At 33.4% G+C, this 144,179-nt stretch overlaps 5 protein-coding genes and 1 long non-coding RNA gene across 7 annotated transcripts; 1 reads left to right on the top strand and 5 right to left on the bottom strand.

Moving 5' to 3' along the window:
• Positions 1 to 18,160: 18,160 nt before the first annotated feature.
• LOC114755709 (uncharacterized) lies at positions 18,161 to 21,087 on the bottom strand. Its single transcript, XR_003741346.1, has 2 exons — positions 20,014 to 21,087; positions 18,161 to 19,170 (listed from the first exon to the last, which is right to left on the bottom strand). It is a non-coding gene; the product is annotated as an uncharacterized LOC114755709 (long non-coding RNA).
• A 3,875-nt stretch (positions 21,088 to 24,962) lies between these two features.
• Positions 24,963 to 27,155, bottom strand: LOC114755718 (transmembrane protein 205-like). Its single transcript, XM_028944584.1, has 6 exons — positions 27,102 to 27,155; positions 26,962 to 27,053; positions 26,720 to 26,805; positions 26,106 to 26,656; positions 25,178 to 25,271; positions 24,963 to 25,114 (listed from the first exon to the last, which is right to left on the bottom strand). The coding sequence occupies exons 1-6, from the start codon at positions 27,153 to 27,155 to the stop codon at positions 24,963 to 24,965; spliced, it is 1,029 nt and encodes a 342-aa protein (XP_028800417.1).
• Positions 27,156 to 85,993: 58,838 nt separating this feature from the next.
• LOC114755713 (uncharacterized) lies at positions 85,994 to 87,070 on the bottom strand. The gene has a single exon (XM_028944580.1). It carries the CDS (start codon positions 87,068 to 87,070, stop codon positions 85,994 to 85,996), a length of 1,077 nt encoding a protein of 358 aa, XP_028800413.1.
• Positions 87,071 to 93,199: 6,129 nt separating this feature from the next.
• Positions 93,200 to 101,132, bottom strand: LOC114755734 (SWR1 complex subunit 2). 2 transcript variants are annotated; one of them, XM_028944595.1, is made up of 11 exons: positions 100,792 to 101,131; positions 100,223 to 100,294; positions 100,010 to 100,053; positions 99,671 to 99,920; positions 98,609 to 98,684; positions 98,398 to 98,517; positions 98,222 to 98,290; positions 96,961 to 97,003; positions 96,274 to 96,339; positions 94,574 to 94,768; positions 93,200 to 93,710 (listed from the first exon to the last, which is right to left on the bottom strand). In XM_028944595.1, the coding sequence occupies exons 1-10, from the start codon at positions 100,930 to 100,932 to the stop codon at positions 94,582 to 94,584; spliced, it is 1,068 nt and encodes a 355-aa protein (XP_028800428.1). In that variant the 5' UTR covers positions 100,933 to 101,131; the 3' UTR covers positions 93,200 to 93,710; positions 94,574 to 94,581. The 2 variants fall into 2 exon arrangements, with proteins under 2 accessions (XP_028800428.1, XP_028800429.1); XM_028944596.1 differs by lacking the exon at positions 98,222 to 98,290 and having other exon boundaries at positions 100,792 to 101,132.
• Positions 101,133 to 115,490: 14,358 nt separating this feature from the next.
• Positions 115,491 to 122,260, top strand: LOC114755712 (auxin-binding protein ABP19b). The gene is made up of 3 exons (XM_028944579.1): positions 115,491 to 115,771; positions 120,853 to 121,334; positions 121,971 to 122,260. The coding sequence occupies exons 1-3, from the start codon at positions 115,491 to 115,493 to the stop codon at positions 122,141 to 122,143; spliced, it is 936 nt and encodes a 311-aa protein (XP_028800412.1). The 3' UTR covers positions 122,144 to 122,260.
• Positions 122,261 to 124,006: 1,746 nt separating this feature from the next.
• Positions 124,007 to 142,540, bottom strand: LOC114755724 (phospholipase SGR2-like). The gene is given in 22 exon segments (XM_028944588.1): positions 124,007 to 124,625; positions 125,650 to 125,696; positions 125,898 to 125,989; positions 127,702 to 127,750; positions 128,563 to 128,625; positions 128,705 to 128,798; positions 129,326 to 129,428; positions 130,084 to 130,156; positions 130,327 to 130,415; positions 130,539 to 130,617; positions 130,723 to 131,247; positions 131,340 to 131,405; positions 133,712 to 133,861; positions 135,086 to 135,256; positions 136,452 to 136,502; positions 138,120 to 138,272; positions 138,378 to 138,449; positions 139,371 to 139,526; positions 140,317 to 140,511; positions 140,633 to 140,733; positions 141,973 to 142,038; positions 142,041 to 142,540. Coding segments are annotated over 22 exon segments (2,760 nt in total). The 5' UTR covers positions 142,174 to 142,540; the 3' UTR covers positions 124,007 to 124,393.
• Positions 142,541 to 144,179: the final 1,639 nt, after the last annotated feature.

Here is a 144,179-nt window from a genome sequence, read left to right as displayed (position 1 = left end):
GGCCAAACATTCAACGTATTATTTACAACAAAAATTTGTCAAAAATTTGAATTTAATATTTGAAAATTATGAAAAAATGGCAAATTTGAAAAATAATAACAACAAAAGTTTCCACAAGAACCTAATGCCGTTTGTAGAACGTAATTCACATTTTCATACTCAACATGCCATATACATTAATCCAAAATGAAACTCAACAATCCAAACAACAACAATAATCAAAACAAGCAATAAGGATGTCCCAAAACTAAAATCAAGCAGCCCATTTGATATACAAATACTTTCAACCAAATAAGTTAGAGCATACTAACATGGTAGAAGAGAGTGAAAAACTTGAAAAAAGCCCCCTTTCGATGACGAGATCAATGACGGACAATGAAACCAGACAATACAATGGTGAAAGATGGTGGAAATAAAGGGGATTGGCCTAAAATAGTGGGGTTAGAAAGTTTCAATAGTGGTGGGTTAGAGAGAGAGCCCATGACATTCTATGAAAATGTAAGTGTTATCGTGCCAGAGGGGATAGGTTAAAATTTTGAATAGCGGTGGTTATTTAGTAAACCTCTGTTAAAAGTATTTTGCACAGTGGTTATTTAATTAACCACTGTGAAAAAGTACTTACCACAGCATTTTACCAAACACCATTGTAACTTCAAATGTCAGCACTGGTCTTTTACCCGAGGGTTGGAATTTTCACTGTTGCTATTTAAGGAACTGCTATGAAAAGTCAAAAGTTACCACAACCTAATTACAAAAATGTCACTATCTTTTTTTAATAGTGTTTTTACTTTTAACCATTGTAAATTAGCGTCGTGAAAACTATTTTTTCAAATAGTGGGTGGAGGGCAAAGAAGGTCTCTTTCCGGGGGGTCCAAGCCATCAGTGGGATACTACTATCCCACTCTAGTGACATTCACCTCTAATTCCACCAGAAGAAGGGTAGCATTAGCCATGGTGCTAGAAGCCTCATCTCCTATTGGGCGTTCCGATGACATGGTTGCTCTGGTATTGAATAGCAGAAACAAAAACAATGAAATATAATATTAATATATATATATATATATATAAATGATGCTTAGGGTTGGGGCTTATATAGCCTTTTGAATCAACTTAACAGCTTCTGAAATTAAATTTGAAATCAAAACATAGTAGAACCTTAAGAGGTGAGAGCATGAATCATTTAAAATGAGATATTGGACAGTTATACATCGAGAGCTATCTTGTATTGGTTTACTTTTTATTTTATTAAAATATACCAGCAATACGTGATCGTTAGTTGTGTTAATTGTCACATTTTTGTTACAACTAAATGATAGTTTCTTTTGCAACTGTCACTTATTGGTTCGTGCAATCTTTGCCCTCATCACATGTGAAGGTGCTGTGCTCTAACCGTTTGAAAATCTATAGTTGTGGTCAAGTCCATACTATATAAATTTAATTTAGAATTATTTTAAAAGTTTAAATGACAAGGCGATCGATTATTCAATGCTTCCAACCTACAAAACAAACTTCTTTTCTGAAAATAACAAGTTAACATGTATTGATAAGGATCTACTATTATACACAATCATGTCAGGACAGCATATACAATAACCAGTGCAGAACTTTAATTGAAATTTTATAAATAAATGTTTTAAACAAAAGTATATGTCTAATTTTAACAAATTTTACAAAGCAAACACATGTATAACTTACTATCTTCTACTCTAATTTTATTAGCTGTGGAAAGTATTCTAACCAAATGTTGCCTATCATTTTCATCTCTTGCTAAGAATACGACTCTATACTTATAATATGCTACAAATTTTAGGAAAAAAAATGAGTGATTAATAAGGGAAAAAGACAATAAAGTACCATAGAAATTACTAAATGACAAATTAATGTGGATGAATTTCAAAATTCCAATTCAAATCCCTTGTACTATTTTGGAATTTTCAAATCTTGCCAAATTACACAAATGCCCTTCACTATTTTTTTTTTAAATATTGCCACCTTAGCACCCATAGCCGATTTCTAGCCACCAGAGCTCTGGCACCCGTGACCCTACTAATGGCCAGTCATCAGAGCTTCGATGAGATGTCTTAGGAACTTCGGTGACTGTTCTTTCATATGTATTGACCACTTTTTTTAAGCTATTGATTACGTTTGTTTTTAGAACTCTAATGACTATTCTTATTTAGTTATTGACTATCCCAGTATTGCAATTGACTACTTTTATTTTTAAGAATTTGGTGGCCACTCTTATTTAGCTATTGACTACTCTAATTTTACTATTAACTACTTTCTTTCAAAAATTCAAAAAATACATTAAGTGTTGTTGGAGATCTAGTGACTATTTTTTGTTTAGTTATTTTGCCACTTTTGTATGGCTAATAATTATATAAAAGTAGTTGCTAGAACTTTGAAAAACAAAAGTAATCAATAATTAAACTAGAATAGCCAATAACTATATGAAAGTAGAGTAATAACAATGTTGTTATTTTACAATATTTTAAAATTTCAAAATAGTACAAGGAGTCTAATTTGGGATTTTGAAATTTACCCATCCTAATTTGCCTTTTAACATTTTTGAGGGTATTTTAGTTTCTTTCTCCCAATTAATATTTCAATGAAAACTGAACCTCCGATCCAAACCAAAAGCATGAGTTGTAATATGATTATCTTATGAAATAAACAAATGATACCTCTAATGATGATGTCATGCGTATAATCATCACATAATAACAGCATTATATTCCCCATTTTCTAATTGTTTATGACAAAATATATGAATATGCATAAAATAAACAAGAGTAAATTCGAAAAACCAATAATATAATTATTCTTATTTGAATTTAAATTTGAAATGCTTACATCTAAATGGACTGAGTTGATATACCGGTTTGATTATTCTTTCCCACCAACTTAAAATACATCTTCAAAAATCTGCTATCAATACTAATAAAACAGCAATATATGCTAATAATATCGAAAAGTAAGAAAGAATTCTATAAAATGAAGCTTGAAATTATTAAAGTCCAAATCAAGTTTGGTAATATTATTTTAATAGGTTTCGACAATACTAGACTTGTAAATAATAACACATTATTTCAGAAATTTTTTATTTGAAATTTAGTAATTTTAAACATCTGTTTGGGAGATTTTTCTAAAAGTAAAGCCATAAAAAAAACTTTTATCTGAGACATGAAGTAGTGATGGTTTAAATCATTATGGCTCCGTGCATGCGTGCAAACAATAAAACATATAATAAAATCACAATGTACAACCTCTCGTCAACATAATCATTACCACACTAAGCACGTGGTCAAGACAAAATAAATGGCCATTACTTACAAAGGCACGTTTGAGATAATATAGTGTAAACTCTATTAATTATTGGCCCAAAAAACACTCTATGAATTGGTTGGCAAAAAAGAAAGCTATTAATTAATACCTATCAAAACACGTGCAAGGGAATATGATTATTATGGGTAAATTATTTCAACTTGTGATACTCAAACCAAGTTTTAAAATCGGCCAAAATTTAAGTGGAGTTATAACAACAAATCAGATACTCAAATCATATTATGTATTTTTTTTTTTTACAAAAATTATGTATTTTTATGGGTAATTAATTATTTCTCTAAAAAATTAAGTAGTTATTTCTAAATTACATTGTATCAATTTGAATCAAGCTGAAAATTATATCAATTTAATTATTTATCGTTTAGTTACCAGTATATAAGATTATTCACCCGGCATATTTATCGTTTATTACTACATATGTTAGTCTCAAAGAATAATCAGAAGTATGGTAAACAAAGAATAAAAACTAATTATCCCATAAATATCAAGTTCCCTAATTATAATTACATGGAAAACAATTTTCTGCACATGATCTATGCATGGTAAGAAAAATAATTTTCCTGACTTTTATAATAACTAAATTACAAAAAACTTTCCTAAAATTAGAACCGTATATAAATAACCTTCTTAGTTCTTCAGCTTTGAAAACTTAACATTAAATTGGCTAACTTATAACCCTATGCAACGTAAACTAATCAATTTTATGCCCTTTAAGCTGTATTTTTTTTTTAGTTTATCTGATAAGTCTCTTAAATTTTAAATCGTTTAGAGATAAATAATCAGTAAAACTAATAGAATGAAAGTTTTTTTTCTTTTTTCTTTTTGTATAAACTTAAAACTTCAAAGAAGCGTGTTGCCAAGTTTCAAAAGTTAGGGAAATTATTAAAATATGACAAAATTCGGGAGTTTTGTATGAACTGGCCGTTTACAATTAATATTTCTTGCAAATAGAATTCCACAGGGGAATATATAAAAGATTTCTCAAATCCTCCTCATGCAAGGCGAATAAATATTACTTGAAAAGTAAGTTTTATATATATCCGTCTGTGTATACATCAAGAAAACACTAATTAACCCAAGTCACAATATTATTCTTGCAAGTTCATCACTATCTCATTCTTCTCAAAATTGGATTTATTTCTCATGGAAAGTTGTGGAAGTTCACATTCAGAAGAGCTCTATGGCGGTCCGTGGATCAAAAAGGTTTTGAGGGACAGTGATACTTCATATTCCAGCAGGCTTCTATTATATGCAAATCAAGTGGAAGAGATGGTGCTTCCCGTGTTAAGCGAAGATGCTGCAAGTGATGCTCAAACTGAAAATGGAACCCTACTTGAAATTTGGGACGTTGATACTAAATCTGTACACCAAATAGTTTTGAAGAGGACGAAGGGTTATATTATCACAGGACATTGGAATAGAGATTTTACCAAAAGGAGGAATTTGAATGCTGGTGATGAAATTGGGCTGCAATGGGATCCCTACAATAATCGCTTCAATTTTAGTGTTCTTAAGCGTGCTTAATTATATCCAATAGACAGTTCAAAAGTATCGATTTAGACAACTGCAAATATAAGAGATTATTTATGACAATAATTTAGATAAGTAACATGCTTTGTTAATTGACCTTTCATTTTTAATTAATTATTATGTTGTTGTTAGTCTAATTTGGATTTATATATGTTATGTTATTATCTTGCATTTTTAGCAAGTCATGTCACTATCACAGTGTTTTATCATCTACTACCTCTAATCCTAAATGTAACAATTAGTTAGAAATTCAATTTGATTCTAAATATAAAATCCTAATTCACTTTGTCTCTTATATTTATTCATTTTCCCCCCAAAAAAAGAGCTTTTATTTTAATGTATATGATTAATAAGAGTATTTTAGGAAAGAAAATACTTATTTATTATAAATAACTAATTTAACTTTTTTCTTTAATATTTGTAAACCAACTATATAGCTCTTATATTGAGAATCGGATGTAGTATATTTGACGTAGATTAACTAATTATTTTATTATTGTTTTATTTTGTTTAATTATTTTTGTATTTCAGAGAGTGGGTAGTTACTCCACTCACCCCACTCACCCCACTCCCCTCATTTTATTTCTTTTATTTATTTTATTTCTTTCTTTTATTTACTTTAATTAAACTATTATAAATAGTCTAGGGTTTCAATTGTAATTAGACTTGGCTTTTGAACGTATCAGATAGTTTTCTTCCACTCCCATTCTCATCTCTACTCTCCTTTTCTCTCTAATATTCTTCTCTGATCTCCTTCTCTTTCCCTTTCTCCCTTCTGTTTTACAACAATTTTGGCATCAGAGCCTGGTTGTGATCCCTGTGTGAGTAATTTCTCCCATTCCTAACATCCAAACGCACCCTTAGTCCACAAAAATCCACAACCGTCGCTTACCACTGTCGTACACCTCTATTCAGCCACATCTTGCTATTCCATCACCATCATCTCTTACTTCGGTAACAACCCATCCAAACCCACGTGATTCGCTGTCAAGAACTGTCAAAAATCATCCCGCACGACGCAAACTCCTCCCCTACGCAGAGTCATCGTCAGAGTCACTTCAGAGGCCCAGATCTTGCTTTTCCAACGTCCGATCAACACGAGACCACCTCCAATGGGTTCGCAAGGGGCAACGCAATTCAAACCCAGAGTTTCACTGCCAGAAAGTCCTCCACGCGCCTCCACGCACCGTCATAGTCTCTGCGCGTGAGACCTACCCGCCTCCGTGGCTTCTGCAGTTCCAGATTCGGTTTTTAGCGAAATTTACGCATTCTGACCCATATTTTCCAGAAAATTTCGACTTTGCCCCAGATTTTGAAATTTTGGGGTCTGACCCAATTCATTCGAGGAGATTACACTTCCAAACCCAGATTTTGTCAAAATTTTCACTTCAGCCACAGAATCATTTAGACACTATTGGGGTAATTTTTAGTTTTCTAGTCTCTTTAAGTGCGTTAGTAAGGCGCAGTTGACCCTCTCTTTAATTTACTGTGACTAGTTTGACATACTAGAGGTTACTATTTTGCTTTTGCCAATCTATTGATTATTGTTTACGGTAGATATTATATTTTATTAGCATTTCCATTTGTTTAATTTGGTTTTATATTATTGTTATTAAAAAAAAGTGAAAGAGAGAGGGGAAAAAAAGAAAAAAAAGAGAAAAAAAGAAGGCAAAAAAAGGCAAAGAGAGAGAGAGAATTTATTTTCATTTTATTAGTAGCTCTTTACTTGCTTCATTATTTGTTGTTAGCTTTCATCTATCTATTGCATGACTATTCGTGATATTGAAAATAGACAAGACACCTTAGACTAAGCACTTCAATCTTTAGAACCTCATGTTAGCTCCCTTCAATCCCAAATGGACCAGAAACTTCAGACCTTTGAACTAAAACAGAATGAACTTACCAAATGCCTTAAGAAATCTTTGGCTGAAATTAAGCAAGAATATAACTCCTAGTGTCAGGAGCTTAGAGTCACTACTCAGGAGCTTAAGATAGCTAATCAAGAGCTTAGGACCTCCCAGCAGGAGATTAGGGATTCTCTCTTAAGGATTAATAGGCAGGTCTTTAGTAAGGGTGTAGAAGGGATTCTTAGAAATGTCCCTGAGACCAATCAAGCACACCTTAAGCTCGACACCATTGGACTATCTCACACTAGAGGCTCCCAACTATCTATAGGGCCGCGTAACCCGCAGGCTAAACCGCTACACGTTGAGACCCTTCCCCCACAGTTCGAGGAAGAGGACAACCCATGGGATGAGCAAGGGACAAAGGCTCACTACGAATCCCATGTTGCGAACCAACGAGCCTATGGAGGATACGCCACGCACCCTAGATATGGACGAGACCCGTCATTACCCAGACGATACCGAGATACACCTCGGCAAGACTACAATGATGATGCGACGAAGAGGGTTAAAGTTGAGGCACCTGACTTTGATGGTCGTTTAGACGTGAATGCCTTCCTCGATTGGTTAGCCACCATGGACGACTACTTCGAGTGGTACAATATGAGTGACATACAACGCATTCGTTTTACCAAGATGAAGCTCGTAGGATCTGCAAGGAAGTATTGGCAGTATGTCCAAGCGAACCTTGAACGCTTAGGGCAACCTCTTGTCACTACTTAGGAGGAGATGAAGTTGAAGCTTAAGGAAAAGTACGCACCGGTCAGTCACTTAAGCATGCTTTTCAACTAATTGAACAGCCTTAAGCAAGGAACCTTATCGGCAGCTGACTACGTCGCTCGATATGATAACCTTCTGATCCGTAATGACTTAAACGAGCCGAGTTTTGTGGTTATTAAGAGGTTCATCAGCGGCCTTAGGGATGACATACAGAGGGGGCTCAGAGTAAACCGTCCTTACACTTTAGAGGAAGCATATCATAAAGCTATCGACATTGACTCCGTGCCTGAGTATCCCTCCTTCAGGCGTCCCAGCTTCTCTGGATTAGAGTCTCATCCAACACGCAGCTCCGCTACTTCAGCCAATCAACGGGTAAGTTAACAACTTTTAGGGCCAAGCGCTTCTAGACCAAGAGAGTCATCAGCCTCAAACGCTCGCACAAGTAGCTCATCGATAGAGTGCTTCAAGTGTCACTCTGGGGGACACATCGCTTCAAAGTGCCCATAGCGTGCATTGCTTATCGAATCTCAAGATGATGCACTACTCGAGAGCATGCCAGATGTAGTCATTGACCCTGTCAATATTCCTTCTGATGTGGACGAAGAGATTAATTGTGACGACATGCCATCAGGTCATATCGGAGTGATGCGATGACTCCTGACTGTCCCAACACCAGATGACTCATGGAAACGGAACAGCATCTTCCATACCTTTGTGAAGTGCGGTGATAAGTCATGCAAGTTAGTTATTGACAATGGAAGTGAAAGGAATGTGATCTCTAGTCGAGGTGTTGATCGTCTTGGTCTTAAGACTTAGCAAATTGCTAAGCCTTTCTGAGTTGCATGGGTTGACAATACTTCGTTGCTTATCACTCAGCAGTGTCGTGTCCCACTCTATTTGGGTGACTACAAGGAAGATGTTTTGTGTGTCGTGATCCCTATGGATGTATCTCACATTCTTTTAGGATGCCCGTGGCTATATGACCATGATGTCACTATCCAGGGCCGAGCGAACAACCATATCTTTAAACATAAGGGCAAGACCATCTTACTCCGTCCTGTGAAGCTTGAGCCGAAAGCAAAAGGTCCAGGCCCCACGAAGGGATCCACCTCTAAGCCTATCAACCTTCACCTCCTTACAGAGAAGCAGTTCATCGAAGAAAGTAGAGAGGTTGATATCGTCCTTGCCGTTGTTTCCAAAGTCATTTCTCCTCCTGTACCAACACCTGACAACCTTCCAAAAGAAGTGACCCAACTCTTGGATGAGTTTAAGGATGTTGACCTAGGGAGTTACCTCCTGACTTGCCACCCATGAGGAACATCCAACATGCAATCGTTTTGGTTCCAGGATCACAGCTCCCCAGCCTTCCACACTACAGGATGAACCCTAAAGATCGGGAAGAGCTCAATCGATAGGTTAACGGCTTGCTTGAGAAGGGCTACATCCAGCACAGCCTTAATCCTTGTGCTGTCCCTGCCCTTCTGACTTCGAAGAAAGATGGCTCGTGGAAAATGTGTGTTAATAGTCAAGCCATCAACAAGATAACTGTCAAGTATAGGTTCCCGATCCCTAGGTTAGAGGACATGCTTGATTTAGTGTCTAGATCTAAGTGGTTCTCCAAGCTCGATCTTCATAGTGGTTACCATCAGATTCGAATCAGACTAGGAGATGAGTGGAAGACTGCATTCAAGACACAAGATGGACTGTACGAGTGGCTCATTATGCCATTTGGCTTAACGAACGCCCCGAGAACATTCATGCGAGTGATGACGCATATGTTGTAGCTCTATCTAGGAAAGTTCGTGGTTGTCTACTTTGATGACATTCTGGTTTTTATTAAGTCCAGAGATGACTACTTGCACCACCTTAGACAGGTGCTTCTGACCCTTAGGAAGGAGAAGTTTTATCTCAACCTACCAAAGTGCTCCTTCCTACAGAATCAAGTTATGTTTCTCGGATTCATCATCTCAGAACAAGGCTTGTCCGCAGACCCTGCAAAAGTTCGAGCTATCCAAGATTGGCTAGAACCGCAAACACTACATGAAGCCCGCAACTTCCATGGGCTTACATTCTTCTATTAGCATTTCATCAGAGATTTCAGCACCCTTATGTCGCCAATTACTGATTGCCTGAAGAAGGATAAGTTCAATTGGACTCCCACGGCCTCCACAACTTTCAACACTATTAAGGAGAAACTCTTGAGTGCTCCCGTCCTGGCTTTGCCTGATCTCAACAAGTGCTTTGAAGTTGCTTGCGACGCATCCAGGGTTGGGATAGGAGGCATTCTAAGCCAAGAAGGCCACCCTGTTGCCTACTTCAGTGAGAAGCTTAATGAGGCCAAGCAAAAGTACTCCACGTACGACAAGGAGTTCTACGCCATTGTTCGCTCTTTGGAACATTGGAAGTACTATCTCCTTCCCCAACAGTTTGTCATCTACTCAGACCACCAGTCTCTCAAGTTCCTTAGCTCCTAATGGCACTTGAATGCCAAACATGCCAAGTAGAGCGAGTTCATTCAAGAATTTACCTTCGTGGTCAAGCACCGTCTAGGGGTAGAGAACAAAGTAGCTGACGCCCTTAGCCAGAGAATCCACATTCTCAACACCGTGACGGTTAATTTCGTGGGCTTTGACAGGCTCAAGGATGAGTACACTTCGTGTCCTGACTTTGGCATCATTTATGATGAGCTTAAAGATGGCAACAGCCACGATCATGTGGATTTCATGATCGATAATGGCTACTTGTTCCATGGTCTAGATTGTGTATTCCCCGTATGTCACTGCACGATTTTCTCATTTGGGAATTGCATGCGGGAGGGTTAGCCGGACACTTCGGCGTTCAGAAGACTACAGTCCTGGTTGAAGATAGGTTCTACTAGCCTTTCCTTAAGCGTGATGTTGCTCGAATCCTTTCCCAGTGTCGTACATGCCATACGGCCAAAGCAAAGAAGAGGAATACTGGATTGTACACGCCTCTTCTTGTTTCTGAGGCACCTTGGAAGGATATTAGCATGGATTTCATGCTTGGGTTGCCTAAGACAGTGAGAGGGCACGACTCTGTCTTAGTTGTGGTTGATAGATTCTTGAAGATGGCACATTTCATTCCGTGCAGTAGGACTACCGATGCCTCACATCTAGCAAAGCTTTTCTTTCGAGAGGTTGTGCGTCTTCACGGTTTGCCTACCACTATCATCTTTGATAGGGATGTCAAGTTTGTCAGCTATTTCTGGAAGACCTTTTGGAAGCTATTCGATATAGAACTGAAGTTCTCGTCTGCTTTCCACCCTCAGACTACCGAATAGACTGAAGTGACTAACCGTAGCTTAGGTGGCCTGCTCCGTAGTTTAGTTGGCGATAAGCCTGGTAACTGGGATTTAGTCTTGCCTATAGCTGAATTTGCTTACAATAACTCAGTCAATAGATCCACTGGCAAAAGCCCATTCCAAATTGTTCAGGGTTACAACCCAAAGCAGCCTGTTGACCTTGTTCCCCTTCCCTTGTCTGCTCGCCTTTCTGAGTCCGCTGAGACTTTTGCACATTGCCTTCACGATATTCATGCTGAGGTTAGGTGTAAGTTAACTTTAAATAATGACAGGTATAAGGTAGCTACTGATGTCCATCGACGTCACCAGGAGTTCGATATTGGCAATCTTGTCATGGCTCGTATACGGCTTGAGCGTTTCCCAAAGAGGCCTTAGAAGAAGCTGCATGCCCGTGCCTTTGGCTCATTTTGCATTTCCAAGAAGTTAGGGCCCAATGCATACTTATTAGAGTTACCTCCAGATATGGCTATCAGTCTAGTATTTAATGTTGAGGATCTTGTTCCTTATCGGGACACTTTCGAGCCGCCCCCTTTGTGTTCTGATGATTCTGTAGGTACCTCGACCCACCAAGCCCCAACTCCACCGTTGCCCAAGGTTGCGCCGCCTGCCCCAGCCATTGACGCCGTGATGGATGAGCAGACGATATCTACTCCAACAGGTTCCATCAGTCGTTACCTTGTTCGTTGGAAAGGCTGCACTGATGCAGACGCCACGTGGCTTACCGAGGACGAATTTCGTCGTATAGACCCCGCCTTCCTTGATGACTTCCAGCTGTCCAACTCTCCAGTGGCGAGTTCTTCCAACCCGGGGAGAAATGACACAAATTAACTAATTATTTTATTATTGTTTTATTTTGTTTAATTATTTTTGTATTTTAGAGAGTGGGCAGTTACTCCATTCACCCCACTCCCCTCATTTTATTTTTTATTTATTTTATTTCTTTCTTTTATTTATTTTAATTAAACTATTATAAATAGTCTAGGGTTTCAGTTGTAATCAGACTTGGCTTTTGAACGTATCAGATAGTTTGTTTCCACTCCCGTTCTCATCTCTGCTCTCCTTTTCTCTCTAATATTCTTCTCTAATCTCCTTCTCTTTCTCTTTCTCCCTTCTGTTTTACATCAATATTTATTTTAGTTTATGAGAAGAATATGGATTTTTGCTCAGTTCTATCATTTTATTTGTTAAATTGATGAAATTTATTGTCTTGACTTGAGAGGCAATTAGTTATGTTGTAACAAAGTTTCTTATCTCAGCGTTAGCGGTGAATTTTTAGAATATATTATTTTTGCCGCTACTAATGATACTACCCCTGGTCCTTAATATAAGAAATGATTGAGAATTGGATTTTAAATATAACACCTCAATCCATTTTGTCTTTCATCTTTTCTCAAAATATTCCTATTAATTGCAAGGAATTTTCATCAAGAGATAATTCTAATCATTAGATGCATATGATTGAAGAGAATAATTTACAAAGATCAACACCACAAATAACTAACTTAGCTAATTTTCTTAATATATCTGAATTAATTATCTAGCTTTTATATTAAGGATCGGAGGAAGTATATATATATATATATATAAATAGTTGATTTTATAAAACGATAAAATAATAATAATAATTTCCTAAATTAGTCCGCATAATTTTTACATCGTTCTCACTGGAATTTACTGCATGAATTTGGCACGTGCTAGGGAAAATATTCTGTTAAACAAAATTTTGTAGATCTGTTTAAATTTTTCATCTTTAGATCCTTCAAAAATTAAAAAAATGTTCATGATATTAAAACTCATCAATTCAAAGGCCTCTTATGCTTTTTCATACCTGAAAGTTGTGCAACAAAGCATTATATAACTTCCAGTGCTAATAGTTTTCTATCTAAATAATGCACCTTATCCATCATTCAAGAAATGAAGAAACCTTCCAGAATAAAAAAGAACTTCAGATTGTCTGCAAATATACAGCACTTAGCACATATTCATAACACGAAGAGGAAATAAAGAGAGAAAACCATGGGAACTTGTTCTTTAATTTGATCCACCATTCAACAATGAAAACAAAATTAAGGAAGAAGGAAAAAGGGGAGAGAACAAAAACGAAGGGGAGAATGGGGGAAGATTATAAACCTTTTTAATATTTTGGGGAGGCCACTGGCTTGAATATGATTGTGTGGCCATTTTTATGTTCCTAATGAAGAGGTGATTCATTTTTCCTTCGAATAATAGAAAGTCAGGAAAAATGAAGAACTCATAATGAAAAGTAGAAAACTATATTTGAATACAAAAATAAAAATGAAAGAACCAAAAACCAAAGTAGAAAGGAATAAAAGTGCGTGCAAAGGGATATTAGCTCGCCTCGTCATCTTGCCGTTGCTTCTCTCGTTGCCTTCATGGTCACCATATCTCCACACATTCTTGGTGGTGCCAATTTCGATCACCCTCTAATATTTGGAGAGAAACATTTGGAATTTTGAATTTGAATTCTAAAGGTAAGCTCTGACAATGGAGACAAGGGAAAAGGCATCAGAAGAGAAAGAAGAAAACGATCATCAAAGGACTGGCTTTTTCTTTTTTTTAATCAAGTCATATTTTCCTTATGAACAATAATTTAAGTTGAGTTGCGGAGAAGTCAGTTTTAGGAGGTGACTATTTATATCAATATATCTTTGGGAGAATTATAATGAGATACCAAATAAATAAAATAATTACCAATAAATTTCAATAACAAGTAAGTAATTGCTATTTACTCCTCTAAAAGTTGTCACTGCTCCATGTATCTTTTGCAATTGTATTTCTTCCTTAGTACTGAATGACAATTCTCCTTAAATCTTTTGGCCAGAAAAACAAAAAAGGACCTGTTATTTCATAGTTGTCATAGCCTCATGGGAGCTAACTACTTCAATTTGAGCTTGGTTTAATTTTAAGAAACATATGCTTTCATTTTGAGATGCAAAATTGAACTTGTCTAATAGAACTTACTGAAAAAACTGTAAATATTTAACAGTAGTACCTGATATTTTTACATCAGCTGTATCTGTTGGCTGCAGCTCCTAAATTTTCCAAAATCCAGCAGATCTTCCGGCTCCTCTGTGATGTTCTACAAATCCTGTTGATGGTAACACCTGCAGATAAATGATAAATCTGAGTTGTGTCTTATAGACACTGTCCGTAAGAGCTATTCTGCAACTACCGGCAAAGCAAGAAGCGGCACTCTCCAGGATAAAACGGATGCTTCTTGTAAGAATAGGGTGAGCATAACAGCAAAAGATAAAAGAACTCAGTAAGGCAAAACATCAGAGGAGGAAAGAGAGTTGCCTGAAAACTCAGAGCATGGCAGTACTCTCTGAACTTCAGTCTTATACCCTTTTTAAAGGCTACGGATCACAATACCATTGGACATATTTAAACGCACTTAATGAGAATTAATTCATAATTAAATGAGCAGTTTCATGTCATAATTGACTTGTTTAATGACCATTTAAGATGAATAAAATCTTCTGTTACAAACATTGAAGAGACATAATTATAATTAAAATTTAGATAGATATTTCCAATAAAGTGGTCAGTACTGCATTTGACTCGTGCACAAGGGGTGAAGGGAAATTACCGGATTTATCTCTGGTGGCCTATTGTGCATGCGGGCTCGCTTCTCCTCTTGGCCCATTTAGTAATCCAAGATAACTTATTACCTGGACCTCCACAACCCCAAGCAATTTGGGACTCTTCCTTTGACACACCCATACACAATATTTACAATAGTATCTACATCAATTTCAAAACTGCTACACAACTTTTTTTTAGCCACCTTAAAGTAAAACACACTTTGCATCAACTAGTGCTCATCATGCTGAAGAAGGAAATGACCGCAATGTCTATGTTTTCGTCATTGGCTCTCGTCATTGCAGGGTGTGTTTAGATTGATTTTTATTTCATTTAATTTTTATAAATATGAGTTGGAGTAAAAGTCAATTAAGGAGTGTTTGGATAGAATCAAAACTATAGTTTTAAAAATAATTTTACGGTATACGAAGTAAATATATTGAGGAGTTTATCTTGATTTGTGGAAAAGTGCTTCTGAAAAGCACTTTTTATGGTGTCTAAACACCCCTTTAGTATAATGTAATTTATGTTTAGATTGGCATTTATAAAAAGTCAGTTTGAAAAATTGAAACTTGTTTAGATAGATAGTGAATATAAAAAGACTAAAAAGGGTATAAGTTTTTATATGAGACTTAGTTAACTAATTTGAAAAAGTTAGTGATACATGTAAGTATTTTAGAGAGATCATGTAACATATAATTAAGTAATTTGTTTAGCTTTTTTAATTTGTTCAAATTAGTCTTTTGGGCTTTTATATTAAGGAGTAAAGTTAATATATTACACATATACAATTTGATAAATTTTAGAAAAATAATAAATTAAATTTTATTAGTTAATTTTTTCTTCTTAGAAAAAAATTCAAATTATTGGGTAAATTTATTAAAATTATACCTAAATAAATGTAAAATTTATGCAATAATATAAAAACATATTAAAAAAGTTATTCTACATTTTTCTAATGAATAAAAATATATATATGTAAATAGATAATGCATAAAAAAATATTAAAAATAAAAAAATATTATAAAAACATATTAAAATGTAATTTTAACTTTTTACAATGTATGATTACTACCTCCATAGCTTCTCCTAGAACGACTCGAAAATATATCATGCAACTAAAAGTGTCCAAAAGTTAACTTGACGATTAGATCAACTAGCTGGAGCTATTCTAACTTAACGACGGGTCTCATGTTCGAAACTTGTGAATGTAGCATTTTAGGGGTCAGGGACGCCAACCTTAATGGTTCCTGTCATCCCTCGATTCGGATTAATCTGAGCTTGTTGTTATGCCTGAAAGATGGCCTGACTCAAGATACCAAGTGTTCATAGCAAAAAAACGAAGCATCCAAAAGTTGCACTGGAAAAAGAGTCAGTTTTGTGTAAAAGCTCATTCATACTGAACACTAATCCAAACACATCTTTCTCTTCAAATAAGCCAGCCTGTACCGTACATTGCATAATTTTCTAAGTGCTTTTTTTATCCTAAAGGTAGATCCAAGCATGACCGTAGCTTCTATCGCCTTCTCCATTACGGTTTTATCTATTTTCTCACCACCCCCAAAACAAAGAGTTGACGGGAATATTTGACCTTTTGTTCTCTCTAAACAAAACTTCTTTCATGCCATTGTCAATAATACCACTTGCTTCTATGAGTTTGAAATGTGCCTGGTTTTATTTTGGTTGTGGGGTTAAACTTTATGTGAGGTTTGTTAGTGATTGTTAAGTGAGAAATTAAGTAGATGTTGGTTGAAGTTGTATAAGAGGTTCTTTTTTTTTTTTTGTTGGTTAGGCAAGCAGCATATAAAGTGCAAAAATGTTGCACTACTTAACGAAGACGAAATCTATCAATTAATATTTAATATGACTCCTTTTATATTTTTTTTGTTTAGGAAAAACTAATTCAGCAATTCTTATATCTCTATCAAATTTTGAATCAAATCCTTATAATTTTTTTTATTGAATCTTTATTATTTATTCTATTAACTACGCTCATCCTTCTGTTAGTGAAGTTATTAGATACGTTGACAGTGAATGATGTGATATCCGGGCACACCGTCTCTCTCATTTAGCACAGAACTAGTTTTAGTGCTTATCACAATAATGATCATCATGATGCTCATCGTTACGATGAAATCTAAATTATTCAAAATTAGTTTTAATGGTTCAGATTCAAAATCTTTTACTAGTGATTTTTAAAAAAAAATTATTTTTAAAAAAAATTTACAGTTAAGATATTACATTTATTTTAGATTAACAAAATAAATAATAAAGATTTAATGGAAAAAAAAAAGTTATAAGGACCCGATTCAACATTTAATAAAATTATAAGGATTACAGGATTAGTTTTCTCTTTTGGTTATTAAGACGCCTTTAATTTATTTTCGCTAGGATTCCAACTTCAATAACTATTAGTTCTGACACAGTACAAATCCTATGGAAAAAAAGTATACGAATTAATTATTCAAATACAATTGAATTCTATCGGTATATAAACATCATACACAAACACAATAGGATGCAATTCTATCCTAACAAGAACTATACTTTTAATAGTTAACCTCATACAGGGCTTCGTTTCGGTCCTTCATCTTCAAAAAATATATATTTACTTCCATAACACTAAAACTGTAAACATTTTAAATATTAATGAAACATTTTCAAATACAAACATATTAAATTTTATTTTCTAAAATTAACTCATTTAAGACCAATAATTTTAGAGTTAAAAAATTAAAAATATACTTTCTAAAGTTAAAAAACGAAACTAAATTAAAAAACCAAATAATTCTTTTGCCTTCCATCTCTAATATATTGATATTTCATAAATAGATTCTTCTTCAAGGAAATGTAAAGTCAAAAGCAATGAACATTATGCGCATATATTTTTATAATTATCCTATATATTATTAAGGAAAAATTTTCAAAAATGACTATTGAATTTCAAAATTTCAAATTAGTATTAGTTACTACATTCGTAAAATAAAAAAAAGGACTAAACAAATAACAAAATATTTTTATAGTAACTCCTGAATTAAAATTTTGAAATTCAATAGTTATTTTTTAGGTTTTCCCCCATTATTAACTGTCAGGAAATAATTAACACTAATGTCACAATATTCTTATGTTCAGCTGTTCACCCTCATTGAGAACACTAGCAATCCATGGAAGATAAAAAAGGATGCATACACTGATAACTGCAAATCAAGTTGATACTGAATCTCTAAACCAACTGGTTTTGAATGGAAAGAATAGTTATATTATCAAAGCAAACTGAAATCAAATTTTAGTGATCTTAACCAGGCTTAATTAATGGAAAATAAGTTGCAAAACTTTGTAAACAGATGAGCAAGTTTCCAATATAACCTTGAAGCTCTGAACATTCATCATCACAGAAAAAAGGGAAAATTGCAAAAAAAGACCTTGGAATTGCAAAAACGCAGGTAGGGACCCTTGACAATTTCACTTTGGGTTTTGACAACTTCAGGGCATATTATTCTTGTCAAAACTCAAAGTGAAGTTGTCAAGGGTCCCTATTTGCGTTTTTACAATTCCAAGGTCTTTTTTTGCAATTTTCCCCAGAAAAAAGCGTTAAATCATCACCGATATTTCTCTTTAAAAATTTCAGTTCTAAGCTACCATTAGCTCATTGGCCTTTACGTTTTACACAGCCTTGTGAAAATGAACACCCTGGTAATGTTCTCCAAATGGGGAAAAGCATACGGATAGAACAAAATAAGTGCAAGTATCTCTAATTCTGCTTCTATTCAATAGAGCCATAAAGGGTCGCCTGACTAGTACAGTAAGCACCATTGTCACAGGCTACAGAATTACAATCAGCAAAGCCAAGTACTGGCGCAGAATACTGATATTAGCATAGCATAAAACGGGAAAATACCAGAAAGAAGGGAAAATATCAGAGAGGAAAGAAACGTACACAAAGAAGAGAACCAACAAGACAAAAGCTAACTCTCCCGACTGCCAAAACCCCTCTTAAATACCCTTGACCTCTTTACATTTGCGTGGAGGATTCCTGGCGCTGGTGCTACACCTCAGTGGTGGTGCATTAAAGTCATTCCCTTTCGCTGCATCAATTTTCCTAGGTGCTACCAGTCCTTCATGATTCCCAGCATCGTCTCTTTTGTCCCCTTCTTCTAACCAACTCCCCACCTCATAAATAGGGCATTCAGTGCTTTTTTTGGGATATAAAAGAGGACAGAGCCCTAATCAATCACAAACGAGGGGACAAAGATCCCAAAACATCTTTCTACACTAGGGTGCTCAGTGACTCTGGAACCATATAAATAAAAGTGAACCGATGCAGGTTACTTGGGCCATCTTTAGCAAGTTTGTCTGCTACCTTGTTAGCCTCTGTAGGGGCCAATTGAAACTGTAAAATCCAGTTCCTTTGCCTCATGCTGATAATCAGATGCCAAACAGAAGAAAAACCATGACAGTTAGCTGGACTCCTGTCAATCCCATCAATAATCTCCTTGGAATCAGATTCAAATGACTTTGCGAAATCCAAGGTCCCAAACAGTACGCATTCCTATCAACAGCATCCATTTTTCTGCTTCTATAGGAGAACACACGCCCGGAAACTTAGAGACCCAGCCACCCAATCACCATTACTATTTCTTCTTTTGGACCATGTCCCCCAAACGGGCTTCCTCATCTTGGATCATAACACCTCTATTTAAAAAAAAAAAAAAGGTTTGCCTCCAATCGGAGGATGCCTCTGCTTACCTAAAAAAGGGTTCAAAAATTCAGCTTACAAGAAGGCAAAGGACTCAACATGTGAAATATGATGATTCAAAAACAGTAAATGATATTTTATAAGAGGTTATGCATTAAATATGCGCATAACTGAGATACAAATAGAAGTAACAGCCTTAGGTAAATTAATGTGGTTCTTGAAGTAGAGAAAAATCAGATAACAGGGCATGTGTCCCAGTACACTCTGCTTCTTCAAACATGTCATAAACTATCTAAAAATTTCATTGATTTCAGAACCAACAATAATAACGAGAAGAAAAAGAAGACAAAAAAGCTGATGTTATGATAGGGCCAAATGTCAAGGTTCAGAAATAAAATCAAGAATTTAAATCTGCTTTAACCAGATTTCAGATCAACTGATCCCATGGAGAAATTACCAAAGATCTTAGCCATTACATGACAACAGGAAAGTTATAGAGCATGAAGTATTTCTTGGAGAACAAATCAACTACACGAGTAAGGAAAATAAAATAGTGGGTGCCAACGTTTAACTAAGCTCGTTCCTCTACCCATTTGTTCTACAAAAAAAAATGATTCAGCACACTATACCAAAATGGTAAACATAATCAAGGAGATAATGTAAATAACATGTTTCAATGAAGCTTTGAGTTCCATATAACGTACATCACTGGTCAGTGAGCAATAATTGAACACCCTCCAAGAGAATACAGGCAATTAATTAAGTACTATAAAGGAAAAAAGGAACAAAGTTGAGCAAAGACTCAAAAATACAATTGCTAATATCACAAAGAAGTATAACATGTGGGAACAAATACCGGGCAAATTTCAACATTAGTATGAACACTTGAATACCTCTGGTGATCATTTCATGAAGAAGCTTCCTGCCTTGTAATCCACTTTCTCATAGCGTGAATAAGCGTTCCACATATTACTAAGAGAGCTGCTTTACGTTTGGTAGTTGGAAGTTAGCATTCTCTCCACCGTGAATGGCTTATTCAATTTGAGATGTTGAAGTAAAAAATGATAGATCCATATCTACCATTTCATTGCAACATAGAGAAACCTCAAAACCACAATTGCAGTAACACCTTCGTGAAGGATCCATGCATTGGCAATTTAATGATGGTTTCTCTTCTGTTGTATTACATAAGTCATTGATTAAGGTGTCATAACTCATCCAACCAAATGGCAACCCTTTTGAATCAAGTTGTCATGAAAGTTTTAACTGTAATCCTTTTAAATTAAAGGCAATCCTCCACACTTCCTATTTGAAAAACATATTAAATGTTACCCCGTGAAGATTTACCACGTATATAATTCCAGAAAGTCATAACACATATCTGGAAAAAAACCATTAATTATGCTGTGATAATCTATTCCCTTTGGAATGTCATAAAAGCCCAGTGCTTCTCAACGTTGTCTTATTATTGATACTGAGTCCTTTAATCACTGTAACTGCGGATATAATATCCACTTAATCACCGTTCCAGTAAATCTTCCCCAATAGAGAAAGACAAAAGACATCTGACCCCCATAACAAAAATAGTTGATCTTGAAGGTCAGAGTCACTAAAGACACAGTAGGACCTTCGAATCCTATTTGCACAAAATGTAAGATACCAATCCCATAGCGTTTGATCTCTTCAATTGATTTCGAAATCTTTCTAATTTCAAGAACAGAGTAGGGGCCGCATAGAGCTGATATGATTGAATGAAGGAACAACATCGATGATGCTTTTCGGAACAGAGAACTTAAAACTAAGCAGATAAGGAAAAGAGGGAAGGAACGAAGACGGACTGCACACCGAAGAAAGAGAGGGAAATTGGAGAAGGCATACCTTGTAGAAGGAGGCACCAGACGTCTTTCGCCTCATTGTTTAGATAGATCATGGGCTTCGAAAGGGGTATTAGGGTTTATCATCAATGAATACAGGAAATGCGAGGATATGCTAACCGTATGGCTGCACATGATGAGGCCCAATGCAAAGCCCAAAAAAAAGGGGACAGCATTTTGCAGCCTACCATCCATCTACGCACGTAAAGAGCCCGAGTCATTTTTGGCTGGGCAAAGGCAGGCTGAGCAGAATAGGTTTCTTTGTCCAAGTAGAAATGTTTATTCATCGTATCATATAGGGAAAAACCTTCAATCAATAACTGGTAAATAACATTTTAAACATCAAATGTAATTCAAAATTACAGAAATTATAATATTCAAAGAAATAAATATAAATATTAGTAGTTCATCATAATTTCACATTACTTACACATTCAAACACATCATAATGAGTTTCAACACACCATCCTTAATTAAATGAGAAATAATTAACATCCAATTATCTATAGTTTATTGAAAACAAGGTAACTAAAAAACTATAATAACACAGTAATATGCTTGCATATTATTTTTTAAATAAAATTATTTATATTTTCAGAGCAGGGCTAAATGGACAAGGAAAGACATGGTGCCTGACAAGCGACTATGCTCAAAAATGCCCAATATTTCTCTGGTCCATTTTTTTCAGACAGGACTGGCATTTTTCTACCGGGCTTAGGAGGGCATAGTGGGCTAATAGGTCATATGAGTACCCCTGATGCTAAAGACACTAGAAGCGACCAATTCCGTGGAAGTCTTTATACAAAATTTATCTCATTTTGCAACTAAAATTGTCATTTGAATTTTCGAAAATCCCAAAAAGTGATCTGAAGTTGTAAAATTCTAATTCAGTCAATATAACTAAATTGAAATTTTAAAATGTTATGAATTTACAATGTTACCTTCAAAACGCTAGAAGTGACCAATTCCATGGAAGTCTTTATACAAATTTTATCTCATTTTATTACTAAAAATGTCATTTGAATTTTGGAAAACCCCAAAAAGTGATATGACGTTGCAAAATTCTAATTCACTCAATATAACTAAATTGAAATTTTAAAACGTTAGGAATTTACGATGTTACCTTTATTTATTAAATTAGGCAACTAATTTTTTTTTTTGAATTTTTTCAACTTTCACAATATGATTAACAATTTTTTTAACAAGTGTTATAACTCCATTAATTTTATTTATCACATGTTTTTCAGGTTTTTAAAAATGACATTTTTAACAGTTGTAATATGATTGCCAACTCTTATAACCATATTCACAACTTTATTAATGTCATTAACCATATTATATGACAGTTTTTAAAATTCATATTATTGACTCACTAAAAGGGTTGTTAATCATATTACGAATACTCAAAAAATTTCATAAGGTTAGACACTTACTAATATCTCCAAGTTTAAAAACATGCCATATAGCATGGTTAATGACTTTAATAGAATTAGGAATATTGTTATAAGAGTTTGCAACCATATTGCAAATGTTAAAAGAAAAAATCTCAGTTTAAAAATCTAGAAAATACATAATAAATAACGTTAAATTGTGAGACTTGTTTAAAAAAATTGTCAATTTGAAAAAATCCCACAAGATTAGGCACTTACTAATTTCACCAAGTTTAGAAACATGCCATATAATATGGTTAATGGAGTTAATAGAGTTATAAATATTATTATTATAAGCAGTGCACAAAAAATCGATTCAGACTGGCCAGTTGAACCGGTGAACCAGTTAGTGGACCAGTTCAGTTTGAATATTAAATCGGGAGGCAGTTGAACCGGTAGAGAATCGGTCAAACCGGTGTGAATCGATAATCGATTTAAATGATTAGGTTATTATTAGTCCTATTTTTCTCATACATCTCCTATTATATCAGTCCCTGTAGATTTAAATGAATTTTAATAATAATTTTGGTATAATGATTATTAATTTTAATTAATGATGAACCATAAAGATCAAAATTCTCAATGTTGTTATACTTTGTGATTGTTATAATCAAATTATTGTCATATTTTCTTACATTTTGTTATTAGTAATTGTTAATGTTGTTATATTTTATTACTTTTAATTAAATTGTATTATTTTAATATGATCGGTTAGACCCTGGGTTGATCCCAGTCCGACCAACTAACCCTTAAACTATTACTTCAATCGGTTTAGTATCCGATCTGATTTTTTGTTCTTTGGGTATAAGAGCTAGCAACCATGTCACAAGTAGTATTAAAAAATGTGAGTTTAAAAACTAAAAAAAAAAAGTGCTAAATAGTATTAATCATTTTCAGATTCGTCAACCACATTATAATATTATAAATATTGAATAAAATTTTCAAAATGATATTGTCCGTTGCTAGAGCCCTAAGGGGTGTTTGACAACTCCGAAAAGCACTTTTCAGAAGCACTTTTCTGTAAACTTCTCTATATATTTACTTTGTAAACCATAAAAACACTTCTTAAATTATAGTTTGGTTTCCATCTAAACACCCCAAGGACTTTGTGACAACAATAGCGCCTTGAAGAGAGGAAAAAGTCTCTACGGAAAACCCACCCTCCGAGTAAAAATCTCATTTGTGATTTGACATGCTTACATCTCCAAATCATCACTCTCGATTTATAATTAAAGGCTAAAATACATAAAAACTTCCTACATTTGGGTCTGATCACCGCTTTCCTAGTCTTGTTTAAATTAAGGATTCTAATGTATCATGTTTTTATTAATAGAAAATTGGAAATAAATTTCTCACTGAAAAATTAACTAGCAAATGGTCCTTAAGATGATAAATTACACGGATTAAGATAAGTTGCACGTAAGAGAAGTTAAGTTGAACATAAAAGAAATAATTTGCACAGAACATTATTTAGATATAAGAAACAAATTTACAAATAAAAAATATAACTTGCACATAAGAGAAGTCAGAAGATAGATCACATACAAAGAAAATTCAATTGCACAAAAAAAAAAGATATAACACAAGAAAAGATGATTATACATAAGAAAAGTAAGTTATACCCAGAAAAAGTTAAGCTACATAAAGTCCTTAAATATCATTTACTAATTAATTTCTCTCCCCAGTTTTTCTTTTTATTAACAGTTTTTGTCGTATCAAAACTTCCATATTTTTATTATGCCATTTTATTTGAAAAGAATAACACATGCTATTTCACACGTAATTTTAAAAATTTTTGAAATGGAAAAAGTATAAAACTACTTAAAATTACATATAAAATTTTCGACACGGCAAAAACATTAATTTAACAGTTACTTTAAATTAAAGGCAGAGAATTGATAATCAAAATATGAAATATTTAAAAAAAATATCAAGATCCTTAATTTAAACAAGTTTAAATACTAGAAGAATTATGCACAACTGACTCAAATTTCAAAAATCAGGAAGATATTTTTATGTATTTTAGCCTTTATAAAACTAAAAGCTGAACTAGACATGCAAAATTGCAAATACACCAACCCCACTTTTAATTTTATTGATAGACAGATTTAACGTCCACGGTAAGTCCAAGACCCTGAAATCTTGGAAACAAATGCTGGAATGAAAACGCAGAATTATGTGTGTACTAGCAGCCAAATGGTCTCGAGTTCAAATACTGGTACCACAAAGATGTGCGTGTTAGAGAGAAGGGGGGGGGGGGATTTCACAATAAGCTGTAAGTCTGCAACTTCTAATTAACACTGAAGCACTTTTTTTGTACAGATCAGAAAAGTAGCACAATCCTATTCCTATATCTCTAAAGAAAGCATCAATTCCATAGCCAGCTTAAGGTTTAAGGTATCTTTCTCGTCAGGACATTACAACATGATGCTCGGTAACTGAAACCCATAAACCAAAGTAAAAACCCTGAAAGATAAAAACTAAACATGTATTAACAAACAAACACAAATACAGGAAAAATAGCTTCTTCTATTTGGCTTAACAATTGTGGTGAAGGCATTGAGCCAAATAAACCAGATGCCATGTAAGAGACATCAAATTCAGAATATTTAGCAGTGATGAATGTGAATTAAGCCTCTTCAGCTTGTCGTTCAGCCTAATAATCCGGGATCGGACCACATCGTGTTCTCCTTCCTTCGCCGGCGTATTAGCGATGGCAGTGGCGGTTTCAGTGGCCGCGGTGGAATTTGCGCCGGTAGTGTGCTGATTCCCTTTGCCAAGTTCAGAGGTAAGATCTCCCCTTCCCCTTCCTTCTTCTTTCTCTATTTTCATCCTCTCGAACATAACCTATCCATTAAGAAAGTAGGAATGAAGACCAAAAGAATCTTTGCAACGAAACAAGGCATTTATTGAAGGATTATAAATAATGCCATGTTCATTAACAGATAAACAGAGTAAAGAAGTGGATGAGTTTTTCATGCCTTTTTTTCAGTCCATTTAGCTTCCGAAGAGAATAACGAAGCCATTGCTCATTAATCTTTGGAGAAATTATAATCGGATTTCACAGAAGAGAAATAATTATCAAAAAGTCCTTTATAATGACAAATTCTATAAGGAGAATGATAACAGACTTGTTTTTTAATTATTTTCCTTACCTGAATTCTCATTATAATTCCCTCTTAACCCTTCTATCAAGCGACTTATTAGAACTCAATAGGTAAGACCAAATTATTAGGCTACTTCTTTTTGAGAAGCACAGAGCAAATCAAACGAAGTGCAGAAGTAGAGAACAAGCCGTATTTTATATGGCTACAATTTAAAAAGTTAAACCATAGAATAGTACTCGTTGATTTGTGAGCTTGATGTATTAAAATTTGTGCCTATATGCTGCAAGATCAACAAACAATTAAATAAATGCTTGGCTGAGAAATAAGAATCATTAACTAGGATGCTGCAGAAAGTAAGCTCTCAGGACATAAGAAATATATATAATTGCTCCTTTTTTTCATTTTGATACCAAATCAAACTAAATATGAAGATCTAGACAGTACTCATAGCATATTGATCACCAACTACCATAAAAGGTTCTCACTTAAATTCAAACAGAGGAACTTGGAATATTTTTCGCAAGAAGATCCATCAAGAAAATGGAAATAACACAAAAGTTAATGAGATTCATACCTTAGTGGCACGCGGCTCCAAGTACATGGAATTGACAAAGAGAGTTAAAAGCGAGGCCAACAGATTAAAGACTTGAAACATTTCAGCCTTGCTGAAGAACACAGTCTTTCGATGTCTCAAAACATGCCCCAACAAAGCCAATCCAACACTATAAGCCATAGTCCTAAAATAAACTGGGTAAATCTTACTCTGAACCACCCCAAATTGTTGCCTTGGCATAGCCCTAGAAAGCACGTGGCTTGAAACAAACGTAACCCAAACACATAACCCATAAGCAGTAGCAAAACCCATCAAATTTGCAGCACTCATCACATTATCTAGCGTCTCCTTTGACCCTATATAGCTTCCAACATTCTTCACTGCTTCTGAAACATTGCTCGAAACATCTTTCCTGAGAGTATTTCCAGTGTCCTTTGCTTCTTTTAAGGTATCTTTGGCTTTTTCTTGGACATAATGTGTCCTATGTGAAACTGTTTCTTTGGCCTTTCCAACTGAATCTGCCACTGTTTCACTAACTTCCTTGGCTCCTTTTAAAGTATCTTTCGCTTTTGCTTGGACGTTATTTGCTGTATCTCTTGCTTCCTCCTTGGTTGTTTCCATGGCTTCTCTGGCACTATCCTTTGCTCTTCCCATGGCGTCGGCAATCTTGTGCTTGCATTTTCCATAAGCGTCGCAAATGAGCTCCTTAGGAGCGTGAAGAAAGGAGCCATATTGGTCATGGGGAAGATCTTGAGATGAGAGGCCTTGACCAATGTTTGGGAGAACTGAAGCAGCTTCTTTGATCCTCTCCTTGGTTTCGCCGAACACGCCGGAGCGATCAGTGGCGCCGCCTTCGATGATGAATCTCTCGCTGTGTGGTTGATCTGGGGTGATAGAGATTTTGGTGTTATGGTGGCCGTCTTGGTCGTATTCCACCACGACCACTCTGTGACCTTCCTTCACGATGGTCTGCTCGGAGTCGCCGTTCCGACGGATTTGTGGCGCGGGAGAGAAGACACCTGCTCCGGCGAGTGAAGCCATTACAAGACTAAGAGCCACGAGGTTGATCATTTTTGGCGAGTTTAGTTTGGTCGTGTGTGATTTCTTTGGACAATAATTGGTCTTGATGTTACTGTTAGTGATATAGCGTTCGAGAAATCTGAGATGGGTTCGGTTGGACTTGAAGCGGAATAGAAATGGATCGGTCGGCGAAAGAGCGACGACACGTGGCAGCGACGAAGAGTCACGTGGCAGATGGGGCTTGTTCTGTTGCACACGTAGCATAATACGCCACGTGTCGATATTGAATGAGATTGTGTAACTGTGTTGCAATTTGGACTGTCCGGGCCGAAATAATTTTCTTTTCCAAAAAGAGTTCATTAAAAAAAAAAAAACTTTTATTTTAGAACAATGCTTGAATTGGAAAGTTGGATGCAACAAAACACTACTCCCTCCCTCCCTCTTCATAAGCAATTTTCGGGTCCATTAAGTAGATCAAAAAATTAGTTAAAGATAATAACTTGATAGAAATTGAAAGTTTTTCTTTAAAATACCCTTATTTAGGGAGCAAAGAGTATAAGAAAGAAAATAAGAAAATTATTATAATAAAGAGAATTATGAAAAAAAGAAAATGCATGATAGAGAGAGATGATAATTTGGAAAAGGAGATAATAAATATATTGAGTATTAAAATAAATAATTAATAGGGGTAAAATAGGAAATTTGTTACAAAAATTTAAAACAACTTGCAAATGTTGCCTATATTTAGGAACAAGAGGAGGATAGAAGTTGTTGCTTATAAAAAGGAAAGGAGGGAGTACTTGAACTGCACTATGCAAGTTCCGCTTTCTAAGGGTGAGCAAAATCAAACCGAAACTAAAAACCAAACCGAACCGAACCAAACTTAATTCAGTTTTTCAGTTCAACTATTTCAATTATTCAGTTTTTTTTGTTTATTTGTTCGGTTATTTCGATGTTTGGTTTTCTATTTGGTGTCCATAAAAAAATTTCGATTATAACCGAAAAACTAAAATAATAATAACAAAATAAAAAAAAATAGTGCCTCTACCAATTTCTCATATAATATATATATATATATGATATAATCAATATTTTTTTAATTTTCCAACCCACTAGCCCAGGCCCAATGAAATAAATAATACCAACAATCTGAAAAGTCCAAGTCCAACACATCATGCTCACTTGAATCATTGATTAATGCTTAAAATAAATAAAAAATCATTGTATTTTAAGTAACAAATTCAAAATTTGTTCATGTTCGACCCTCATTTTGTCATGTATTATGCCCTAGCCCTCTCCTTGTGCCAACTCACTCCATCACTCAAATCCTCACCGTCCTTAGTTTCTTAGACTCTCACCCACACACCTTTATAGTTCCGTTCAGTCTTTGCAGTCTTTTTGAGCCTCCATCGTTCTATTCAAAATCTAGCATCATCTTCAACTCATCTAAGTCCAACATCATCTTCAACCATCTCCACTGTCTAGTTACTTCATTGTTTTGGCAAATAATTTTACCATTTAAAAATTTTTAACTAAATTTTCTTCTCATTAAAATATTGTGTAAACTTTCTTCTAATAAATATTTGATGACATATTGTCAAAGTAAAACCATGGCTGACCAAACAATTGGAATTGGAGGAGGTGGCATGGGTGGCACTACTAGAAAAAGTCAAACTCCAACTATTGAGAATAATAAGCCTTAAACAATTAGGGTTGGGGGGAAAAAAGCCATGAACCTAAGATCCAAAGTTTGGGAACACTTCACTAGATTTGTAGATGATGAAGGCAATATTAGAGGTAAGTGTAATTACTATGGAAGTGTTATTAAATGTGATCCAAAAGCAAATGGAACCACTGCACTTAACAACCACATGAACACTTGTAAATTGAGGTCTCCTCCTAAACAACTTGCATAATCTCACTTAAATTTTAATGTAGAAGATGATAAAATGGGTTTGGTTAGTTGAAAATTTGATCAAGAAGCTGTTAGGAAAGTCTTAACATGTATGCTAATCACTGATGAATTACCCTTCAAGTTTGTTGAAGGGGTTGGTTTTAAGCAATTTATGCATTGTGCTCAACCTAAATTTAGAATTCCATCTAGATGGATAGTAACTCTGTAAATTGAGGCTCCCTCTTGAACAACTTGCACAATCTCACTTAAATTTTAATGTAGAAGATGATAAAATGCATTTGATTAGTTGGAAATTTGATCAATAAGCTGTTAGGAAAGCCTTAGTGATTGAACCCAATTCTTCTATGTCTTTTCATGTCATTTTTAGGGTTTTTATCATAGTTAGTGGCACTTTTAATGTTTATTGTGCTTAATTTAGATTAAGAGTTCTTGCTTTGAGTTAGTGTTTTTTTGAGGATAAAATTGTCATAATTAGTTATTAGTTGTATTTGATTAATTTCTAAGACAATTAATGCTTCAAATTGTTGCTTTTCATTATAGGACACTTGAGAATTAGAACCAAGATTGAAGACCAAAGTGTTACCCAACATGAGAACTCAGAGTATTGAATCTGGAACAGTTGGCCACGGCCAAGAAAATGCTACGTCGTGGCATAAGTCTGAAAATGTACATAAGTGACTATTCTGAAATAGTTCGCCATGGCAAACATTTTCCTTCGCTACGGCCAACTCTCAAAATTTTACTGAAGCTCCTTTCTAGAATAGTTCACTGGGCAAACATTTTCCTTCACCACGACGAAACCCCTCGTATCAGTAGCATTAGATTTGGATCCAGAATGCAAAATTAGAGCATATACTCATATGATCTGACCCAAATTGACCCCTTAAACCCCTAAAAACCCTATTTCTGAAACAAGACTCCATTGTCTCATCGCTGACACCTCTTTTCACTCATCTTCTTGCCTCTCAATCTCCATCTTCTTCCCCATCCATTTCATTCACCTTTCCTTCATTCCATCTCATTTTTTTCAACTCCCAACTACTATAGCTGACGAATTCACTCCAGTTGGAGCTGTTCTTGAAGCTATGGAGGGCTAAGTTGTTTTCAACTCTTGAAGATGATGAAGTGGCATGAGTTTCCAAGCTTTAAAGGGGAGTTTAGTTTCAATCTTTAGTTTTTAGCTATATATTTATTGGATTGTTGCTGTAATCATTGTTTCATGATTTATAATTGTAGTTTGGATTGATTAATATTGAATTTTGAGCTTTAATATGTGTGGTCACATATACGTCTCTTTGTAATTCCCTTGATTCTCTCTTATCTTGCATCGTTATGTTTTGATATTGAGCTGATTTTGGGTTGCATTGAACCAATTATATTGATCATTCTCAAATTACACATTAGGAGAGCTTAACTGTAACACCTCCTTTATTGTCTCATTATACGTTAATTGGAACAATTATAATGCATTTCTCAGTGTTTCTAAGTGAAAAATTTCAGTTTCAAAATTTCACATTTAATTCTGTCTGTACACTGTTCATCTGAATTTGGGCCAACTTTGAAAATTCATAACTAATTCTAAAAAAAACAAAATGAGACGGTTCTAATTTTCACATGAAGCTTGCTAAGAGTTATATAGAGGAAAAATATTCATTAGACTCAATTCCATCAAGAATAGCACCAGAAAATTTGACAAGATGCACTATTCATATGGTCAATTTTCGAATTTTCAGGATTTTAGCACAACTTTGGAAGGGCATAACTCTTAGCAAAAAACTCCAAATTTCATGGATTACCACTTGATTTAAAGCTAAAAATGAGATCTATTGGCCTGAAAAATCTCAAGTCTAAATTATATCATTTGCTTATTATTTTATGTGTCACCATTTTGTCTCTAATTTAGGTAATTTTATCCCCCAATCACTTCTTTCTTGAATTTTATATTCCTTTTTCCTTTTCTATACCCTTTAAGAATTCTACCACTCAATATTTCAACACTTGGACATGTCATATCAATATAATTTACAACATATTACCATTCATAATCTATTACAAACTTGGCATAAAGTTTAGCAACACATCACATGACATTCCAAAATAACATAATGATCATCAATCTTCTTTATCCCAATACCAACTCCTTACCTTGATCCATGGATGACCCACTTCCTAAATGATAAATAAATTGCTATAGGGGGAATGAGATTTCATAGAAATCTCAATAGCATTTGAATTACAATTATCATGCAAATCAAGCAAGTTACAATGTGACATGTTATAGAACTTCAAGACATCCTCAAGTCACATTAAATCATATCCAACAATATGCCAGAAAAGGAACATTAACACTTCCACACTGACACAATTCAATGCATTTGGCCAAAGCATAAATCAAGGGTATCCAACCAACCAAGATCACAACACAAGTTCCTCAATCCAAGTAAATAACACATCACATTAAACAAGCAAGATAAACAATCAAATTATAATTCAAAGCTACCTTTTTGAAACTTGTCCACTAGGTTACTTCAAGGAACAAAGCTTCTCCTTGGTTCCTCCTTACAATGCCTATTAAACTAAATATAAACATAAGCCACATTAATCGCTAAATAACTTAATGACAATTCTTGAACTTTAACTTAATAATTTCTCTCATTTTTCTTTGATTTTTAACAAAATGATTCCTCTTTTAGAATCAATTACCTAATGACCCATTCATACACAATTTTTCATGCGGAATCTAAATATGGAATCATATTTTCAAAAATCAAACTCCTTCCCCATGAACAGTAACTGGCCGAATAGGGGGTATTTATTTTCAAAAATTTTATTTTTGATTCCAATGATTTTAAACACTTCCCAACCATATATTCCTACACAAAAACATGTTTTAAAGCCATTGGAACCATCCAATTAAGCCAAAACAATCAGCTCCTGCATGAATAGTGATGGCCGAATAGGAACCTTAAAATCTCAACTTTGACTTTCTTCCAAAAATCAATCCATACACCATTTAATCTTGCTTAGTTCACTTGATTGTTAAGATTTCTATCCTTCCCTAAGTATCACATGGGTGGACCGAATTTGACAGCATTTTCCCATGATTTTCCAAGCCAAAATCCTAATCCAATTAATGTAAAACTTAGCGATAATAATGCTTAAGCATATCTTAATGTTTTCTTGGTATAAGTTGGATGATTCCTTACCTAAAACACTTGAAATTTTTGAACAAATAGGTCTGGAGCTATAGTGATAGAGTCTCCCCTTGTTTTTCTAATTTTCCAACATTTATTTGTATTTTCCAAGGGGGTATTTATAGAAAAATTGGTCTGCCATTTTTCCTCTGATTTGCATGCCCAAAATGACAGATAAGAGGGTGTATTGGCAGCCATCAAGTGCAAGGAAAGTTCAGATTTAAACAAGTGTCCAATCTCTAGATTTTTTCACACAATTATCACTTAATTTTGCATTTTATTTAATAAAAATAGAGGGACTTAGAAGCTGCACGAAATTGGGCCCTTATTGGGCTTAATGTGGGCCCCACAAATAATTTGGGCTGGTCCAAAAGATAATTCACAATCCAAATCAAAATTCCAAACCAATTTAAAACTTTATCGGTTACTATTTACTAGTAACCTTCGATAATTTTTACAGACATCCAAAAATTTATTTATCTCTATGATCATTCACCTTTTAATATGAGAACATAATCTGGAAATTTTCAGAATTTTTTGCCACCTTTAAATATTCATTTTGAATTTTCTCCGATTAGGCCTCTATCGGTAAATCTAGGAGAAAATAAATTTTTTGAAATTAATTTCTGAGCTTTCAAGGTATAAAAATAATTTTATAAATTCAAATAAATATTTATATGATTTATCCATAATTTTTTCACAATTATTGATGCCTTTAAATAATTAAAATAATTATTTTTATCTGATTTTGTGATATTTTTCTTAAAAACCTCTGTTTATGAGAAATTCCATAACAAGTTATTTTCATGATAATTCTAACTTTTGGGCCTCAACAATTTTTCAAAATTTCTAATTTATACTTTTCTCATTTTTCAGGAATTTTCTAGAATTTTTCTCCAAATTTTTCATTTTGCTTTTCCTAGACCTATAATTACAAAAATGTCATCATGAACCTTATTGGAGTTTCACATCAAAAGTTAGTTCATGTAACATCCTTATTTTTATCTATTATTTAATTAAATTTATAAATAAATATATTTTAGTATTAAGTTAATTAAAAAAAAGTTAGATATAGGCAAATTATTATTATTATTATTTTAATAATGTTTTTGTGTGTGATTGTGTGTGTGTGTTGATGATATTCTAGAAAATTAAACCATGGTATAGAAGTTTCACATCGACTAATCTTTAGAGTGAAGGAGTTTGAGGAGTCTATATATAGGAGATAATGAGTGGATCTTGAAGTGAGTAAATAATTTTCGCACATATCTGATGTAGTCTCAGAAAAGTGCTAGTTTTGAGTTTATTAACCGTTGGATCGGATTGAAATTTGGTCAGCCCATTTGGGACATCCAAATCGTTAATTTCAACCGTTGGATCATGATTTTGATCTCCAAGTTACAAGTTATTAGGTACGTTTTTAACTTATATCTTTTGGATTTAGCAGATAGAGTCCTGAATAGTAAATTAGCATTTTAAATTTCATTCACCGTTAGATTGAGCTATAATTTAGAGGATAGTATCATGATAGATAGAAAATTAAATTCAACGGTTAGATTAAGGGTTTAACTTCTGTAATGAGAATAACTTGGTTCGTACTAAGTCTATTTGTCTAAGTCCTTCGAAGATGGAATATAAGTTATAAATTTACAGTTTGTCTATTTACATTATGAATTTGAGGATTCTAATAATATAATCTAATAATTAAAGGATATTTAAGTAAGAAAAATTTAGGGATCGAGTCTAAATCATATATATATGTTCTCATTCCAAACCTTAGAAAAATGTCTTTTAGGCTAGAATTCTGAGTAAAATTAAAGCTTTTAGAGGAGGAGTTAGAGGCTAAAATTTTGTAAGTAGCAAACTCTAATACTATAGAGATAATGTTTTAATTTTTTTTGTAGATATAAACTCTATTGTGGCATTTTCGAGGTTGGACTCTGGTTGTAGTTGACTGTTAGTTAGGAGACTAGGTAACTAAATTTCTATCTGTTGCATGCTCTAGTATGAAGTTGGTGAGTGGTTTTATAACTAATTCTATAAAAGTATATTACGTTTTGTATGAACTGTCTTGTGGAATGCTATTTTAAAGAGGATTGACATAGTTTGTATTGCAAGAAATTAGTGATCATGATTATGATGTGTTGTTATGAAATTCTGTTGATTACGCATATAAATGTGTCATTTTGAACCCTGTGCATCTATTTTGGGTGGGGAAAGGAGATAATTGGAGTTATTGAGATTCATATACTTGCCACGTGGTATTAGCCTCCATACGGAGCTCTATGGTTGACTGTTATTATTGTCCCACTCGTTCTTCGAGGGACTACGACACCCCACTAGTTCTTCGAGGGGGACCCATGGTCCATTGAGTGCTCTGTGGTCTTTGGCCGGTCCACATCATTCGTGTGGTGAGCTTGTCAGAGTTGCCAGTCAAATGGAAAGAACTTAGCCCATGGGTCCAGTCGGCAGAAATAAGGAGGATATAAGGATGGATTTGGGTTCAGGAATTGCATATGACATGGGATATTCATTGATATTTATATCTTTTAAATAAATGATGAGTATGTTATCTCTTTTGAAATGTATCAATTGCATGAGATTGGTGGAAATATTTGTCTTGTATGATTATTGTGAGTTTAAATATTAAATAAATGTTTATAAACTATTATTAACTCTGTGTATCCCACCTGACACCTCGCTAACCCATGCTAGGGTGTGTGATAAGTAGGGATTTAGTTACTGAGACGTTGTCTCACTCCTGTTGCTTTACCATTTTCAGGAAACAATACGTTAGCGGGACCTTCGGGGAAGACTCTTGAGACTCAATAGCTGTAGCTGACAGTGTAGAGTTTCTGGACCTCATTTTATGCAATCTTTTCGTATATTGCCGCGTATCAGGATTGCATTCATTTGGGACTTATTTTACCTTCTCATATTTTTATGTCATTTGACTTAGTGAACGCGTTATACCTTCTATCTTTGGTTTATTTTGTCTGAACATTAGACTAGAGTGCTGATAGTAGGCTCGAGACCCTTAGATTACATGTGATTGAATTATTGTGCATCCACGATGTGACAATGGCAATTTTTGCAAGTTTAGTTGTTGCTAGTATTGACTAAGATAGTCAAGTCTAAACTGCTATTATAATTTATCATTCAAAGGCGTATTGTTTTATAAACATGTTTGCCATGATTACACATATATGTTATTCTTTTTCTAACCATGATAGCCTTAATTAAGGTCGAATACTTTTCTATCATGGTTAGCTCCTTAATAATGTGATTGCTCTTAAATAACCATGATAGAGTATGTTTACTAGTTTTAGTCCTTTCTATCATGGTTAGTTCTGGTTAGTAAGTGGTGAAGGTTACAGTTCATCTCCCTGTCTAGTTTCTATATTGGCCCTCATCCCAATTTTTGATTTCCTATCCAAGTGAAATTTCTCAGGATATGACATTAATAATCTTTTCATTAATGAAATTCATTGATTTAAACATTAGACTCAATAGGTCATTGATGTTGTTATTCAAGAAAACCTAATGATTATATAAAAATTTTAATATCTTAAGTAAACTATGATTGCCATCAAAACCATTTTCAAGAGGTTTCCTATCATCCATTTTTATTCCATCAACACTTTATCCAAAAATACAAAAAATATAGTAGCTTAGGTTTAATTTCATACATTCATTTAGTTATAGTTCAAGCTGATTTTCTAAACCAAAAACCTATGTACCCTTTTCAATTACATATTTTCATTGCATTTAGCTATCCTAGGTTATCAATAAAGGCTCCCAAAAGTGAACATAACTCGAGTTGCATCATTGTGCTATAATCCTTGTAATTTGGTAAATTCTTTGACAAACTCCAAGGTGATATAGGACAGGGTCTTTGTCACTTAGCATGTATGCTAATCATTGACTAATTATCCTTCAAGTTTGTTGAAGGGGTTAATTTTAAGCAATTTATGCATTGTGCACAACCCAAATTTAAAATTTCATCTAGATGGATAGTAGCTTGTGGTTGTTTTGGAATTGACATTGATGAAAAGGTTAAATTTAAAGACTATTTGGTAAACAAAGAGTTGGCCTTACTACTGACACTTGGACTTCTATTCAAAGAATAAATTACATGTATATTACTGCACACTTTATTGATGATACAGGGACTTTGACAAAAAAGAATCTTGAATTTCATTCCTATTTCTAGCCATAAAGGAAATGATATTGGCATGGAAATTGAAAAGTGTCTACTTGAATGGGGCATTGAAAGAGTATTGACAATCATAGTGGATAATTTTGGTTCTAATGATGTGGCAAGTAAATATTTGGAAGATAAAATTATAAATGGGGGCTATTCAATTATGAAATTTTAGTTTTTGCATGTGAGATATGTTGCACATGTACTCAATTTAATTGTTACTGAAGGATTGAAAGAAATGGGATGTTCAGTGAAAAAAGTTAGAGAGGTTGTTTGTTTTATTGGGCAATCACTTCTTAGCATGAGAAAGTTTAAAAAGAGTTGTGAAGATGAAAAGATTCAAAGTAAGAAAATGTTATGGTTAAATACTTCTACTAGGTGGAACTCTACTTATTTGATACTGAAGACCATCCAAAAATTTGAAGCTACCTTTAAAAAGTATGAATGTAAAGATCCTTATTTTTGGTTTGATCTTGATATTGGAGAGGGGTGCCTCAAATTGAAGATTGGCATAATGTTAGGAGGTCATTTTTATGATCTTACTTTGCGTATTTTTGGCTCTCTTTTTGTGACATCTAATTGTTTTTCTACGAAATTTACAAGTTATATCATATCTTGGATGAATAGAGAACAAGTGATGTCATGGAGTTAGCAAACATAGCGAGTAAAATGAAAGAAAAATATGATAAGTATTGGGGAGATACTATAAAGATGAACAAACTTCTGTATGTTGCTTTTGTTCTTGATCCTTGATATAAATTAGATTGGGTGCAATTTGCTCTATCCAAAATGTATACAAATACAGTTGGTGAAAAATTGGGGATTCATATTAAAGAAGTCTTAATTTCTTTGTATAATGAATAAAATCAAGGTGTTTCTCCCTCAACACAATCTGAAAAGGGAACCATTGCATGACACATAAGTAGACTTTCATGATGACGACGACCATGCTTTAAAAGTTAGAAAATTGCTTGATATGGAGGACCAATTATTCATGGACGGACGTCTTGGAGGGAAAACTAGTAGAACAAAGGTTGATAGATATCTGAATTGAGAAATTGAGCTCAGAAAAGATGATTTTGATGTTTTAGGTTGTGGAAGCTAAATAGTCCTAGATTTCCTATTCTTTCTCTAATAACAAGAGATGTCTTGGCTATGCCAATTTCTATGGTTGCCTCAGAGTCCACATTCAATACTAGACGATGAGTTTTAGATTCATTTAGAAGCTCTTTGACTCCTAAAGTTGTGCAATCTCTTATTTGTGCTCAAGATTGGCTTAGGCAATCAATACAATATCTTGTAAAAGAAGGAGATGATGACATACAAAAGATAGAGCTCAGTAATATCTTACCTATATTTTATAAATCATAACTTTGTAAGAATAATACTACATTTATTGTGACATATGAAATTAAGTCAAATCTTGTTACTTTAATTGCTAGATTTGTAAAAAATTATATTGGAGGCAACTATTGATATCTTATAGATGCAATATGAAACAAATTGTAAGATTTGCAAGTAATTTTTCTTTATCATTTTTTGTATTATTATTGATTATGTTATTGTTTTTTGTTCTTCAATGATTTTTTTTCCTTTAATCGTAGGTGGCATTCAGGGAGTAAAGCATATTATTTTGTTTTTTGAACTTAATTATGTTTTTTTATCAAGTAATGTTAAATACAATTATTTAGTTTGTATTATGATCAATGGGCTTATTACAGTTACTTTTGCTCATTGTCATATCAATATGTATCCCAATCTCTTTCGTCATTTTCCTTTGTGGCCTTATCTTCTCTCTTTATATATACAACTTCTGCCTCTATATATATATATATATATATATATATCTGTGTATGTATGAATCCTTTTATTTCATCTTGAGGCGTCTGTCTCTATGAAATGTAGAAACAAATTTTAAAAGAGAAGAAGTAAGCACCAAGTGGGAAGCCCCGTGAGTTCTGTCCTCTTTTAACAATTAAGGTATGTAGATATATTGGTTAAAATATATGTATTTTTTATTTTATTGCATGTTTTGATGTGGTTGACATGGTTTCTAAATTTGCTTCTCAAAAAGTATTTTAGTGGGAGGTTATTGAAAGAAGAGCTTCTTTAGTTTATAAGTGGTTCAACGAATGCCAGATAATTCATGAGGTCATATATAGCCTTGATAAAGGTTACTTTCCTATTGCTATAAAAAATATTGTGGGAAAAATATATCCATATATCTATTGACTTTGCATATTTTATGTGGTTTTTTGGATGTTGCTTGGTTGTTTTGTTTTAGGATTCAATTTATGATATCTATTGTCTTTATGTGACTTTACCAAGCTTAGATCTTGTTTAAGTTTTTTTTTTTTTAAATTTGTGGACTATGTTTTTCTTTTTTTTTTTTGTATGCAAACTTATGTTTGTCTTAGTGATTCTCTTTTTTTTCCCTAATTAAAACTTCTTTTATGCTTACAATTTTTTTTAGGTTTGAATTTTTGTATTGGACATGTTTACAGCAAATAGGCCCAATAAGAGAGGCTATTAACTGAATTAAACTGATTAACCGAACCAAATTAATTCAATTATTTTGGTTCGGTTATTCAATGTAGTTTGGTTTCAATTTGGTTTTAAAAATATATGATTTTTGGTTATTTGGTTTTTTCGGTTATCACCACAAACCACACTAAAAACCTTATACTTACCCCTACTACTTTCTATTACCTTCTTTTTTTTTTTCCTGTTTGTCGTTTTAATTTTTTTTATAAAAAAAATTATTGTATAGTTTCACATGAACAATAGCAATAATTTTGAAGCTCCCAAAAACCTGACTATGAATTACTTGACCATGGCATTTAGGTAATTCCATCTTGATTTGTAGCTAAGTACCACGTCTTAATCTGTAAATATATAGTGCTTATGTTTACGTGTGTGTGGGGTGAAATGAACACTTAAATAAATAAAATTGCTGTCAGAAAACATATCTTAAATATGAATTATAAAATGTTGGGAAAAAGATTAAAATATCCCCTTTTTTCTCTTTCTTTCACCTTATCCTCTTTTCTTTCCTTCTTCTCTTCCTCTCCCTCTTTTCGTCATTCTCTTTCTTTCTCCTCTTTTTCCTCCTCCTTCTCCTTCTCCTTCTCCCCCAACCCCACTTCTTGATCCCCACCCCCTTCCTTGATATCACACCCCATCTCCCCCTACTTCTCTCATTCTCTCTTCTCCCTTTGTTAAAAGATTGTTGATACAGGATGAAACTCTTTGCGGATATTGCCCCAAAATTATTAAGAATTTCATGTTTGTTTTTTTTGTCCAAGTTGTGATTGCTTTGTCTTATTCTCTAGCTTGTTTTTTTGGGAATTTGATGGAAAATTAAAGTTTGAAACTATTCAAATGACCAAACTTTGACCCATGATTGATCATTATAGAGTATAATAGATTTTGTTGTTTTATCATACATAATTAGTAGAACTAAACTCTATTATGATGCCATACATTAGTAAGCTGTCAATATTATTAATTTTACTCCACATTATTGATAATACCCTTATCCTAACTAGGTGTAAAACATAGATGCAACGCTACCAAGAAATCTTGCATCATCATCTTTTCTATGGGTTCTTCGGACAATTTGGTAATCATGGCAAACAAATCCATTCTCATATGAAAGAGAAATGTCAAATGAACTTAATTGATCTTGAGTTGAGTTTTGCTAACTCAGGAAGATAAAAGGGTGTTTAGTTATTGATACTTGCAAAATATTGGCAGCACCTATGTAACAAAAGATACTTCAAAATGTCAGTCTCTCTCATTAAGTTTATGTAAATGTCTCCCTTACTATTTACTTGTAAATGACAAGATTATTGTGGGGATTTAACATGTTCAGTAAGGAAAATATCAACTTTGTTAAGTAATTGAAAATAACAATGAGTATGAGAATTTGACTTGTTTATAATAGGAAATAACAACAATATAATTGGAAATAACATTTGTTAAGTAGTTGAGAATAATAAGTTGAGTAAGATGAATTGACAAGTTTTAGATAAGAAATAACAAGTTCATAATTGAAAATAACAAGTTTGATAAGTTGTTGAGAATAACAAGTTAAGTAAGATAAATTGACAAATTTTGTATAGGAAATAACAAGCTCATAATTAGAAATAATAAGTTTGGTAAGTTGTTGGGAATAACATGTTGAGTATGATGAATTGATAAGTTTTGTATAGGAAATAACAATTTTATAATTAGAAATAACAAATTTGTTAAGTAGTTAGAAATAAAAAGTTAAGTATGATGAATTGACAAGTTTTGTGTAGGGAACAACAAATTCATAATTGAAAATAACAGGAAAATCTTCGAAAATAACAAGTTAATGTTGGTGAGATAACAAGGCTTTTGTTTGAAATACTAAGTATTAACAGAGTTGTTGTTAGTTAGTTACTAGACACGGTAGTCAATGATTGTATGGAGAGTGATAAGTTATGAAAAGCATTTCATATTAACTCAAGTTTGACCTACAAATGACATTATTTTCATATTTTATTAGCTAATGAAAAGTATAGTATGCCAAATAACAAGTCATGAATGCCAAATAACAACTTTGGAATACAAAAATACAACAACTTTTTATAATACAAACAAAATATTCTTTATCACTAGTATACCGGTAACAACATTTATGTTGAAAATAACAACATTCTCATAGCCAATAACAAAAAAACCATTATGCCCATGGCAGTTTACGATACAAACAAAATATTCTTTATAATAATACTCTTTACCATTATCTACAAAACAAAATTTCTTGCCATTGTCATCATAATAACACTCTTCATCCTCTTTCTTATTAGTTTTCCCACTTTGTTGTAGAAGTGAACATAACATACTATGTTTATATAAATTAGCTCACTATCTTGTAGCAATCTTCTTCAAACCTCTCCGAAAATCCAACCCAGTGATCAACATTTTGGATTACTAGAGAAATCAGTCCTTGAGAATATTGTAATTCCAACATTTTTTTTTGGCATTGAACAAATAAGCTTTCTTCGAGCAAAGGCTTCAACTATGGCATGCTTAAGAATGTTCCATCTTGTTGCTGAACAGCAATGTATAATTCATTGCTCTTTGAAACTTTTGAACACCTTGGCAGCCATATACATTTTCCAATAACTCAAGGCACCATCACAATTTCTAAAAATTACCAAAAACAAGAGGCATGAAAATCCAAAAGTTACCAACAATTAGAGCCTGGAAAACAAGCCTAGCATGTCAGGCCAGCCTATTTAGGCATGAAAATTGTAAAGGCCAGTGAGGGCCGGGCTTAGAATTTTCTCCTTTAAATGTGAAATGGGCTTAAAAGGCTAACCTTATAGGGCCAAGGGTCTAAATGGGCCTTCCTTGTAGGGCCGAGGACCGGTCCGTTTAAGCCCTTTTATAACTTTTTTGCTTTTTTAATATTTTTTGTGGAATTCTAATATTATTAATTTTTTTACATTGTTAATGATATTTTAAATATTTAGTAATTATTATCATTTTGAAATTAAATTTCACAAAATGGTTTGTTTTATTTAGTTTTAGACAAGGAACAAAAAATCAGACCGGACACTAAATCAATTGAGATAGTGGTTCAAGAGTTCGTTGATTGGACCGTGATCAACTCGAGATCCAAGCAATTATATTAAAATAATATAATTTAATTAAAAATAACAAAATATAACAACATTAACAATCACTAATAACAAAATATAAAAAAATATGACAATAATTTAATTGTAACAATCATAAAGTATAACAACATTGAGAATTTTGATCTTTATGGTTTATCATTAATTAAAATTAATAACTATTGATACCAAAATTATTATTAAAATTCATTTTAATCTATAGCTGATATATTAGGAGCTGCATGAGAAAAAATAGTACTAATAACAATCTAATCATTTAAACCAGTTTATTATCGGTTCACATGATTATTTACCAGTTCATATCGGTTTGATTGGTTCTCTACCGGTTCAACTCCCTCCCAGTTTAGTATCCAAATTGAATTGGTCTACTGACCGGTTCACCAGTTTATCAGTTGAATTGGCCTATCTGAACCGGTTTTTTGTTCACTGGTTTTAGACAATAATTTGTCCAATTAAATTTTAAAAAAAGGTTAATTTGGATTTTAATAATGGTTTGATTTATATTATATGTGTTGATATTTTTAAACTATATATATTTGATAAGAGAGTATTTTTATACTTATATAACTTGTAATTTTATAATTTGAATTAGAAATTTATGAGTTTCAACAACAATGCTTCTCAAATTAAAGTAAAATAATAGCTAGACTGCAAAATTTAAAAGTAAATTTTCATAAAGAAGAAAAATTTGGTATTTTTGCTGCAAAAGAAAAGAATACTCATGAAGAAGAGCTATTGATTATAGTGATGATGAAGTTTCAAAAAATTAATAATAGTGTTTGTCTATTGCACATTTGCACTATTGATGAAACTTTTGAATGTTATTGTCTTGTTATGAATGTTTTAGATATTTTTAGATGTTGATGGATATTTAGTTATAATGATATTTTGTATTTGTGACTTAATTTTATTCATATTTATGTATTTTATTAATAATTTCATTGGTTTGTTTTCATTTTTTGATTAAAAAATGTGAGAAATATGAAAAATAGTATTTTTGCCTTCAATAAGTCAAAAGCCTGTGGGTTGGCCCTAAGCCCATAAACTTAAAGGCTAGGCTTGGCAAATTAGGGCATTTTTGAAATTTTGGTTCTGTGGAGTCGACCCTTTTAAGCCTGTCAGCCTTGTAGGATCGGCCCGTATTCCCACCTCTACCAACAATGTTTCTATATGGATGAAGACAACCCCACACCAACAAATTTAGTATCAATATAGAAATTCTCCCATGAATGACTTGCCCATTCAGAGTCACCTGTATTAGGGGTGTGCAGAACTGAACCGTAACCGAAAATTGAACCAAACCAAATTTAATGTTGGTTTTTTGGTTTGGTTATTTCAGTTTTCAGTTATATATTTGGTTTTTATTTTTTAACAATTTGGTTTCAATGTTCGGTTCGGTTAGTAGAAAAAAAATTTAGTTATAACTGAAAAACTGAAATAAATATATTATATATTTATATTTAATAAATATTATTATAATAAATATATATGTGGGTATATGTGAACTCTTTAAATATATTTATATTCAATAAATATGCTTATAATAAATATTACTATAATAAATCACATTGAATGATGAAATTTTTATTAATTAATGCTTGTAATTGTGTTTTATTATTATTTTTAATTTAAAATCACTTTTCATAGTTATATAATTCGGTTAATCAGTTAATTGAACCGAAATATTTTAGTTAATTTGGTTTCAGTTAGTTTGGTTAATCGGTTTTGGTTTGGTATTTAAAATTCACTCTATTCGGTTTATTTGGTTATCATTGAAAACCCGAATGCTCATCCTTAACCTGCATAACTCTGTATCATCTGAGACTAGCAGCAAGAGTGTGACGAGTGACCTTGCATAGTAAACAAGACATCCTTTAGTGGAGACAAGATCTTGCAGCAGAGACAAGATCGCACTGGCGATTATAAGAAAATTGGACATGAAGAACAAGACTTGGCAAGATTGCAGTGGTGAGCTTGTTTCTTTCCTTGCATCTGAATTGAACAAAAAATGACAAACAGCAAATTTGTTGTTATCTTTAGAGAACTTTGATGACTCTCTTTGACTAGGCTTAGCTCAGCGACATGTTCTTTAAATGAGGAAAAGAAGAGGAAGCGACGGTAGACATAACAAAGATGATGAGGTTTGGCTAAGCTGAAGATGAGGTTTGGCTAGGTTGAAGATGGGTTTGGGGTCTGCAAATAAGAAGAGGATATAAGATGCAAAAGGACATTTTGGTCTTTTAACTAATATTTGCTAATTTATGTTTAAGACCCAGTCCTTGACAACAATTATGAGGATTGAAGAATGAAAATTATAATTTTATATATTCTAGGGTCTTTATTTGCAATTTTTTCTATAAATTTTCTAGTAATTAATGTTGTATTGCCTCTTTTTTTTTTTTTTTTAATTCCTCATCATTTCAAACCATTTCTGAAAATAGCTATGTATTGTAATACCTTATCTTTTAACTCTTTTTCACATCAAATAGAAGTAACTAGAACCATTTATTAAGTTCTTAAGTTGGAGAAATTAAAATTTTAAAATAACTGTTTTCAGATTACTATTCATTATAATCCCGAAATTGGCTCAATTTTGAAAAATTATAACTAAATCTATAAAAATCAAAATGAGGTGGTTTTAAGTTTTATTTTAAGGAAAAAAATTCTCTGATTATTAATCCATTACATTGTGCCCAATTTTTATGCAAACATGTACTGTTTATGCAATCAATTTTCTATTTTTAAAATTTATGCCTAAGTTTGAATAGGCATAACCTTTTGTGCAAAATTCTAATTTTAATGAGTTACCACTCATTTTAAAGCTAAAATTAAGATATATTAAAATGCTAAGTTTCATGATCAAACTCTTTCATTTGCTCAGAATTAAATGATCTCCAAAATAGGCTCAATTTAGGTCATTTCCATCCCTTTTAAGTATCATTCTTGTGTGATTATACCATATCAACTCATGGGAAGCCTTTATCATACAGAATACCATATTATTATACTTTATTTATGTTACACATCATAAAGTGGTCATTGAGTCACCAGAAATGTAGTCATTATACATTTTCATAATATTGACCATAAGTTCAAACATAGCACATATCAAATACTCCTCAAGCTAATGCCACTTCCTTGCCTTTTCTTTTTGCATTTGCAGCCCCTAAATAGTGTTGATTTAAGCATAATGGGAGTGAGATTTTATAGAAATCTTGGTAGAAAAAAAAACCACAATTAAAATGTTAAACAAGTGAAGCATGTCAAACTATATGTCATATGTTGCCTTCATTTTATCAATCAATATTCATGCCATGGAAAGGGAGCAATATATCAAACCAATAAGCAACTCAACAATGCGCATAAACAAGGCATAAAATGCAAGGAGTTAAGCACATCATCACCTATTTAGCTCAAACACATCATGACATATAAACAAAGAATAACATAGCAACAAACCATGCAAGTTAATATCAAAATTGTAAGTTCTATGGTACCCTTCCTCAAGCATGGATTTCAGCCGCTTCTCCTTCCTCTAGATTTTCTTTATATCCTAATGTAATGCCTATCAATCAAGTATAATGATACTTTACATTACCCCTTAAATCAACATAACATATTAATTCATACCCTTTAACCCTTTTCTTTGATTTTTATAGAGCCATTACTTCCTTTTTGTTTTTGCAAACTCTCTTAGGTCATTTCTACACAACTTTGTATGTAGAATTCATACATCCATTTAGTTTTAACAAAATCTGTCTTCTCCCTATCCAACTATGCTTGGCCGAAAGTTATAGGGTTTAGGGGTTCAAAATTTTATTTTCTATTTTAATGCTTCCAAACTTTTTTTCTTAGTGTTTTTCTACACAAAATCACATTCTATACACAATAAAAGTATCAACTCAACTCAAATCAAATCCTAACCCCAATTTTCAGCCTTGGTCGAAACATGCTCTAATGTTATGGAGTTGGATTTTCTTCAAGAGTCAAGCATAGAGCATTAGAGCATGTTGTTTATTTTATATTCCCCATTTCCAGAGTTAAAATGACAGTACGATCTTGACCGAATATTTTAAAAATGACAGTACGATCCTTGATTAGTTTCAATTCAAAAGTTGTTCCATTTATTTGTCTACTACATTGCCTGACCCTTGGTTTATTTTATATTCCCCATTTTTAGAGTTAAAATTAACAGGATGTAACATTTACAACACTAGGTGGTCCACTTTTTCTATCTTGTCAAATATTTTTCTATCATGAAAAAACTTATAATGATGGGTACAGGTAAAAGTTTATGAATTTTTTTTACACCTTTGCTCATTTTTGTAATTAAAATTTTATAAATATTGTTAAATATATGAAAATTAGATAAATCTTTATTTTTAGTCTAAGTCATAATTTATGTGTGTGTATGTATAGATCTTCAATATTAAGAATAATATATATATATATATAAATAGTTGAGTTGGGAGAATATAAGGAGACATAAAGAGCTTTTTTTTTTTTTTTTAATATACTCCTTCAGTCCTTCATATAGGACTTATTTAATTAATTTGATTAGATTAAAGAATTTGGGTAAGTTAGTTAATTATAAGAAATATGACATGTTTTTCCTAAAACACCACAATCATCTTTCTTAATATCCTCCTTCCTTCTCCTACTTGATTATAGTTCAGGGCAATGTTTTAAAAGCCGGATCAGACATTGAACTGGAAAAATCAGCGGGTCATGGTCCAAATGGTCGGATCGGTCGGACCGGTGGTCAGACCGGCAACCTAATAATTAAATAAAAATAATATTATATATAAATAATACATGTATAAAAAATAAAATGCTACATAAATTTCTAAAAAGAAACCCAAACAAAATAAAATAAACATAGGATATTGGCAAGCATAATTAATTGAAAAAAAAAGGTTTTCCTTTTAGCATTCTTTTATCTTTTTTGTGTTGTCATCCACGTAAAATAACGAAAAAGTTGATAACTTTAAATATGATATTTTATACTTCAATTCAAAATTTATAATAAAAGATAATAATTAAATATATATTTGTAATAACATATTTACGTTGAATGTTGAAAAGATTTGGAAGTTCTCACACGTTTTACTAAAAGTCAATACTCCGCTTCTCCCTCCACGAGCCATCAGAAACCTACCATGAGCCTTGAGTCCTATCTCCCCCTCCCTTGCAACTCTGTTTTTCCTCTCTATTGGAGCGCTTGACTTGGCAAGACTGCAACTTTTTTCTTTAACAGGGTCGTAACATTTAGAACACAATGGAAGAAGGGAAAAGAAGTGATCAATAGGTTTTATTCTTTTATTTGTTTTTGTTCTTCATTTTCCTCCGACCATTTCTTCTTTCTTCTTCTGCATCGTTATTTTTGTTGCTGTGATTCGAGTACGGGCTCATGAAGGAGGATGGATTTGATGTCAATGCTAAGAGTTGCATATGGAATAAAAGATGGAATAATGGCGGGCATGAATCAAAATGGGAGTGTGTTAGCAGGGGATGAAATTTCTTTGAGGGTTCATCAGACATTTAGGCCGTTCGGTTTTCATAAAACTGCTCTGGGTTCCGGCTTAACTACCGACTCAAGGCGGTTCAAAACGGTCCATATGTTCAGACAGTCCAAATACTCAAAACGAGCTGCTAATATCTCCGGTCAACGGTCAGACTGGGCCAATCGTCCGGTCCGGTTTGGCTCTTTAAACACTGGTTCAGGGAGTATCAATGAGGGTAATTTAAAAAAATTGATAACTATGAGAAATATGTTTTACATTTAGGACCAAAATTAACTCAATAATTATATCATAGATCAAGGACCGAATGAGTATTAAAAATAGTTGTACGTATATTATTATTAGATTTTCATAATGAAAATTATATAAATATTGATCTTTAATCTAAGTAATAATTTATGTGCGTATATATATCGATCTAAAATGTTAAGAATAATATATATATATATATATATATATATATATATATATAGTCGAGTTGGGAGAATATAAGGAGTCAAAGAGCTGTTTTTTTTTTTTTTTTAAATATCACTTAGTCGAGAGAAGTAGAGAACAAAGTGAAGATGAGAGGGTATGCACGTAAATATAATATAAATTTACATGTGTGTATATGTATGTTTAAACTTTCACATGTACAGATTATTGTGGAGATGGCTCGTAGCCACTGTTGCATCCTATTTTAACACCTATAATTAATATATGTTCATGGTTTACAACTATGGGAGTGGGAAAAAATAGTGTCAGATGCTGTCTGCTTTCAGAATTAAATCAAATGATATTATATTATATGAAAATATATATACACATGTAAAGATGAGGTCTCCCCTGCCATGTGTGATGTCTGATAATCTCTGCATCATTGCTCGCACTCTCACCCCTAGTTGAAATACAGACTTTTACTTAAAAAAGAAGCCTCCCACAAGTTTCCTTTTTTTTTTTTTTTTTTTAATGGTTGCATAATGATAATGATTAATTAAAGACCGAGATTTTAAATGACGCCTCAACGCTTATCTTTATTGGTAAAATAATACTACCTCTGGTTCTTAAAATAAAAGTTTATTTGACTTTTATATTAATAATAAATATAAAATCACAATCTACTGTATTTCTCATATTTATTTATTTTTTAAGATAGTCTTTATAATTATGATAATTCTAGCCAATACATTTGATTAGTAAAGATATTTTAAGAAAGATAACACCTATTTATTACAAATAACTAACTTAATTAATTTTTTTAATCTACTCAAATTAGTCAAATAAGTCTTAGATTAAGAATAGAAGGCAGTAATTCAAAAAAAGTGACCAAAACGTAAGATTGGCCTGTCTTCAACTGTTCGCTCCACGCTTCAATCTTGCGTTTTGTTTTCCTTTCCTTCAAGCACTATGCGGCATCTCTAATTAAGCCATTTTTTATTTTTTTTTTCCGTTAACACAAATATGGGTTCTACCCTATCATCTTCGACAAATACCCCGTAAGATTATTTCTCATTTTCTGTAATTTCAATATATTTTGCTTTTATTTACAAAGTTTTCTTTGGTGCAGAATTTTTACATATAGAAATTCTTACATCTCAGTGTACCACGTAATCCATGCCCTGACCAATTGTAATGAAACAATTCATCTTTAATTAGTCCTATTTGGCATCCACTCATGTCATTCTCACTTCACCTTTCCACCTTCGATTGCCTTCGTGTCAACCTCGCAAAAGTGAAAAAACCTCCTTTTTCTATCTCCTTCCCCCTTCACCGCCACACATGGAGGCAGATGGATCTGGGTTGAGCCGAACATTTCCCGCTACGATGCTCGCCATCTTCACTAGCCCTGTTCATAAGAGGAAGAAGGAAGACGAAGTGGGGTACGTCTTCCCCCCTCCCTTCTCCTCCTTTTCCTCCCATAACTCTCGCCAATCCCATTCCATCTCCACCAACAGTTCTGTCGCTCGCCTCCTCCTTGCTGCTGGACCCCTTCCTTCGATGAACCTCTCAGGAGGACGTCACTCTGTATTCTCTTTTTTATTCTATTTCTCAGACAAAATGGATTTCTGTCTTCTTTTTTTTTTTTTTTGAGATTTCTGGATCAATGTTAAACTCTGGTGAGATTGAGGTCCTTGTCGAATGAAGATCATGAATACTAGTATGAAATTTGAAGATGAACTTATTTGTGCTTTTTTGGACTTTTTTAATCCTAACTGAAGCTGGGGAAATTTTTTTTGGAACTGAGTTTGAACATTTCTGTGATTTCGCAGTCAATGTAATTCTCTGATTTAATCTTTCCCGCTAGTATCACACTGCTCGGAGTGATATTTTTCATTATTATTCTTATGATCGAGGGAATAATCAACTAAGGGAGTAATTTTGTTTTAGACATATCCTAGAACTGTAAAGAATTTCTCAAGAAGATTAGATCTCATGACAATAAACATTTTTGCTTCAAATGCTTTACAAATTGCTAGTTCGAGAATGTAACATGAATAATTTAATAGATTTTGTTTCTTTCAACATTCTAAACTTGACAGCAAACTAAATCAGAATTTACATAAGCAATATGCACACCATGGGGATATAAACTTATATTACCTCCGGTCCTAAATATAATAACTAATTGACTGATTTGATGAGATCAAGAAAAGAAGGTAAGTTAGTTATTTGTAATAAATATATGTTATCTTTCCTAAAATATCTTTGCTAATCAAGTGTATTAGTTAGAACTACCATTATTGGAAGGACTACCTTGAAAAAACATCAGAGTACAAAAAACCGGACCGGACCGTCCGGTTCAAGTAGGAAACCGGCAAATTGGTGTTCAGTCTGGTCTGGTTTGGTGTGTAAACCGGCCTTCTGATCAGCCCATACTAATTCAGGACAAACCGCTTAAAACCAGAAAAAATCAGGAAACCCGCTGGGTTAGGCGGGTTGCCGATTATTTTCTTACCTTCTTTCTCGTCGAAGAAGCTCGTGCTCTCCCTCTGCTCATGGAAGACTGAAGATGGGGAAGGAAATGAGGAAGATAATATAGAGAGAGATGAATGAGGCGTGGAGAGAGGAAGTGAGGAAGAGAGAGAAATAAGAGAAAAATGAGGTCTGATGATGCGTGTTTTGGGAAGAAATTAAATGAAACCATATCAGTTGTGTTCAGCGTTAAAGGAGGAAAGAGAAAATAGAAAAGATTGATGGGAATGCTGGAATGAGGGTGCTCACATGGGGGAGAGAAGAAAGAGGAAGAGAGAAGGAGAAAAACAATAAAAAAGGAAAAAATTTATAGATAAATATTTTCTAAATATATCCTTATTAAAAACTATGTATTATATAATTAAAATATGAATATTTTTATACATTTTAATTAAATTATATTATTTTAATTATTACCGGTTTGATTCCGGTTTGACTCTGATCTAACCCATTAACCCTTGAACTAGTGTCTCATCTGGTTTACTAACCGGTCCGGTTTTTTGAACCTTGAAAAAAATACATAAATAAGAGAAACAAAATGGATTGGAGTCTTATATTTAAGACCAAAATAAAAGTTAAATAAGGTCTTATATTAAGAACCAAAGGTAGTATTATAGCTAGCAAACTTAACCCCATTGAAACACAACCAGTACAACAAAATACATTTAACCAAAAATATCAACAAACAAAATTCACTTGGTGTTCGTCCTCCAAGATGTCATCGTGAATTACCATCAATATCCAATCACTGCAACTTTGAAACTTCTTTTGTTTTGTGCAATTGTATTTGTTGGTCTACAAGTTTGTGAATGTGCTTCCCAGTGTTCCAATTATGAAGGATCATATCTTGATTTTTGTTGCTTTTCAAAATGGACCTTCCTGCTACAACGCCCACTCCATTCAGCTCAAGAATTTAGTCTACATTAGTTCCAATATAATTGCAAGTAAATAACAATTATAAAGAAAATATGTGAAAACTTCACAAGCAATGTTTTTTTCCAGGGGGTAGTGATTGCATCTCTGTAAAATGTAAAACTAGCCAGAGTCATCATCACCTTTGAGGGACTGGATGTGAATCCAACCCTCTCCTCAGGCCACTGGTGGACATATTTCTCTTGCTCTAAGACCAACATAGTCTCTGATTAATACTAACAATATGAATGACAATAGTCTGGTTACTAATAGGACAAAAGGAATCAACCATTATCAACATGGTTTTTGGATGGCAACCAAACTATAATTTTAGAAATAATTTTATAGTATATGAAATAAATATATAGAAAAGTTTATCTCGATTTGTGAAAAAAGTGCTTTTAAAAAGCACTTCTCCTAATTCCTAAACACCCCTTGAGTCAAAATCCACAACTGAAAACCATGGCGTCGTATTGAGACTCATGACTTCGCAGACCAAAGAAGTCAAAATCATGAACAAAAAGGAAACTATGCGAGTAGTGTGATGCTAATCGAATAGACAGAATCAGAAAATTATGCTGACTTTGAAATTGAAAACTAGCAGTTCCAAAGAAATTTCTCTAGCTTCAGCCCGTATACAGGAATTAAAAAAAAAAAAAAAACACAAATCAATTCATCCTCAAACTTCATACTGTTATCCACAATCTTCATTAAAAAAGGACCTCAATCACACTAAAGATTACCGTCCATCCAGAAACCACAAAAAAAAGAGGCTAAAAATCGAAACAGTTTGAGAAATAAAATAAATAAATATATAGCGGAACTTGCGCCTGGGAGGTTCATCGGAGGCATTAGTAGAGCTATTGTCGGCGAGAGAAGCAGAGGAGGCAGTGATAGGGGTCCAGTGGCAGAGGAGGAGGTGAGAGGCAGAATCGTTGGTGGAGTTGGAGTGGGATCGGCGAGAGTTATGGGAGGAAATAGAGGAGGAGGGAGGGGGGAAGACGTAATCCACTTCTTCTTCCTTCTTCCTCTTGTGAACAAGGCTAGTGAAGACTGCGAGCATCACGGCAGGAAGATGTTCGACTCAAACCAGAACCATTCGCCTTCATGTGCGGCGGTGAAAGGGGTCGAAGGCAGGAGAGGGAGGTTCTTTCATTTTTGCAAGGTTGACACGAAGGCAATCAGAGGTGGAAAGGTGAAGCTGGAATGAGATGAATGGATGCCAGATAGGATTAAAATAAAGATGAGTTGGTGCATTACAATTGGTCAGAGCATGAATTACGTGGTGCACTGAGAGTATACAAGAATTTCTCGGTTTTGGACTAGTGTACCAGGTACTTTTTAATGTACGATATTTATGTTTAACTAGATGGTGCTTCCCCCGTGCGTTGCACGGGAAGCTTGTCCATCCAAAATATAGATATTCAGAATGTATTTATATGAATCATTATTCTAAATATAAATCACAAAACTTTTACACACAATAGAATGAAAAATGATTAAAAAATTTCTATAAATATAAACATGCCTAATTTATATGATAAAATATGAATGATATCTGTATATTACATAGTATTTGTGTACCAATTTGTTTAAGGTAATGTTTATCATTCTGAAACAAACAATTAAATCGAAAAATCTCATCTAAAGTCCGGATGGCTTATAAAGTTGACTTGGTTTACATATTCTCATGTGCTCAATTTTAGATGACTGCTTAGTGTTTATTTCCTATAACTTGAAATTACATTCCTCCCCCTTCTTTATTCAACTTTGAATCTTTGCTTACCTTCTTATTATCCCAAAAAAGAAGAAGAGAGAAGCCACTTTTTTAGAAACTATTAAGTGACAATAAATGACCTGAGAAAGTAAACTGCTTGGGAGAAATAAATAACAAATTTGTATTGAATCAAATCTTATACATGCTCTATTTTTTTTTTACTCAATAATCCTCCTAGCTTTCATGCTGCAACCCCCAACCATTCTTTATGGATCATAATAGTCTACCTTCAAAAACTACAGAATGAAGTTATAAATCTTAATAATGATTATCAATCACACAAACAAACACTAAAGTTTATTTTTGCCCACCTTTCTCTAATTTCAACTGTAATTAGTTCATAATATTTTTGCCTTTTCATTTTGAAAGCACAATCAGAATGCATAGTTATAGGTACGAGTTTAGGAATATGTCCTTCATCCATGACTCATTTCAAATTGAAACACACTTTTTACAATCAAGTGAAACCTATTCCTTCTTGAAAACTCTAAATCCAATGGTTACTCTTTCACCTTGCATATTGTACACAATCACTATTAGTTCAGTCACCTCTTGCGTCAAAACTCACAATTAGAGGCAAGATCAAATCACATGTTAGCCTCCAAAAGAGTACACAATCTCATATAACAACCTTCAATATGAACATCAGAAAACATGCCAAACTGCAACTAAGAATTAAAAAACTAATTATAACATAGACATAAAAATCAATGTGAGGAAATATATCTATTTGAAATAAATAAATTTGAAATCAAAGTGAAAAAAAAATGAAGGTATTGCCTTCAACTGAAAAGAAAAATATATAAATCTTATGGTTATAAATCTAAATGGGCTAGGGTAATTACATTACTGAACTATCGATGCTATTTCTTGTAACTTCTTGTAGAAATTTTGATCACTTTCCACGTAAAGTCATGATTCAAATTTGATGGCTTCTTGAGATGATTCAAAGGTCTCTTTTGCCTTTTCACACCTAGATATAAATAAAATCATCAAAAACATAGACAACACAATCACATATATAACAATATAATCTAAATTAATGCTTGTTCTTGCTTTTTTTATCATGTTGCAGGTGCTTTTTTCATTCTCCAATTCCTCCTAATGATGTCATTTTCATCCATAATTACAACGCCTTGGCTTAAGGATTATAAAGAAAGGAAAACTTTTCTGCTACTGCTAAGCGATAGAATTTTTTCACAGCAGGGCCAAATACTTTGTCAAAAAAAAAATAAATTCTTATCTTAAAAAAATAAAAAAGAAGCTTCTCCGAATCCTAGGCCAAAAAGGTCTCTTTTTTCATTATTTCTTCTTCCTTGTTCGATGGCCTTTTGAACCAAAGATTAGTTGTTGCTGTCTCCCTCTCCCTCCTCTATGCAGCAAAATACGCTTCAGAATTATACACTGTTGTCAGAAATTCTCAATTAAAGTTTCAAATAATTTTTAGAAGATTGCTAACATAATTAGTCACTCAAATTATTATACAAAATGTTAATAGTGAAAGCAAAGGAAATGCATTAGAATCAATAACTGGTTAAGAACTACAAATGATTCATATACATATAATTACTTCAAACATGATCAGGATAGACAAGTGATTTTGAATAACCTGTATCTACTACAAAACATTTCAGCCACCAACATGTCAGATTTAACGTTTGTCTGCCATTGGTAATGTGCGTAGTCACATCTGAAGAAGCAAGTACAGGCCTATTTCTTGCCATCGCACAGACGAAGAATTGGACAGCTCCCTTTAACTAAGAATCATCACTGATAAATGAAGAGCAGATTATGCCTCAAAGGTCATTTGCAAGTTTTCCAAATATTCAAATATTTTTATAAAAATAATAGAAGTATAATGGTGAAATGTATATGAAGAAAATTCAAAAATCCAAATGGAAAAACTGCTGGGTGAAGAATGAAGGGGTTTGTACCTGAGATCCACCATGGCCGTTATTCTCACTGAAGAAACGAATGGGGAAGATCTTGAAGAAGGATTTCCAGCAAGGAGCCGTGCACCCACCAAACCTTGGGATAACAATGTTGTGATTTTTGTGTGGGTGTGTCAAAGCTGCCGCCTACAAACAACAGTAACATCATCCATCTCTTTGCTTCATCCCAATCATTGATGTAAATCCCCAACTGATTATTGCTGCCTACACACTTGTCCCTGGTGGCTCTCATCTCTTCAGGGGGGGACGAGCGACTGAAGCGAGGAGATGATACGGGAATATTCAGCAACAAGTACAAAGGATAACACGAAACCAAGTGACGCTCACACGACGACGCACTAGACAAAGAGGAGAATGGAGTGGAGAAGAAAGAGGATACGTCCATGCAAACAAACTCAATTGGTACTTCTCAAACTTGGGAGGGACAAGACAACATTGGAAAATTTAAATTTCAAATTTGAATCAGCGACAGAGACTGGAATCAGAGGAAAAAATTTCAATGCTCAGATAAGGTAAAGGACCCAGCTTGATGACGGAATTGCAGTCTTCTTTGATTTGCTTGTGACTCTGCTCTGCTATTTGCCTTTTCCTTGTTAGTCTCTTTGACTTCTTTTCTCTGCCATTGTATCACTGTCATGAAAATGGAAAAGAAACACTGAGCAGAAGGTTTTTTTTTTCTTTCAAAATTTTATTCTCGGTGAATACAAAATTAGGCAGGAGGCAGTGAGAGAGACCGTAAAAGTAGAAACTTTCATACTGTAAAGCATATATTTGTCAGGTCAGACACAAAGCCCAATGCATCCTTATAAGCTTAAAAGCTTTGATAAAGCCGCATGTATGTTTTTTTTTTGGCATTAAGCCGTGAACCATAAATTCGTGAGAGGAGCCAACATGGAGCCATGATATGGAACCGGCTTGGGGGAAGAGATTTATACGATATATTGATTTAGAATTAAATAACTGAATATATGCTTATAAAAAGATTATATCTTCAGGATGTATTGGTTATGCTTAAGAAAGGATATGAAAATATTGATACTAAAGAATTGATTGGATTGTAAGGGTACTCTCAAATGGTGTTGTCATCACAGAAAAGCAGCACTGTATTGACAAACAGTTGGAGAATCTAAAAAATTATTGTAAGATTGATCACTGGAGGAAAAAAGTAGTGTAAAATCACACATGGAAGTATTTTTTTTTCCCTGCTCTTCAATTTTTTTTAATCATGCAAAGGCAAAGTTTAGATGTGTTGGTTGGGCTTTTCTCTAGTTTATTTAAATTTCGAACGGTTATGGCTCAAATAATCAAAGGGGGAAATAAATTTGTGCAAGTATTTGAATTCAATTATTTCATTTTAAAAAAAAATATGGCTTGAGTTATTTTTTGAATTGCCAATATAGATGTCCGGGCAAAAATTTTAAGTTGTAACAACTTTTTTTTTTTGTGTATGAAAAATTTCAAAGTTCATATGAAAAATGATGTTGATTAATTGCAAATGATGACATATTTTGGGTTTTATTTTAATTAATAATGGCATTGAACTATAGTAATTAGAAAGAAAATTAAAATAAAAAAGCACTGTACTAACAAATAATCATGTTCGTCTTCCATTATCCATTGAGGAATCTTTCCATGCAAAGAATTTTCTGTTAGAAACTTACATGTATGATTAATAAAGATCAACTGAAAAAAGAGTGATTAAATTCCAAGAAATTAAGTTGTGTACTTGTATAAAATGCTCCCTTACATGTAGTGTAGGACGGACAAGTAACTTATGTTGATTGGGATTTCACCCATCAACTTGTTGAAGCTCAAGTCTTTACAATTAATACACATGACACAAATATTGCTAGATAAAAATAAAATAATAATAGTAATAATATTGATTAATAAGAGGAGATTGAGTTTATATAGGGGATTAGCTATAAATTAGTAGTTATACATACCCAATGAGAAATTTTTTTCACCAAGGTCTAGGATCTAGATTACGATGCATTCCTTTGTGGGAATTAACTTCAAATATATATATATATATATATGCACATTCCTCGGTCTTATTTATAAAACAGAGAGAATAAATTTTTTGGTTCTATTCACAAGGCAGAGAGAGAAACTTTTGATATGACCATGTAATTTTATCATTTATTTATTACTGTATTGATTTTGTTCTGATGAGGTATAATATATATTAAATAAGAACAAAATTGAAAAGTTATTAAATTTTAAATAAGAGTTAATGAAGTTTAAGGTTTTACTTAATCTGTATAAAATATGTTGGATGTGATTTATAAATAAGACTAGAAGTATATATATATAAAGGTTGCATCAAGCAACCCAAATATCATTCTTCCATAATGCGTATGATCATTTCTCAGGTTTTGATATTAACTCTAAAAATAAACAACACTTTCATATATATTAACACCCAGAAATAGAAAAGCACAAAAGACTAGAGCATCAATAAATAAAGAATATCATCTAACCAAGAAAAGAATAACAGGAAAAGAATATATATTATATTTCCTTCGCCAAAAAAAAAAGAATATATATTATATTTGCTGAAAGAAAAGAATAGAGAACAGCAATGCCCTCAGTCGTGGGGTTAAAACCGGAAGCAGATCTCCTCATCATAAGCCCATTCTTTCAGCATCTCTCAGATCTAAACCGTTGATGAGATTAAATCGCGGCCGCCCATTTTAATACTCTTAAAACGCCTCCGCGGTGCCTCTCAAATGCTTCCATCTTATGCAACTTCTCCGCTTAGATTGGCGGGAAATATTATGGGAGGTAAGGTATGATTAGAAAATGAGTTTTTGAGGGGAAAATGAGTTTTTGGCTTCCATCTCTAATTTCTTATGGAAAAAAATAGTTTTTTTTTTAATTATACCTTACCTCCCATAATATTTCCGCAGAAGATGGAAGCATTTGAGGGGTACTGGAGGTGCTTTAAGAGTATTTAATTTAATCACATCAACGGTTTAGATCAGCTACATAGTGAGAAACACTGAGATAACGGGCTTCTGAGAAGATCTGCTCCCATCAAAACAATGTAGGACTCTTTTCTCGAGGATTTCGATGGCACAGAGTAGAGCAGAAAGATTTAGTAACATACATTCATCGTCTGGCATAAAAGTGATGAGAACGAAGCACCCAAATCTGAAAATACAGGAAAGCTCATGATCTGTTCGGTACAAAGAAAAAAAGAGGAGAGATGAGGTGAAAATTTTTTTAACAAGTTCAATTTAAAAAGTTAACGTAGTGGAGTTAAAAGCTTTTAATTAGTTTTTCTTATGCTTTTATCTTACATTATCTTATTTTTATTAAAATTTAATAACTCTACTTCTCCAATTTTTCTAATCAAATTTATTAAAAAAAATTTCCCCTTCATTTCCCTCATACATAACATAAGATTAGAGCTCATAGTTTAACATGAGGAAAGAAAAGGAAATGAATAATCTATAAAATAAAATGAAATTCACCACTATTACATGCTAATCAAAGAAATCACAATCGAGATTGGCATAACCTATACATCTATTTTTTTGTGATTAAAACAGAGTAAGAAAGAAGAAGAAGAAGATGGAATAGGAACAAAGAAGAAGAAAGGAAAAAGAGGAAGCAAAGGCATGAGGGCGTCTGATGGAATATTATAAAGTTGATGGAAGAGCATATCTCTTGTGAATGAATGAGAGGCGATGTGTGGGATGTGAGGGAAAGGTTGGTCATTTATAGAAGGGAGGCAAGGAATAGAGTGAGCTACGAGCTGCTTTCATCATGTGGCTGGTTCAGAAGCCCCACATACTATATATATGGGTTGCTTTGTTTTGCTCCCTCCATCTTTTTTACTCCTCACAAGCTCCTTTTCTTCTTTGACCACACAGTTCATTGCATCTATGTAACACTCTATCTAAAAACTTGTCAAACTTAACACAATATAAAAATGCCAACATTATTACCATGATAATTAAAGAAAGCGAGTTACAAACTTTGTTTCAGATTTTCTTACTTGTTGTCACATAACCATGATATAAAAGAATAAGGCAATTAGTCAACAGTACAACATATCATGGTTATAAAAGAATTATAATTGCCCATTGTGCATAATCATGTTAGGAAAGGATTATACCCTTAGCATGGTTATAAAAAGCCTTCCACTTGTTTGACATAATTTGTTACAAATAATATAGTAAAAGTAAGTTTAATTTACTTCAAAGAAGTCCTCATAAATGTTTAATCATAGTTCCACAGCCCTTAGAGCTCTTAACAGGAAATTTATAATTAAAGAGATATAAACAATTTCAACATGGAGAATATGAAAAGAGATGCATAATGATATTCTAGGTGGGTGTTGGAATGATTTACACCTGCTGTGTAATATAGTCAATTTATGATGACCAGTGTATGACTATAGGAATGAATGGTTAAGAGATAAGAGAAGTTAGAAAGAGTAAGAGTCAGGCAATATCCCTTTCGGATAAAGATGAAGGGAAATAAATGAGATGTTATAAACGATGGTTGCATTGGGAACTAGAATAAAGAGACGAACATGTTTCCAATGATGCCTAGATGTTCATTAATGCTTGGGACTAGATAGTATCCCTTTGCGTCCCTAAGGCATCTATGAGAAGTGTAACCATAGTACTCAAGCTACTAGCGATCCAAGAGATAAAGATTCCTACAGATAAATCCCACTACCAAGTGATTGAATGAGTCATGTTGAGAGGCTCCCCTAATAGGGACATGATATGTGAAGAATGTGCCAAAATATAGATCAAATAAGTAGAAGGTCTTGGCTACATATTATCTCTCAAGAAATTAGGAAGTAGTCCTCCAACTTAGAGTTGACGTTGCTCTATCAAGAGCAAGTTGTCGTCTGAGGGAAAAATGGTATGATAAAGTCAATAGCTATGATAGTTCACAAAGCAATGAAGAAAACCACACGTCCTCCTAGAATGGTAGAGTTGACGCCATACTAGTAAAAGTGATATGTCCTCCATCAAGGGCAAAGAAAGTGGTTGAGTTGACATTGCTCTGATAAGAGCAATATATCCTCCCACAGGAAAGAGTAAGAATAGCCGAGACAAGGCACACATAGCCAACCTTACCCCAATAAGAGCATATCTGGCCAAGAGCAACTTAGGGATGAAATTATCCCTTAAGTTGAACTAAGTACTAAAGAAAGTTAGAAGGTACATTTATAAGCCCTTTCCCTGTACTATTCAAAATAAAAAAGAAATAGTAAGAAAAGTCATATAAGAAAGAGAATTAGTAAGGCAAGGTAGACTAGCATAAGTAAGATGGCAAGCCAAAAGGCCATAGAGATAAACCAGTGGCTTAGAAGACTAAAGAGGCATAACAAAAAGAAAAATGGCTTGACAAAGCTGAGAGTTAAAAATAAAGGAAATGTAGAAAGATGAATGATTCTGAAATTGACAGAAAGGACTGAGTAAGATCTAAGGAGACGATACTAGTATCTATCATTAGTCTTGGGGAATAATTAGTCAAGTTATTAGTTAAGTAGGGATGGCATATTTTATAAATTAGTCCTGTGATTTAGAGTCTCCCAGAGATCTTAACTTGGCTTAGACAGATCATAGTATTCCAGGGTTATAGTAAATCTTAAAAAGGCTTATGGTAGAGTGCAATAGCTCCTGAGGTTGTAGTAAACCAAGCTTAAGTAGAGTGGCTGAGCCATAAGAGTAAGAATACAGTATCTCTTTGAAAAGATAATGAGTAGGGAAGAGATTGAGATATGAAAACCTCTTCTAGTGGTCAACTAGTACAAACAGAGTACACTTAACTTGTCGCTAGATACTTTGTTGTTAACTGGACTAAGCTCAATTCTAATTTGGTTAATAAAAGAAGGTCAGGAAAGCAAGAGTTGAAAGAACTATGAGCTGTAAGTCTTGAACAATATACAATTAGGCAAGCTAAAGCATGAAATAAGAATGTTAAAGGAACGACATAGGCCCTTAAGGTAAAGATGAGAATGGAAGTGTATGCCAAAAAGACCTGATAAAACCAATGTTAAAGGAACCTGAAATGCCATGGTATAGTGGAATACCACGAAGAAAAGTGTATTGTCATAGCATTATCATGAAAGAATGTGCCTAAATAATAGAAAGAATACGAGTAGCAATGATAAAATGCTTAAAGGCGAGAGCCATGCTTATGTAAATGATAGAAAAATATAGAACGGTAAGTTATGTAAGAATGGATTCCAGGATTAAAAGCTGAAAATAAGGTATAATGAGAAGTTAATTGCCAAAGTAAAGTATAAATAGGAATATTTTTCCTAATTGACCTGTCGAAAAAGAGTATGAGATGATGGTTAGTCCTGAAATTTTGAGGACAAAATTTTATTAAGAGAGGAAGAATTATAACATCCTAGATTTTAGGCCCAAAAATACTAAAACTAGCCTAAAATGGATAGCTATTAGACCTCTTTTGATAGGAGCTCTAAAAGTTCTGTATAAAGACGAGAAGATTCTCAGGGAGTAAATAACAAAGTAAGAGTTTGCTGAAACTATAAGACAGGTAAGTTAGAGACTCTGATGAAGTTTTAAGGGCTCAAGTATAGAAATTAGAGATTATTAAGAGCCAAAGGCTATGCTAGGAATCTCATTAAAATGATTCCTGAGGCTAAACCTGAGTAAGGACCTAATTGTAAATTTGAAAAGTTTCAGGTAAAAAGTGGACAATGATGAAAACTATGCCCAAAAATTCTAAAAGAGTTTTAAAATTTTTTAGAAAAATGGGAATGAGGTTTTGAAGCCTATATGGGGTTGAAAATGATGAAAATGTCCATGAAGCAAATTGATGAAATTCTTAGGATTGTGGTCAATTATGAATATTAGCCAAAAGTAAATTATTTAAAATATGAGGAGGCCTCAAATAATTGGAGATAGATAAGGAATAAATATTTGAAGAATTATCACAGGTTTTAAAAATAATTTCATCCCTAGAAAGTAGAGAGGTTGGCTTTAATAGAATTTAAAGCATATTTATTAGTGTTTAAAGAGCCGAACTGGATTGGACTGTTGGACTGGTCTGACTGTCAACCGGAGATATTAGCGGCTCATTTTGAGTATTTGGACCGTCTAAGCATATAGACCGTTTTAAACCGCCTTGAGCCGGTAATTAAGCCGGAACCCGAATTAAAGTTGGAACCCAGAGCGGTTTTATGAAAACCAAACAGCCTGAATGCCTGATGAACCCTCAAAGAAATTTCGTTCCCTACCTAACACACTCCCATTTTTATTCATGCCCTCCATTATTCTATCTTTTCTTCCATATGCAACTCTTTAGCATTGACATCAAATCCTTCCTCCTTCATGAGCCAGTACCTGGATCACAGCAGCAAAAATAATGATGCAGAAGAAGAAAGAAGAAATGGTCAGAGATAATGAAAAAGACGGAGAAGGAAAATGAAGAACAAAAACAAATAAGAGAATAAAGCCTGTTGATCACTTTTTTTTTTCCTTCTTCCATTGTGTTCTAAATGTTGCGACCCTGTTAAAGAAAAAAGTTATAGTCTTGCCGAGTCAAGCACGCCAATAGAGAGGAAAAACAGAGTTACAAGGGAGGGGGAGATAGGACTCAAGGCTCAAGGTAGGTTTCTGATGGCCCATGGAGAGAGAAGCAGGGTATCGACTTCTAGTAAAACATGTGAGAACTTCCAAGTCTTTTCAGCATTCAATGTGAATATGTTATTAAAAATATATATTTAATTATTATCTTTTATTATAAATTCTAAATTGAAGTATAAAATATCATATTTAAAGTTATCAACTTTTTCGTTATTTTACGTGGATGACAACACAAAAAAGATGAAAGAGAGCTATAAGGAAAACTTTTTTTTTCCAATTAATTATGCTTGCCAATATCCTATGTTTATTTTATTTGTTTGGGTTTGTTTTTAGAAATTTATGTAGCATTTTATTTTTTATACATGTATTATTTATATATAATATTTTTTATTTAATTATTAGGTTGCCGGTTTGACCATCGGTCTAACTAATCTGACTATTTGGACCATGACCTGCTGATTTTTCCGATTCAATGTCCGATCCGGCTTTTAAAACATTGCTATTTATACACTATTTGGAAAAAGTTAAAATAAGCCGTTTATGGATTGACTTTTGACCTGAGAAAAATTAGAGAAATTCTCCATAATGAAAAGGTAGTATTGGTACCTAGAGACAGATTCTCAGAATCATGGACCGGTAGAAAAAATTCAATCAAGTTGCTTCGAAATAAATAATTATTAAATGTTTCAATGAAAGAACAAAGGGAAAAGCATCCCTCCCTCCATATGTGTGTCATGTGATGCCATGTGAGGATATACATGATAAGAAAAGAGTGTCAGAACATGTTTCAGGATTATAGGGTAAGTCAGGACACGAAAAAATACCTAATACAATATAAAATTGTAAAATAGGTGGACGAATAGTCAAGGGTAAGAAGGAGCACGAATTTCTCCCTATTTTCCTCTTTATTTTAATGCAAATTTGATAAAGGCACATGGATAGAATAATACAAATTATGAAGGGGCAAGTTTGGAAGAAATAGAAGTATGTAATATAAATGTGTGATTAGGTGGCATAACATATGGAAAGTGTTTGAGCAAGATGGTCTAGGATTTGCATACCTTGCGAGAGGTTGAAATGAATGGTGAGATTGGAGGCCACACATTTATTGTAATTTTGATCATCTTCAAGGCCCAAGTTCTAATTAGGGTGTTATAGGTACCCCCTCCCATTTGCATGAGATTTTGGCCAACACAAGAGAAAAGGAAGAGAAGGCCAAAAATTTAAAGGGAAGAAGGAGAAGAGAAAGAGGAAGAAAAACCATGTAAGATCAAACTCCAAGGTATGTTTATGATTTTTAGTGTAGTTTATCTTACTATTTGTCTTGTTGAGCTTAGCTATGGTTTTGATGGATTTTGAAACCCTAGGTTGAGATGCCATTTAATTATAGTTAAATCATGGAAAAGATTAATTGATGCTAGAATCATGTTTAAGGGTTTAACAGGAATGAGAATCAAGTGATTTTAAGATGATTTGCGAAAGATTTCATGGTTCTATACTTAGGGACATGGTTGGCCAAGGCTTGCTTTTGAGTATAGGGTTGGATTTTGATGATTTTGATGCTTTCAATGAGTTTAGAAAAAGAAATCATTTGGAAGCTTTAGAATTTAAAATGAAAATTTTGGATTCCAAACCCTAACCTCTCAGTCATGTGGAATTCAAAAAGAGAGTTTTGGATTTTGTTAAATCCAAGCTCATATTTGGATTTCTCATGGAAATGGCCAAGAGAATGATTTTAGGAGTTAAGGATAAGAAAGAAAAAATTTAAGTTAAAAAGGAATTAAATTTGGAAGTAAGGGTTGCTAGTCATTTTCATGGTCTTAATGGATTGGTTGTTAATGTGCAATGTAAATTTAGGACCATAAGACACAAAGAAAGATGAATGGCAAGGTTGACAGGCAACCTAAATGGTTGGAGGCAAAGGGAGTAAAAGGAAGCAAAGAGAAAGCTTAATGTTACAAGGTAGTGAAGTTACCTATTTTGTATGCTTGATGTGTATACTTGTGTATAGATGTTGTTTAATGATGAATGAAAGTATGAATGGTTAAATATTGCTCTATTTCTTGTTTAATCCATGGCCATTTGTGTTTGAAATATTGAGCATATGAGCATGACATTTTATAAATGTGAAAGTAAATGTAACTAAACACATCATATACTTGCATACAACATGGTAATGTTGCTACTGAGATTTTTTTGAATCTAACCCTTCCTTAACCAACCATAATAGGTATTATCCCTATGGAAGAGGAATGCATTGATGAAGATCAAAGAAAGAAGAGAAGAAATGGGAGAAATGTGGTTATGTATTATAATGTAATATTTCTCCTTTATGTTGGTGTATGCATGAATATGCCTATAATGTAATGTAATGGTGAAAAACGATATTGGCATGTATGAATGGGCCTAATGATACATGGAAATGATCAATAGTATGTTGCAATTATTATATGCTAAGAAATGTATAATTATGAATTATTAATACAAGTAATAGGGGATAAGTTATCCTAAATAAGTCACGAATTTATAACAGAGTGGAAGTGGAAGTAAGTCAAAATGAAATTTGGCATGCTTAAATTACATATCTTGAGCTTTAAAACAAATAGTAGATCACTTAAAATAGATATCTATGATAAGAGTTATGACTGTTCAAAATTAGAGTAGAGAAACTAGGAAATACAGTTTTTACCAAATTAATAGTAAATTTCCACAAGTTAACTGTACGAATTTAAAAGTGTTAAGTCCATATTTATATTTTTTTCCTATAAAAAATTAAAAGAGTTTTAAATGGAGAGTTAAACTACCTCAGTACAAGTTTTGTAGAATTAGTTATGAATTTTCAAAATTGAATTAAAAATCTAAAATTTAGCAGTGAATAATATCCTAAGAAACAAATTTTAAATTTTTAAGCTACAAGCTTATTTTGTGATCTACTTAAACCATTACGCTTCTAAATGTGTACTAAAGGAGGGTGAATGGAAGATGTTTCATTAAGAGTTAAGCCATGAGACTTTTCTAGAAAGGCAAATAAAGGAGCTAACAAGCTTGGAGGCAAGGAAGGATGTATACTATGAGATTTTCTACTTAAGGAAGACATTCTCAAAACCCACATAAGTCTTGAACAAGCCAATTATTCGATCTTTCTTTTTGCCCTCCAGGAAATCAATTTCCTTAGAACTCCTATTTAATGTAAAGGTTCCTGAGTCATTAAACGATGATTTGCCTATTGCCATTGATATGTATGATTTTGAGAGTAATGATGAAGAGTTAATCCAAATATACATGAAGCTCCTTGAAACTGATGAAAGACAAATGTGTCTACATGAAGACTTAATTGGAGTAATAAACACGGGCACTGATGACGAAAAGAAAGAATTGATGTTAGTGGATAACCCAGAAAAGGAAGCAAATAATAGAGCTCATTAAAGAGTACATGAATGTTTTTGCATGGTCTTACTGACATATGCTACGTCTTGATCCAAATATTGCCTTTCACAAATTCCTTTTGTTCCCCAATAGCAAGCCCAAAAAGCAAAAGTTAAGAATGTTGGCTTCTAATATATCATTAGTAGTAAGAGATGAAGTGATGAAGCAAATAGAGGTAGCTTCATAGAAGTGTCTAGGTATCCACAATAGATGGCTAATGTTGTTCTATTTCCAAAAAAAAAAAGGACGGTAAGGTTCAAATGTTTGTTGATTACAAGGACCTAAATAAAGCCAGCCCAAAAGATGATTTCCTATTACCCCACATCGACATTCTAGTTGATAATATAGCTCTCAGCTATAAGTGATCAGTCATGGATAGATACTCAGGGTATAACTAGACCTTATGGATGAAGAAGACAAAGAGAAGACCACCTTTATTACACAATGTGAGACTTATTACTAGCTCATGATGCCCTTTGGATCGAAGAATGCTAGGGGCAACCTAACAATGGCTATGGTATTACTTTTTCATGATATGATGCATAAAGAACTTGAGGTGTATATAGATGACATGGTAGCTAAGTTTGTAAAAGATGAAAGTTATGTTGCAGTACTTAGGTAGTTGTTTGAGAGGCTATATAAATACAAGGGTCGATTGAATTCTAACAAGTGTGTCTTTGGGCCTTTGTCAGGAAAAATTTTTAGGATTTCTTGTGAGTTAGAAAGACATTACAGTAGATCTTGAAAAAGTAAAAGCAATTCAGAAAATGCCACCTCCCCTAATTGAGAAAGAGGTTCAGAGTTTTCTAGGGTGGCTTAATTACATTATGTTGTTCATTACAACTTCACATCAACTTGTGAGTTAATATTCAAACTCATGAAGAAGAATTCCATAGAAAAACGGGATGATAGCTACTAGTAAGTATTTGATAAGATCAAGGATTACTTGTTAAATCTACTAATTCTAGTTCCTCCCACACCAGAATGGCCATTAATCCTTTATTTTATAATACGGCCTAATTCCATGGGCACTATATTAGGATAACATGACAAGTTGGGGCGTAAAGAATAAGCAATCTACTACTTAAGCAAGAAGTTCAATGATTGTGAATCATGTTATCAAGCAATTGAGCAAACTTGTTGTGGTCTAGTCTAGGCTATAAGGAGCGTAAGACAATATGTGCTCTATTACACCACCTAACTAATCTCTAGAACAGACTCCCTCAAGTGCATCTTTAAGAGCCCACATGTGGCTAGCAATGTTTCTAAGTGACAAGTAATATTGTCTGAATATGACATAAAGTACACTGATTGAAAGTTTGTTAAAGGTGGTACAATAAATAATCACTTAGCAAAAAACCCTATAGACGAATACTAGCCTCTAGATTTCCAATTCCCAAATAAAAATATATGCATTGTGAGAGAAGACAAGGATAGAGAAAATAGGCCAAATGGATAGAAAATGTATTTCAACAGCATAACAATATGCATGGGAATGGTTGTTGGGGTAGTAGTCATATCCCTAAATAGAAAATAATTTCTTATCATTGTCAACACAATAACATTCTATTGAAGCCTTTTTTATATAATACATTATTACTGACAATAAAACCCATAGCCATTTGTTGGATGGCTTTCTTTTAGTTATCTGTGGCATCCAGTAGATAAGTGTAATATTTTATCAAAGCCCCTTTAACAAACTTCCATGTAATATAATTTTTATCATACTCAGAAAATATTACTTGCCATTTAGAAACCCTGCCAACTACATGTGGGCTTTCAAAGTTGTATTTGAGTGGGTCTGTTATAGAAATTAGCCAAATGGTGTAATAGAGCATGTAATGTGTTGGCCTCATTGGATCCCAGACTAGGTCATAGCAAGTTCGTTCAATCACTTGATAATACAATTCACAATCATTGAACTTCTTGCTCATGTAGTAGATTACTTGTTCTTTATGCCTTGGTTCGTCATGCTATCCTAACATAACACCTATGGAATTAGGCCGTATAATTAGATAGAGGATTAATGGTAATCTCAGTGTGGGAGAAACTAGAATTGGTGTATTCAATAAATAATCCTTGATATTATCAAATGCTTGCTGACAACTATCATCCTACTTTTCTACAGAATTCTTCTTCAAAAGTTTGAATATTGTTTCACAAGTTGATTTTAAGTTACAATGAACCACACAATGTAATTGAGTAGCCCCAGGAAACTTTGAACCTCTTTCTTAGTTTGGGGATGTGGCATTTCCTGAATCACTTTTACTTTTTTAGGATTTGTTATGATCCCTTTTTGACTCACAATAAATCCTAATAATCTTTTGAACAAAGCCCCAAATACACACTTGTTAGGATTTATTCAAAGCTTGTATTTGTGTAGCCTCTCACACAACTTCCTAAGTACTGCAACATGACTTTCACTTTCTACAGACTTAGCCACTATGTCATCTATATACACCTCAAGTTTTTTGTGCATCATATCATGAAAAAGTTCTACCACAGTGTGTTGGTAGGTTACCTTAGCATTCTTTAATCAAAAAGGCATCACGCAATAGCAATAAGTCTCCCTCTATGTAATTAAGGTGGTCTTCTCTTTATCCTCTTCATGCATAGGGATTTGTATATACCCTGAATACCCATCCATAAATGAGTACATATAGCTACGAGCTGCATTATCAACTAGGACATTAATGTGGGGCAATGAAAAATCATCTTTTAGGCTAGCTTTATTTAGGTCCCTGTAGTCAACACATATTCAAACTATAACATACTTTTTTGGAACTAAAACAATATTAGCTATCCATTATCTACCTCCAATTGGTTCATCACTTCATCTTTTACTATCAATAATATGTTCAAAGCCAACCTTCTTAACTTTTGCTTGCTGGGTTTGTTACCAAGGAACAAAGGGATTTTATGAGAGGCAATATTTGAATTAAGACTTGGCATATCCTGCTAAGACCATACAAAATCATCCATGTACTTTATAAAGAGCTCTATCATCTGTTTCCTATTTGGACTATCCACTAACTTTAATTCTTTCTTTTTAACATTAATGCTCATGTTTATTACTTCAAATAAGCTTTATACAGACACAATTGTCTTTTGTTAGTGTCAAGGAGTTTTGTGTGTGTTTGGATTAACTCTTCATCATCACTCTCAAAATCATGCATATTAATAGCAAGAAGCAAATAATCATTCAGGGACTCAGGAAGAGTTCCAAGGAGATCGATTTCTTGGATGGTAAAAAGAAAGATTGACAAATTAATAAAAAGAAAAGGAAATGAGAAGTAGATAAAGAAAAACATGGATTTTATTGATATAATGTTCTTTGTTAATACTTCATATAAGAGCTTTGCCTAAAGGCATTTAAAAACATGACATTTATCTAAACAAGTTATTCTAAGGTAATAAAGTCGAAGTTATTCTTAAACTCTTAGTTTTCTAGTCCTTTTCCCAAATCATTAGCTAAAATCCATGTACTCTCCTCTCTCTAGTTGATGAAATCACTACAATAGTTGGCTTGTTCAAGACTTTCATGGGTTTTGAGAGTCTCTTTATTAAGCGGGAAATCTCATGGTATGCATCATCCTCCCTTGTCTTTAAGCTTGCTTGCTCTTTCAGTTGCCTTTCTAGAAAGGGCTTATAGCCTAACTAAAACATTGCTCCTTAAACCCCTTTTAATACACATTTAGAAGCATTATAGTTTAAGCATATCATGAAACAAGCTCCTAGATTGAAAATTTACAATTAGTTACTTGGGTTACTATTCACTGGTTAATTCCAAATTTTCTGTTCAACTTTGAAAATTCATAACTAATTATAGAAAAATTGTATTAAGGTGATGTAAAATTCTATTTGAAGATCTTTCAATTCTCTACAAGGAAAAAATATAAATCTGGCCTTAACATTTGCAAATTAGTACAGTATATTTTGTGAACTTTACTGTTCATTTGGTAAAAATTGTATTTTTTAGTTTTTTTTATCCTAGTTTTGATCAAGCATAACTCTTAGCAAAAAGATTCATTTTAAATGATCTACCACTTATTTTAAATATCAAGATGTGTACTTTAATTATACCAAATTTCATGAGCATATTCGTTCATTTGCTTTCCTTCTACTTTGCCACCATTCTGTGTCTCATTTAGGGATAATTTATCCCCCTTACTAGCATTAGCAATTCATGATTAATTCTTTTCACATCTATTATCATTCCATCAATACACTAACCATTCTCATATATTATCTCATTCAATCATACATGTCAATATCATCATACATTAATGCATACCATCCACAAAACATTTGTGAATATATTATCATAACATGTTACATAATATAATGTAATATCTATTCCTATCTTCTTCTCTTCATTCTTGCGCTTCTATTTCCTGATTTCTTCTCCCATACTCTTACACCTATTATGGTTGGTTAAGGGAGGGTGAGATTTAGGAAAATCTTAGTAATAAACATTACCCAAATGTATGCAAGCAAATGTAAGTGTATGACATGCTTGGTTTCACATACTTTCATGCTCTGAAAATAACATATCCATATGCTCAACATTGCATACATGCATGGCCATGAATTAAACAAAACATAGAGCAAAATTTAAGCATTCATGCTTTCAAATCATCATCAAACATCATCAACACATAAGCATACATGTCAAGCATTCAAGAGGGTAAGTTTACTACCTTGTAACATTTAAGCTTTTCTCTTGCTCCTTTTGCCTCCAACCATCAAAATTGCTTGATCAACCTTGTCATTCATTTCTCTTAGTGTCTCATGGCCCTAGTTAACATCACCACATAATGCCAATCACTTATTAGGGCTATGATCACAAGTAACATAATACTTTGCTCTCTTTAAGCCATAATGTCTCCTGACTTTTAAACATAATTTCCAATCTTTCTAAAATTAATTTCACATACTATTCCCTCATAATTTTGCATTTAAAATCCATTCCCAATCTCAAAAAAATGAAAAACCAAATCCTTCTCCCAAGAACACACAAAGGCCAAGAGGTATGGGGTTATGGCTCAAATTTTTTATTTTCAATTCTAATGCTTCCAAACTTATTTTTTATCTTTACCCACATAATTTTTCATTCTAAATACATTGGAAGCATCAAAATCATCAAAATCAAACCCTAACATATCCAACTGTATAAGGCAAAAACATACCAAGTTAAAAGGCAAGTTGGATTTCTTGAAAATTCATCGCAAAACCACTTGATTCAAGCTTGTTTCTATATCTTAATCATTAATCTAACATCAATTTCATCTTCCCTTACACTTAGAAATTTCGTGTAGCATGTCCTCTTGGGTTTTCAAGCTTCCAAAATCCAACAAAACCCATAACCAAGCTCAACAACAACAAAGGTAGTGAAAACTACATCAAAAACATGAATCTACCTTGTTTTGGAGGTTGATCTTACATGGGACTTGGAGCTCTTCCTCTTCTTCCTTCTTCCTTCTCCACTTCAGCCTCTCTCTTCTCTATCTCCATGGTTGGCCGAAACCTGGGCAAATGAGAGGGTAAAGGGTATTTATAATAAGCAAGATTAAACCTTGGCTATTGATCTTGTGTATGTGTGGCTTGATCTTGGCCATTCATTTGATCTTTCCTTATGATCTTGCTAAGTGTAATCAAGATTGACAAGTGTTCTTATGACATCATGCTTACATCATCAATCCATGTCTTTCATCCAACCGTACATGTAAGACCTTCTCCTCACATCTAATCGCACACATAATCCCTTACATGTCCCTTTATTATTTGGCATTAAAATAGGGAGAAATTTAATAGAAAATTCGTACAAAGTACAGCTCCTAGGTATTCCTCCACCTATCCTGTCATTTTGTACTGTATCAGGTATTTTTTCTGGTCCTAACTGGCACCCTTTTCTTATCTCCAATAAGTCTACCTATAGCGTCATCTCAAAGGAGCATAGAAGAAAATAGTTAGCTCTATTGACAGGCTATTTACCCTCACTAAGTCATGCAATAGAGATTTCGCTGTATCAGGTAGACAAAGGACTGCCTAAAACATGCTCGTACTGAGTTCTGATTTTTTTACTGTCCACAAATATCTCCTGGTAACTCAGTAAGCTGACTCAAAGGTGTCATAGTTGCGTCATCAATGCACTTGGCAACTCAGCATGTTGACTCAGCGCCGCAATAAATGCTATCTTATCTATTTGTCTCCTATTTAAGGAACAAAAATTATTTATTATTTGAATGGAGTATTTTATTCAATCCAGAGCATCAAAAATTTATCTGTCTCTTTTAATTCTAGAAAAAATTTGTGAATTTATCAAACCATAACTCAACTTGTAGGTATTTCTTCTTGAATTTCTCATAAAATGCCTTTAAATGGTATAACTGAATTTTAAATATTCTTAAAGCCATTTTGTTAGCTTTCTGGAAATAAGATTAATTTTATATTTTTGTACAAGCTCTTAACTCATGAATCCCCATTTTCACTTACTTTTCTGAGATTCTTTCATGGATCAAATAATTAAATTTAACTATACACCTCAAAATGAGCAAAAATCTTTAAAATTCATTTAAAGTTAATTTAAAGGCATTTTTGTCATTTTTGACCTCAAATAAACCTTAGAATCTCATTTCCCATTTTATGGGAATTTTTTGGAATTTCTAGGCTTATTTTCCAGTATTGCTTTTTTCGATCCGCAACCTTTCGACTTTACGATTTAGTCCTTGCTAGGACTTAACCTCAAGAATCATGCCTTTGCGGTCTCTAGCACAACTTTTAGCCCTCATTCATCCCCATTTCTTGTTCATGGGATTTTATACTTTTCCGAAGTTTCTAACTTTATTTACATTTTAGTCCTTAGGACTTTCTCAATTTACGGTTTAGTCCCTGAATATCTTGTTACTTTCCTTTCACATTTTTGGGACTCTTGTTAACTGAGATCCAATAGCCTGCCCATCTCAGGCTATTCCTAGTACTTCTATATCTAAAATTTGGGATGTTACACTAACCCTTGACGCTTATGGTTTTCAAGCAAATTTATTGGCAATTTGATGCCTTATAGGTGTGCACCTAATCCTCCGCCAAGCTTGAACCCATTCTTTTTCATCATTTTGGTCCCTATGGAATTGACATTTCTACTATTCTTGGACCCTTCAACTTCAAATTTTTGGAACATTGTCCCTTAATCATGTTCAGCAGCCTCAATGTGTGGAAGAGAGATCGGCTTATGATAACCTTTCCCTTGTTAATAAATTTCACCTTTTGATATGAGATTGAAAGCATAGTCCCAATCAAATGTATCCATGGTCATCCTAATGACATTAAGTATGATAGGTCAATGTCCATGAGCTTAAAGTCTACTATGAACATGGTTGGTCGATTTGTAGAGGTAGGTAGACTGTTCCTAGTACATCCCTTTGAGTACCATCGAATCTTCTGACTACCACATTACTCCTTTTAATTTCTAAAGCTTCTATCGAGAGATGCTCAAATGTAGACAATGGCAATACATTTAATGTTACCCTCCATCTATTAGTACCTTGGCTATAATGAATCCTTTGCATTTTAGGGTAAAATGCAAAGTTTTATGTTGATTAGCAGCAAATCAAATAACTTCTTCTTCTGTGAAGGAAAGGCTGGATACTACTTTCATAATATTCATAATGTTTGCCACTTTCTTCAAAGCTATACAAGACCATATGCACGTCTTATCTAATGCCTTTTGTAATCCCTGACGATGCAGTTTAGAGCTCAAAATCAACGAGTGCATTGAGATCTTTATTAGGGTTTTTTGCAATTGGTCAACTATGCTATATTCACTCTGCTTATCATCTTCTAGCATGGCTTTTTTCAATCTTTCATTTTCTCTTTTAGCTTCATAACTCTCGAACCTTCCTCTAGGTCTCTCCTATTCTTTTGCTATCAATTTTTCTTGAAGAGTAGTGCACTTGTTCTATATATTGCCATATAGAGTTCATTTTTGTACGATGATTTATTTGAAACTATTTGTACGAACTATATACTTTTGATAAATTGTTATTGGATTACATGCTAGTAGAAGGCCAAAGGCTTGTAGGTGTTCACATGTATTTGTAAACTGTCTTTTAAAAATATTGGAGTACTGTTGGTTTGAGAAGTTATAAAAAGTATTATTTAAGAAACATCTTATTATGGGCTTGTAGTTGAATATCACATACTAGACTTCATAATGCCCAAGGCCCAGTTATTGTAAAACATTATTTCCCTTGGTTTGCATATGACTGTTGTAATGAAACTCTAATATTTATGATAGCTTTTAAAGGTTTTATTTTGATTCTTTTCTATCATGGATAAGTATTGAAATGTGAGTTAATCTCTTTTGACCATGATAGGCATTTTCAAGAATTAGTTTAACTCTTTTCCATCATGGTTAACCTTTCTTGTGATTCAGGTTTCTTTTATAACCATAGTAGCCTTTTCAAATGTTATACTAAGTTTCCTTTCTACCATTATTAGCATTGTTAATTAGTGATTTAGAAAGGTTAGTAACTGATTTAGAAGAATTAGGGGAAAGCAAAACTGAACCGTAACCGATCATCAAACTGAACCAAATGCATTTTTTGTCTTTTGGTTTTGATTATTTTGGTGTTTGGTTTCGGTTTGGTTTTTATTTTTCTTAAATTTTGGTATTCAGTTAGTGAAAAAAATTTAGTTTCAAACCTAAAACCCAAAATTTATAAGTATATATAATAGTTTTTGTCAACATATATAATATTATATGCGTCTATATATATTTATATCTTTGTACATAGAACATGAAACTAGGCCCAAACATATATCTAAACCCAGCCCAATATATCTTAAACCCTAGAAGCTAAAATAAGATTACTTATTATCTTTCATATGGCAGCCACATCTTCTGCCTTACCAGTCATCGCCCCATATCGTATCAAGCTTCATGGCTTAGTTGCTTCCATTGCAATCTTCTCTTTTAGTTCAGTCTTCTCATTCAGTCATAGCTTAGTTGCTCCCATCGTAGTCTTATCCTTTAGTCTAATTAAATTCTTCATAGCACTACAGTCTCCACTCTCTTCTCTATCTCTTCGCATTCAACACTTGTTTAAGCTTGTGGTTATGCCTCAAGATTCATCTCCTTAAATCCTTTAGACATCTAGATTTGAATATATATTTGATTTTATTCTAGGCACATGTACATCTAATCCTTGGATTTTCATATGAGAATATTTATAACTTGTGTTTTCTTTGCTTGAGCAATAAAGAAACCCAATATCATTTAAATAGCTATTTTTTCTTCAATTTGATCCAATGATATTTTTAATTTAAGTTCCTAATATAATTAATAACTATAAAAGTTTATTGGAATATAAAATGCCTCGAAACCGAGTAAACCAAATAAGCAAACTGAATTATTTCGGTTAATTTGGTTGGTTATCAACTAATATTCGGTTTTGGTTCGATGTTTAAAATATGTGCATTTCAATTATTCAGTTATTTTAGTTAGTGGACCTAACTGAATCGAATAACTAGTTGCTCAGCCCTAAGGAGAATCATTGTTACAAACCTAATTTTATTAGAGCATTACTATGAACTTACACTTATGGTAGATCGAGAATAATGCCATACTTATTGTTAAAGTCCAATTTGATTGGGCCCTGATGAGACAATTCAGTTGTATCACACTCTCAAGAAAATCTATTCAAATAGTCAACTTGATACGCCTTACAGTATACATCTTGTTGTGGGAATTTGATTTGAGCTTGATTCTTGTGTCATCAAATCTTATGCCAAGTACTCTCACAATCACTGGATGACTTACTTGCCTTTTATGGAAAAGAAAAGGAAAAGAGAGAGAGAAAGGAAGAAAGAAAAATGTTAGAATGTACTTCAAATATGATTATAATGTGCATGTTATGGATGATGAAGTGAGAAAAGTTTTGATATGGGCAATGGATATTAAGAAAAGGAACTTCACTTCCTTAGGAGGCCTAATACCTCACAGGGAGAATGAAATATTTATTAGCCTGTGATTAGCTGGAGCCAATACATGACTAGTTGTTTTATAAATAGTTTTTATGTTCAAAGCTCATACCCAAAGCAAGTAATAATGATTATGCATGCTTGCTACAATGATGCATTGTGAGCCTTAAAAGGTTACCTCTATTTGAGATATTTCTAATATGATGATTGTGATGAGCTCATAATTTATCATGGTTAGAGACCTTTCGACTAGGGCTGGTTGTCTAATGCATGCACCATGATTGTGATATAACTATATGTGGAGTAATGCAAGATACACACTCAGGTAAAGTGACGGTTGGTCACTTAATCCTAGGGGCTAGCGTAATTATGCATGGATATTAGTGATGCATTCAAAGAAAAGAAAATATGCCATCCATTGTCCTATGTAAAAGGTAACACCAGGCTAGGATTCTACCTTAAGAAAAGTAGGTACTAACCAAGAGGTGGGTCAATAGGTTTCATTTAATACATGTGATAGTTTCAATGTTGTTTTAATTCTCATAGAAAAAGGTCTCCTAACTGCCCTTACCATACGGATGAAGACCCTCTTTGACAAAATTGACTCTCAGAGAATTCAAAAGTTCCACAGGGATCAACCTCACCAAATAGGTAAAAGCTAGGATAAAGTCTTCACAGTAACCTCACAGTGTTCTGAAAACGCCACAGGGAAACCATTAGAAACTTCTGCTCAGTAAGGTGCTCACAAACCCAGGTACAGGAATATGTGCGTGAGGTAAATGGTGCAAATGCTCAGTGTGTGTGGAGGTCATACAAACCTGTTAAGCTAGATTCTACCCAACCCTCATCTGTTAAGCAAATCACATAATAAATAAACGAAAAACATAGTAAATCACATGGCACATAAAAAGAAAGAAGGAAAAAGCCAAAACACAAAAAAGGATTAAATAATAAATAAACTAAGGACGAGTAATTAAAATAAAATACATGTCACTTAGTTGATTTTTTAGGAAGGCATTCATCCTAAAAATAAATGTCACTTAGTTGATTTTTTTAAGGAAAATATTTATTTAATTTACAAAAACGTTTTTGTTGATTTTTTTATTTAAGAAAAATCTTTTTATCTTTATTTGAAAAAAAAAAAAAGAGGTTTTTGAACAACTTTTGAATTAAACTTCTTGATGAGATTCCAATAATCTCATTCAGAAGACTAATCAATTTCGCTTTAGGAGATTCTAAAAACCTCATTCGGCATAAAATCATTTTGAAGAACAAACTTATTTTTATAAAACATTTTGGATTAAATTTCCTAAGGAGATTCTAATAATCTCATACGAAAGATTAATCAGTTTCGCTGGGGGAGATTCTGAAAACCTCACACAATCAAAAAATCTTTTGAAAACAATTTTTCATTTATTGTTTTTTTAAAGAAACTTTTCTCTTTTCAAAATTCTAAAAAAGGAAATGAAGAGAAAGGGGGAAAAAACTCTAAAAGGTAAGAAAGAAAAACACAAAAAAAAAAAAAACAATTGCACGTTCATCAATCATTCAACAAAATCCACCGCAACATAACATATAAAATAATTCTAAGAAATGATGAGGAGCCAACACGTACCTGTCGGAGCACCTCCCTCATAAACTGCATAAGCCACAAAGCAAGAAAGCAAAATAATGATGAAATATGAAAAATACACACATCGCAAATCATTAAATCTTTCATACTCGTGTTGTGATCATCATACCAGGATGGAGGTACCTTTCTAGAATGAGAGGCAAGATCAGGAGAAACACAATATAGTGGGTCCAAGTGAGAACAAATCAAAATGAGACAAAATAAATAAATAAAAAGTGAATAAAAACAAAGACGAGAAGAAGGAAATAGAAATCATAAAACAAAACAAAAATGGGATAGGCGGAGGAAACGACAAGATGGATAAAAGAGAAACAATAGAAATAAGAATGAAGCAAAAGACAAGAAAAACAAAATTGTCATCCAACGAAAATCGTTAAAAGAGTCAACATGCATGGCCACATGTGAACATCTAGAGAAGGTAAAAAATAATATAATGGAACAAAGGAACCACAGCTCTTGCTTAGAGTTTTGTTTGCCCCAGTCTCAATGACGTGTTCATTGCCAAAACAAACAGGTGGCTACTTCAGATAAACCCCTGAACCTCCCAAGGTCATTAAAAACCAATTTAGAAGGATGATGTGAAATAACAAAATGTAGTGTCTGCTTACCTTTTTTCTCTGGCCTCCTTTCACTTTAAAAGAAAATTATCCGCCATCATCCAACCTTTATTATTATACTTATAGGCTTTAGTTATGAGTTTTTAAATTTTTTAAATTTTTGTTTTTAAATTTCCTCCAATTGTGACTCATAATATCCTTTCCTGTTTAAGCAAATCATCATTAATTTGTGATTTTTATTTTTATTTTTGTTTTTTATTTTTTCCACCATTATGGCTCAAAAAGATATTTTTAAATTGAGGAGCCAATCATCTTAAATGAAAAATTTTGGTTTTGATTTTCTGATTTTTTTAATTTTTCTCTTGAATGTGTCTAACCCATATTTCATTATTTAGAGGTCTTTTATCTTTATTTGAAAAAAAAAGGAGGTTTTTGAACAACTTTTGAATTAAACTTCTTGAAGAGATTCTAATAATCTCATTCAGAAGACTAATCAATTTCACTTTAGGAGATTCTAAAAACCTCATGCGGCATAAAATCATTTTGAAAAACAAACTTGTTTTTATAAAACATTTTAGATCAAACTTCTTGAGGAGATTCTAATAATCTCATAAGAAAGATTAATCAGTTTCGCTGGAGGAGATTCTGAAAACCTCACACAATTAAAAAATCTTTTGAAAACAATTATTTATTTATTTTTTTTAAAGAAAATTTTCTCTTTTCAAAATTCTAAAAAAGGAAATGAAGAGAAAACACAAAAAAAAAAAAAACAATTGCACGTTCATCAATCATTCAACAAAATCCACCGCAACATAACATATAAAATAATTCTAAGAAATGATGAGGAGCCAACACATACCTGTCGGAGCACCTCCCTCATAAACTGCATAAGCCACAAAGCAAGAAAGCAAAATAATGATGAAATATGAAAAATACACACACCACAAACCATTAAATCTTTCATACTCATGTTGTGATCATCATACCAAGATGGAGGCACCTTTTTAGGATAAGAGGCTAGATCAAGAGAAAAACAATATAGTGGGTCCAAGTGAGAACTATCACATTCCAAAAATTTTCACCTGATTATAAAGAATTAAAAATTGGAATGAGCGTCTATATAGAAACTAGATAGAGAGATGAAATAACTTGTGATGTGAAACCCTGATAAGGTCCGGGCTAGCATTTTTATAATAATCGGTCTAGGAAGGGTAAAACGGAAAAATTCTAGAAAAATTTCAAAAAATGGGAAAAGTATAAATTTGAAGTTTTGAAAACTCGGTTGAGGCTCGAAAGGTAAAATTTTGGTAAAAGAAAATTATTACAGAATTTCTCAAAAAGAGAGGTTTTTTCGGGAAATTATTAGGAGATTGAAGAAAAAAAATCATTTTAAGTAGTTGGAGGCTTCAATAAATTTGGGAGAAAGATGGATAATTCACATAAATATTTATTTGAATTTATAAAATTATTTTTAGCCTTGGACACTCAGGAATTAATTTTAAAAAATTTATTTTCCCTCAGACTTACCGATAAATGCCTAATCGAAGAAAATTCAAAATAAATACCTAGAGGTGTCAAAAAATTCTGAAAATTTCCAGATCATATCATCATATTAAAAGGTGAATTATCATAAAGAGAAATAAATTTTTTGAGGTCTGAAAAAATTATGAAAGGTTACTAGTGAATAGTAACCGATGAAGTTTCAAATTCATTTGAAATAGTGATTTGGTTTGTGGGCTAGCTTTTTGGACCAGACCAAACCATTTGTGGAGCCCACATTGAGACTAGTAAGGGCCCAATTTCGTGCAGCTTCCAATTCCCTTTATTTTTATTAAATAAAATGTAAAATTAAGGGATAATTGTGTGGAAAAATCTAGAGAATGGACACCTGTTTTAAATCTGATGCTTCCAGCATTTGATGATTGCCACATACACCCCTTGAAGTGTCCAATTTCTTCCAAACATGGAGGGGTAAGGGCAGATGGAATTTTTCTATAAATACCCCCTTGGAAAATACAAAAAAAATATTGGAAAAATAGAAGAACAAGGGGAGGTTCTGCCATTTTGCTTCCAGCACCCACCAACCAAAATTTCCAAGTGTTTTGGGCAAGGAATCACTCAGTTTTTAAAACATCAAGGTATGTCTGAGGCTCCTTATCCCTAAGTTCTACACTGTTTTAGTTGAGGTTTTTAGCTTGAAAAATTAAGGAAAATACTACCAAAGTTTTGCTGGACCTTATGATGCTTAGGGAAGGATAGAAACCTTGATAATCAAGTGAAATAAACAAGATTAAGTGGTGTATGGTTGAGTTTTTGGAAGAAAATCAAAGTTAGGTTATAGGGGGGAGGTTCGGCCAAACCAAGTTCATGTAGGAGCCAATTGTTTTGGCTTGATTTAATGATTCCAATGGCTTTAAAACATATTTTTGTATAGGGGTATGATGATGGAAAGTGTTTAAAATCATTGGAATAAAAAATGGAGTTTTTGGAACTTATAACCCCATATTCGGCCAAGATGAGTTCATAGGGAAGGAATGGGAATTTCAAAAGTCTGATTGCACCATTGGATTTCTCATAAAAAATTGTGTAGAATTGAGTCATGGGATAATTGATTCTAAAAAAAGAATCAGTTTGTTAAAAATTTAAAGAAAAAGGGGGGAATTATTGAATTAAAGTTTAAGAGTTGTGTTTAAGTGATTTAGGGATTAATGTGACCGATGTTTATGCTTGGTTTAATAGGTATTATGAGGAGGAACCAAGAGGAAGCTTTGTTCTTGAAGTAGCCAATTGGACAAGTATTAAAAAGGTAGCTTTGAATTATAATTTGATTATTAATCTTGATTGTTTAATGTGATTTGTTGTTTGCTTAGATGGAGGAACTTGTGTTGTGGCATGGATTGGTTAAATAACATTGGTTTATACTTTGGCCAAATGCATTGAATTGTATCATTGTGGAAGTGTTGATGTTCCTCTTTTAGCATGGCATTAAGCATGATTCTATGTGGTTGATTATGTCTTGAGGTATGATAACATGTCACATGATAACTTGCTTGATTTGTATGATAATTGTAATTCAAATACTACTGAGATTTCATAAAAATCTCATCCTCCTATGTTAAATTATGTCTCAAATAAGGAATAATTCATCCGATGGCAAAGGTAAGGAATTAATGTTGGGATGAAGAGGCAATAGGGAACTCATCATATTTTGGAAAGTTATGTGATATTTTAATGTGTTTGATGTTAATTTGTAATGGATTATGAATGATAATGTGATGTAAATTATGTTTATACGACATGCCCTAATGTTGAAAATTTGAATGGTATGATGACAAAAGGATGTGGGTAAAGGAAAAAGAGCAAAGAATTAAAGGAAATAGAATTAGAGGATAAAAACTCCCTAAAAAAAACTAAACTTATGGCACATGAAATAATGAGCAATTGTCAAAATTTGGGCATGAAATTTTACAGGCTTATAGATCTCATTTTTAGCTTTAAATCAAGTGGTAAATCATCAAATTTGGATTTTTTTTTGCTAAGAGTTATATCCTTCTAAAGTTGGACAAAAATACTGAAAATTGAAAAATTGACCAAATAAACAGTGCACTTTGTCGATTTTTCTGGTGCTTTTCTGGATGGAATAAAGTCCAATGAATATTTTGCCTCTATAGAAGCCTTAGCAAGTTTCATGTGAAAATTAGAACCGCCTTGTTGTTATTTTTCTAGAATTAGTTATAAATTTTTAAAGTTGATCTATTTTTGAATGAACAGTATACAGACAGAATTAAAGGTAAAATTTTAAAGTTGAAATTTTTCATCCGGAAATACTGCGAAACATGTTATAATGATTCCAATTGACCTATAATGGGTTATAAAGTGAGGTGTGACAAGAACAAATCAAAATGAGACAAAATAAATAAAAAAAAGTGAATAAAAACAAAGACGAGAAGAAGGAAGTAGAAATCATAAAACAAAACAAAAAACAAAAAAAAGGAGGGAAAAAAGAACAAATAAAAATGGGATAGGCAAAGGAAACGACAAGATGGATAAAAGGGAAACAATAGAAATAAGAATGAAGCAAAAGACAAGAAAAACAAAATTGTCATCCAACGAAAATCGTTAAAAGAGTCAACATGCATGGCCACATGAGAACATCTAGTGAAGATAAAAAATAATATAATGGAACAAAGGAACCACAGCTCTTGCTTAGAGTTTTGTTTGCCTCAATCTCAATGACGTGTTCATTGCCAAAACAAACAGGTGGCTACTTCAGATAAACCCCTGACCCTCCCAAGGTCATTAAAAACCAATTTAGAAGGATGATGTGAAATAACAAAATGTAGTGTCTACTTGCTTTTTTTCTCTGGCCTCCTTTCACTTTAAAAGAAAATTATCCGTCATCATCCAACCTTTAGTATTATATTTATAGGCTTCAGTTATGATTTTTTAAATTTTTTTAAATTTTTTTTTAAATTTCCTCCAATTGTGACTCATAATATCCTTTCCTGTTTAAGCAAATCATCATTAATTTGTGATTTTTATTTTTATTTTTATTTTCGTTTTTTATTTTTTCCACCATTATGGCTCAAAAAGATATTTTTAAATGGAGGAGCCAATCACCTTAAATGAAGAATTTTGATTTTGATTTTTTTATTTTTCTCTTGAATGTGTCTAACCCATATTTCATAATTTAGAGGTCAATCATCAAGTAATTCCATGTCTTATTTTATTACTATTAATTATAGGGGGAACATTTTAATTGATTTTCTTTTTCAAATTTGCCACATTGTGGATTTTTTAAATTTAGCCTCCAACCAAGAATTAAGGAGGATTTTTTTCTTTTATTATTTTTTTATTGTTTTGGTTTATTATTTAGTGAGCCTAGACAAAATGAGGCATTCACATTATCATATGAATATTTTAAATTCTACCATTCTCAACATGCTCTGCAACTTTCACATTTGGGATAAACATTAGGTGAATATGAGATGACTTTTAATGGTATAATTGTACAGTCGATTTCCATTGCCGGTAATTCATATTCATCTAGCATAAGAGAGGGAGAAGTAGTTGGAGCTTACTAATTTGCTTAGAGAAGGTATAGAATGAAAGCAAAAGAAAGTAAATGAGGGAGAAGTAGTTGAAGTTTATTTTGTAGTATAAATTATCTTATAAAATTGGACACATTCCTATAAGTAGTACGTACGTGGTTGTTCGATTAGGTGACAATGTGAGAAACAAGAAAGACAAAATTTATTGGACGTTGGGCAAAAAGTGCAGAATATGGGACTAAGTAATGTTAATTTGTGGCCTTAATTAAAAGCATATCCACAGCCTTTAATAATTATTTGATTAACTATTTCAGTACTCTTTAGCTTTAAGCTTCATTTTCTTCTTTTCAATTATTCTTTTTCATTTCATCTAAAACCGGGATGCAACAAAACACTACTTGAATTGCGCTTTGCAAGTTCCACTTTCTGTTGCCTTCTTTTCTTTCCTGTTTGGAGCTTTACTTTTATAAAATGAAAAGGATTAAAATGCAAATTTGTCCAAGAAGTTTTTACTTAGGAGTACTAGACACCTGAAAGTATTTTTAAGAACAAATTTGTCTTAAAAATTTAAAATCATAACAATATTGCCTCTTGTTGTTAAAATTCTTATGTTGACTGTTAAAATAATAATGTTAACTGTTGATATTTTTAACAATAGGGGGCAATATTCATACAATTTTAAACTTTCATGGCAAATTAGATCCAAAGAAAACTTTTGAGTGTCCAGATGCTTCTGAATGGAAACTTTAGGGGCAAATTTGTACCTCAACCCAAAAGAAAATTATTGTATAATTTCACATGAACAATCTAATGATAAAGCCGACAAAAAAAAAATCTAATAATATAAAAAGTTTTGGAAAATAACAATAATTCTGAAGCTTCCAAAAACCTATTTATGAATTACTTGAGCATGGGATTCAGGCAATTCCATCTTTGATCTGTAAATATACAGTGCTTATATATACATAAATTTTCTAGTAGTTGTTGTATTGCTTTTTTGATTCCTCATCATTTCAAACCATATCTGATGCTAGTTGTTTACAGCATTAGTTATCACGTCTTTTCTATCATGAAAAACGGCTCTCTCTTGTTAAAGATGGCATTTTTTTTTTTTGTACGTGCTAAACTGTTTTAGGAATTAAGTTGTCAAGGATGGGAAAAGACGGGATACCCAATACTGAAAATGTAAAGTGTGTGGATGAAGGTCATATTTCATGAAAAACACTTTTCCCCTGTCAAAGATAAAATCGCCTAAAAAAAACCGGTTCCCACTTCAGGAGAATCTTCAGCTGCAAAATAAGCTTCTGCTAATGCCAAAATTTATCTTTTCATGTCGTCATTAGAAATGCTTGACTTCCTCATCAAAGATAGTGATCTTTCACGTCTATATCATATTTCCTTCAGACCTATCTTTCAGTAATAATGGATACTTCTTTCCCCTTTGTTTCTAATCTTTTGCTATTTTGCTTACTAATATTTTCGATCATGGTTCCCAAAGGGTTTGGCACACAAAGTTATATTGGGAATCCTAATCTATGCAGGGCTCCACTTATAAAGAGTTGTGCAGACCCAAAAGACACGAGACCTATTGAAGAAAATGGCAATCAAAGATGATGAATTACTATCTTCATTCTGGGAACTTTGTGGTGCCATTTTTATGAATAGGAATTTCAGGAGACCTTTCTTCAGCAAGCTAAGTCTGGCCTTATGCAAGAGATGACAAATTGCTATCACAGAAGACGACATTGCCAGTCAAGTCTAGTTTTTACTTCGTTAACTTAAAGCCATGTAACATAATTAGAATTTGTGCGTGGAATCCATGTTCGAAATGTGAAATATTTCTTTTTAACAAATAAGAGGACATATCTTAAACCTTTTTATGTTGAATTGGATTCGAGCTGATGATAAAATTGCAGGAAATTTCTTAAAGTCAGGTCTACTTTTGACGGGCTTTTTTACCCACATGCTATAAACAGTAAAATAAAATACCAAAATGCTACAGCGCGGAAAGATATTACCGAAATGCTACACTTGAAATTCATCACCAAAAGATGAATTTATAAACTTTATCTTACCCAAAACGAGTTCTTCAATAAAGTGGGAAAATTTGCAAATTCATCTAGTGGAGATGAATTTTAGAAGTTCATCTTTGATAGATTAATTTTAAGAGCCCCTAAGCCATTCTGTCCTCTTCTGCCTCCATTCCATATGAATATCTGAATATTTTTTTAAAATTAAAAAGAAAATTTTAAAATCATACATTCTTCCCAAGACTGATAACACATTTAAAAAAAAAAAATTTTTGCCTTACCCATACGTCTCAATCATCCTTCCCAAGAATGCAAGCTTTTTTACTGTTGACCTATAAACAGTAAAAAAATTTTATCAAAATGTTATACTTTAAGAAGATTTACTAAAATGTTATATGCGAAATTCATTTTCAAGTGAAAAATTTCCAAAATTCATCCACAAAAGAATAATTTATTCGATATCTTTCATCATACTTGTAATGGAAGTTCATCTTCTAGAAATCAATATAAAAAATTCATCTTTTAAGAAACAATTTCAAATTTCACTATAATGAGCAACGTGCCCTTGTATTTTCCATATAAGAATGTTCCATCAACTTGTACAATAGGCTTGAGGTGAGGAAATGCATCTATGCATGGCTTGAATGCCCAAAAAACACGATGAAACATTTCAACTGGTTGATCATTTGTACTAACTTCAGGGCATTGTTTATTTGAAAAATGTATGCATGATCCAGGCATGAAGTGTTGAACTGCGGCTAACCACTTCGGGAGTAAGGAATATGAGATCTCCCAATTCCCAAAAGCAATCGCAACTGCTAACTGTTTTGCTTTCCATGCTTTTCTATATGATACAGTGTAACCAAATATGGATTGCATCCTTTCAATAATTTGTGACACTTTCACATCTGGCTTGTCAGTTACCATTACCACAATACAAGAGGATATAACATCAGCATCTAATTTTGGATGGTCTAGAGTTAATGATGTACTCAAGCATATGTGAGGGCCCCCATATTTCGTGATCTCCCAAAAGTTTCTGCTTTCTTTCTTGCAAGCCCTTACTCTCCAATTGCAATTTTGTCCATAATTAATACAACGATATTCTTCATATTTTTTACATGAATAGTGAACCCTAAATGTATGATGAACTCGAACAGAGTATAACTTCACTGCACGTCTTAGAACACGGACATTGCTAAACATTTTTCCAATATATAATTCTTCATTATCCCCAACATTTAGAATATTATCTAATTCACTAAACTCAGGAGCTCTAGCTGACTCGACGTGAATTTGCAATAAGAAAGCAGTTGCAAGCTCATTCTGCTCGTTCATATCATCATATTCATTATCGTTGTCATCATTATCACTCCCACTACTAGCATCTAAATATGAATCATATTCATCTTCATCCTCAAATTCATCCACAATGTCTTCTATTTGAGGAAGAGAGCATGATGGTCCATTGTTGCCACCATCTATGGGTGGTTCAAATGGTTGAAAATTTTCCATGTCATTGCTGAACATGGACCCTTGTTCCATAATGTTCACCTCATTGCTACTTAACAGGAGTGTATTTCCTACACAATCATCCATTGGTTGTGATTCTACATGACCATAATCTAAAAAATTACATATGTTGGCATACAATTCTGCACATGTCAATTGAGTTGAAAATCTTCTTCTGACTTGCCACATTTCTTTTATATCTGCATCATCCTCCAAATTGCATGCTTGGTATTGTGGTGGATTTATGCATGTAGGATATCTATATACTAGATTTGTCACCATTTGACTGGGAGGAAGTCGTAACTTTTGTCCAATAACTTGCTTCAATTTGTCCAATGTAATATTTTCATCAACTTTGATTATTTTCACGTTGTTGGACTCAAATATTGTACCGGCTTGGCCATTATAAATTCGTCCATTTGCATATATATATATATATATATGAACTCCTTTCTATGATCCATTCTATTTCCTAAATATTGCATTATAATCATTAATTAAGTACAACTGGGAGAAGACAAAACTTTGAAAATAGAAAGACTCAGAAATCATCGTTTCCTATGCATAGTTCGTATAGGTTTAAGTCTAGTGCTAAAAAAAATATTCATATATATATATATGTATTATAATTCTATTTTGATTCATTCTGTACCTTTTAATTAAATTTCTAATAGTTTTAAAAGTAATATCAAATCTGTGTATACTATAGATTCTTAAAAATTAAATTTTTTATGATATTCATTTTTATTAATGAAAAAGGTTTAACAAAATATTGCCACCTATTTTCTTATTAATAAAAATTTACTTTTATATTATATTTTATTCTCATTATTTTATCCAAAATATTTAGTAAATAGGTAAAAATTATATTATTTTAAGAAAAAATTAGGGGGAAGGACCTAGAAAAATAATATTTATTGAGAAGGATCTTAAAAATTATAATTATTTATAAGGGCCAAATACTAAAATATAAATTTAAAAATATTAAAGTACCCTTAACTAAATCCCTACATTTTTTCTTATGATGCTTCCATTGAATAGATCTTTTTTATAATCTCCTTAACTTGTACTAAAAAAATTTATAATCTTTTTCTTATCAATAATAACAAAATTTATTGAAATCAAATCAAAATCATTTATTATTAAGCTAAAATATCTTACATATTTAAACACAATGAAATGAAATTATTCATTTACATGAACACCCTTAGCGAATAGTTAAATTTTATCTGTCTTTATTCTATTCTAATTGAAATTTTCTCTTGTTTTCAAACATCTCTTTTGTTACTTTTAATTTTATAAATTGTTTTACCCCATATATATATATTTTATAAATATGTTTAAATGTAAATAAACATATTTTACTTGATTTCATTAAATACAATTTAAATTTTTATAATTATTTCTCTTAACCTTGGTTTTTTAAAACAATAAATAATTAAATGAATAAAATTATTCAGATTTATTTTTATATCTAAAATTTTTCATTTATTTTAATAATTTTTTAATTGTTAGTTACTTTAATACACACCTATCAAGATCGAGTAAAACAAAAAAATTATTAAAATTGATAGCAAATAAGGAATAATATGGGAAAAAAAGTTAAAGCTATGAATTTTTTTCTTATATATTCATTTAAAAAAATCATATACGTAAAAGATACTCCTCTAGTTTTATTTATAAGACAGAGAGAGTGTAAATTTTGATCCTATATATAAGGCACTTGATATAATTTTTAATACAAACATACATAATTATCCTTATTAAGTTATTTACACAATTGGTACATTTTCTTTACTCCTTTATCCAGTGCTAAAGGTCCTTCAATTTTGTCTTCTTCTTATGCTATTATTCCCGCATGTTCCACTTCTTCTCTCTCTCTATTCATCCTTTCCACTATCCCCTACTCATTCCTTTTGTTATTAACCTCTTCTACTCTCTTTTTTTTCCCCTATGCCATTAATTCTTTTCATGCATAACAGATCTGACTCTTGAAAAAAAAATACTTGATGAAAATATACATTTTTGTGCTTGATTAGTGTTACTTTTATAATCAAATTATGAGATAGTGGATGTGAAATTATTTTAACGGTTTTTTAATCTGTGTGAAATATACTAAAAGTGCCTTATAAATAGGACTAAATGGGTAATAAAGATCAAAACAAAATCTTGAGATCTTAAAACTATACAATAGAGGATTCTTACCAGCAAAATAAGAGGCGCCTAAGAGTATAGATTTTTGAAATTGTTCAACCCACCACTTAGCACCTGGAGATTTAAAATAATAGTTTATCAAATAAAAAAATAAAGAAGAAAATCAAATTAAATATTATAATGACAAAATAAAAAATACACAAGAGAAATAACATACCCTCAGCAGTAGTAAAAGTATGTGTCGAATGTTTAGAAGTGAGAGTAGAGAAACAAGACAGCAAAGGAACGGAGGAGGCTGGAGCAACTAATAAAACGAGAGAGTAAGATGATGAGAGAGAAGAGAGAAGTCTGAATACATGAAGTGGGAACACAAGCTCAACATGCGGAGGACTCAGAGGCATTCATGGGCTACTGGCATAAGAGGAGATGCAAAATATATAAGTAAAGCTCGGACGATTCAGACGCATTCATGGGCATAAGAGGAGATGCAAAATATATAGCAAGCCACGATGCTACTGTAGCTTCATGGGCAAGGGAGATGAGATGACTTAATATTCTTCTCAGTTTCAGACGCATGCAAAGAGTTCAATTGCTTTTTTGACTTAGACAAAAGTGGCTCTGAGAGATTCGTACGGGAAAGGATGCTTATACGCATGGAAATGGGGAGAAAAAGACAAAAATACTTTTTCTGAAGTTCATCACTCAAAGATGAACTTTACAAATTCATCTCTACCAGATGAATTTGCAAATTTTCCCACTTTATTGAAGAGCTTGTTTTGGGCGAGATGAAATTTATAAATTCATCTCCTGGTGATGAATTTCAAGTGTAGCATTTTGGTAATATCTTTTCGTGCCGTAGCATTTTGGTATTTTATTTTACTGTTCATAGCATTTTGGTAAAAATCCCACTTTTGACGTTCAATCAGACATCAGATGAAAAAGGCTGAAAAGGCATACATCATGCCCGCGTTCATTTTGTCATGTATAGCAATTTATATTTATATTTAGGTTCAGACTATTTACAAATTCTTGAAGATAATTAATTAAAAACTAGATAAAATACTTAATAAAAATAAAAAAATTAGTTCGTCACTCCTAGTGATTCCACTTGATTTTGAGCGATGCTCTACTTTTATTTTCTTTTTATTGGGTCTACATTATATTCTCAAGAGCTAAGGCACATCCAACACCTTTAAATATTTTTTTAGATGTATCTAGCATCACAAAATATTTTATAGTGTATCCAACATGTCAAAGTATTTTTTAGGTACATCCAGAATCCTGAATTTTTTTTTTTTTTTTGCTTTGGTGCTGGATGTATCAAAAAATATTTTTGGGTGTTAGACGCACCTAATCAATACTCTGAGGTGTTGGATGCACCAAAAAATATTTCACGATGCTGGATGTATCCAAAAAAATATTTTGAAGTGTTGGATGCATATTAACCCTATTCTCAATTATAAGCATTAGTGTATTCATAAATTAGTTAGTTAAAGTTTGTGAAGATGCTAATTAAATAAAATGTAAATTGCCACAAAATACATAATAAAAGAAAAATAAGTTTTTCAAAAATAAAATTTATTTATTATTAATATGAAAACAACCCATGATTATTTGCTTGCATTTATATATAATTTGTAATTTGGTTGATTTTGATTTTATTTAAATTCATAAAATCAAACAAATTATTAGTACAATAATTGTTAAGTATTACTCAAGCATTGAACACCTGGAGGTGTTTCTAGGTGTAAAGCTACCTCAAAAATTTAAAATCATAGTAATATTATGAAAAATTTTCAGTTAGTCCCCTCTGAAGCAATTTAGTTTCCAACAGCCCCCATAAGATTTGAAAATTTTATTTTAACCCCTTCAACCAAAATGAAATTAAATATTACAAGGGAAAATACAATTATAATTTTGCATTAATTTTTTAAAAAAATATATCAACCTCACCGAGCTCCGGTGGCCGGTTGCCGAAGCCCCAGCTACTGTTGGCGGAAGCTCCTCTGGCCAAAGAATTTCTTTTTAAAAATAAAGTGGCCAAAGGAGGATTTGAATCCATAATTCCTTGGAATATCAAAAATATTGTAATCACCAAGCCATTGGATCTATTTAATTATATATATAACAAAACAAATACAAGTATCCAAGTATGAATGAACAACTCAAATAATGGCAATTCACAACACATATTAGGCGATTTGCAAGAGGTATACAAAAATTCACAACTCCATTTGAAGTTCTATGGAAAGAAAAATTAAATATCAAGAGGTGCATGAACAACTAAAATTAGGTAATTTACAACACAAATTAGGTTATTTACAATATGTGTGTGGGAATTTACAACTTCATTTGAGATTCTGCGAAGAGAAAAATTAAATGTTAAGAGTTGCATGAACATCTCAAATAAAATGATTTACAACACAAATTAGTCACTTTTATTTCTTTTATTGTGGATCTCTCGCTCTAATTATTAAAGTAATTTTATTTCTTTTATTGCTTGCAATTTATAATTTTATATACATATTTCTTTTTTTGATAAATTTCAATTATGCTTGTCATAATTTTACAATGCAAATTTCATTATCTTGCTCTAATGATTCAAGTATTAAGAGTTGTTTGAACAACTAAAATAAAAGGACTCACGATGCAAATTAGTGCTATCCACTTTTTAATTAAGCTTGTATAACTGATGGTTAAGACGGATCCTGTGGGTATAGAGCCAATCATATTAATAAAATTTATCCTTACTATTTTAGTTGTCAAGCTTAGGTTGTGGCTCAACAACCCAGTTAATTTCAATCCAACACAATAAAAATTGACTAGGAAAAAATTACGTATATAAAATTATAAATTGCAAGCAATAAAAGAAATAAAATTGCTTCAATCATTAGAGCAATGGATCCACGATAAAAGAAATAAAATTGCCTAATTTGTGTTGTAAATCATCTTATTCGAGTTATTTATGCAACTCTAAATATCTAATTTTTCTCTTCATAGAACTTCAAATGAAGTTGTAAATTCCTATATATATCTTATAAATAGCCTAATTTGTGATGTAAATCATCTAATTTCAGTTGTTCATGCAAACATTGACATTTAATTTTTCTCTTCACAAGGCCTCAAATGGAGTTGTGAATTTTTGTATACCTCTTGCAAATCGCCTAATATATGTTGTGAATTGCCTTATTTGATTCATTTGGACACTTGTATTTGTTTTGTCATATATATTTTTTTTGTATTGTATAATTAAATAGATTGGATAGATTGATAGTTATAATCTTGTTGGTGTGCCAAAAGGTCATAAGTTCAAAACTGTCCCCAAGCCACCTCATTTTAAAAAAAAAAAATTCTTTGGCAATAGGAGCTCTGACAGCCAAAGGCCAGAGATCTGAAGGTTTGGAGGCCAGAGCTCTGGCAAGGTTGATATTTTTAAAAAATAATAATAATACAAGAGTATAATTGTATTTTTACCTATAACATTTAATGTCATTTTGGTCAAAAGAACTGAAAGTTTCAAAATCTTATGAAGAGAAATTAAATTCTTTCAGAAGGGGCTAATTGAAAATTTGCCTAGTATGAGTTATTCTCTGCCATTAAAACATTAATATGGACTGTGAAAATAGTAACATTGATAGCTAATAGTTTTAATAATAATAAGTAATATTGTTATGCTTTGAAACTCACGAAACAAATTTGCAAATGAAAAAACTTATTTTGCATTAATTAAACAAGTCACAACAGATAAAGGACAACTAATTCCTTATTTCTCCATAATAATAGTTCAATTTTACAATATTAAACAAAAATTGTCTCTCTCCAAAGTTTGTTTAAATAAGGGGGAGTACCAAAAAGTAGAAGTGACAGTGATAAAGGATGCCCGGATCAATCGCAGTTCAATGATCTAGACTATTGATTCCGGATACTCAAAAAAATCACAACGATTATGACGAGAAATAAGATTTTAATCATCTAAGAACCAAAAAGGAATGTTTAATATCACACACACGCACACGCGCACACACAGAGATAGAGAGAGAGAGAGAGATACACACCCGGGGAAAAGGTTCAAGACAGAACAGGTCACATGACTGAATGAATGATCTTAAAAGAGCACAAAACAAAACAAAAAAACATCTTGCCATGACTAAACGAGTGGCATTATAAAATTACAAGTGGGGAAGATGAAGGATAACAATATTTACAGAATATTGACACTTCCATCAAGCTCAGAATTTCTTTTACATCCCTCCGAAAGAAGCTCAATTAGTGAGATCCTTGATTCCTTTTGCGTAAAGCAAAGTCTCACATTATTCAGCCAACTCTTTTCATATTATCATTTTAGCCACCCAGATTCCAACTAGGACAGGTTTATCCAACATCACCATATTGTAGGGATGCTGCTTCACATCTCAATTTCCCGTAGCCGCAGGAGCCAAGATTTTGCCGTATGAAATGCCCACTTGAGTTCAATGTTGCAGTACAGGGAATTTTGTAGTGATGGAGATAGAGAGATGGGCCACATCAGACATGCTAAAGTAAATGTAAATCCCATTCCTCCGCATTTGTATAACTAGAACCACCAATAAACAAAAGGGTAGCTCAGTACCAGAAAAATTTGATGCAAACTCAAGATAACATCATGCTCTTGGCAAGATCAAAATAAGTTTTAAGCCTTGCGATTACACCATAAAAAAGTTAAATATTGTGATCAGACCTCGTCAGCAATCCAATTATTCAAACAGTACGTATTAGTCATTTTACTATGTGCTTTAATGGACTAATTTGTAATGTCCAAGCTCTTGTTTTCTCTTTTTCCATTTTTAGAGTTATCAGTACAAGTAGTGGTGAGGCTGCAGAAATAGATGTTGATTTAACATAATTCTGTGTAAGTCAAGATTCAGTAACACATTCCTGATTCCAGGATTTTTCCGAATGTTTCTCTCAGGTCTTTACATAGGATGACTATATGAGAACCGAAGGATAACCCTTAGCACCGACATCCTTTCTTTCACTTTCTTGTGAAATGTCTGTTATGGGTCTAGCAGCGAAGTTTTGGAACACTGAACCCAGAAATACACTCAAACCATATGTCAACGTGGTTTGATCCTGTAATTTGCAAATTGAGCCAACCCCTGCAATGCGGTGGGGTAAAACAGCTAGTTTGAAGGTTTGCTAGCTATCTTAGCTTCTAAGCCGATGAGTCCATGCACCTGGTCATAGTCCGACGTTTTTCTTTTCGGAAAGACCAAAAAACTAGCGGATGAGAAGAGAAAGCAATGCACAAAGGTACAAACAGGTAAGGCAAGATATCCTACTCATTCACACAAAAGGAAAAATAAAAGGAAAAAATGAGTTGGGTCATGATAGTTCAGAAGAAAGCAGATAATAAAAATTACAATTAATAATTGAATCATAAGAAAAAAAATTACTTACCAAAGCAGCTAGTCAGATTCTTCATCTTCTGGAACAAGAAATCTACGAAAGTATGCTGAATGATGAAAAGAATCTCCATTTTTATTTGGCATTATTGATCGCTTTTGCTTACCCAAAAAACCTTTTCCAGAAATTGCATCGTGTAAGCACCCCATGTTCATTTCTTTTCTAGCGCCAGAATTTTCATTCAAAGTTCTGCATAAAGGCAATTTAATTGTGCGATTCAGAACATCTGCCACAACAGATGTTAATGTGGAGCAAGAGCCCACTGTGTTATCACATTCACAGAATGTTACATTTCTGCCTATTGGCTTTGACTTCAAAGCTTAAGTATTTAATTTTACAGCCAAAATATAACTCTTGTAGAAAAAAGTTTACAGAAATAAAGAGAAAAAGAAGAGGATGATCAGACATCCTCGAAATTGAGGAATAAACCACTCTCCCACTCGGTTTCTTTTTTTTTTTTTTTTTTTAAGGAAACATAAACTAGATGTAGAGGAAAAAATACATTAAGAAAAAGATAAGGAAAATGACAACCAAAAAAAGCTGGAAATTACTAAATTCCAAATCAGGTTTGGTAACAACATGTTATTTGGTTTAGACAATACTGAATTTGTAAATGAGAACAAATTTTTGTTGACATTCTTTATTTGGTATTTAGTAATTTCCAACTTTTTTTTGTCATTTTCTCAAAAAGATATTATTGAAAAAAAGTATTACAGAAACTAGATGTAAAGAACAGTGTCCTTGTATTTATTTCCAGCCAGATTATCCAGTGTACTAAATGAAAATAAATCAATGAGAACATATTTAGACTGCCTTTAGAGGTCACATTTCTCTGGACAAGTCAATTAAATAACACAAGGGGGAACCTACAACGAAATTTATTGGCTTCACAAACATATATATGTTCAGCTATCACATCATTTTGTGAATCTCATGTCTTAAACAAAAGATACCATTGACCCTGATCAAATGAAAATTTTAGTATATCAAAAGGGAAAACAAAATCAGCTTTCTAACAAGCTAAAGTACTCTATTAATTGCACGATATTTTTCTCTCCTTAATCTCAAAATCCCTAACGTGAATTCCCTTAATCGCTAATGTTGACACTTCATCATTAACCCTAAATGTTGGGGATCAGGACAATACTTGTCCATCTAAATTGGATAACTGGAAAAGAATAACAAAGTAAATGAACAATGTAAAACAAAGATCGAATTGAGGAAAAATTAAGACACTCAGAATATTGTAAAAAGTGCAAAGGATGATTATATTACATTCATCCCTGTATATATAATGTGCTAAAAGGAATGACAAAAGGCTAGTACAAAGCCTGTACAGACAGTACAAAAGATATTTCTTCATAAATTATAACCAATATATTTCTTCATTAATTATAACTACAAATATTTACAGATAATATTACAGCTAATTGAGGTTAACATGCATAATGAAATTTCTCGGACTTCTCTTAACTGTGTAGAGGCTGAACTATACATGCTGTTCTGGTTACCTCCACAAAGGACAATGAAAATACTAAATCTAAACCTATCCTAATCCCATGTAATTAGAGACAAAAAAAAAATTGAACAAATAAAATGAAGCATCAAACTGTGCATTGGGCCTTAAGGAGTGGCCCAAGACACCATTGAGAACATTAACTCATTAAGTATTATGTAATCAAGAATATACATACCGTTGACGAATTATTTTAAAAGCATCAGGCGTTGCATAAGGCAGGCCGGTCTGCGGATCACAGTACCTACATTTTTCCAATGGCAATGCATTAAGAACAAGTGATAAGATGGCTATTAAAAAAGACGAGTCTTCCAAGATCTTCGGTTAAGTTATAGTGATGGCAGTCATAAGCGGAAGAATCATAATTATAATTAGTTTTGACATTCAAATCACAAGCAAATGCAAATATTCTAATTATTATACTCTAGCTCTCCTCTGTTTCTTATTTATTTTTTCTAAACTCTGCTCCCATTTAATTAAATTGAAGCACATAACAGGTCCTCGATCAATGCTATCAAGAATCAGGCTAAGACATTCCTATGTACAAAATTATAGCCTTTCAAAGTATTCTTGTGCGCTAATATGTATCCACTTCCATAGTTACTATTTCTCATGACCACCATATTAAAAAAGGGGGGAAAAAAAAAAGAAGCAAAATAAAACGTAACTAATGAGGAAGGTCTCTACTGGAGATTCCCCACAAATACCAAAATTCTGACTTCCAAATCCTCAATCCTCCAAACCATTTCAGCTGGATCTAGAAGCAACAATCACACAACAACAAAATCTCTCACGCGTTCCTCTTACATCTCAAATAGGAAGAACAATGAAACTGGAAATATCAAATTGGTACATGATCACTTACTTGGCAGGCAAACCTGTAATTGCACAAACAGATTTCTCCGGATCTGAAAAGTAATATAGGAAGATCAAATGAATAAAAAAGGATGAAAAAATAACAGTAAATTAGTTCATCCTTTGCTCAAATCAACAGAAAAGGTTACATATAGAATTTATCAAAGTTGTTCCCACATTGAACATTTCAAGGTCAGTATAAAAGTATGACAACCAGTGAGGATTCTGAAGGAGTTGTTAGTTTGCTATAGAAAAATAGACTGTTCGGGTCTTGATAGCATTGCATTATTTCTTATAATGAATTATCAAGACTAGAAGAAATTTGGGGGAAAAAAGTATCTAAAATTTAGTCAGCATTCCCGAGGGATTCTTTGCAACAAAAAGATCATCTAAGTAGCTCCTAAAGACATGGGGAAAATTATGCTTCAGGGCCAAATCTACAAATCTTTAATTCTCAAGGACCCAAATATGTGAAATTACTATGAAAGCACATGGTCCTTCTCTGCAGAAAAATGGTGAAGACCAAATTGCCCTTGGTTTAAATAACGGAAGTGACCAGGTAGTTATAGATTCTCTAAGTATAAGTGTCAAATAATGGAGGTCGTAGTTATAAAAATTTTTTGCCCTAGCGTTAAATAATGGAGTTAGCACTAACTTTTAAATACTGAATAGGCCTTCATCATTTTTTTTAAGAATGCAAATATTTACAACTTGCACTTCCAATATTTAACAATCATGCTCCAGGTACTCACCACTCAAAAAATAAATTGACGTGACAATTCCACTATTTAACTCTAAGCCAACAGAAATTTACAACTAACATTTCTATTATTCAATGCTCATACTTTGAGGATTTACAACTACGATTTTTATTATTTAATACAAAGGCAATTTGGTCGGCACACATTATATGTTTTTGCATAGAAGGGCCATAATAAGTTTTTGAGGTACTTGGGAATGAAAAAATTTTGCAAGTTTAGTCCTTGACATAATTTTCCCCATACATAAGCAAAGATACGTTTTCTGGTACAAAGAAAAATTTTATCACTGATGAAAGCAACAAATACAAAAGCACAGGATAAGAACATTTCAAAAGAAACAAGGATGATAAAAAGCAATGATGTCAGCAGTTTCTGTCACAAGCTGCGATCCTAATTTGCCAACAATCACTTCATAGATCAAGGAATTGCATTCACATGTTCTATTACACGAATGTACCCAAATGCTATTGTGAAGATCCAAACTGCTAGTGGAGCATAAGATGAACTCACAAGGTACAGATTTTGTGGATATTTCAGACTGAAATGACAACCCCTTGCTGAATTCTAAAAATGAACAACCTGAAACAGGTTTTCAGGCAAAATAACACAAGTAAATGTCACCAAATCCATTGGACATAAAATGCACTCTCTAAAGACAATATCATCATGCATTAAAAATTTCTTACCATCTTTTGATATGTATCGACACTGTGGGCCATTGTAGACAGCTTTATGTACAATTGCTCTTCTCTTAACTTCTTCCTCTCTAGCTAAAACACGCTCCAAATTTCTTAAGTTCATGATCTCTGCAAAGTAAAATTAGTTCAATTGAAATTATAAGGACTCGCAACTTAACAACTTTTAAACAATCAACAGTTCTAGTGTTACGGGTCAAACCTGTTTGAGCAGCTTCCAGAAGCATTTCCTCTTGTGTCATTTTCTTCTCTTCACCTTCCTTTTTTCTTTTGATTGGCTGACAAGGAAAACAACAAATCATCTTCAGCCCAAGAAATTAATCAACAAAACAATTGGAAGAAAAACAAATAATCATTTAGTTTAATGAGAAAAAAAGTCCTCATTTAAATTGAGCATCTTGAAGCAAACGGAGATGACGTGTTAAGTTCATAATCACGTGCTTCAACAACCAAATTATCTAGAATGTAACGACAGATTTCGCTTATGTAAACAAATATGTTAGTTCTCATTCTTGCTGCCCGAAATATATTCAGTGTGGGCTTTGTATTATGGAGCAAGAGTTTGTATTTCATTGGGTTGTTCTCTGTCTGAAAGGCAGTCAACTATATTTTTGAGATACACTCGCGCATGAGTCTTTGTAAATGACCATAGTTGACTACATCTCTAAGCAAACTTCAAGGAAGTTTAATGAAATTGTCTAGTATAAGGATTCCTATTTCTGAAGGTTTAAATTTGTCTGAAACGCATTCAAGTGTAGTCCAATGTATTCAGCTACGTTATGCCTTGTTTTTAAAAATGTTCATTTCTTGTCTAAAACATAGTTGACTATAATTGTGTACATTCAAATACACTTTTCTGGAAACTTGAAGAACACTTACACTGGACAGCATTCTCTTAAATATTCGAGTATATGTGATGTGATGTGACGTGTACTCACTCTTTGAGGAAATACCTTTCAAGGTTTCAATATTTGAATTTTCTTCCCTCTATATTTGAACACCATACTTCTATTTTGCATTTGGATGCACTAAAATCTCTCTTCAGAAAGATTTGCAGCAAGATATCATACCAGTTCACCAAGTCCACCCAAAAAAAAAAAAAAAAAGGGCGGAAAACACCACTGGATCATTACGGCTTATGTAAATGAAAGAAGGAAGTAGCACAATTCAGAAAAGGAATTAAACTCTCACATAGCTACTAAATGAATAATGGGCGTGTTCTCATGCGTGTATGGCAAGTATGAAGGTTAAGAATATGACTGACTTTCATTGTTGCTTGAAGGGCTGCACGTATTGCATCTCTCTCAGCTTGCCTAACTATTACTGAAGTTCTAGTGGACTTCCTTATCATTCTCTCCCCTCCATCATCTGGTACATCATGATGCTCCTCTGCCGTGGACTGTTCAGCTGGTTTATCATCATCAGTAGCAGTTTCCAATTTAGACAGGACTTTCTTCTTCTTCTTCTTAGGCAATCTCTTCCCTGGGAATATTAATCGCTTCTTCTTTGGCAACCTATAAGAAAACTCAACTTTAGGTAGATTAGCATATCACCACACAAAAATATGAAAATCACAAGTTTGGATGGAGGGAAAAAGATTTACCTTTCAACAGCATCATTTTCACCTTCTTCATCAGGCTCAGGCTCCTGAGGACAGTTAAAATTCATTACCAGCACTAAATATCATATACGGCAATCAAAACAGCTACATTAATAAAATATGAGCATTACACAAAGTATCTCTTTGTATAATTGAGCTGCAATAAAATAATAATTTTAGCACATAATCACAGACAGGAACTTGTAAGTAACTCACATCATCATCAAAATCGCTATCAAATTCATCAGCAACTTCTGGCTCCTCTTCATAGTTATCATCATTGGCTTCCTGCAAAACACATTTACAAGTAAGCCTGCAGCAGATCACCTTAGCTAGTGCCCCTTCTTTCAAAAATTAAGACTAAGAATATCAATGACGTGTTAAAAATTAGTAACATATAAAACGTTTATAGAAAATAACATTTTCAGTCCCAACAATTAGAAGAAGAAAATAATCTGAAAAGCGAAAATCTCAACCACACAAAACTAGCTTCATACTCCTGTCACTAAATATAGTAACAGCCCCCCTTCATCGCAAAAAGACGAGCTTCATTACTAAACATAAAAAAGAAGCAAGGAACGGCGGCTCAAACCAACTAGATCTCCAACAGCAAGCTTTGCTTCTATAATCTTGACATTGCAATCCGGGAGATAAAATGAGGGAAATTTTGTAAATTTCCCCTTCCATTGCCTCTATACTAACCATGCTTGATGTTGAAACAACGATTCCGCGTTAAAATTGAAAAAACAAAGATATATAAATAAAAATGGCAGAAGGACAGTCACCTCTTTAAGAGCATCCTGATTCCAGAACAACTCATCCTCTTCAATTTCCTCGTCAAGCAGCTTTGTCATCCTTTTCCCTCTGGTGATTCGCGAAGTCCGGTCGAGAAATAAAGTTGCCTCATCTTTGCCCGAGCTCTCCATGGCAATTGCCGAACAGAATAACGAGCGTACTGTCGGATGTTTGTCGATCTCGGATGGACTGCAGCGCTTGATTTCACCCTTCTGTTTATGAAAAATTATTGGAACTAATAAGCATCAGCCCTCGGGAGGGCATGCGAACTTGTTTCGTGAGGTGAGAGCATAAAGCAGGGGCAGTCCGTCCAAGAGGATTCTTGAACCTCCCAATCCGATGTTTCAATGTAGTACTTGCAGTGCTGGGTCAGACAAAATGATAGCTCATTAAAAAAAAAAAAACAAAAGTTATTTTCGGATTGGATTTTAAAAAAAATAAATTTTGGGAAAAAAGTAATTTTTGATAGAGCGGGAGTATTTAAAAAATTGTTATCAGAAATAATTTTTTTTATGTTCAAATTACTAAAAAATATAAATTAATATAATAATTATATAAAAGATAAATTTTAATTTATATTTTTATTTGAAGTAATAAATTTGTTAATAATATTTTTTCCAACATAATAAATAATATATAAAAATATAATTCATTAATAATTAATATATGTATATGTATTTATAAAATATAAAATTAAATTTGCTCTTAGAAAAATGATTTCTTTTGCCAACATAAAAATAGTATTTTACCTTTTGGCACATATTCATCCTTGTTTATCTTACTCAGCCCCCGAGACTCCACTATAGCCTTTAATTTTTTTGTCCCTTATTTTCAGAAAACTTTCTTTTTGTAACTTAGTTCTTGAGAATCTTTCTTATCATTTCAAAAAACTTCTAAGACTTTTGTCAACTGTAATCTAGTAACCTGTCTATTTCAAGCTATTTCTTACGTCTCTAGGTCTAAAATTTTAGATGTTACACTCATCACATAGAAATAGTGAAACATCCTTCCTTAAACTCTTTTTAGTATACATTTGGATATATTATGGTTCAAGCGGTTCATGAAATAAGCTCGTAAATTGAGAATTTAAAATTTGTTTATTGGGTTACTATTCAGTGGTAAATTTCAGATTTTTAGTCAAATTTTAAAAATTCATAACTAATTATAAAAAAAAATAGTATTAAGGTGATTTAAAATTATATTTGAAGCTCTTTCAATTTTCTATAAGGGAAAAATATAAATATGGACTTAACCCTTTCCAATTTGTATAGTTAATTCCTGCAATTTTACTGTTTATTTGGTCAAAACAGTGTTTTCCATATTCTCTGCCCTAACTTTGAGTAATCATAACTTTTAGCATATATATTCATTTTAAGTGATCTACCGCTGGTTTTAAAGCTTATGATATTCTCTAGATGCTCACCAAATTTCATTGGCAGATTCGTTTATTTACCTCACTTTTATTCTGTCACAAATTTGTGGCTCATTTAGGAATAATCTATCACCCTTACTTGCATTAACAATTCATAATTAATTCTCTATATGCATAATTTCATTCCATCAAGGCACTAACCGTTTCTATACGTCATCATCACAAATAATACATGCTATCATTATCATTTAACATTACGCCCATTCACAATAATTACAACCTATAAAATTCAAGGCACATATATTCATAGTTCTAACAAATACATATGCTTCTCCTTTGCATCTCCATTCCTTTACCTTGCCTCTTGATATTGCAGCCCCTAGCTGGTGTGTTTAAATATGGAAAGGGTGAGATTTCGGGAGAAATCTTGAAACATCCTACCTTTAACCCCTCAGAGTACGCATTCGTAAGCGTTATAGTTCAAGCAGGTCAAAATACAAGCCTGTGGCTTAAAAATTTCAACATAACTACTGGGATTACTATTCACGGTTTAAATTCAGATTTCAGGTCCAACTTTGAAAAATCATAACTAATTCTATAAAAATCGTATTGAGGTGCTATAAAATTCTACGGAGGACTCTTTGAAAGCTCTTTAAGGAAAAAATATCCAATTGGACTTATCCTTGCCCAATTTGTACAGTTTAATCAATAAAAAAAATACTATTCATTTGGTAAATTCTGGAACTCTCAAATTCTGTGCCTTAACTTTGAAAATTCGTATCTCCGTGCGTACATATCCAATTAAGGTGATCTAGTGCTCATTTTAAAGCATGGGATGTGTACTATAACTCTGCCAAATTTCGTGGCTTAACTCATTCATTTGATAGGTCAAACTGGAGCTATAAACTCACTGCATCAGGACCTACGTTTTATCCCTTAACCTCTTTTTACTTTAATTCTTTCTATTTCTTTGGTATACACACTTTCCCAATCATCCTCATACACTTCTATTCATCCCACAAACATTGTAATTAAATACATAGCATCATTGGCATCCATAACATAAATTACATAATAGGAGAATTACACATTGAATAATAACATCATTCATTGACGTCAATAATTCTCCACTTTCTTCTCCTTGCCTCTCATGCCATTATTGCCCACCATTGATTGACTTAAAATGGTTGGTTAAGGAGGGATGAGATTCGGGAGAATCTCAGTAGCAAACACTACCCATAAGCATGCAAGACATAATGCATATGCATGACATGTTATAACATTAACACATGAATGCCATGGAAAGTAAGCTAAAGCATTTCATACTTTCATAACATATTGTCAAGGCAAAACATAACTTTGCAAACATTTCATCATAGCTTAATCACATCATGGCAATACAACCACATCATGCAAGCATACATATCAAGCACACAATATAGGTAAGTTTACTACCTTGTAACATAGCTTTCCTCTTGCTTTTCCTTTGATTCCCTGTCTTTCCAACCTTATTCATTTTCGGTCAACACTATTAAACATCTTCTTGGATGTTCCAAGGTCCTAAACACATCCATACACAATGCCAAATAGTCATTAGAACCAAGACACCAACCTATTTCTTACTTGGTTCTTTCTTGAACATAATTGAACTGTAACTTTTGAGTTTTAATTCCAATCTTCCTAAAATTATTTCCACATGCAATTCCCATGTAATTTTGCATATAGAATCCATTTCCAAGCTCAAAATAATCAAAATCCAATCCTAACCATTTAGAACAGTCAAGGCCGAACAGAATCACAAATTAAGGGAAAGTTGGATTTCTTGCAAAATCAACACAAAACCACTTGATTCTTATTGTTTTCAAGCATTTAAACAAGTTTCTAACATCTATTTCATCTTTCCCTAACCTCTTCAATTTCGTGCAGCATGCCCCCTTAGAATTTCAATCATAAAAAATCCAATCAAACCAACCACCAGGCTCAAAAATAACAAGAGAGGTAGAAACTACATCAAAAACGGCACACATACCTTGTTTTAGAGTTTGATCTGGCTTGGGATCACTTGGCCTTTCTTTCTCCCTCTTCTTTCTCTCTCTAGAAACCATTTTGCAAGAGCTTCCCCATTGGTTCCTGTTCACCAAATATCTTAACCGCAAGTGGACAGGTCGCAAGTAATATAAAAAGTATCGTTCCCTCAGAGACTAAGGCTAGATGAGTTGAAAATCATAATTATGTATTTGATTAGGTTAAGTGAAACAATTGTTGTAAAAGAGTTTGTGAAATGAAATTAGGAGAACAATGGTTTAAAGCAGTATAAAATCAAATCGACCTTGAAACAATTAAGAGACTAGGGTTATTCTTCACTGAAGTACTTCATGAAACTGGATTAATTACTTCTCAAGTAGCGCTTTACAATAAGTTCAGTTAGCCTGGGTTTGCAGAATTGATTAAGCTTTCTCAAGTCAAAACCAAATTTTTGCAATCACGATTAAAACATAGCAATCTCTTGCACTTGTTTGAAAAGGTTGCACTTTAAAAACCAAAACCCATTTAGTCTATGCTAGGTCAACAGATACATCTCTGCTCTATCGACAAACCATCTATTTACTCAATTAAATTTCTGGACTAGCATGTTTTTACCAAAGTTCACGAATTAGTTAAACTTTCTCAAGTTAGACTAATCAATCAATCAATCCAAATGATGGCCAGACAAAAGGAAGCATTAAGCTCAAGGTAAAAACAACTGAACATTATCATTAACACTCAAGAGATAGTAAAACCAAATCTCAATCCATACAATAGATCAAAATAACCCTAGAAAAATAGATTTAGCTATACATATCGAGTAAAGAACTACAACTATAAGAGTAGTTAGTAGTCATAGCAGAAACAAGAAGGGAAGAAGAAGAAAACCCAGAAAATTCAAGTTACAAGCTTCGAATTTCTTCTAGCTTCAAGCCCAAAGGTTCCAAGCCTCCAAAACTCCAAACCCTAGCAGAGCCAGCCTCCAAAATTGCTCCCAAGTCGAAGTCTCCCAGAAAAATCGAGTATCCACCTCTATATGCCCTAATTTTTTAAGTTACCACGTAACGCACACGCACAGCTGCGAGGGGCCAGGCGCCGCAGCGCCTATTACAGAATGGCTTTCCTTCGAGGCTCGGCGCCACGACGCATATGATAATCGGCCGCGGCGGATTATACCGAACAGGCTTCCTTCGAGACAACTTGGGCGCCATGACGGATTCAGTAAGGCGCCGCGGCGCCTTTTACAGAGACGCACTCGTCCCTTTCTGTTTGAGTCGCCGCGGCGTTTTCTCCCAGATGTCGCAATGGCGGACTTCTTTTCAACTTTTCTCCATTCTTTACTCTCCTCAGGCTTTGTTTCCTGCAAAATTGACTTTCAAACCCAATAAAAGAGTGTTAAATCAGCTTAACTCAGTAGGAATTTTGAGAGGTTATCAGTTCCTTATGCTTGGACAAAATGGAGGGGTGAGGAGGGGTATTTATAGAAAACAAGATCGAATCTCGACCGTTGATCTTAAAAATACGTGACTTGATCTGGATCATCTATTTTCTCTTTTTATCTTGTGATGACATGTGTCCTATGACGTCATGCTTACCTCATCTTGATGACATCATGCTTACATCATCAAGCCACATGTCTTTAATCCAACCGTACACGTGTCTTGTATCCGACCGTACACGTGTCTTGCATTCGACCGTACACATAATACCTTCTTTTCCCATCTAACCGTACACTTGTCTCTTTCATATTCCTTCATCATTTTGGCATTAAAATAGGAAGGAAATTAATATAGAATTCGTGTAAAATATAGTCATTAGGCATTCCTCTACCTATTTTGCCATTCTGCACTGTATCGAGTACTTTTTTGAGTCCTAACTGACCCGGTACCACTGGGACATGTTCTGGCATCATTTTCTCATCTTAATTAAGTACATATATGGTGCCATCTTAGAGGAGCATAGATGAAAATAATTAGCTCTACTAACAGACTACTTAACCCTACTAAGTCACGCAGTAGATATTTCACTATAATGGGTAGACCAAAACACTGTTTAAAATATTCCCGTACTGCGTTCTAATTTTTATATTGTCCATAAATATCTTCTGCTGACTCAGCATAATAACTCGTAGGTGTCATGATTACTTTTGGTGACTCAGCATGATGACTCGTAAGTGTCATGATTGCATTTGGTGACTCAGTATGCTGACTCAACATCGTGATGATGGTCTGTAGATATTTTTTTTCTCCTTTTCTTAGAAATATTATTAAATAATACTTAATCAGGATTACCTTCTCTGAATTCTTTCTATTGGCTCGTAACTTCGTTGATCTGTCTTTGGGTTTTATTCTTTCCCTTTCATCACGAGAAATTCCTCTAATTTTTCTCGGGTTAGAAGTCAAACTCTATAAAGCTATTTTGACTTTCCCCGGATAGGATATAAATAGGCTTGAAATTTAATTAAAGCTAACCTTGTCAATTTCTGGGGACGGAATTAATTTTACAATCTATGTAAATTTCTCAACTACTGTTTCTCAGTTTTTCCTGGTTATTTGAGGCCATCTCATAGCTTAAATGATTCAATTTAAGCTACTATCTCAAATTGTCCAAAACCCTGGAATGACTTCAGGGCATTTCCATCATTTCTAGCCTTATATCAGCTCTGGGATCCTATTCCTATTTTTCTGGAATTTTTCTAAGTCATTTGGACCCTTTTTGCTAACTCTGAGCATTGGTCTACCAGAACTTTTATTATTTACAATTAGGTCCCTATTTGGCCTAGGAATTTTTTCTTCGTAATTTGGTCCCTCCTTAGGTCTAACTTTTAGAACCATCTCTTACAAGTTTCTGGCATAACCTCTGGCTCTTAGTTGTTTCCAGTTCCTCATTCTTTAGTCCCCGAACACTATTGTTTTACACATTTATTCTTGGAAAATCTCTTTTTCCTTCTGAGGGATCTTCGGGACTTTCGTTGCATTGGACTTAGCAATCATCCTTTCCTTGTGCTATTACTTGTATCTATGAGCCAAAATTTAGGATGTGACAAATCTCGTAGCAAACTCCACCCATTCTGCATGCAAGACAATTGCTTGATGGATGACATGCTGGGCATTAAAATGACATGTTTTCATGCTTATAAAATGCTATGCTTTCATGCTCAATATTTCATACACACATGTCCATGGATTATAGAAGAAACAAAATAATATTTCATGATGTATATATCAAAGCATCATCAAGCAACATCAACACACAAGCATATATCTCAAGCACACAAATAGGATAAGTTCATTACCTTGTGTCTTTAAGCCTTTTTCTAGCTTTCTTTGCCTTCTTTGCTTCTAACCATTAAGATTGCTTGCTCTATCTTTTCCATTCCTCTTTCTTGATGTCTCATGGTCCTAAATGCATCAAAATCATTGCCATTTATTTATTAAAGTCATGTTAACCATCGATATCAATACTTTATTCTCTTTAAACTACATTGACTTCTAACTTTTGAGCTTAATTTTCAATCTTTCTAAAATTAATTCTACATACTATTCCCACAAAATTTTACATTTAAAATTCATTTTCACGATCAAAATTATCAAAATCAAACGCCTCCCTACTCAAATTGACCTGACTGAACATAGGGTCTTAGAGCTCAAAATTTTTATTTTCAATTCTAATGCTTCCAAACTTGTTTCTTTACTTATAACCTACACAATTTTTCATTTTAAACACATTAGAAGCATTAAAATCATCAAAATCTAATCCTAGTCCCAAGAACCAGCTTTAGCCAAAATATATCCCTAGGTACACAACCATGAAATCTTTCACAAATCATGCAATAACCACTTGCTTCTCATTCCTTTTAAGCTTTTAAATATTATTCTAACATCAATTTCATCTTTTCCTTAACTTATCAATTTCATGCAGCCCCTTTACTAAGGGTTTCAAGTTTCCAAAAACTATTAAAACTCATAACCAAACTAAACAAGACATAAAATAAGTGAAACTAGATAGAGATGATTTTTCAAGACCTCTCCCTGTAAGATGAGAAAGGAAATCGTAAGATATGGCAGACTGGTATGAGTACGATGACAGGCCCAGAAGGCCATGGATATGAACTAATGGCCTAGAAAATTAAAAAGGGGCACAAATAAAAGGAAAATGGTTAAGAGAAAAGGAAAGGCAGGAAAGATGAATGACTGTGGAGTTGACAGAAATGATTGAGTAAAGCCTAAGAAGACAATACTGGCATTTGTGATCAGTCTTAGGGAATAATCAATCAAGTTACTAGCTGAGGGTAGGCCATCTCTTTGGAGCATGAGAATGAGACGACCAGGGATGAGTCTAAGATGAGGAAACCTCCTCAAGTTGGTTGCTTAGTACAGAGAGAGTACCCTTGACTTTTTCACAGACACTATTATTGTTGAATAGGCCGAGCTCAATTCTATTCTAGTCAACAAAGGAAAGTGAGGAAATTAAAGTAAGAGCTGTAAGTCCTGAATAGTATTCATTTAGGAAAGCTATATGTGAAATAAGAATGTGAAAGAAAGGAAACAGGCCATTAAGGTAAAGATGAGAATGACAAAATATGTCAAAAAGACCTAATAAAGGCAATATTAAAGGAACTTGAAATGCCATGGTATAGTAAAATACCATAAAGACGAGTACACTGTCATGGCATTATTATGAAAGAATAGGCCTAGAGTACAGTGATAATGCAAGCAGTGATGATAAGATACATAAAAGCAAAGGTCATGCTCGTACAAATGATAGAAAAGTAAGAAAAGGAAAGCTTTGTAAGTAAGGATTCCAGGATTGGAACCTGGCAATGAGGTATAATGAAAAGTTAAAGAGGCCAAATTGAGTATAATTAGGGATATTCTCCTTAGTTAACCTCCCATTAAGGGTAAGAATAGAGATTTGACCCAGAAATTTCGATGACAAAATTTCTGTTGAAAGAGGGAGAATTGTCACATCTCGAATTTTAGGCATAGAAGTACCAAAATTAGCCTAAAATGGGTAAGCTACTAGACCCTTTTTGGCAGAGGTCCCAGAGATTCCCTGGAAGGACAATAGGATTCCCAGGGACTAAATCGCAAAGGGAAAGTTTTTTGGGATTGAGAAAAGAGACAGATAGAGACTTGGATAAAGTCCCAAGGCCTAAGAATGAGAGATAGAGATAAATGTAAGCCAAAAGTTATGTTGGAGGCCTCAATGAGGTGAATGTTGAGATTAAGCCAAATTAAAGGCCAAATAGTAATTTTGCACAGTTTTAGGTTGATAAAGGCAAAAATGGAAATTATGCCCAAAAATCCCAGAAAAATCCCAAAAAATAGAAAATGGTAGGCTAAGGCCTGAATACTTCAGAAAAAATCCAGAAAAATAGGGATAAGGTTCAGAGGCCTGTATGAGGCTAAAAATGACGAAAATGCCCTTAGAAGGAAATTGTGGAATTCCCGGGGTTTTGACTGATTTGGAATATTTTCAAAAATAAATTATTTAAAGTATAGGGAGGCCTCAGATAGTTGGAAGAAAATGGGAAAAAATCCTTGAGAAATTATCACAGGTTTTAAAAATAATTTCGTCCCCAGAAAGCGAACAGGTTGATTTTAACAGAATTTAAAGCCTATTTATACACTATTCGGGGAAAGTCAAAGTCATCTATCTAGAGGTTGACTTTTGACTTAAGAAAAATTAGAGGAATTCCCTATAATGAATAATCGTATAGAAAGAATTCGGTCAAGATCACTCCAAAATAAATATGATCAATTATTTTAATGGAAGAGCAAGGGAAGACTATCACTCTCTCTTTGGGCATGTTATATAATGCCATGTGGATTTATTTGACGTGAGAAAATGGTGCCATAACATGTCCTAGTGGTCCCGGGAAAGTTAGGACCCTAAAAAGCACTCTATACGGTGCAGAATGGCAAGAGAGGTGGAGGAATACCTAAGGGTTGTATTTTGCACGAATTTTATATTAATTTCCTCCCTATTTTAATATATTAATGATGAAGGAAAATGGAAGAGACAAGTGTACGGTTAGATGGGAAAAGAAGGTATTACGTGTACGACTGGTACAAGACACGCGTACGGTCAGATGCAAGACACGTGTACGGTTGGATTAAAAGCATGTGGATTGATGTCAGCATGATGAGGTAAGTATGATGTCATGGGACACTTGTCATCAATAAGATTAAAAGAGAAAATAGACGGTCCAGATCAAGCCATATATTTTTAAGATCAACGGCCTAGATTCAGTCTTATTTTCTATAAATACCCCCTCCCCTCCCTCATTTTCATCTAACCTCATGGAAACCTTGAGGAAGCTCTGGCAAAATGGTTTCTAGAGAGAGAAAGAAGAGGGAGAAAGAAAGGCCAAGTGGCCATATGCAAGATCAAGCTCTAAAACAAGGTATGTCCATGATTTTTTATATAGTTTCCACTAACATTGTTGTTGTTGAGCTTAGTTATGGATTTTAATGATTTTTAGGAGATTGAAACCTAATGGGTTATGCTGTAAGAAATTCTTAAGAGTAGGAGAAGATGAAATTGGTGTTAGAATAATGTTCAAATGCTTGAAAGGAACATGAATCAAGTGGTTTTATGCTGAAATTGGTTGAACTTCATGATTATGTAACCTGAGTAATATTTCGGCCAAGGCTGGTTCTTAAGGCTAGGATTGGATTTTGATGATTTTGATGTTTCCAATCTGTTTAAAATGAAAAATTGTGTAGGGTAAAGGTGAGAAAACAAGTTTGGAAGTATTAGAATTGAAAGTGGAATATTGAGCCCTAAGACCCTATGTTCGACAATATCAAGTTCAGGAGGGAGGAGTTTGATTTTGATTATTTTGAGCTTGGAAATAGATTCTACATGTAAAATTGTGTGGGAATAGTATGTGGAATTAATTTTAGAAAGGTTGGAAATCAAGCTCAAAAGTTAGAAGCTAACATAGCTCAAAGAAAACAAAGTATTGATGTTGTTGATTACCATGACTCTAATGAATGAATGAAAATAATGTGTTGGTGTATTTAGGGCCATGAGACATCAAGGAAAAGGAACAACAAAGATTGAGAAAGCAACCTTAATGGTTGGAAGCAAAAGGGAGCAAATTGAAGAGCAAGAGAAAACTTATGATGCAAGGTAGCGACCTTACCTTTCTTGTGTGCTTGATGTGTATCTGTGTATGTGTTATGAATGCCATGATGTGATTAAGCTATGCTACCGAACTATGATTGCTATGTTTAGTTAAGCATGCCTTAGCATTATGTTATGTGAATGTGAATGAACTAGCTTACTTTCCATGGCATTTCACCATGCATAAAAGATAAAGTTGTGCACAAAAGCATATCATACACTTGCATCCATCTTGCATGTATAAATGATAATGTTTGCTATTGAGATTCTCCCGAATCTCACCCTCCCTGAACCAACCATACTAGGTACAAGAGGATGGGAGAAGAAATCAAGAAGTGGAGCAAGAAAGAGAGGAAAAGACTTTAAGAAATGTATTACATTACGTTGTACACTGTATATACCAATGTATGTTGTAATTGTGCCATTGATGATATGTGATGATAAATGGTGATGTTGGCTTGTGTAATTAGCTATGATAATGTATGTGAATGGTTAGTGTATCAATGGAATGGTATTATATATGGAAAGTCCTAATCATGAATTGTTAGTGCAAGTTAGGGGATAAGTTATCCCTAATTGAGGAATAAAATATGATAGAGTAAAAGTATGGCAAATGACTAACTTTGCCCATGAAATTTAGCATGATCAAAGTACACATCCTGAACTTTAAAACAAGTAGTAGATCACTTAAAACGGATGTGTGTGATAAGAGTTATGATTACTCAAAGTTGGATTAAAAATCTAAAATTTACCAGTAAACAGTAACTTGATAACCAATCACAAAGTTTAATCTACAGGCTTGTTTTGTGAATCGCTTGACCCATAACGGTTCCAAACACGTACTCTGAGGGGTTAAAGGTAGGATGTTTCAGACTTTTGACTTAAGAAAAATTAGAGGAATTCCCCGTGATGAATGAATAGATTGGTACCCGGAGATAGATTCTCAAAGTTATGGACCGGTAGAAAGAATTCGGTTAAGATCACTCTGAAATAAATATTATTAATTATTTTAATTATTTTAATGGGAGAACAAGAGAAGAGCATCACTCTCTCTTTGGGCATGTTATATAATGCCAGGTGGATTTATTTGAGATGAGAAAATGGTACTAGAACATGTTCCAATGGTCCCGGGTAAGTCAAGGCCCCAAAAAGTACCCTATACAGTGTAGAATGACAAGATAGGTGGAGGAATACCTAAGGGTTGTATTTTACACGAATTTTATATTAATTTTCTCCCAATTTTAATGCTAAAATGATGAAGGAATATGGAGGAGACAAGTGTACAGTTAGATGGGAAAAGAAGGTATTGTGTCTACAGCTGGATGCAAGACACGTGTACGGTTGGATTAAAAGTATGTGGAATGATGATATAAGAATGATGTCATCAAGATGATGTAAGTATGATGTCATGGGACACTTGTCACCACAAGATAAAAAGAGAAAATAAACGGTCCAGATCAAGCCACGTATTTTTAAGATCAACGGCCCATATTCAGTCTTGTTTTCTATAAATACCCCCTCCCCATCCCTTATTTTCGTGCAAGCCATGAACCTATGGGGAAACTTTTGCAAAATGGATTCTAGAGAGAGAAAGGCCAAGCGGTTATATGCAAGATCAAGCTCCAAAACAAGGTATGTTCATAGTTTTTGATGTAGTTTTCACTACCCTTGTTGTTATTGAGCTTTGTTATGGATTTTAATGATTTTTTAGAGCTTGAAACCCTAAGGAGGCATGCTGCAATTGTTAAGGATAGGGAAAAATGAAATTGATGTTAGAATAATGTTTAAAGACTTGAAAGGAACATAAATCAAGTGGTTTTATGTTGAAATTGGTTGAATTTTATGATTGTGTAACTTGAGTAATATTTCTACCAAGGCTGGTTCTTAGGGCTAGGATTGGATTTTGATGATTTTGATGCTTCCAATATATTTAAAATGAAAAATTTTGCACGGTAAATGTGAGAAAACAAATTTGGAAACATTAGAATTGAAAATGGAATTTTGAGCCCTAAGACCCTATGTTTGGCCAGATCAAGTTGAGGAGGGAGGAGTTTGATTTTGATTATTTTGAGTTTGGAAATAGATTTTACAGGCAAAATTATGTGGGAATAGTATGTGGAATTAATTTTGGGAAGGTTGGAAATCAAGCTCAAAAGTTAGAAGCTAATATAGCTCAAAGAAAACAAAGTATTGATGTTATTGATTACCATGGCTCCAATGAATGAATAGAAATGATGTGTTGGTGCGTTTAGGGCCATGAGACATCAAGGAAAAGAAAGGGCAAAGGTTAAGGAAGCAACCTTAATGGTTGGAAGCAAAAAGGAGCAAGTTGAAGAGCAAGAGAAAACTTATGATATAAGGTAGCGAACTTACTTTTCTTGTGTGCTTGATGTGCATGTGTGTATGTGTTATGAATGCCATGATGTGATTAAGCTATGCTACTAAAATATGATTGCTATGTTTAATTAAGCATGCCTTGGCATTATATTATATGAATATGAATAAACTGACTTACTTTCCATGGCATTTCACCATGCATAAACGATAAATCTGTGCACAAAAGCATGTCATACACTTGTATCCATCTTGCATGTATAAATGGTAATGTTTACTATTAAGATTCTCCTGAATCTCACCCTCCCTTAACCAACCATACTAGGTGCAAAAGGATGGGAGAAGAAATCAAGACGTGGAGCAAGAAAGAGAGGAAAAGACTTTAAGAAATATATTACATTACGTTGTACACTGTATATATCAATGTATGTTGTAAAGGTGCCATTGATAGTATGTGATGATAAATGATGATGTTGGCTTGTGTAATTAGCTATGATAATGTATGGGAATGGTTAGTGTATCAATGGAATGGTATTATATATGGAAAGTCCTAATCATGAATTGTTAGTGCAAGTTAGGGGATAAGTTATCTCTAATTGAGCAACAAAATATTGATAGAGTAGAAGTATGACAAATGACTGACTCTGCTCATAAAATTTGGCATGATTAAAGTACACATCTTGAGCTTTAAAACAAGTAGTAGGTCACTTAAAACGGATGTGTGTACTAAGAGTTATGATTGCTCAAAGTTGGACTGAAAATCTGAAATTTAACCAATAAACAGTAACCCAAGGACCAATTGTAAATTTTTAATCTATGGGCTTATTTTGTGAATTGCTTGAACCATAACACTTCCAAATCCATACCCTGAGGGGTTAAAGATAGGATGTTTCACCTTCCTCCCATAATTTCTTCAAGCCTTTAATCAAAGGTGCCAAGTAGACGTTGATATTGTTTCCCGGCTATTTTGGTCCTGAAATCATTATAGACAATATCATATACTTACACTTCATGCATAACCAGGGAGGTAAGTTGTAAATCACAAGCAAAACTATCCATGCACTATGTGTGCTATTAATAGTACCATAAAAGGAAGAAAATATGAAATGGGAGAGGAGAGTCGACCTTCAGTTGGGGGGGAGGAGCTACCGCATTGGTAGGTAATTGAAAGCTGGGGGAATGGTTTGGGGGGGGGCCGGGGGTGTTGGGTGTTTTGGTAGGGAAACACGGGGTTGTAGGGGGCTGGGGTGGGGTGGGGAGCATGAGGAGGGGGCATTGTGGTTAAGGGAACACGGTTGGGGGTAGGGGGAGTACCAGGACCGTGGAGTTCTTGTGGGGGGTGGGGGGAACACGGAGACTGGTGGGGTTTTTATAGGGGTGGGGGGACAAGAGAGGCCGAGTAGGAAGGGGGTGGGGACCGGCGTAGTGGGGGTGAGGAATTTTCTGGGAAAGGGAGTGAATTTGGAAGGGGGGTTATGAGGTGGGGAAATACTTGAAGGTTGGGAGAAAAATTAAAGGTTGGGAGACTGTGAAAATAGGATAAGAGTTGAAAGAGATGGAGTAAGTAAAGTATATTTTGGTGGGAATGGGGGGCAGGAAATTAAAAAAAATTGGGTCTGTAAAAGCTGGACCCATATTCGTCTGGTCATATAAGACCAGATGAATACTCAGTATCATATTTGTTTGGTGTGACCAGACGAATATGATGCCCCATACTCATCTATCATGTCCCAACAGATGAATATTGAGCCTTCTGCTTGTTTGTTTGGCTTAACCAGACGAATATATTACCCTTTTTTCGTCTGTTTACAATTTTAGACAAAAATGGGAGACGAAAATGGACCTTTTTGTAGTAGTGTAACTTCATCATCGTCTGACCAACAGAAGTTAGTTTCATTCTCTCAATGGCTATTGGACATAGGTGATCGAGAAATTGGTGTCTCTTGTGATGGTGTTGCAGAGATTGAGATCTCGCCTGAGTTGGCATTAACTCATGTAAGGAATCCCATCCAAGCGATTGTTTCATCAACTTGCCCTTCTCTTTTGGATAATTTGCATTCAGATGATTATTTCAATGATAAGGCGATTATGATCCTACTCTGGAGGTGGTTAATAACATCAATGAGTATATGTGTAAGTCTCTACCTGGGGAACAATATGAGTTCCTCAGTTGTCATTTAGTTTGCAAGACCATAGATGGAAGTGACTGCTTTAACAACCTTTATAACACAAAATTCTTGAACACAATAACCTACTCAACTATGCCTTCACAAGAGCTAATCTTGAAGCTGACAATTAATATGAAACTGACAATTTTATTTAATTCTCTTCCGTTAATTCAACTCTTCCGTAACATGAAATTCATACTATTTAATTGTTTTTTAAATTATAATTATAATTATATATCTTATTTTTTGCACATATATTATTATATATGTATATACTTTTTATTTAATTATTATGTTACCGGTCCAACCAGACGGTCTAACCGATCTGACCTTTTGAACCATGACCCGCTGATCTATCCGGCTTGACATCCGGTCCAGCTTTTAAAACATTGCATGCAAGTTAATAAGAGAATGAAGAAAGAGCATATTTTTATTCAACAGGGTGTTGATGAAAGATGTGCCACCACCGTCACTGGCATTTGATAGAAGAAATTGAGGTGAAGGACGTGCTATGATATTGCTTTCTTTTCCTGTGCATTTTCATCTCCTTCACCACAGTTGGGAGACATTAGCAGTGATTAGATGGTGGGTACTTGAAGAAATGAAAAAGGGGTAGAGAGAGAGGGGATCAAATGAAGAGAGAGTTGAGAAGATCTGAGAAAGAGCAAAGACAGGGTAGAAGAGAAAATTAGGGAGCCCTAAAAATTTTTATTTAAAAAAAAACAGATTACTAGAAATTAGTAGGTTGCCATGTAGATTAAAATAATGAGTTCCAGCATTTGTATTGGGCAGACAAAGATGAGTTGGCACTCCAAGAGCATGCAAGAATTTCTCTGAAATAAGGTGCCAATCATAATGATCCTCATCACTCTTGCAAAAGAAAATTCCAAAGTCACATTTGACCCAATTTAGGAATGAATTTGCCAACCGATTTGTATGATTTTCCTATTTCATGTGCCTTTAAATGTGATTTTCTTCTATATTTATATTGCATATCATATTGATGATTCCATAATAAATTGAATAATCCAAATTTATGGTACCCATGACTCGAACGTTTTTAATTGATGTTGACCAACAGATAAATAAATGTTGTTAATTTATTTCCTACTACCGTTTCGTTCTTCAATTTACTAATCCTCGAAGATACTATGTGTCACACCTTTCTTTTATACCTCACTTTATATCAATTGGAACCATTTGGAATCACTTATCATGGCTTTGGGTTGAAAAAAGTTGAACTTTAAATTTTCTTAAATTCAAGTTACTATTCGTTATAACTTTTACAAAGGCCAAATTTTAAAAATTCACAACTAATTCTAGAAAAATCAAAATGAGATGGTTCTAAGTTCCATAGAAAAATCTTGACATGCTCTTTAAAGAAAAAATACTCATTGGTATCCAAAACTCATGCATTAATCCCAGATTTCGCTCCAAATGATACTGTTTATTTGGTCATTTTTTTAATTTTTCAAGATTTATGTCTAACTTCAGAAGCATAACTTTCTGTACAAAACTTCAAATTGGATAAAATATCACTTGTTTTAAAGCTAAAAATATGATATATAAGTCTGCCAAGTTTCAGCTCAAAATTCATCCAATTGCATAAAATTTCATTGGTCAAACTTGACCCTTAAAAAGTCAACTTTTACCTCTTTTCATACAATCATAATTTTTCTTTTCTTTTCCTTTCACATAACCCTTCCAATTACATAATACATACCTAAACATGGTTCTTTAATTGCTTGCTCACATATAAGCATCCCCAATCTTTAATACAATGTTCCAACGTAATTCAACAACATACATAATAACACATAACAATGTGTAATGATTACAAACATAACTTCAATAACAATAAGCTTAATCATCTTCCAAAATAGATCCCTTTCCTTTCTCTTTGCATGATCCAACCATTAGTTGGTGAATATTAGCGTATAAAGGAATGAGATTTCATAGAAATCTCAATAGCAGGAGTTACAATTATAATGTCAAACATACAAAGTAGATTACATATATATATATATATATATATTCATGAATATTCTATGCCATGCAAATATCATCACAATTCACTAATAAATAACATGTTAATACATTTTGCCAAGGCATATAGTGCAATCAACTAACATATCATTTTCACTAAATAATCTCAAACATAACATAGCCATTATTCATGACATCATACTATGCGACAACCAAGCAAGTTAACATTATAAATTGTGAATTCCATGCTACCTCTTTTTAGTCCAAGCCTCTTTAATTCTTTTGGGTTCCTCCTTGTTCTCTTGCACAATGCCTGTCGATTCATACATAAACGCATTTCAAATTATCAATAATTCAAGTATAAACACAATTGCTTGACATTAAGCTCAATTAAACCTCTTTTTTCTTGATTTTTGACATAATTAATTCATCTTTATTTCTATCAATCTCTTGATCCATTCCTACATAAATTTTTCATGTAGAATCCAAATATCAAATCAGATTTATCAAAATCACACTTCTTCCCTTTTATTTTACATTGGCCAAATAGGGGGTATTGTTTTTCAAAAATTCTATTTTTGATTCTAATGATTTTAAACACTTTCTCTTGGTGCTTTCCTATATAAAAATATCTTTTGAACTCATTGGAATTATCAAATCATATCAAAACAAACTCCTACCTCAAGAAATCATAGTGGTCGAATTGTATGCCATAGGACCCTAACTTTGATTTTTTTCCAAAATTCAATCCAAACATCAACTAAACATGTAATTTCAAACTCATAACCATGGTTCCTATCCTCCTAAATCATTCTTGGTCTGGCCGAATTGCAGCAGCATCATACCATAGAATTTTTATGAAATATGAATCACAATAACCCTTAAATCCAACCAAAATCAAGTTTAGACCTCCTTTAATGGGTCCTAACTTGAAGCTTGACAATTTTCCTTGGATTTGGAGGGCATTTGAAGCTGTTTGGAGATGAGTTTTGATTTTGACAAAATTTTCCCCTAATTTTCCCAATTTATCCGAATTATGAATAAAATGAAGGGGTATTTATAGACAAAAAGATCTGACATCTTCCCCCCATCAATGGCCAAAATTTGGCCAGCAAAAATGGCCATGTGGCTGCCAGCAAACCCTCCAATTTTTCAGATCATGCCATATGTCCATATTCCAAGAATACTCCATTGATTTTTATGTGAAAATTGGGCTTAAATCCATTTTAATTATTGGGCCAGGTTTGCACTAATTTTTGAGCCTTTCTTGGGCCAATGTGGGGCTGAATTTTGATTTGGAAAGTCTCAAGAATTTAGCCTAACAATAAAATATTAATTCCAAATAATATTGAAGCTTATCAGTTATTATTCACTTGTAACTTTTTATAACTTTTTTAGGCCTCAAAAATCACATTTTTCTCCATGAAAAATCCTCTTTTAACATAATAATATGATCTGAAAAATTTTAGAATTTTTCTCCACATCTAATTATTTATTTTAAACTTTCTCCAAATAGGGTTTTATTGGTAAAACTTTTGGAAATAAATTCTCTAAAATTAATTTCTGTACTTTCAAGGCCTGAAATCAATTTTATAAATTCTTACAAACATTTAGATAATTATTCCATATTGTTTTCAAAATTATTGAGGCCTCTAAATATTTAATAATTTTTTCTTCAATTTTTACTATTTTTTCTGAAAAACATCTGTTTTCAGGAAATTCTATAGATAGCTATTTTCACACCTTTTTAACCTTTAGAGCCTCTATTGAGATTTCAAAACCTCTAACTTACCTTTTTACTATTTTCTAGGATTTTTCTGAAAATTTTTCCGAATTTTCTGAAATTTTTTTCAAATTTTCCCATTTTGCTCTTTCTGGACCAATAATTTCAAAAATATCAATCCAGACCCTATCCGGATTTTATATCATGTCTGGCTTCGTCATCCAATCTACCTTTCATATTGGCCCTCAACTTACTTTGTTATACCCATTATCAGGGTTAATTTTTACAGGATGTGACACTATAGAACAAAATAAAAAATTATGAATTCAATAATTAAATATGCCTAGCTAGTTAAGTCAGCACACAATTTCACACCATTAAAAAGGAAAAAAAGAAGAAGAAAATACAACCATAATAATTGAATATGAAAAAGATTACGAATATTCAATGTAGTTATTTAAATTGAAAACTCAATTTAAAATTTAAAGTCTAATTATAATTAAGAACAACCAGAGTAACACAATCTCATTATTGTTATTATTTGAAAATTCTAAACACAAAGGCATTGTGATCCGACACCGATCGAGATACCTTCTGCCAATTTCTTAAAAAATGTTTTAACACGGTGAAATTATCTTGTTTTATTAAAAAAAAAAAAACAATATGAGCAAGAAATAAGTGGAACTACTCTGTAATTTCGAAGATCTGACACATTAAATGTATAATTATCTCTTGAATCAATATGATTCATTTCCATATCATAATGATCCAACAGTTTTCTTTTGACACAAAATGGTTAAAAAATTTCAACGCCCTCCCAATATAATTTACGTGCACAATTAACCAATCATATTATTATCAGGTCCAGTCAATTGAAAATGATTTGAAAGCTAAATTTGAATTCGAAAATCTAATTATGAAAAAAGTCAGAGTAATTAAATCTCATTATTACCTTTTCATTTGAAAATTCTCATAACACACAAAAGGCAATATTATCATCCAATATATGTTCTATGACTTTCTAAAAACAGTTTTAATGACTGAACCTGATAGTGATATATGCTTGGGTTAAATTTTGGTTGAAATTTTCAAGAGAACATTATGAACAAGAAATGAGTTGGAACCTTTAACTCCGAAGATCTAACATAATAAATGTATTATCTTTGAATCTCCACCATTAATGTCCATATATATCACAAATACCCAACAGCAATTGATGGCTCACAAATATCAACACCCTCCTTACTTGTATATATACACACAAGCAGCCAAACGCTTAGGGAATCACTCCTAAACACAAATATATCAGAATATCAGATTCAGTGGTGAGAATGATTTCTCTAGTTTTCTCCCTCTTTTGCCTCTTCTCCTCATCATTTTCTCAAGCCTCTGCAAAAGATTTCTGTGTTGCAGATTACACAGCTCCCATTAGTCCTTCAGGATTTTCTTGCAAAGATCCTTCAAAAGTGACTGTGAATGATTTTGTGTTTTCTGGGTTAGATGTTCCTGGAAACAGCTCAAAGATTTTCAAGTTTGGGTTCAAATCTACGTTCGATTCCCAGCTTCCTGGGCTCAATGGCCTTGGCTTTTCCTTGGCTCGTGCAGATTTTGAGAAGGGTGGGGTTGTGCCAATTCATGCACACCCAGATGCTTCGGAGATTTCTCTTGTTTTGGATGGAAAAGTGACCTTTGGATTCATTTCGTCGGACAACACTGTCTACCAAAAATCTCTTGTCAAAGGGGATGTTTTCGTTGTTCCTCAAGGTTTACTGCATTATGCGTTCAATGAAGGTATATATATCCATGGCATTTTCTTTAGAAGAGATAATGTGTTGATTTTGTTAAAATACGCCTTTCAATTATTTACATTAAAAACAACTGCGTTTTTAGTGAAAACTTTTTTAATATATGCAATTATCATGAATAGTTTAAAAAATTAAAAATTTGAAAGATAAAATAGGTTGACGTGTTTCATTTAGAACTAATATAAATTCTTCAACTACTTTCTATATATTTAGGATCAAAATGAGTTGATACAAAGGTAGCATTCCAAAAGCCTTCTGCTACAGAAAAACATTTTTCTTGATGTTATAAGTGATAATTCGGAGGGAAAAAAAATTAGATCCCAAATATATGTTATTTGTAGGATTATTAATGGGCTATTTTCAAATTTTAACCCTATTTAATTATTCTTAGAAAGAGAAAAAAGGAGAGGAGTGAGAAATGACTTGAAATATAGAGAGAGAGAGAGAGAAAATAATTAAGTGCAAATTTAAAAAATTGTATAAGTGATTTGGTAAAAATGAATTGCAAGTGACTTATAGGCATCGGACTATTCTAAAATATATTTATGCATCATATAATGTTTTCAGTAATTATCATGTGTTAGTTACGACTAGTATTTATGATTATATATTTTTATTTCAGGTGACACTCCAGCACCAGTAATTGTAGGGTTCTCTAGTTCAAATCCTAGTGTCCAAACTACGGACCTGGCCCTCTTCAGAAGCAATTTAGCCTCTCAAGTCATAACATCAAGCACTTTGATTAATGAACAAGAGGTCAAGAGACTGAAGGCCATTTTTGGAGGCTCCGGATAAAACTAATATGAGAAAATTATGCTTACAATAATATATCTCATGAGGACACTTAAATTTTTATCTATCTATTTTTAACTTCCTGCTGACTGCAAGATTATGCTCTCTTTGTAATGACCTCATCACCAAAAGATTTGGAATTGCAATGAAGAAAAATCAATCTGATGGAGAAACAAAGTCCCTATATATGTAGAGAGAGAGAGAGAGAGGGGATTAATTTGTTTTTCTTTTTATACGCCAGTATCTGTAGAAAAACTCATTAAATGGTAGTAATTTAGAAGAAATGAAGTGATAAGTAAAAATGGGATGGAGATACAAAATAGATTAATCTTACTGTTATTTAATGTATTTATATCATATCCTTATAATTTCATAGAAAACCTTGTTACAATCTAAAAGGGTAATCATCCTTTGGGGGGGATGCATATTTAGTCATTTAACTTCAGGTAAGGTTTCATTTATTCCTTTCAATATAATTTATAAATTGTCTTTTTAGTTATTTAATCTTAACGTAATACCGAAAATTAGTAATATTGAAATTTCAAATTAGTTATTTAAAATAACAATGATTGTTATACAATAATTATGAACTGAGATTAATGATTAATTATACGATTAGAGGACTAAATGTTTACTTTTTAAAATTAAGAGATCAAACTGAGATATCAATAGTATAATTTTATCTTAATAAAATGAATCAAAAGCAAAATTGAGGCAGTGTTAAAAACAAATGGAATTGTCACCCGTTATATGTAGGTCAAAAGAAAGGGAAGTTATGTATAAATATAATATCATTATCGAGGTTAAATGACGTGCCAAAATCAGGTGACTTTACTAAATGTAGAGACTGACGGTAATAGATTAATGAATATATGAGGAAAATTACAGCTCATACCTATTTGATTGGTCAGACTTAGTAAAGCGTAGGCATAGCCATTTCTATGAATCCATTACAGTTTCCTAGTTTCACGCGATACTATTCAGCCTAGTCAGAATCATTCAAATGTAAGCTTCCAATCTTCTATGACCATAAGCATCTACAGTATCTTAAAGCGCGATGATCGATAAACTAATGGCATGAAACACAGCCCTGATATATTAAATAGTACTCCATCGAGTTCATGTGCTTAGATTTTGGTCACGGTTGTGCAACTCACAAGCTTGGCGCGGACTATTGGCTTGTTTTTCTACTATATGACTCCGTACATTGGCCTTTTTTCTTTTTTTTCCATAACTTAGAGAATTTTCAAGTCATTTTAAATTTAAGACTAATTTCTATTAGGTCAGGAACAAGTGTGTTTTTCAGAATTTAAACTTATATTTTCTTCCATAATAAGATCATTTACCATTTCACCGAACATCTTGTTGGTATCCGTAGGGCTTTCTTTCTCCTTCCCTGTTGTATTCTATCGGCTTTCTTTTCGTTGGCTGTTGGGTCTGGGCTTCTCAACTTCTCACTCCGGTTGGCTAAACAATAAACTGTTTTTTAATTAAAAAAAAGGGGACAATTTCTTTGGCAGCCTTACCCATGAGTGTCTTTGATTCCCCCCCCCCCCGGGTATAATATTCGAGTCTTCTTTCCTCTCGGAGTTTTTCCTAATGATGGTATGGCAGTAGCAGTTGAGATAATTTTCTTTACATATTGTAATCTCCTTTATCTTGGACCAACAAAACAAAAGGAATGGGGGAATGCATCAGGGATTATAAATAATTCTCTCACATGCAATCAAACCAAAGAGGGTATTGTTTCTTTCTTCCTTTTCTTTTCTAAACAGAAAGCATTCAGGGGTAAAAGAGAGGAATGGAAACTATTATAGCAACCAACGGGGTAGAAGAGGAGGAGGAGAGGATAGAAGGCATTCGGAAAGAGAAAAAAGAGGCATTCATACCATCCAACACAATAACTTGAAATTCTGGGAAAAAAAGAAAGTCAAACTATTTAAAACGTCCAATCTTTTTTGGAACTATACAGCTTGTATTATTTGGAATAACATTACACAGTTGTTCTTCTAGTTATGTACATTAACGTGGACTTAGAAAACTCTATACTCATCAACCAAGAGAAATAGCCCTAAGTTAGATGAAGAATCCTTTCTAATGTACACCCTCTTAATGTACTACACAATCTCCATTACGTCATGCAGAGGTATGAAACACCCATCCTGAGCGTTAGGAGTGGAAAGACGGAAAATCTAATCCAAGATAAAATCTGCACAGAAAATAGAGAGAAGTGGAAGTCACCTGCAAAAGGTGCTATTTCATAACCTTTTTGGCTTTCCTTGAGAAGTTTCTGACTCTGGTATTGTCAGCGAACGTCAAAGGAAGTTCTTCCTCAACATTCTCTCTTGGATCAATCCAACCAGCAGAATCTATCTCATTCTTTTTGCCATCACTAGATTTCACAGATGAGTTAGGCTCTTCGGGCATTTCTCGATACAAGTGTTTCAGGATAAAAAGAGCAGTATCATGATCTCTCCAATAGTTCCTGTCCACCAAAGAAATATTCATGAAAGTTAGGACTCGGCCAAGATGTTGAATAACATAAGTTTGGGACGGACTAGTTAGCTCTTCATTGTGTACTACAAGGAAAAAGCCAAACTCAGCTACGGCCCAGTAAGAGGAAACATAAATTTCAGTCATAAGCTAAAGATTAAACAAATTTCAGTCATAAGCTAAAGATTAAACAGGCATTTTGGTACACTGATATCCTGACCAAGGGTAACATAGATGTCAAGCAGCATTAAATATCCCATACGACGAAGCATAGAATATTACCATTTTGGGATGGCACCTCATACCAATCAAATCATAGCAATTTCACATCCTCACATTTCTAAATCTCTCAAAAGAATGGCATTATTCCATCTTGTACGGACTTGTGGTGTTAAGCTTATGCTCGGCTCTGACAAAGCTGTGATAGCTAATCTTGGTGTGAGGATGTTCTATATGTACCATACCCCAAACTCTCTCCGCATAAAATTGTTCCCGAGGCTGACAAGTCATGCCAATACTATTAAATAACAGCTAAGTGTACAATGCTATCTCAAAACAATGACTTGTACCTTTTTGTGTTTGGGAGCACTACATGTAATTATATTTCTAACAAGGCTTGACTAAATTCTTAATACCAGTTAGTCTCAAAATAAAAATTACAAAGCATTCATCTTGTTACAAATGAAAAAAAATGAAATGAAAATTAAGTAAACCAAACTGATTTTTTTTTTTCTTTTTAGGAAACCCTAAACCATTGCCCGAGCATCAAGAATAGAACTGTTTGTCGAATTTTGGTGTTTTCATGCTCTGTGAAACCTTATGGAGATTGCAGCAATTTTCATTCTGTTGTTATATGTTTCACTGTGATTAGATGAATGGCCACAACTTATGCGATTTTTCCGGAGTTTTTCCAGAAACTTTGGTCGTTGAACTTTGGACTGTAAAAAAGATGAAGATGCGTGCTGAAGATATTAGTTGTTTACGATAGCTTAACAAAAATTTCATAAAGCACTTACGTATGTGATCCAATGGCCTGCAGATATGGATGCTCAAAGGTTTTATCCTGCATAAAAATACTGTCACAATACAATTCTATCAAAAGGAAAAATATAAATTTTTATACTCAAAACTACACTTGTAAGTGTAGTTTTGAACGCCAAAATAATATAGACTGTTATGGACTTTGTAATTTTGAGCAGTGGTTCTATTTTCGGACACCAGGGTGTTGGATTGAGTTGAAGAGCGAATTGGTTTAACTGCTAACCTGAAGCATATGATCAATATGTCCTCCTTTGCTTCCTGTTAACCTCTCCATCATAAGACATCCATATGTTTCTTCCTCTTCAGAATTGTCTCCTGCAACATCTTGGGAAAGTTAAAACATACAATTCAAAAGAACAATTGGCTCATTATAGTTCTATAATAAACCAAAAAAAGAAACCATGTATCCAACACAAGATTATCAATGAAGCAGAAGCATAATTACACACATGCCGAGCAGAATAGGCAATTTTGAATAGTGCAGTAAATAAATTACAAACGATGGGTACAAGTATTTATAGGAGAAGGATAGAAAAATATAAGAACATTGTTCCTTGTGTTTGGCCAGTGGAAGGAAGATTACGGGAAAAATCAAAATCCAGCAAGAGCTAGACATCAATACCTCATGATTACAAAGTTGGTTATTTACAAAGAAACAGGAAATCAATTTAAAACTCCCCAAGAGGGGAGATCAAGGACTCTGTAATCCCTGTTGGCTACATTTTTTTAGTTGATTGAGACTAGGCAGCATGGGAAGCTAGTATAGAATGCTCTGTGATGTATTTTAGTCATCTTTTCCATCCCAATTTCTTGCTTTTAGTGTAGGGATACCCAGCCAGTCCCCATCTAGTGTGTCTATCAATTGGTCTGGACAGATTTCAGGCAAGATCTTACTGTAGTGCGATCTGACAGAGGAAGCTAACTGTTGTAGAGTGAAGTTGCTAGGGTGTTTGCACGCCTAATGAGGCCAATTGATGGAAACTAATGGAGTATAAGATGCTTAAATCTCACATTAAGCAATATGTGATGCTCTATAGGGTATTTGAGCAGTTGATTTTCCCATTTTAATAGCTAGCTTTTGGGAGAGGACTCCAGACCAACACCATAGGTTCACTTGTATGAAAAAGTACTCAAGTAGACACATAATACAAGAAAAAATTTGCAAGGAAAAATATTAAAATGATGAGAAAACAGCAAGATTTAATTGTGAGTATTATTGAAATGATAACTGCATCTAAAAATGGGTGGAAATCAGTGTATACATAAGGTCTCACATAAATGAAGTAAAAATTAATGTGTCATGTTACATTTATAATTTATAAACATTTCAATACATATAAACATAGCACTTTTAATGTCAAACAAGAGAAAAAGTCATGACGATGAATCTAGAACTAGAAGGTATTTTTCCAACAGCATTGCTACTTCATATAATATTCCCCGATATTATTTAGCCTATCTCATTTAGTTCATAAATTAAAGGTTCCTGCAGAGAGAATTGAAGATAGGCAGGAAATGCTCCTAAAAAAAATAGACAACAACGAAAATAACGCTAAATTGTAACACAAAGCCAAAAAAGCATCCCAATGATCACCATCTTCATCATTTTGCCAGAACAGAACCAGTAATACCTAAAACCCATCAAACTCAATTTTCGTAAATGGCCAAAAAATAAGGCAACGTTGATTCTTCTTGAAGTCACCTCCCAGAGTCCTTAAATTTATAACCTAATTTCCAAATGTTACAAGGATATATAAAATTTGTAGTTACTTCTAAATGAAAACACCATGTAACATCTGAAAGACTAGATGGCAACTTTCGAAACCACTAATGGTACTATTTACAAAACAACGGCAATTTTTCTCTCTCTCTTTTTTCTTTTTTCCCGATCAATGAAAGGAATATTGATTGTTAAGATCCTTAATGCAAGTCATAGGTCCTAAATTGCCATTTGCCCAAGAAAGAAAAGCACAGGAAACAAAATTACAAGAAAAACCAAGAAAATAAAGTGGATTTAATTCCCCTACCTTCTATACTCTCTGTTGTCTTTGACTGACAGACGGAAAGGATCTTTACCTGCATAAAAACGAGAAAATACAACACTATAGTCTCTCTAATAAAGTTGAATTTCATCTCATTGGATCACTATCTGACAAAATAGGAGACAATACAAGGCATGGCAATATTATGCGGGGAAGTTAAAAGATGGGATCGCTTTCAGGAACCCCAGGCCTTTACCAGATTTTTGTAATAGACTGAAGAAGGTATATTCAATATACAAGCTTGACTTGACCAACAAAGATGAGGCCGTGTGTAAGCACAAGGCCTCTAGCAGAAGCAAGTAGAAGAGATCTAGTCCTGCGAGCTAACCATTCTAAATGAACCAAGAAAAAAGGAAGCATGTACCTAATTATGCAGCATCTTGGACAAAATGGGTTAACTGGCTGATAGACAAAGTAAGTTAGAAGGGGATATATTGTGAGGGGATTTTTGAGGAAGGGGAAGGAAGAATTTGGTTTTTGGTGGAGCATCTCTATCCACTCAAAGGCTAGAGGGTTTCTCACTAATATTTTTGAATAAATCCAGATTAATAGGAAATCCAATCCAAAGCCATTGAAATATATGTTCTGATCTTTTACCCATACCAAGAAAGGTTTTCATCCCTTAATCATGGCTGCTGCCTGCTTGCTTGGCGTCAGCTGATGTTATTTTCTTTCAAAGCTTCAAAGTCTACCAAAATTGTCTTAAAAACTGTCTAGTAATATAAGTTATAAAATGCAATCTCTCACAATATTTGCCTTTCTTTCAAATGTTACCTAACTGTATTATAAAAATAAAACTAACAGAATTGTACATAATTCTTTTATCACAAATAAAAACAAACTCACCCTTGCAGATTTTAGATGATTCATTATTGTCTCTGTGCGAACTGCCAAGTCTTCAGTAAATTCCTACACCGCATACTAAACAGATTAAGGAATAGAAAAGACAGACCAATACAGTCAAATAGTAGCATCAAAATTTTCCAACCTGGAATCCGATATGCAACCTCTTTCCTCCTCTGTGATAGGGTACCAAAACAGGTCGTTTGCTGATATATTCTTTACATACAAGTGGCTCTACCCTGCAGTAGAAATAGATGCTGAGCATTTTGGTAATATACAAGATTGAAAGGCAGTGAACAGGAGAGACAAAAGAGAATATAAAAAATGGAGCTCATTTAGTAATAGTATGTATCATTTCCAGTCGTGTATGAATAACAGAAACAAGGAGTTCATTGCTTCCAGCATTTTTTTGTGGTTCCTTCAACAATAATTATTCACACTTCGTTCTGCAGCAATTCTGTTGTTCTTGAGATGTTTTAAGAGCATATTGAAAAACGGAAGCAAGTGAATAAACATAAGGTGGGGAATGAAATGTACAAAGAAAATCACTGACGCGAAGATATTAGGTTATGAGGTCCCACACATGGTGAAGATAAATGAAGCATGGATGGCACGCCCACTCTTAAAAAACAGTCTTGTAAAGTGAATAACCATGTCGCTTAGGTACTACAGGGATTACTTATGGCTACCAATGTAGGACTCTGGTGCGATGTCTATTGATATTAAACAAAAGAGGGAGTGCATCGTGGTGATAATTTTGACATACCTGTAAGCCACTGGATCATAGGGGTGAAAAATGTTGAACATCTGGCGGCATGCTGGCATCTGTTCAATTATATTCTCCTCCCCCCAATATTCTTGGCCTCTTCCTGGAATAAGTGGAAAAGAACATAAAATACTTAAATTCAAACAATGCCTTTTGGAAATAAAACAAGTAAATTTTGGAAGCAAACATGGACAAAGCTGATTCTAGTTATACCTCTTAAATTCTACAAAATCACCCAAAAGGATAAAATCCATTCACTATGAATCTAATGAAGTATAACAAGACTTTTTTTTTTTAATTATTGTGAAGTTATTATAATTTAAAAAATTTGGGACAACAGGGGCAATTTCAGATATATAACTGAGAATTTGTGTATAACGGAGGATTTGAATAAAGACTTCAGGGATAGGATTATACTTGCTCGTTGAGCCTCGAGTTATGTGAGCCAATATCATTCCTTGAAATATGAGTTTAGGAACTTGCAGATATTTCATAATTGATCAATTATTCCCCTTAACATCCTCCAACATAATCTCTTTAAGCTTAACATACTTTATAGCCCACCGTTTAAAATTTTAAAAGCCATGATAGTACAGGAATTGCACATTACTGGCAAGGTCCTCAGGGAAAATATAAACGCGGAGTGCCAAAATGTGGAAAACTACATCTGAACATATAAATTCTGGCTTCTAAAAGCATACGATGTGCAATAATTGAAAAATGAAAGGAACATTAACAAGTCACTTAGAAATTACTACCAATGCCAATACGGATATTACGAAGGGCAAGAAACACTCCAAGAGGGGAACCAACAGCAAAGAATGTATCAACCTGCAATATAAGCATTTCAATCGTATGAGCAAGACAGGAAATGATTACAGCATAATTTTTTTAAAAAATGATCCATATTTTGCGACAAATTAGATTTTTAAAAAACTACAAGCAAAATGTAAATCTTTAAAGATCTGTACACACCAGATAACAATTTTTTCTCCTTATACCTTGAATTGGAGCTTTGTGTATTTGATATAAGGGGTGTAACTCTTTGGTGCATCTTCTGCTGAAGGCAACTTCTCATATGAGTGTTTCCCTGGCATACACATGCAACGTTTTATTTTTTGGTCTTTGTCATACAATCAAAAATTAGAAGTCAGATGACCGTATAAATCATTCACCATATATATTCAAATTTATAGAGAACACTAGTAGCTACCAGAACCTAGGTCTTCTTTTGAATGCTGGCTGCTACCATGTGATTCAAGTTCCACAAGCTTGGTTTTCAATGAATTAACCTAAATGACGGAAACTATCAATTATCAGCAATTTATATATATATATATTAACAAGTTCATGGTTATTTAGATTACTAAGAAAAATAGTAGAAATTGTTACTTCACCTCTTCCCTGAGCATTCTGATTACTTCATCCTTGTTGCTTATATTCTCATGTTCCTCTTCATTCAATCTCTCCAAACCATCAGCAGGAATCCTGGCCTTCATATTCTCGGTCTTCAATAATGCTTCAGTTTTCTCATGAGGTGCATTACCCAAATCAGCAAGGAAATCATGAACATCACTCTCATGCTCTGGTTTCTGAGTGTCATGTTCCATAGCATATTTGTGTACAATTGGTAAAGCAGGACATAAAAGCGAGGAGTCCCCAGAATATTGTGCCTCCATTTCTAAAGGGGTCGGATTGGCAGTCATTTTTTCATCAGACAGACTTGCTATGCTCATCATATCATTCTGAAGACTTGATGAGTAGCTCCCAGAACGATGATCCTTCACAGTGAGAAGAGGATTTTCATGCTCATAATGTTCCTTATACATTGAATCAATTGGACACGGAGAGGACAGATTTTCTTGATGGCAAAGAATATCATAGGAAAGCACACTTCCCAGAGAATGAGCATATATTGAAACCTACACAACATGCAGCAAAAACAGGCGATCATAAAAGTAGAAAATTAAAATTCACAAAATTCAGCCAATGATCCAATGTTTTTGACAAGCACCTTTCCCTCATATCCTGGATTGCGTTTGAGAAACTTCAAATACAGCCGATTTAGTTGGGTTGATACCTACAAAAGTGTACATTGATGAGTCAAAAGAAATATTATTCTAATCAACTTTGTCCGATGGGATAAAATCTCATTTTTCTAACTTGACCAATTCCTTTGAGATACAATGAATTTTATCATGTATTTAGTACGTTAATAAATATGCTCACTATTCGGTTTTGTACAATTCCAAGCAATTTCCACTGTTAAGTTTTGAGGGGTCATCCAAGAGCAGTATTTATGGTTTGCAAATTATTTAAGCCTGCAATAATCATAAAATTTCACAACTTGGTCGATTTATATCCTTTCATGGCCTGTGAGCAGGACTTATGTGATGTAAGATGCAATAATAAAGGGTGTTATTCACAACCTGTGCTTGGCCTACCAAGGGACTTTTGCTCTATTTGCAAAGTTCAACATCATCAAAATCCTCTCATTAGCAGCAAATTTAGATTGGCCACTACATCATCTAAATACCAAAAACGAATTCCTAAATAAAGGCTTGGAGAAAGAAGTATACATGGAGATGTTCACTAGGGTAGCAAAGAAGTATAAATAGAGGCTGCACAAATATATCTATGGTATTAAACAGAGTAGCAAAGCAACTATATCCAGTGTCAAATGGACCAACTTTGTGTAGAATAATTGAGAGAAGAAATGTGTTTTTTTCTTATTTCTTGTGATAGTGAGTTACGAGAAAAAATATATATACATCAAGGGGGGATAAAACCTCAAAGTCCCGTAAATACTAATAAATTCCAATAAAGACTATATACTAACTGATATTTACAATTAATGCACAATATTCCCACAATTTGTTTATAAGGTACACACATAGTAGCAAGTTATCAGTCTTAATTGTATATGTGAATGATATGGTCATTCTAGTAGATGATCTTGAGCGAATAAGTCATTTAAGAAGATCTTTGGCTGCAGAATTTGATTCAATGAATTGGGAAAGCTTGAGATATTTCCTTGGAATGGAAGTAGCTAGACCAAGGAGTGTATGGAAGAAACATTCAAATTCTCAGGTACCCATAAAACGCAACTGGAAAAAAGGTTTATTCTTTAAGAAAGAAAGACCAGTAGGAGCTGAGGTTAACACCGGTGAAAATTAGGTAAGTTCAATCACCAATAGTAGGTCAACAAATGGGTACTGCACAAAGGGGAACCTTATCATTTGGAGGAGTAAAACCCTAGTAGTAGCAAGCAGCAATGCAAAAGCTGAATATCACGGCATAGCTTTACTAGTTGAATGGAAGATTGGAGTCCAATCCCCCATGAAAGTTTGGTGTACCAACACAGCCACTATTGGCATCGCCAAATGTCCTATAAAACATGATAAGACCGTACATGTTCTGATAGACTGTCAATTTAAAAAGGAGAAAATAGAATCAGCTATAACAGACCAATCACAAATATCCATCAACATGCAAGTTCCAGATTTTCTTTTGAAAGAACTCTCAAGAAAAAGGTTTGGAGAACTAAGTTGCAAGCTAGGGATGCTGAACATCTATTCTCCAATTTAAAGGAGAGCATTGGCAAAATTTGTCCCCACTTAGTCTAGTTTTATCTAAATATTTGTTGGCAATTTGTGATTATATGTTTTATCCCTGATTTGTAGGCATGATATTTTCTCATTTAGATTGCTTTATACGTCTGACATTTTCCCTTGTTCCTAAGTATTGAGTAGCAAGTCTGCTGTTACCTAACTTTTAAGGAGTCGTGTATTCTTCTTTAAACAATTGAGAGAATTATTTTTCTGGGTTCTTTGCTCACAAATTTAACAGCATAGGACTTACTTGGACATGCATGTAAACTATAGGGACTAATTAATTTTCCAATGAGAAAAGTTCGGGTGGACGACCTGCTTAGTGATGCGAAGTAGCCAGTGTAAGTAACGAGCAACTAGTATCTCACTTTTGACCAAAATATACATATAGCATTTCCCAAAATCACTAGCCTCAGTTATGGCCCCCCATTCAAAATCAACCCCTTCGCTAGTTTTGCCTTAAAGCCACAAAGACTGAAAGTATATATTTTGAAATCAGTCAGATCAATAAAAATATTCGATAAACATTAACAATGTTCACCGATGTAATATAATCATAACTTTCCAAAACTCAGATGGCATTCATTTAGAAATTAGGTGGTGAATGAGCTAAAACTTGCTAGCAACAGGGAATGAGTTTTGAAGGAGGCATGTGAGAGATGGTGAAGTAGCTGGCTCCCAATAGAAAATAGATGCTTGAAATAACAAAGTTCAATATATATAGTTTAAAAAGAAAATGTAGGAAACAATGTATAACATATGATGCATGCATTACCGAGTCAATTATGTCTTGACAGTAGATTGGGCTCATATAATATAACACATCATGAACTGTAGCGCTTAGCATGACTCGCAGTCCCCGTACTCCATCCAAGGTTATTTTCTCAACGGCACTTTCACCACTAAGCTTCAATCCTTTTCTCCACTGTTGATATGCAATTAGATATTAATTAATCTAAATAAATGTAATAAACATAAGGAAACAATAAGAAAAGAAACAGATATTCAATATTCTGCATCATAAGCAACCAATTGCATATACCAATGTGTGTTCAGAAAGAAAAAAGGGTTCAACAATAAAAGGATGAATAATCATAGAACTATAGTATGTTTTTCATGCGACCATGAGTATTATTGTTTCTTTAAAACTTCAATGTACCATCCAAGATATCAGGAAATCTACATTCTCATACTAGTCTCCTGTTGGCAATAAAAGCTTCAAGTCAATTGATTCCCAGATAACAAATCCATAGTAGTTAGAACTCAAGCAAAAATTCCCAAATTACCCTGTGAGAACTGTTCCATCCAGGGCCCAATATTTGGAGTTATCCTTGTGATAAGGGATAAACTCTTCCTAAGGGGAATTCTCATCGTCTTGTTGGTATTTTGTGGTAAGCACTTTCTTTCCTGGCACGTTGCCTTCATTTAAGCGATTGTACCACTCTTTGATCTCCTTCCCGCATTCCTCAGAGAGAGGATGAGAAAGGAATCATATTTCTTGCCCCACAGGGTCCGGTTGGTGCCAAACTATAAGTGTCCTTATATTTATGAATAAACATTTATTTTAATTACACTATCATCTTCTTTAGTCATTTCCCTCAAATAAACTGTCACGATATTCTGCATATATTTGTCTTAATATGTTAGAATAATTTCTAATTAATAGGAATAAATTTGTCATTGTTATATTAACTCCTACGAGCCTCTGCCTTGCATGCACATCGGAACAGTGTTATGAAAAAATATAAGGAATTTTCTTGAAACAATGTTATGAAAAAATATTAAGGAATTTTCTTCGTTCTGTTTATTATTCACATTAATAGATATTTAAATTTAAATATAAAAAGAACACAGCAAGTCTTTCAGAAGGTAGAATGCCCTCTTGCAAAGTTGCTATCTGTAGGCTAGCTCACTTAGTCCCTTAAAATGTATCTAAAAGCTAAACAGTAGAGAATGTGCCAAAGTGTGGGAGGATAATAAGGTAAGAAAATGTTCAATTTTATAGAAAGGGGAAACTGCGGCAAGCCGGCAAGTGTCCTTACAGGTAGGAAGTAACCTTTGCATTGCAGAAAATAAGAAAAAAAAATTCATTAAAAGCTTAAAAACATACAAACCAAGAGGAAGGGAAGAAATACCAAATATTAGATACCTGACATGGGATAAAGAGGACCCTTTGAGTGCCACGTTGGTGTGAAGTAAGGTGCTGCTCTGCCAGAGTTTCTGTAATATGCCGAAAATTGGCCACATCATCCACCAAATTAGACTTTTCCAACCTTTGCCCAATCCCATGAACCATAAATACCAAGTGTTGAACAGGGACCTACAATTAGTTATTGTCATATAACTCATTCAAGCAGGTTCAGGAATCAAACTATTTTCTGAAACTACTAAAAGCAGAACAGTTCCTTGTGTCCCCGGGGGGGGGGGGGGGAATAGTCCAGTTGACAAGAAGGCTTCAGAAGATTCAAATGTATGTCGCATTTTCACATTGGAAAGGGAAAGGAGAAAGAAAAGACTGTAGAACACTGATAACTACATATGTAGATCTATTCACATAGAGACTACAAATTGAGTTGTATACTCTCATCTCATTTAACATTGTCTAACTCAGATTAAGGGAAAACATGCTTGTACTTGCTCATGACTCTCCAAGAAAAATTATTACCACTGCCTCTTTGGAGGCAATGTCTGGCAGCTGCTGCTCATATGCTCTCTTTCTCTCACACGCTACTTTTCAGAGGAATACTGGGCAGCCATGCTACTAGCCGGTCGTTAGCATCAATGGCACAGGCCGCGGTTAGCAGCAAATAGTTGGGCTAAGACCTATGTCCCATTTTCTTATGATAAGTTACTTTTTATTGATATAAGAATTATGCAGAGATTGAAGAAAGAGAGAATATCACGGAAGAAGTATATATGGAAATACCACCACTGGAATAGCTATTCTTTTTCACTATAGATTATGTTTTCCCAAATATTTACTCAGAAAAACAGATTGCAAAAGTTTATTTTTATTTCTACCAGAAAACATCAAAACTACTTAAATTCAATATTGTGCATTATTACATATTGTCTCCTTGAGGTCAATTATTGCATATACTCCTCCAGACCTAAATTTAAGAGTTAGTAGAGGGATTTGCACTAATTCTAAATATAAGATCTCAATCCATATTGTCTCCCAAATTTATAACTTTTTCCTAAACTCTCCCTATTGATTGCACATGTTAAAGAAGTTTCCCATCAACGAAGTAGTAAACAATGTAAATCATTCAAGGCGTACTTTAGGGAAACCAACACATATTTTCTTAAAAATAACTAACTTAACTAATTTTCAAATAACTAACTTAACTAATTTTCTCAATCTTTATAAATTAGTTATTTGAATCCTGCATCTAGGACCAAAGGGGTTATCACAAAAATATTAGGCCAATTTCCTAAACCTGTGTTCATTTTACAACAGCAGATAAAAACTTGTGACCTATATAATGATGTATAAATGGTTTTATAGTACATACCTGTGAACAGTAATCATCCATCTCCTCCTCCTTCTGCTGACGCAACTCATCCTGGGAAATTGAAATGATGACATTTAGTAACAAAGGGAGAAGTCTTAATTTCCCTTCTACCAGCTGGGAAGAACATACAAATGTTCAATTTTTTCTTTTTCATGAATAGAAAATGCAATTTCATTCAGAAAGAAGAGTGGGACAATTTTTTTCCAACAAAATAGAAGTACTTCATTAAAATATTTGGGAGATACAAGTGAGGAGGAAGAGTTCAACATTGGAAAATAATCAAGCAACAATGCATATAATTTCCAATATGTATTTCATGACAGAACTAAACATATAGAAGTCGATTGCCATTTTATAAGGGAGAATATTGATCTGGTTTTCTTGGTACTAAGTTTGTTAAGTCAAAGAAAGTGAGATTCTTGGATCAACTACATATGTAATAAACTTGGTGCATATTATTTATATGCTCCAACTTCAGAGGGTTTGAGTAGTTGCTAAGTACAGACTCGTATTTACTGGTAACGAGTAGCTGGTAGGTAGCAAAATATATGTCACTGTCTCCACAAATAGCTTAGTATTCAGTATCAAATGCATCAATAAACTCTCTCTCATTTCACAGAGATTATAAGACATCCCCCTAAAGGAACTGAAGAAATAAAGACAATTAAGACAGGAAAAAAAAAATTAGTGATCAAACACGGAGAAAAGCAGCCCAATCTCTCTGCAAATCTTAAAAATAGATACCCTAACATGCGCAGGGCACCAAAGTGAGGCCATAAACAAAATCATTCCCCAAAATCCATTGACAGTGTCATGGCCTCTTTTCCCATCCGGTCCCTTTAAGGTTTGCAACTGACTAAAAGAAGACTCTAAACAGCTTATTCCACAAAAGTCATACTACCTGATAGTATAGAAGAGTAATCCAAACTATCAATAAAATAGCAGAGATAGGAAGAGAAATGAATCTTATAGGCACACAAATCAACAACAAAGCATTATTATTAATCCAATTCAGTCAGACAAACAATATTTTCCCTTTTTTTTTTTAAGGGTATTACTAGATTTAACCATCCCCATAATTTATCCCAATCAAGCCATCTTGTGTTTGGAGGATACGATAGAAAATAAATGAACACAGGTAAAACCAAAAGTCCAAATCTAGATTCAAAGAAAAAGTAAATGCTATAAGAGAAAATCAGCAGATAATTACAACTATACAAACTCTTCTTAGCTCAGACCCTTATGGGGATTGGAACGCCCTAAGATTGCATTTTGTAAAGACACCTACCAAGTGGAATTTCTAATAGACTAAGACCTTATCTTCAACTAGAGTCTAATATATTATAATCTAATGTTTTAGAGTCTATTACTACTAAAAGCCTAAATTATCCTCAATCATTATCTTGAGTTTACCTTAAAATATTCAAAGGATCGACATAGAGTGTACCACCTTTATGTAAGCCTCCTCGTTCATCAAATTTTGATTCTTATACTCAATTACCAGGTATCAAGGCATTGTTGACAAAACCCCAGACCTCAATATCTTTCCCTCACCCAATTATAACAGCGTTTCACAAGGATATACAGTCACTGATAGATGAAAGAGAAGTAACGTAGCATGCCATGACTATCTAAACAATAAAACCTCAAGAAAGACAGAAAGAGAACCTGGGTTGGTTTTGGTGAGTTCGATGGGGAATAACCACGTCTTAGCTTGATCCCATTACCAGCGAAACTAGCAATATTAGAAAATCCAGAAGAATCCACATTTAGCCAGGCCTCCCAGGTATCATCCTCTCCAGTGAAAAGAGCATGCAGGCCCTACATGACCAAAACAGGACATAAAGTGACAGCCAAGATGTTGACAATGAACACAATATAATGAATATAAAAATAATAATCATTTCTTCAAAATCAATTGCATACAGGGGTTGATCCTTGCAAATCGACACGAGCTGCAAAAAGTCCTGATGGCTGAAACGTCCTACGATGCCAAACCTGTAAGACCCCATCAAACATAAATCTTTGTTGCCCTCGAAACAGAGATTACAAACAAGAATAAACATGTTTTGGCTCCCAACCCCCGATCTACTTCTCTACAAATGAAGAAGAATGTGAAATGTAATCTAAGTAGCCTCCGCAACTACACTAGGGATTTGTCTCTTTTTTTTTTGGTTTGGGGGGGGCTGATGGAGGTTTGTAATTCACACAAGTAAGAGATGGAGAAAGGAGAGGGCAGGGAGAGGAAGGGAAATACAGAGAAGAGGTGCTAGAGTGTAAGAGAGAAGAACAGAGGAATTTAGAGGGAGAAACTGAGAAGTTCAACACATTAGTCTCTTGATCACAACGCAATTACAAATAGAGGAAGCAGAGTCCAACAGCTATTAACAAACTAATGACTAGCAGAGTCCAACGGCTATTAACTAACTAATGACTATTTCCTAACTACCCCATAGAATTTCTAAGCACTTCATTTACATTATTATTATACAAAGGAAACCAAGGGTTACCAATATCGCATCACATGAAGCCTGAACTAGTAAGTAGATATGTCATTGTTTTAAGCTTAAGAAGAAAATAAGAATAGTAGAAGAAAATAAAAGAAATAATTTGCTGATTACTAGTTCTTTAGAAGGGAATATGCTACGCATATAGGAGATCCCAGGAAAAATACCAATCAGTGGATCCCATGAATTAAATATAAATAATAAGAGTGTTGTGAGCCACATGATTTTAGCCCAATATTTTTTATTCTGAGATGAAATATTTGTTGTTCTTTAAATCATAATGTTAGGATACTATAAGACAGATTATTCGGGCCCTTATTTTCAGAGATAACATGCTTGCTTATGGACCTATTTGGCGTTAAAGCACTAACTTTGAAAAAGCACATCCTGAAATTGTGCTATTTTTACAGACCTGATTACGATATGCAACCTCTAACTGTTCAGCAACATCTTCACGGAGTGGAAGCCAATCCAAACCCCCTTTACGTGCAAACCAATGACCTCTTAGAACACGTCGATTTTCTCCATTCCAATACACAGGGAAACAATGTCGTTTTATTAAATCTACCTGCATCAATTGACCATCACACACTTGAAGAGAATATAAAGAGGAGCAGAGAGAAAGAAACCATATTATCTTAAAATTATGCATCAAACCAAATTCAAATATGCACTTAGCAACATTCTAAATATACTGATGGGAAAAGTGATAATTATCTCCATTCCCTTACATGCTTAAAATGTAAGTTAGACACATGAATGAGTTTAGATCTGGATATTACATCAATAAATGTGCAAGGGAAGCTAGAAAAACATAAAATATCCACACATAAGATTTCTGTTGTTCTCATGGGAAATTAAGAATGAACTAAATTTTAAATTGGCGGTTCTATTTCTTCTGATATACGCAAGGAAGTAGGAATATTGTCTCAGGTATTGAAGGAGCTCAATCTAGAACTGGTGCCTCTATTTCACAAACAAAGAAAGCATCTAATTTCACATTCTCCATTTTATTCTTTGTATAGTCTTTCATTTCCTTAAAAGAAATATAAAACAGTGTAAGCCTAGCTTCTCAAGATTTTTAAAGTATTCAATGTACCAACACACACATGTTCGACAACCTCATTTCTTGCAGGAAGAAAGAGGTTCCAGCTTTTAAAATACTTGGGCCATATCTTACTCAGATCATAATCAATAAATTGCTTCTCATTAATTTCTTGATATGGGAAGTAAACTCGTCAGAAATTTAGTCCTTCTGTTGGATGCTATCAGATGGCACAATCTCCAAAGAAAATGCTACATGCTATGTTATTGAAACTGCTGCAGAAAACTAACAACAAAAATAAGACAAACGCTACCTCATATAGTCCCCCTTTTACAGGAACACCAACTCTCTCTTCCTCAATCTCATATAATTCTGATGGCCAAGTACTCCCCTTAGAAGATCCATGACCATGTTTATCTATTTTGCTATCAGTACTTTGTCTTTCTCTTGGACCAATACTGCATTCTGCATATTCTCTCCACCAACTTGAAAGCAATTCTTCCTCTCTCTGCAAATTCATATACAAGAAAGAATGTCACAATCTAAATTCTAAAGAGCACAACAAAGCACTAGCAAAGGGGAATATCAAAGAGAAATGCATAAATTTATCTGAATATATGTTAGTTTACCTGCAAAAAAGATGCTTCAATTGCCAAAGAATCTCTCATGCCAAAACGAAAATAATCACTCTTTCCCACTATTTCCGTGGAAGGGACTGAGGCAGACAACACTGTGTGCAAATAACAAGAAACCAGAGTAAAATTAAATACATATTCTGTATTTGGCGTAGGGGATCCAAGATCTAGTCAAGAATAATTGAGATTGCTCCGTTTCCACAGTTAAAGAGGTATGACAGACAAAGGACTTTAAGTAGGAGTCTCATCCATGCCTCTAGATACATAATAAAACCAGCATGCACAAAGTATTAAGACAGCCTAGCATACAAGGTGTAGGTGTTCATATACAAGTCCTAGACTATCAAATTTTGCAGACTACACAAGAATAAGTTCGTTTATAAATGTTCAAAGCGATAAGCCAATACATACCCAAGTTTCACATTATTGGAACCACATAATAAAAGGAGAAAAAATTGTTCGCCCATGACACTTCCTCTGCCAAATAACATAATGGATATAAAGAGCGGTGCCTGGTTTTAATAACCAGATGCTGAAACCAAGCAGGCATTTACTTATCATGATACCTAAAAGATGCTTCTAAGAGCCTTTCTAAGCTTAACATGGTAATGAGCAGTTCATAAGTATAGAGCACGTAAAAGTACAATTTGATTTTCAGCATTTTTTGGTTCCATAATTATTAATAGCATGCCATAGCTTGTAACATGCTGCTATAGCAACTGGCACTTTGCCAGAAACTTTAGTGTAGATCAGAGATTCACTGCAGCTGAACCACATCAGGTATTTGTACGTAGTTGTAGCAAATGCTACAGAGTAATTAGCGAACAACAGTCCTGATTCAATTATGGCGCAAAGTGAAGTGCTGAAGACTCACTCACTCAACCTTGGCCTCAAGAGTGAACGGTTTGATAACTGCTAAACATAATAAGGCGACAAGGAGAAGATTTACTCCTCATGACAGCATTGACGTAATCTCATTGAAAGAGGTTGATCATAGCAGTAAGTGGTCCAAAGATAATGAGGATGAAGCACTAACTAATGAAGAAAATTATCATCTTTGAAGGTGATAATTTGACTTTAGGATGATGTAGCCACATCTTCTAATCATCATTGACATCCACTACAACAACAAAGAAGACAATGGCACCCACATCTTCTAATGCTCATGATATAACCGATGAACAAATTAAAACCTCAGAAGAGTTCAGTACTCTGTTGTCTTTAGATGGAAGGGTATGATCACACGCCACTTTTGGAACCGGATTGAATTATCAGTCATGCAACAGCACTATAAAACTGCCACTCATGCAGCATCACTATAAACACAAACTTACCATTATCCGCCAATGGGACCTTACAAAAGTACCACCTAACATCGCCCCCATCAGATGGGCTCCGGTCTGCGCAAGATACTTCTGCCTTGCTTTAGAATGCTCGATCACATCCTCCAATCTCGCAATATTAGAAGGCGTGTTTTTCAGCAAGTCAGGGGAAGTTTCATCAGCCCCACGATTGGGATCCTCGGATTCCACCATCACGGCCAGTCCTGAGGCGATTGACAGGAGAACCAAAAGTTCAAATTGCTATGCTCAAAATGGACATGCAAATGCAGGTAATTTTCCCGATCATAGAGTCAATTAAAAACAAATTCCGTCAATTGCCAGAAGCTGCAGAACTTTCCTAGTTATCTATCCCAAGCTCACAAACAAGGGTTTCGCATACAAGGAAAACCCAAAGTGCCAAGGAAGAAAAGCTTGGGAAAATTGATGGAATTCCTTATATACACCCAATGAAGCGACCAAGAAAGGAACACCAAATAAACAATTGTAAAGGGTTCTCAGAAGAATGGCAGTTGTGTGTTGAATGTCAGGTAAAGAATCAAATGAAGACGCAACAGAGAGATGGCGGTTGTATTGAGAGTGGGAGAAGAAAAGGCTGGCGGTAATTTAATTGGTAAACACGTATACTTATCGGACCAAAACTATGAAAATATTTTAAACAACGTCACGGAATAACGAAAACCTGGGACCCATTGAGGCATGGTGCCTGGGATATATCAATGAGGATGGTGATGGATTTTCAGGGCCAAGATTAGTATTTGAAATTGAACTGGGAAAATTAATTAAATTACCTACGAATATAATTACCCCCGTTCATATCACCGCATAGAATTATAATTAAATTACCCGCATGTTTAGATTTTTTTTTTAATTGTGATCTTTTTACATGTTTAGATGATATGTAGGAACATAGAGAAATTTAATTTAATTTATTATTCTTGATATTTTAGATTCTCATAATTTTTTCAATTACACGTATTTTAATACAATAAAATAAAATATAAAACGTTTTGTATGTTAAATGTTTTATAAGCTATTACAAAATACGAAATAAAAATTAAAAAATTAAAAATAAATTATAAAGTAAAATTTTTTATTATCATCATAAAAATAAAAAATTATTATACTTATAATTATCTCCTTACAAATAATTCAAGAAAGATCGCAGAAAAAAATCGTCAAAATAGAAAAATTACAAATAAGGACACGTTACAAGATTAGTATGTATTTGACAACAATAATATAGATTTTGACAATAATTTTATAAAGGGTCCTTGTGTACAATTTTTAAATTTTAGTGTTCTTTTTTTACGATTTTCCTAATAATTTATATTATTTTGATTTTATTTAAATATATATAACAATGTTAACATCTATTTCTTGGATTAATAAATTTTGAAGCAATTGAAGAAACTATAAGAATTAACATCTTTTTCTTAGAAATTAATAAATTATGAAGCAATACTTATAATTGAAGAAACTATAAGAACCTAATAAAAACCTCAAAATTAATTAAAATAAAATAAAATTATAGAAACTTGCATATTAATCTTCTCATAAAAATAAAAACAACTTTCTGTACAAAAATTTAAAAAAAAAAAAGGAAACCTTTTTATTAAAAATAAATAAAAGAAACGTATACAATTAATCCTTTTAAAAAAATAATTGTATCTAGAAAAGAATCTAAAAGACAGAACTGAGGACATTGTAGCCTAAAAAGAAAATCTAATCTAATCTAAACCTTAATCCCTTACTATCTATCGTCTTTAATATAAGACCCTGTTGATTTATTTAGAGAGATTAAAAAAAGTTAATAAACTATCTTAAAGTATTTATATTTACAATTTTTTTCCAAAATAATTTGTCACTCTTATAAATTGATATATAATCTAATGATACATATAAGTATTTTAAAGAAATCATATAGCATGTGTTATAATCGAGTAATTTAATAACTTTCTTAATTTTTGAATTAGTTCTAAGTTTTATATTAGAGAGGTAGTATAATACAACATATAGTAGCCAAACCTTTTTTTTATAGGCCCAAACCAATCCCATCTCCTTTTTGTGAGAAATTCTTACGTACACCAAGTGTACTATGTCATTTATGCACTGGCCACTAAAATTTTAACAGCTCAAGCAATTTTTATCCTACATGTCAACCCACCTGTCACTCCTCTTCCTTCTCCATTATTTTAATT

The sequence above is a fragment of the Neltuma alba genome, unplaced genomic scaffold (genome assembly GCF_004799145.2).
Source record: "Neltuma alba isolate B1F8T4 unplaced genomic scaffold, ASM479914v2 tig00010324_pilon, whole genome shotgun sequence".
NCBI classification, from domain to species: domain Eukaryota; kingdom Viridiplantae; phylum Streptophyta; class Magnoliopsida; order Fabales; family Fabaceae; genus Neltuma; species Neltuma alba.
This window is presented reverse-complemented; position numbering and strand designations above follow the sequence as displayed.

Coding starts and splice junctions, on each gene's coding strand:
- LOC114755734 (XM_028944595.1), bottom strand. CDS start 100,932: ATGGAGAGCTCGGGCAAAGATGAGGCAACTTTATTTCTCGACCGGACT. Junction 100,295..100,791: donor ATCAGGATGCTCTTAAAGAG/GTGACTGTCCTT, acceptor TGTGTTTTGCAG/GAAGCCAATGATGATAACTA. Junction 98,291..98,397: donor TCGATACATATCAAAAGATG/GTAAGAAATTTT, acceptor AACCTGTTTCAG/GTTGTTCATTTTTAGAATTC.
- LOC114755713 (XM_028944580.1), bottom strand. CDS start 87,070: ATGGATGATTGTGTAGGAAATACACTCCTGTTAAGTAGCAATGAGGTG.
- LOC114755718 (XM_028944584.1), bottom strand. CDS start 27,155: ATGATCAACCTCGTGGCTCTTAGTCTTGTAATGGCTTCACTCGCCGGA. Junction 26,657..26,719: donor CATGGGAAGAGCAAAGGATA/GTGCCAGAGAAG, acceptor ATAACGTCCAAG/CAAAAGCGAAAGATACTTTA. Junction 25,272..26,105: donor TGGAGCCGCGTGCCACTAAG/GTATGAATCTCA, acceptor CTTAATGGATAG/GTTATGTTCGAGAGGATGAA.
- LOC114755712 (XM_028944579.1), top strand. CDS start 115,491: ATGGGAGACGAAAATGGACCTTTTTGTAGTAGTGTAACTTCATCATCG. Junction 115,772..120,852: donor ATTATGATCCTACTCTGGAG/GTGGTTAATAAC, acceptor CAAATATATCAG/AATATCAGATTCAGTGGTGA. Junction 121,335..121,970: donor GCATTATGCGTTCAATGAAG/GTATATATATCC, acceptor TTTTTATTTCAG/GTGACACTCCAGCACCAGTA.